This window comes from Manis pentadactyla, chromosome 15 (assembly GCF_030020395.1).
Source record: "Manis pentadactyla isolate mManPen7 chromosome 15, mManPen7.hap1, whole genome shotgun sequence".
In the NCBI taxonomy this organism is placed as follows: domain Eukaryota; kingdom Metazoa; phylum Chordata; class Mammalia; order Pholidota; family Manidae; genus Manis; species Manis pentadactyla.
The window spans coordinates 1,412,524-1,529,128 of record NC_080033.1 but is presented as its reverse complement, the minus strand read 5'-3'; the positions used below and the strand labels follow the sequence as shown (position 1 = coordinate 1,529,128).

At 54.4% G+C, this 116,605-nt stretch overlaps 7 protein-coding genes across 7 annotated transcripts; 5 read left to right on the top strand and 2 right to left on the bottom strand.

Annotated features, from left to right (window-relative positions):
• The first annotated feature begins 746 nt into the window (after nt 1–746).
• SYNGR4 (synaptogyrin 4) lies at nt 747–7,656 on the top strand. The gene is made up of 4 exons (XM_036886031.2): nt 747–917; nt 5,487–5,724; nt 6,962–7,101; nt 7,413–7,656. Exons 1-4 carry the CDS (start codon nt 825–827, stop codon nt 7,641–7,643), a joined length of 702 nt encoding a protein of 233 aa, XP_036741926.1. The 5' UTR covers nt 747–824; the 3' UTR covers nt 7,644–7,656.
• Nucleotides 7,657–10,288: 2,632 nt separating this feature from the next.
• KDELR1 (KDEL endoplasmic reticulum protein retention receptor 1) lies at nt 10,289–16,809 on the bottom strand. Its single transcript, XM_036885529.2, has 5 exons — nt 16,521–16,809; nt 15,749–15,849; nt 15,260–15,418; nt 11,814–12,066; nt 10,289–11,049 (listed from the first exon to the last, which is right to left on the bottom strand). Exons 1-5 carry the CDS (start codon nt 16,609–16,611, stop codon nt 11,015–11,017), a joined length of 639 nt encoding a protein of 212 aa, XP_036741424.1. The 5' UTR covers nt 16,612–16,809; the 3' UTR covers nt 10,289–11,014.
• A 1,437-nt stretch (nt 16,810–18,246) lies between these two features.
• GRIN2D (glutamate ionotropic receptor NMDA type subunit 2D) lies at nt 18,247–46,585 on the top strand. Its single transcript, XM_036885659.2, has 14 exons — nt 18,247–18,693; nt 19,477–19,730; nt 22,758–23,248; nt 26,741–27,360; nt 30,735–30,849; nt 31,169–31,380; nt 31,659–31,827; nt 32,276–32,429; nt 34,701–34,826; nt 35,031–35,260; nt 36,359–36,519; nt 44,317–44,504; nt 44,692–44,924; nt 45,092–46,585. The coding sequence occupies exons 3-14, from the start codon at nt 22,784–22,786 to the stop codon at nt 46,430–46,432; spliced, it is 4,014 nt and encodes a 1,337-aa protein (XP_036741554.1). The 5' UTR covers nt 18,247–18,693; nt 19,477–19,730; nt 22,758–22,783; the 3' UTR covers nt 46,433–46,585.
• Nucleotides 46,586–48,300: 1,715 nt separating this feature from the next.
• On the top strand, nt 48,301–54,331 carry GRWD1 (glutamate rich WD repeat containing 1). Its single transcript, XM_036885621.2, has 7 exons — nt 48,301–48,704; nt 48,931–49,048; nt 49,192–49,348; nt 51,455–51,668; nt 51,808–51,950; nt 52,114–52,311; nt 53,376–54,331. The coding sequence occupies exons 1-7, from the start codon at nt 48,518–48,520 to the stop codon at nt 53,691–53,693; spliced, it is 1,335 nt and encodes a 444-aa protein (XP_036741516.1). The 5' UTR covers nt 48,301–48,517; the 3' UTR covers nt 53,694–54,331.
• Nucleotides 54,332–58,970: 4,639 nt separating this feature from the next.
• On the top strand, nt 58,971–65,115 carry KCNJ14 (potassium inwardly rectifying channel subfamily J member 14). Its single transcript, XM_036885581.2, has 2 exons — nt 58,971–60,322; nt 61,961–65,115. The coding sequence occupies exons 1-2, from the start codon at nt 59,624–59,626 to the stop codon at nt 62,555–62,557; spliced, it is 1,296 nt and encodes a 431-aa protein (XP_036741476.2). The 5' UTR covers nt 58,971–59,623; the 3' UTR covers nt 62,558–65,115.
• Nucleotides 65,116–66,076: 961 nt separating this feature from the next.
• On the top strand, nt 66,077–74,239 carry CYTH2 (cytohesin 2). Its single transcript, XM_036885582.2, has 12 exons — nt 66,077–66,288; nt 67,133–67,280; nt 67,377–67,443; nt 68,427–68,545; nt 69,669–69,749; nt 70,245–70,357; nt 70,441–70,589; nt 71,120–71,231; nt 73,346–73,422; nt 73,557–73,628; nt 73,731–73,885; nt 73,993–74,239. The coding sequence occupies exons 1-12, from the start codon at nt 66,270–66,272 to the stop codon at nt 74,078–74,080; spliced, it is 1,200 nt and encodes a 399-aa protein (XP_036741477.1). The 5' UTR covers nt 66,077–66,269; the 3' UTR covers nt 74,081–74,239.
• Nucleotides 74,240–78,313: 4,074 nt separating this feature from the next.
• LMTK3 (lemur tyrosine kinase 3) lies at nt 78,314–97,746 on the bottom strand. The gene is given in 17 exon segments (XM_036885643.2): nt 78,314–78,529; nt 81,504–81,641; nt 81,813–81,948; nt 83,167–83,585; nt 86,278–87,694; nt 87,696–88,800; nt 89,238–89,387; nt 89,538–89,659; nt 89,731–89,815; nt 90,165–90,313; nt 90,632–90,719; nt 93,052–93,170; nt 93,638–93,714; nt 94,127–94,277; nt 94,528–94,661; nt 95,547–95,659; nt 97,600–97,746. Coding segments are annotated over 17 exon segments (4,464 nt in total). The 5' UTR covers nt 97,644–97,746; the 3' UTR covers nt 78,314–78,512.
• Between the last annotated feature and the right edge of the window lie 18,859 nt (nt 97,747–116,605).

The window sequence follows — 116,605 nt, the reverse complement described above, 5'->3', positions numbered from 1 at the left end:
ATATAGCCTCCTAATTCTGAGGGGACATTATCCCATGTTCCCCACACATCTGAGGTCTAGACCCCCAACTTAAGAAAATGTACTTTTATGAAGATGAAGCTGAATTCTAAGGGGAGGCCCTTATTCTGAGAAAATAACCCCAAATCACAAGGACAGTGTAAAATATACCATAAATGCCTGGGTTCTCCATTACAGGTGCTGTCACCTCATAACCTGAAAGGGATTCTCCCGGTTCAGACCATCCCCCAGGGTTCTGATCCTCATTCCAGCACCCCCCCAGTCCCTTGAAAACGTCACTGTCCTCTCACAGAGCAGCGTCCTTAAAACGGGCCCTCTGGCTCCTGTGTCAGGGATGTGAGCCCAGTATGCCAGCCCTGTTGCCAGCCCTTCTCCCTAGCTTGGGTCTCCTCACCCTGGATTCCTGACTCCAGGGGCCTCAGCAGCCCTCTCTCCCTGTACCTGTACCTCCGGATTCTCAGGAGCCCCCTTACCCTGTGCCCCAATCCATGGGACCCTCACCCTGCACCCCCACCTCTGTGAACCCCAGCAGTCCCTTCACCTAATTCCCAAGCTCCTAAGAACCCTGGCAGACCTCTCACCCCTCACAATCCCATTCCTGGGACGCCACCCTCCCATCACCCCTACTCCTGGGACCCTGGCAACCCCTCCACCCCAAGATCCTGACTCTAATCTCCCACATGCAACTTGTTTTGCAGCAGCCGAGCTCCAGGGTGGTGGGCCTGAAGACTCCGGCCAGCGGCCAGCAGGCCGTGTCCAACATCCCTGCTCCCACTTCTCAGGGCCCCGGCAGCAGAGCAGCCGCCATGCGCGTCCCTGAAAGCCTCCAGGACCTGGCTGACAGGGAAGTTGTGCAGTTTCTGAAGAGACCAAAGACGGTGGCACGGATCTTTGGAGGGGTGAGGCCCTTCCCAGGGCCCAACTACCCTATAAGTGACAGAAACAGGAGTTCTCACCTCTCAGACACAGTGCAGAGGGAGTGGGAGAGGAAGGGACCATGGGAAGACGAAGCACAAGAGCGCTAGTAACCGAAGTCACCTTGTACTGATCACCTAATTGCAGGCCCTGTGCTCTTCTGAGCACCTGTTAACTCTTGGGAGGACAAAACAACCCTTCCAAGTAGGTGCTATGAGCCTCATTTTCCACGATAAGAAAATGGAGCATCAGAGAAACTTAAATAACTGTTTTAAGGCAGTGCTGTCCAATAGAGTAGCCACAAGCCACACGTGGCTGGTGGCTATCACATTGGACAGTGTCGATCTAGAACTTTCCATCATGGCAGAAAGTTCCACTGGGCAGCGTCGGTTAAGGGCACACAGTAAGAGGCAGGGCCGGGATTCACACTGATTTCCTACCTCTCAGACAAAGAACTAGGAGAAGAGCAGGGCCTCTAGGAAGAAAGATACACAGAGGTGGGAAGGGAGTAGGTAACGTAGGCCCAAGAGACCACGTATTGGGTGGTCGGTCACTGTGTGCCAGGCACTGTGCCAAGCCAGGTATTCATTTCATCATTATCACATTCCTTAAGAGTCAAGACACTTGAGCTCAAATCCCCATTCAGCCCAGACTTCGCTGTGTGACCCTGGGCTTTACGCTGTTCTGCCTCCATGGCTTTCCTTGAATGAGCTGGAAACTGCGGCCCAGGGAGATGATGAGACTTGATCAGGGTCATGGGAGTAGGGGGGTGCACTGGATGGAACCCAGGGTCCTAATCCAGAATATCTGCTCCCCTACCCCTTTTGGAAACTTTAGTCGTAGGAGGATCTCACAGACCTGGCTTACAATCTTGGCCACACGCTTTCCACGTAGAGTTACATACTTCCCAGTTTGCCTTGGCCAGTCCTGGTGTCATTATCAGTAGCACCACCTTCCATTCTAAGAAGTGCCCTATTTTGTTCACTAACTTAAGCTGGCCACCCTATTTCTATAGACGTCGAGCAAGTGACTTGATTTCTCTGACCTCTATACCCTCATGTATAAGAAAAGGACCCTAATACCCTGCTTGTAGGAAGGTCTGTTGTGGAAACGAAGCCAGTTAATGCCCTTAAATTAATTAGCGTGGGCCCAGCAATCTCTCCTTAAATAGCGACTATTACTGGGACAAACCATTGCTTGTAAGGAGGAGAGGGATGAGTTTGGGGTGGGGTAGGGGCAGCCTAGAGCACGTGTCCCCACTGTTGTTCTCACCCAGGGGAAGAGAGAAATTCCAAGCCCCAGGTCCCAGTTTCCGGTGCCTCGCTGGTATTAGTTCTGCTCCTCATCACAACCCGATGACACAGACGTCACTGCTCCTCTTTGACCCCTGGGGAAACTGACACTCCCAGACTTGAGTGACTTGCTCAAGGGCATCACCTAGCTGGCGAGCAAGTCCAAAGGATCCAGGCACCTCCAAAGCTTTGGAAGGAAGGACGGATGGCGAGAGAGGAGATACAGCTGGTGTGGGGAAGGGGGGCGGACGGACCGCAGGCCACACCAGACGTTTTCGTCACGGATTTTGCCTGCCGCCTCCATCTTCCCTCCCGCCCGCCCTCTCCTTCCCCCCTGGCCTGGCTTCTCGGTAGGGAGTCTCTGGGCAGCTGGTGCTCTTCTCCTTCTCAGTCCCGCCTGCCAGCTGGTGCCTTAACTGATGAGTCTTTGCTCCCTCCCTGGGGACAGGCCAGGGAGGGTGTGGAAGGAGGTTGGACTTGGGCTTCAGAGGCCTAGGCTCCCTCCAGCCCAGCTGAGGCCCCTCCCTGTGTCTCCAGTGCCCTGGGCTTGCACTGCAGCCCAAGGTTTTCAGGGTCAGTGGACAGACAGCCCATGGCCTGGAAGTCAGGAGGGCTGGATTCCAATCCTCCCTCCACCGCTGACTGACCTTGAGAGGAGGCGTCCCCAGTCTGGGCCAGGCTCCCACCCCCTCAGGCCCTCTCCACGCAGCACAGAGACATCCTGGGAAACTGAGGCTCCAAGCAGTGAGCAATTTGCCCAAGGTCACACAGCTGGCAGAGTCAGAGGCACCTGGCTCTTTCCACTCCACCATAACGGCTTCAATTTATCACCTGTGAAACAGAAATGAATTAGTAACATCTACCACGTGGGGCTGGTGTGAGGCTTCAGGGACATAGTGCAGGTAAAATGAATATAGGCTCAAAATCAATTGACAGGCTTTCCTGTCATCAACCTGGTTCTGCCTCAGACCAGCAGGCCAAGCCACTCCCCTTCTCAACCTTTCACCTCCAAAATAGGCAATGGATGTGAATACCCTTGGTTACGCTAAAGTGCTGGACAAAAAGAGGGACTAGTTATTCTTATTATTCAGAGAAGGCAATTAAGGCAAAGAAGAGAGGAGGATGGACAGGGGCTGAGGAATTTAGGGTTCGATCCTTTGCCTCCCCCACCCCCACTCTGCAGGGCAGGGCCAGAGCAAAGGGCAGAAGTCATGCACTTTCCACACACATTTGCTGAGGTCCAGTCAGGTGCTGGCCATAGAAGGGTCCTATGTGAACCCCGTCCAGAAGTTCAAATTCCAGTGAATTCCCTTCCCCAGCCTATGTCTCTGCTCTTGGCCCCCAACACAGTCACATCCAATCATTCACCAAGTCCAGTATTAGGTCCTAAGTATCACTGGCTTCCCCAGAGCTCCGACCTCAGCTCAGGCCTCAGCGTTTCTGCCTGGGCCTTCCCACCACCCTCTCTAATCTGTTGGCCTCATGTCTTGCCCCATCTGATCCATCACACCTGTGGACATTGTCGCTGACTCCCAGATCTGACCCTGGCCATCCACTGCTCAGGTCCCTTCCATGAAATTAAATTCGAGTAAGAAATTTCACTTCCCACAGCTCCCAAGTCCAGATCCCTGTGTGGTGTTCAAGACTCAGAGGGCCTGGCACCTGTCCATTTTTCCAGCCTCATATCACACGGAATCCCTCAAATGAGATTTCTCTTCAACCCCCGAAAGAGCCCCCATTTTGCAGCATTTGGCCTTTGCACACCAGGTTGCCCTGCCTGGGATGCTCCTTCTTCCTCATTCTTTAAGGCGAAGTTCAGATCTCACCTTATTCCCCCCTAAATCCAGCCCACAGCTTCAATTCCTGCTCAATCCTTGACTCTGTTCCTGTCCCCAGGCCCTGTATCCTCCCTGGCCTCCCAACCTCCAGTCTCACACCCTCAGGTCCATCTCTACATGGCCCCAGAGCTGACTCCTTCCCCTCCCCAGCTCACAGCCCTGCTGTGGCTCCCTATTGCCCTCCAGACAATGAACCCATTCCTTAACCTCTCTTACCCTTACAGGTATCACTTCATCCAGAAAGCCTTCCGGGAGTAACTCACACTGCCCACCCCATATACACACCGGTTCCTTCCATATCTGGCATGGACCTTGCCACGCTGCATTTTGACTGGAACAATAAAATCTTCCCCAAATGACACTGGTAGGAACCCCTACCCTCAAGGCATCTGGTTCAGCTTGACGCAGTGTTGCAGGGGCTTAAAGCAGACTCAGAAGCCAGGCGGCTTCGGTTCAAATCTAAGTGCTGCCGCTGCTACTTACTAGCTGGCTGACTCTGGGCAGTCACTCACCCTCTGCGTTCCTCGGTTCCATTATCTAAAACACTGATGCCGTTAGTAGTGCCCACATCCTAGGGTAAGGACAACGCGGCCTATTAGTGCTTGAGGAATGCTTCAGTGGCGTTTCACAAATGAGCACTGCAGGAGACAAGTGTAGATGCAGACAGTCGTCCTACAGTGTGCCGTTCGCAGCGTGCACAGAGAAGGGCTAGCATATCAGTGAGGTTGTGGTTGCCTAAAAAACAACACAAGAAAAGCCAAATGGTAGTGTTTGTTAGGTACTGAATGTTTGTTACATTTCTCTCTGTGTACTTTTTCAGGTCTTTGGAATATTTCACAAATTCATTTTAGAAAGTGAATAGGAACTAACGAGCTGGAAGGAGAAGGAAGAAGTTGCAGGCAGAGGGAAGAGCTTAGAGAGGGAGGCAGAGGGAATAAGCACTTCAGCAAATACTTCCTGAGCTCCTCACGTGTCCTGGGCACTGGGCTACGTATTTTATAATGGCACCTGGGTTTAGGGGCAGATATCCGCTGGGCTGGCAGAAGGGGAGCATGGGAGAGGCAGGGATGAGTGAGCAAATAAAATTCCAAGGAAGAGAGCACAGACCACGCGGGACCTCAAAGGCCAGGCTGAGGGGCTGCAACTCTCTCCTGGGCAGGCCAGGGAGCCAGGAGTGGCAGGCAGGCTATGGGACGACACCTCTGGGCCATGTGGGGGATGGCCTGAGGGCAGAGACTAGAGGCAGGGAGGCCAGGGAGGAGGCCTGAACTAGAATGGAGAAGAGGGGTGAGGGGCAACAGGAGGGTGTAGGGCAGGGCAGGGCAGGGCCTGCTGTCCACAGATGGGGTCCTGGAGGATGGGCAAGCTTGGGGGATGCTGAACTCCACTCTAGCGCCCAGGGTTCCCCCTCCCACACCCACAGGTCTTCTCCCTCATCGTCTTCTCCTCCCTGCTGACTGATGGCTACCAGAACAAGATGAACTCTTCGCAGCTCCGCTGTGTGCTCAACAGCAACAACCTGGCCTGCAGCTTTGCTGAGAAAGCTGGCTTCCTGGCCTTCCTCAGCTGCCTGGCCTTCCTCGCCCTGGATGCCCACGAGACCCACATCACCAGCACCCGCTTCAAGATGGCCTTCCAGCTTCTGGACTTCATCTTGGCTGGTGAGCCCCTGAACCGCCCACCCAGAGCTGCCCCTGCTGCAGCCCTGGCTCCCCAGGGCCCCCAAGACACCACCGTTGGCCCTCCAGCCACCCATCACCTTCGCGCTGCCTACACGTAACCCAGCGCCCCATACCTCCCTCCTGGCTGCTCTTCTGCGCCTGCTCTTTCCTCCCTCGGAATTATTTCTCATGCTTTAGACTCAGCGTAAGGGTCACCTCTTCTGACCCCCAGACTAATTCTAGAAGCCCACCTCCTGAGCAGCTCTTCTCCTGCATTCATGTCTCTTCTTCACAGAACATTTCTTGAAAAGCCATCCAGTGTCAAGAGGTGGGGTTCAGAGCAAAGAGCCAGGCAGCCCTGGGCTCCAGATCTCAACTCTGTCACCCACTCACCCTGCAGGCTTGAGCAGGTCTCTTCCCCTCTCTGAGCTTCAGCAGAAACGGGGATGAAAACCCCACCTTGCAGGGTTTATCTGAGGATGAAATGAAAGGATGCCTGCAGTAATGTTGACTTCTGGGCACTTCCTAGTGTCAGGCATGGAGGCCAGGGCTCCCCATGCCTCATCTCATTTATTCCTCAGAACAACCCGAGGAAGTAAGTCCTGTGCCCATTCCCATTTTACAGAGGGGGAATCTGAGGCTTGAGGAGGGTATGTCACTCGGCCCCCAGCTGCTAAGTGGCAGATCCAGGCTTCAAAGCAGAGTCTCATGTAACCACTGCCGAGCACCCTAGATAGAGCCTGGCACATAGTAAGTGCTAAATTAATGCGTATTCCTTTTCTTCAAGCCCGGGGCTCCTTCCTCTCAGTCTGCCTGCTCTTAACTCTTCCCCCTCCTCCTCTCCCCCATGGGGCCAGTCGCAGCATCTCAGGGATGGGAGGGCTCGTGAAGGTCACTGAGTCCTGGGAAGCCTAGAGAACTTCCTGTGAGTGTGGGAATACTCTGTACCCACGCTCCCCAATATGGGAGTCACCAGCCTCATGTGGCCACTGAGCTCTTGAAGCATGGCCAGTGTGACTGAGGGCTGCATTTTTTTTAAACTTCGATTTCAATTGACTGAAATGTAAATGGCCTCGGGTGTGTGGCTGGTGGCCCCCCTAGTGGGCAGCTCTGCTTCGCTCAAGCAGAGGGCTGGGAGGGAGCGGCCACGCAGCCCCAGCCCCACCCTGCCCGCGCCAGGGCAGCCCTTCCTGAACTAGCTCCCCTCCCCTCTTCTCTCCTGCAACCCCCAACCCAGTCCTCTGGGCAGGCACCTGGTTCGTGGGTTTTTGCTTGCTGGTCAACCAGTGGCGGCATTCGCCCCCCAAAGAGTTCCTCCTGGGGAGCAGCAGTGCCAAGGCCGCCATCACCTCTGCCTTCTTCTCCATCATTGCCTGGGTGAGGATGGGCCCCCTCTGCAGGGCAGGGCTGGGAGGGCTAGAACATTCCAGCTCTGCCCTGGAAGTCTGGGGAGGGTTCCTCCCAGAGCCTCTGCCAGCCCCCTGTGTGACTCTGGACTAATCGGAAAGGAGTCACCCTTTCCTCTGAGCAGACATGGCCCAGCATTAGACCCTGTGCTGGGTGCCCTTGCCCAGTGCGCAACAGGTACAGCTGTCCCTGCCTCTCCCTCCGGGGCCAGTCCCCAACCCAGCCCTCTCCACCCCTGCCAAGTCCAAGCCAGCCTCCACCATGCCCCTCTCTGCCCACAGGTATTCCAGGCCTGCCTGGCCCTGCGGGACCTCCAGCATGAATTTCCCATCCCCTACAAGCACTCCCTGGATGAGGGCAGTGCGGTGCTGACCACCCTCTCCCCACCTTCTGCCACCAGTCCTGTCAAGATGCCCACCACTGGCCCCAACAGCCTAAGTTCCGCCAGCTCTGCCCCGTCCACCTATCTGACCCCAAAGGCCCCCAGCCTCGCTATGATGTCCAACAACTAAACACCCTCATCCACATCAGTAAAGAACCGTCCTCCCTCCAGAAGGACTTTTGAAAACAGCCCCCTGTCTTTCTCATTTAGTCTGTTCCTCTTTAGTACCTGAGTGATCATTGGTGGTGGGAAATCCTACAAGGTCACCTCAGGGGTCTTGCAGTGGGTCACATTTCTGTACCACCCCCTGGACTCTCCACCTGGGGGTCAGTGACAGCAGCAGGTTTCAGGTGGAGACAGGAAGGGAACATTTCTTTCGGGCTGTTACACACCAAGCTCCTTAATCCTCACACTAGCCCTGGGAGGGAGGCTCGAGGTGTCCCAGTACACAGTTGAGGAAGTTCAAGTGCAGAGAGAAAAATGATACTGCCTCTGGAGAGAGCACCAAGAAGAAACTGGGGCCTACACTGGCACCAGCCTTCACTGACATCCCAGCCCAGGCCTTTCCCTCACCCCAGTGACAAGGGGCCCAGCTTAAAACCAAGCTGTGTGAGGGGTCACTGAAGGAACCGGAGATGGCAAGTGTGCGAATGAGATCAGGGGAGATTCTTGTCTTCGAATATTTGAAAGACTCTCTTGGGAAAGAGGAAGGGATTTCATTCTAGAATCTGGAAGGTAATCGGGTACTCATGAAACACTACAAAACATTCCTGCCCGTCAGGGTGGCGCGGTTAGCCCCAGTGGGTGGAGTCCCCATTAAGGGAGTGGTGGGGACGGGCCGTGTCCAGGAGCGGCAGCCTTCAGTCAGCACCTACCATTCAGCACCGAGGGCCTGGGTTATCTAGAGCAGTGCTGTCCAAATATAACTCGAGTCCAGCGGGGCAGAATGTTAAATTGCCTGGTAGCCACACTAAGAAAAGTAGAATGAAACAAGTAAAATTCTCAAGTATTTTATTTAACCCATTATATCCAAACTGTTATCATGTCTCAACATATCATCAGTATAAAAGTTATTGAGGTATCTTACATTCTTTCATACTAAGTTTTTGGGATCCATTGTGTATTTCACACCCATAGCACATCTCAGTCTGGACTCGCCACATTTCAAGCACTAACCAGTCATGTGTTGCTAATGGCTACCGGATTGGACAGTACAGCTCTAGAACCTTCTGGTTTTTCCAGAACAATCAGACATCCATTTCTTTTTATGTGGAATTAGCTGGCGACAAATACCAAAAAAATATTTTCATGTTATGCCGGCCAAACAAAACACACCCACACAAGGACTCTGGCCTGCAGTGCACTCATTTATAGACTGGACAAAGGGATAGCAGTTGTGGGAGGTCAAATGTGGGTTCTATGGTCGCTTTGAGGCTTCCTGAGTGGTAGGCCCTGCACTCAGTTCTGGAGGCACAAAAGGAATGGTCCCTGTGGGCATCTGGAGGGAACAGCAGCAATGCAATGGAGTGGGCAGCGTTCTGACATGGGAAACGGGAGCTGTGTTGGCTAGAAGACTAAAGACTTGGGCCAGATTTAGATTGATGGTTTTCAGAAAGCATTCAAAGAGGTGCCACCTCCCAGCCGCAAATCAACCCAAGAAGCCCCATTGCTGGAATTTTCCATATTAGGCCTCTGGGCAATAATCCCTCTAAACAGAAGGTCCCTTGGCTTAAAAGAAACAAAAACAGTGGAAAAACTATACAGCGGTGGCTGAATACACAGGCTCTGGCAACAGGAAGCCCAGGGACAAACCCCCCCCATCTGCCACTTGCCCTCTAACCTCGGGTGCCTCCTTTGCAAGGTGCTCCCCGACTTCAGGGGATGCTGAGGGCCCAATGGGCTCATCCATGTCATGCACACTGTCTGGCACGTATGCCTGGGAGGTGCCAGTTACTGGCCTCCCAAAGCTCCCCGAGCCATCCCACAGGAGAACTGCGGCAGTTAAGAAGGTCTTAGCAGACATCTAGGGAGTCTTGACTAAATCAGGGAACAAAACTCCAAAAGCTTACAAGGGCCATGCAGGTAACACCAGGAAAGGAATTAGGCCAGGTGTGAAGCCAATCTGGAGGGAGATATGGAAAATATTTAACTCCACAAAACAAAAACAAAAAATGACAGTGTAGGCCTGATAATAAGTGGTAACAACCCCTCAGCCAAGTCCTGGGGACTGTGGGAGAAAGCTCACAGCCCATCCATTCAGCTCTAGCCATCCGTTGCCACCCAGAAACTGGGACCCGGCACTGTCAGATCGACGGATTTTTTTCAAGGGAAGCCAAAACCCCAACCCAGATTTTTAATGTGAAAATCTGGTTTTTAAAGGCTGACAACCGAATTTTTTTTTTCCTTCTTTTTTTAAGGAGACAGAGTGGCTCAACAAAATGCCAAAAGAGGGTGGGACGGAGGCTGTCCGTCCATTGGCCACCTCCAAAACACATGCTTTTGAAGGTTCTCTGCAACCCTGAGGTTCAGGAGAACTGTCAGGAAAGTTCTGTGCCAAGATAAGAATCTTAGAGATTTCCTTTCCTCCAAAACCCAGAGTTGCTGCGTGGAGTCAAGGTACAGCCCAGAGTGTCGGGAAACCTGGTATTTACCTTCCTGCTCCTCCTAGGCCTCAGACCCCTATGGATGGCTGACAGGATAAAGCAGAAGCAGAGAGAGGGGCTGGGGGACCCCACAAACACCAGAAAGAGAGCAAGGAGTAGCGGAAGAGAGGCATCATTTTCCTCAGTTTATTTCAAGAGAACAAAGAATCAACCATCAATTCTGTACAAAAACACGGCAGTCGAGCCAGTGACCCTCAGGCCGGCCCCCTTCCCACGCCTGGCTCCTTGCCCCACTGAACTGCCAAAAAATGAGGACAAGACCAAAAAACCCAAAGTCTAGATAAACATTATTATGAAAAATAAGGGGAGACCTTCCCTCCCCTCCTCCTTGTCCCCACCCCAGAAGTTTGGGTGGGGGGAGGCTGGGAGAAGGGCAGCAGGCCCGTGTCAGCAGATTTAGTGTTTGGCAACCAGCGGGGCTGGGGGGGTGGGATCTGGAAGGGAGTCAAGGGGCCTGGGGGAGGGAAAAGATCTCAACCCCGTCCCGCCCACCTCCCCGACCCCCACTCAAAAACAGTTTATAAAAATCGGGACCAGAGAGTAGAAGAGAAAGGAGTCATCAGAATCAAAAACTAAATAGTGGAAATATTTTTTTTTCTTCTCTAAAAGGCAAAAAGCTACAAACAGCCCAGGTCCTGAGTTCCCCAAGACTTGGGGCCTCCACTGCCCCCTGAAGCCAGGCAGGAGGGGACTGGGGAGCGGGGAGAGGCTGGTTCTTTAAAAAGTCACCCCTGGGCGGGAAGGCTCTTTCTTCGTCTTGCAGGAAGGCTCTCGTCTTTCCTCGCCTCCCTCTGCGTCTTGCAGCTGCCGCCAAGGAGAGGGGTGGCAAGGGCCCGGGCTATGCCGGCAAGCTTAGCTTCTTCCCCTTTAGGACTGCGAGGAGAGAAAGGGTTCGGGCATGACGACCCCATCCACGCGGAGGGGACGCTGGGCTGGGCAGAGATACACGGAGGGTCGGCCCCGGGACCCCAGCTCATAAACTGGGGAAATCAGTCTGGATTACCGAGGGGTGGGGCTGGGGGACCCTGGTCTCGCCCTAGGGGCTGAGTAATGGCGGCAGGAGGAGGCCCCACTCCCTCCAGTGCTGGCGGCTCCTGTCCCACCCTGGAACGGCTCTCGGGCCTAGATGCCTTGGATCTCGGAGGTTGCTGGAGTCCGTGGGTCTGGCAGAGGTGGCTGGCCCAGACCACACCTCCCGCCCTCCCAGCCTGAATCCTGAAGGCCACAGGCTGCCCCCAGCCCTCCACCATACTCACCCCTCTTTCCCTCACACTGACTCCTATTCTCTCAGGTCTCTGCTGCACCCATCATCTCCTCAGAGGCCCTGCCAACCCCCATGGCTACCACATCCCTGGTTTCTTTCTTTCAAAGCCCTTCTCACTCTTTGCAACCATCTCTTTACTTTTCATTCACACACACCCCCATCCCAACAGGATACAAAGGGAGGGGTGGACCTCCATGTTTTTTCCTACCGTAGAGTTCCCAAAGCCTTCAGGGACACAGAACATGCTCAATACATTTGTTGGCTGCATGAATGAATGAGTGAATGAATTTTGGTGGGGCTGAATCCCTAAGGGTGAGGACAGGAGCTGGGTGAGGAGCAGGACCCCTTCCAGGCAGCCCTCCATGCTGGCTACCTTTGGTGATGTAGAGGTAGAAGAAATCGCAGTAGAGGACCGTCTGGACCAGGCCTGCCACGATGGCGATGAGGTCAAAGAAGCCCTCAAAGTGGTAGCGCCAAATCCAGTTGAAGAGATAGAGTGTGCGGTAGACGCCCAGTGCAAACAAGTAGTGGCTGGTGATGGTCTCTGCCTCGCCCGTCTTGCTCACCATGAACAGCTGTGGCAGGATGGCGACTGACTCCAGGTAGATGGAGAAAGTCCAGAGGATCTGCGGGGAGGATGGGCAGGAGGGAGACAGGGCAGAAGTCAGGAGGATGCAGTGCGGCGACGCCTGCGGGGTACTCCCTATGTGCCAGATGCCACGCCACCGGTCTCGTGCATGTTCCCTTGCTTAATCCTCACAACGACCCCATGATGGGGATTAGCATCCCCATCCTACAGATGAGGAAACTGGGGCCTGGAGAGGGTAAGAGACTTGCCCAAGGCTGGTCAGTGGCAGAGCTGGAACTTGAACTAGGGGCTAGGACCCAGTGCTCATGAGCACTTGGCAATGAAGCTGCTCCAAAAGCAGACCAGGTGGGATTCTGGGCTCGGAGACTTCCTTTCCATGAGACCTTGCACCTGAGACCCAGGTCCTCTAAGCTTCTGCCTTCTTATTTCTACAACGGGGATGATTTTCCTGCCCTTGTAGGGACTACACTCAAGGTGTAATCCTCAGAGCCATAAATCAGACTTTGTCACTCCCTGGCTTAAAATCCTCCAGTTGCTACCTCTTATTGCAACCAGGATAAACTCCAAATTCCTAACCTCAGCCTTCAAGACCCTCCCCAATCCAGCCTCATCTACCCTCTCCTCTCCAGGCTGCAGCCACCCAGGCCTTCCATCTGGTCCTCCCACACGCCATGTCCTTCCCGTCCCAGGACCTTTGCACTTGCTGTTCCCTCAGCTCTTCCCCCAAACTGTCCCATTCTGCATCTTGTAATTCCTTTCAGCCTCAGCTCATCAGTTACCCCTGAGAAAGGCCTTCCCTTCCCATCCTCTCCCCAGGACTGCCACATCATCTCCTCTTATCGCCTTCCTGGAAGCTCTCACCAGAACAAGGACTCTATGAGGACCAGGATCTTGTGTCTTGCTCACCCCGAGGCCCAGCACCTGGCACAGTGTCTGGCACACGGTGATGCCTGAATGCATGAATGACTGAATGGGAGAGAGCTCTCCATGTGCCTGTCATGGGCCACCATTCAGGAGCAGTGACAATGATCACTCCTGGGAAGGACAGGGCATCAGAGAGGGGGAAGAAGAGATGGCAGACATCTGTCAGCCCCTTCTCAGTTCTCAGCAACCTGAAAATCCCACCTGGAGTGACCTGTGATCTATAGACCCGCAGAAACCTCCCCTCAGAGAACAAGGCCAAGTGGCAGGTGTGGCTCCTTGGCAGTTGCTTTGGTTTGTGGGAGGGAAGCACTGCACATCAGGATGGATTCACAACTCATGCTTATAGGTTCTTATCCACACACTACAGGAACTAACTGGCTCATGCCTTAACCCCGTGAAGGAAGCCCTAATGTTATCCCCATTATACAGAGGACAAGACTGAGGCCCACGGTCACAAAACCTCAAGGGTGCCCTGCCCAGGCGGCTGGACTCCAGGGCTTACTCCCATAATCACTCAGAATCCTCCGGCAAGGCTCTTAGCAAGTTAAGTTAATTACGGCTCTCAGGAAATGCACCTCCTAAATGGTAGCACTCCCAACCGTTACCCCTAGGATCACCCTTGGGGAATAAATCATGACATAAGAAGAGATGGAAGACCACATCTTCATCACATTTATTTTATCTATTCATGCCGTCTGAATTTTTAAAGAATAGTTTCCTTCTATGATTAACAAATACTTTGTTTACTATGCACCAATTAATAGCACAGGCTGCAAAAGTAGGCAGACCTGGGCTCAACTCTGTGAGCTCTCCCAGCTGAGCCTCACGCTCTAGTCCTCCAAGAAATGGGGATGAGGATGTATGCCCCCCAGGGTGGCCAAGGGATCAGACAAGATGATGATATATCTGGAATGACCAGCGTGGAGCCAGACACCCAACCAGTGCCAATACTTTGCACAAATGACCTTCCACTCTGTATGAGGGAACTGCAAAAGCTGAAGTCAAGAGATCTGAGTTCTGGTCCAGCCTCCTCCACCCAGAGCAAGCCCCAGTGACTTCCCTCAGCCCCTGACAACCCATCTGCAAAATGGGCCTGCTTGGGTGATAGCTTGGGCAAGGTGGTAACAGTGATATGTTTGAAAAATCCAGGGCCTGCAGCCAAACTTGGGGTTTCCCGCCACGGCTCAGTGCCTCCTCCCTCTGACATTTCTGGGACCTATGGGCTTAGGCACCCTCTGTCAGATTTATCTGGTCTGCACGGTGCTTTTAGAAATACATTTTGAGTCTGTAGCCCAAATTGTAGGCCAAAACTGAGTTCAGGAAAACTCCTGAAATGTGGCTTCTGTTGAAATCACCTGCATGCTTGGCCACCCAGAATCAGCTTCCTAGAAGGTCAGAATGGGTCTGGGAGAGGAAAGGCTGTTCTCAAATTATGATTCCTGCCAGGTCCCAGGAGATATGAGACCACAGACTGAGCACAGGCCCTCTCAAAATGCTTCCACGGAGTTTGTACAGGTGCCACCAAAATGCCATGGAATAGAAACCATGACAGTAACATAAGGAGTAAAAGTGTCAGCCTGGCACTAACCACTTCAGTCATTGAACAGATGTTGACACAGCACTTTCTATCTAGTGACAGACACTGTGCCTTACCAATATTAACCCTTCATTAGAACCCTATGAAGTCGGAATGGATCATCCCCACCCTAAAGATGAAGAAACTGAGGTGCAGAGAAACTATGTGCTTGTCTGAAGACCCACAGCTGCTGAGTGGTAGAGGCGGGCTTCAAATCCCCACTTTCTGGTTCTAGATTCTACACATTAGACCACTAGGCCATGCTGCAAAATCTCCATAAATCCTCACCATGACCTGACCTTGAGTTTACAAATAGGGAAACTGAGTCACAGAGAGGTCAAGTCACATGTCCACAGTCACGTTAACAGAAAGTAACAGATCTGGAATTCAAATTCAGGTAGCCTGGCTCAGCGGCCCCTGTTCCCAATTCCTGAGCTATTCACTAGGCCAGTGGATGACCTTGAACAAGTCTAAGACTCCCTAAGCCTGTTTCCTCACCTGTAAAATGGGGCTGCTATGAACAGTAATGAGTTCATGTATGAGAAACGCCTAGAGTAGCGTCCGGAAACGCATGAGTGCTGCTGTTGCATTATTACCATCTGACTCCTGAGCCATGTGCTGAATTCGTATGTCCTAGAATAAGGAAGTTGAAGCAAACCCTGCAGAAGGAAGCCTTTGCGCCTCTGCCACAGCCCATCTGACCACACAGGGACTCTGCCAGGTCGCCTACCTCCAGAGGGGTAAAGTCATGGTTGACCAGGAACGCCAGGATGGCCGTGGGAACAACGAGGAACTCCACCCGGAATGTGTCGTGGTTCCCGTCATAAGTGGCTTTGAATTTGCTGTAAATCATCCAGACTGTGGTGAAGGAGCAAGCAATGTAGACCACCTGTTGAAGGGGATGAGGAAGAGGGCACTTCAGCTCATGGTACAGCAACTGAGCCCCCAGTAGGTTTGAACCCGGGAGTCTGGAACCCCAGCACCACCCCAACCTAGGCCCCCAGCCCCCTCCACTCCCCAGACCCAGGGGTCCAGACCCCCAGTCTCTCCCTACACAAACCCGGGAGTTTGCAACCCCAGCCCCTCTTCCCACAGACCTAGAAGTCCCAGCCCATCATCTCCTCAGACTCAGGAGTCTAGCACCCTTGCTCCCTCATCCCACAGATCCTCACCCGCCTACCCACTAAGCAGGGACCAACAAGCAGGGCAGAGCCTTTACCTTCATGCATGTGTTATAGAGTGAGATGTAGTTGGTGAAGAGGTCCAGGTAGCGGGCAGTGAACACCACGGCAAACAGAACCTGGCTCTTCCCCGAAATCCCTGCGGTGCAGAGAGAAGGGGGTTGGGGGAGGCTGGGGGTGGGCAGCATGGGGAATAAACCGAGACCCAGCATCTAGGACAAGCCTGGAGGCGGCTCTAGATTGCAGCTGTCCCTTGGAGGCCTCCCCAGCCCGCCAGCCTGAGCCCTTTCCCACGGCCCACAGCCAGGGGGCAGCCCTGCCGGAAGCTACTCCAGCCCGAGGCTCTGTCCCAGGCTAGGCCTCAGGGACAGCCCCTGGCCCCCTCGGGATCCTCCCACAGGCCAGACCCAAGGTGAGGCCTCGGGAGGACCCCATTTGACCTCAGCCCTAGGAACCAGTCGCCTCCCTCCCACTCCGTCCCTGGCCGCCACGGTCCACGTCACCAACGCCCAGCCACCTCCCTGCCTGCCACGGCTCCGTCCCCAACCCCGGAACCCTGGGGCCGCCCAGATAAAGGACAGGGGAGGCTCCGAACTGGGCGCCTGGAGCCACCCCCACCAAGCTGTATGCACCCCCCAGTCTGGGGAAGGGAGCTGACCCTTCGGTGACCCCGGATCTGGAAGGGGGAGCCCCAGCAAGCAATAGGGGGAGGGACCCGTTCCTCCAGCGCCTCCAAATCCTTCCCCGGCCCTGGGATGCCTCCCCCACCCCGCACTCGACCCCCTTCTCCCGCCCCGGTGGGCGTCTCACCAGCGCAAGAGCGGGACTTCCAGATTTTAAGCAGTAGCAAAATGATGGCTAGGAGGTGGGAGAGGTCGCCCAGGAATCGGAAGAGGTTCATGGTGGGGGTTCCGGCAGGGCTGGGCTCGGGGAGGCAGGCTGGCGGGGGGCTGTCCCCCGCGGCTGCTGTTCTAGCCGGGCGGCTGGGCTGGGGGACGGGAGAGGGGCCCTCGGTGGGCTCCGCTCCGGGGAGGGGGCTTTGGGATGGGGAGCCAAGGCGGGCGCTGGTGGTGGCCGAGGAAGAGCTGGGAAGAGGGAGGAGGGCGGGAGGAGGAGGAGTCCAGGCGGGAGGCTCCGCCCCCGAGGGCGGAGTCCCGTCTCTCGGGCGCCCCCTACCCGGATCCTCCTGGCTTGCAGAGTGGGCACTGACAGCACCCGCAAGGCCGCCTCCTGGGAACCTGAGGGTCGCTGGGAAACTCCCAGGTCTGTCACCTGCTCCCCCAGGCAGTCTGCGCCTCTCTATAAGGGTCGCAGTCCACCCGCCCAGCCCCTGCCCTTAACAGGGACTCAGGAGGCTGGTCTCTGAGCTCCAAAAATCCTAGACAGGGGCCCAGAGGCTGAGCTGCCAGCTTCTGTCCCCTTTTCAGGGGCCTCCAGCTTCAATCCACCCAATAGATAAAAAAAGCAGCCTCCAGCCCCTCCCTCAGACTCAGGAACCTGGGTCCCCAGCACCTTCCTACTCAAGGAATCTAGGAATCCAGGCCCCCTTCCTTATGACTTAGGGTCCCACCTCAACCATCTGTGTCTCAAGCATCTGAGTCCAGAAATCTAGATGCACAATCCCCCTGGTACCCAGAAATTCAGACCCCCAGTCTCTGCTTTTTCAGGAATGAGAGCCTTCACTGCTGCTCTCCCAGCCCTAGGAATCAGTAGCCTAAAGCCCTGGCTCCAGACCCTGTTCCAGAACTGCCCACTCACAGGAAAACACACACACACACACACTTTCTCTCTCTCCTGGCCTCTGCCCCTTGGGGGGGAGGGGGACCAGAGGTCCTGCACCACACTCCACCCCAACACTTTGCAGAAGCTCTGGGTGCATCCTCTCTATCAGGAGGGCAGGGGCTGGGCAGCTGGCCTTGCGGGACCCTCCAGGGCCCAGGCTGTGTCTAGGAGGGGACAGTCACTGCTTTCCTCTGGGATGTTTGAGTCCCCACAGATGTCAGGGGCTCCTCAATAAAAGAAGGGGTACAGAGGTATTGGTTTCTTCAGAGGGCTGGGTGTATGGGGTTCCTGAGGGTTGCATCCATGAGTTTTGGAGTCATGGACCCATGAGGGTGGTTTATGCTAGGCGGCTGGCTTGTTCGAGTGCCTAAAAAGGACTCAGGCCTGCAGGAGGGGACCCAGATGAACTGGGACCAGTGGAGAACGGACCCGGCCTCCTGCATCTGAGGGAGGAGAGGCCGGGGGCTGGGACCCCTGGGTCTGAGGGAGGAGGGGGCGGGTGCATGGAGTCCTAGGTCTGAGCAAAGACAGGACTGGCAGCCTGGACTCCTGGGTCCTGCGGAAGGAGGGGCCTGAGGACTTAAATTTCTGGGTCTGAGAGAGGAGAGGGCTGCCTGGACTCCTGGCTTCATGATGGAGACCTAGTTTGCAAGCCTGGCCTTCTGGCAATAGAAACCAAATGATGGGTTTAGCACGGCAGAGCCTGGAGTCCAGGAATGGCCCCCTGCCTTTTAAGCCTCAAAGTGGGGAGAGGGCAGAAGCCCCCAGGCTCTGAAGTCCGGGTCCAAAGCTGATGTCTCATGCCGGTTCTGGGCCCCTGCCTGCACCCCCTCCTCCCTCTTTATTTTTGGCCCTCTCTCTTGTCCCGGGAGGAAGGCAGAGGCTGGGAGCTGGGTGTGGGGGACGGCCCCTTCCCCCAGCCCTGGCAGGAGGAGGGGTCCCCAGGGAGGCCAAGAAGGGGGGCCGTGGGTCTCCCGGCAGGGCGGACGGGGACTGAATGTTAATCGCATCCCGAGTGAGTGTGTGTGCGAGAGCAGAGCGAGTGTGCGAGTCCCTCCCGCTCTGGCTGCTCCAAGCCGCGGCTACCGCCACCACCCTCCACCCGCAGCCTCCCCCGGCCACCAGTGCCCAGCCGAGGGGTGTCGGCCTGGGTGGGTCCGCCCGGCCCCCAGGGGTCTCTCGTGCGTCTGCCAGCTGCCCGGTGAGGATCTGTGTGTCAGGATGTCTGGGGCTGGGCTGGTGGAGGGGGGGTGTGTCTGTAAGGGCTGTGGCGGTGGAGGGAGGGAGGGGTCTGTCTGTCTGTATTGACCCTGAGCCTCCCGCCTGGGTGTCGCGAGCACCCCCCCATTTCCTCCCCAGTCCCCCGAACCCGGATGGATGGTGGGTACCTGGGCTCTGTGCTCCTGCCTGCGTCCGGCCGGGCATCTGGCGTCCCCAGCTGCCTGTGTCCTCCTGTCTGTCCAAACAGCCCCAGACGGCAGTGGCAGCCCGGCCCCCACCGGACCCCGTGTGTGTGTGTGTCTGTGTGTGTGTCCCTCCTCAAGCTCCGGGGGTGTTAAGGGGGAATCCCAGGGAAGTGAGGTTCTGCGTGTGTGCGTGTGTACGTGTGTGTTTCTGGCTGTGCTTGAGAGTGGGGGCGCCAAGGGGGGGTCTGGAGGTGGCCAAGCGAGGAAGGGGAAAGCAGATCCCCAGACAGGCAGTCTCCTGCCCCTCAAACCAACACACACACCAGCCTGCGGCTTCAGAGGTGACCCAGACAGACAGACAGACACGGACGCTGGGGTGGGGGGTGGTGCTGAGGGCACAAAGAGGGGGTGGGAATGAGCCAGGGAGAGGCGGGACCGGACACATGGACGGGGGAAGGAGGCGGGGCTGAAGCGGCAGAGGGGGGCACCCCGGGTGGGCGGAGGGGGGATCCCCACGGGGTCGGGGCGGCGAGAGGACACCCCTACAGCCTCCGCAATGTCCGGGGCCCAACTTCCAGCGCAACATGTGTAGCGGCGTCCTCGCCTAGCCAGGGTGGCCGCAACCTTGGGGGACAGACAGGGCAGGACGGTACCGAAGAAGAGGAGAGAGAGCCGGAGCCAGGGACAGGCAGGAGGTCCCCGCCACTGCCGCCCCGGGGCCTGGCCCCCTCAGCGGCTCGCTGAGCCCTCCGCTGCCGAAGCTTCGAGTCACTGGACTCCAGTTTGGTCCTGGCCCCCTGCAATTCCCCCAACAGAACAGGGTCATGAAAAGGTAAGGCAGGGTGGGGGATGCTGGGTGGGAGTGGGAACGTGGACCCCCAGATCTAAAACAGGGATAGTTGGCCAGGGGCCTCAGGGAAGGGGGGTATTGGATGCTTAGCAGGGGGATCTTGGCACCCCCTGCTCCATTTTCTTTTGGGGACACTTTTCCACCCCCTCTCTTTCTCCCTGAGTCCTTTTTCCCTGGGTCCCTACACCTCAGACCTCCTAACCCCCCATTTATCTGACACTCTATCTCCTCTCCCCAGCCCCACGGACTTGACACCCCATCTCTATCTCCCTACCTCTCTGCCTCACCCTCCCTCTGCACCCCCCTGCCCACAACAGTGTCCCCCATCTCTGGCCGGCCTCTCCCTCTCTCCTCTAGCTCTCTGCTCCCTTCTCAGAGCTATGAGTCTGCTATTAATACCCCTGCCAAGGACCTTGAGGGCATCCAGGCCCCAGCACCCCTCACCCCAGGCTACCACCCCTTCCTCAAGGTTCCGGAATACCCTTCAAGCCTCTTCCAAGCACCAGGATCAGGGTGGGGAGAGAACAGTGCTGGAGGTGGGGGAACAGGACACCGTCTGCAGCACGACGCGAGGCGGTGTTGGGGGGGTGCTGGCTGGTGATCAAAGTGGCCTCTCGGCTCTTCTGTGATGGACTGGGGGGGAGTGATGGAGACAGGGACACCCCAGGAATCTCTGGCACCCTCCTCCTCTTCAGCTGGGGGACAGGCTGTGCTGTGTACAGGACCTGAGTGGGGTGACTGGGGAGGCTAAAGCTGGGGGGGGGTGCCCAGGACAATGGGACTGATGGGGTTTGAGGAAAAAAATGGGGTCCTTAAGGGAGAAGAGGGCTGTGGCCCTGGACTCCTGGGTCCTGGGCACAGGGAAGGCTGTGCACCTGGATTCCTGAGTCTAGGGGCAGGAGGGGCCCTGGACTCCTGGGTCCTGGGGGAGGAGGGCCGAGAGCCAGGACTCCTGAGTCTTTAGGGAGAAGCTGGGGGATAGGGCTTCTGGGTCTGAGGAAGGAGCAGGCTGCTGGGGGCTTAGTTTCCTCAGTCTCCGGCAGGGCCACGTACAGGGGGCTGGACTCTGGGCTCGAAGCTGGATGTGTGGCCTGAGACGCATGAGGAAGTGCAGACTAGGGCCTGGGCAGTATGATCCCTGGGAGTGTAGAGTCTTGGGATTGGGCTTCTAGAGTCCCCCCGAGGCCGGGGATGTGGCACCTCAGTCCCGGGGAGGCAGGACACTGCTCCCCCAAATCCCTCATGGGATTAGACTGGGCATCCAGGTGCCTGAGAAGGGTGGGGCTGGGCCCACCTGGGCCTCAGCAGGCAGCAGGACCCTGGGGTCCCCAAGGGCAGAGGCCAGGCAGGGGTGGGTCTGAGAGAGGGAGAGGAGGGGCTGAGGGGTGAGCAGCCACCAGGGGAGGGGGAGGGCTAGTGTTAACCCCACCGGGGGCCAGGCCACAGCTGTGGGTTATTTTGGGGCAGAAGGGGGGCTATTCTGAGCATTGATTGAGCCAGCTGCTTTGGGAAGAGCAGAAGAGAGGAGGGGCGAGGAGGAGACAGGATTTGGGAGGGACAGGCATGCTGGGAGACCCCACCTCCACCCGCGGGGAGACAGTGGCCCAGGATCTCTGGGAAGGTGGGTGAAGCCTCTAGGCAGAAGAGGGGGTGTGGGCCTTTCCCCTATTCTGTCTGTCTGGGGTGGACTGAAGCCTGTGCTACCATGGCAACCGGACAGGAGCCTGATTGACAGCCAGGAAAGAACCCTCCCTATCTGAACCCCCACCCCTTCAGGGAGCCCCTAATGCAGTCGTTAAGCCCTCCCTGGGAACCAGGAGTCCAGACCCCCAGTGCCCTCCTCCCTCAGACCCAGGAGCCAGGAGTCTGGGCTCCCAGCCCGACCACCCGAGGCAGCTCGTATTCAACAGGGTACACAGGAAGAAATGCTGTATTTCCTCTAATTTACTAAATTGCTCTGGGCTGGGAGCCAGGGACCCCCGCCCCCAGCTCTCCACAGCTGTGCCCCCAACTCCACAGCCCAGCCTGGACCGTGACTCCCTCTTGTTGAGAACTGGGGAGGAGGACAGGGACAGGAATAGGCGACAAAAATGGGCTGGGGGTTGTGGGCGAGCTGAGGGGTAAGGTCATAGGCGCATTTTCTTGCCTTGGAAAGCCCCACTAATTTATTTTTCTCGCTCTTTCTCTTCCCCCACACACCTGACCCCTTTTCCCTTTCTCATTTTTTTCCCTCACTTTTCTTCCTTTTATTTTTGATCCCTCCTGCCACTCGCCTTCCTGGCTTTCATGTCTGTGCTGGGCACCTCTCTGGTGGGGGTCTTGATCTTTGCCTCGCCTCGCTATTTCTGTCCTCCTGTGTTTTCTATCTGCTCTGCCTGTCTCCTCCCTCAATCTCTAATTCTGCCTATTTCTCCATCCCTTGTCTGCGCGTGTGTGTGTCTCTTGGTGGCTGTGGGGTCTCTCTGTATTTCTGGGTTTCTCTCTCTCTTCTCGGTCCAACTTTCTCCTCTCTCTTCTTCCTGCCTTCCTATCATTGCCTCTCTATTTCTGACACTCCGTCTTATCTCTGCCTCATCTCCCTGTCACTGTCACTCTGAGCCTCTCTACCCGTTTCTTCTTCCATCTCTTCTTATTCCTGTCACTGTCTCTGACCATCTCTTGCTGCTGTTTCCATCTCTTCTACCTCCCTGGGTCTCTCTGCTCCTATTCTGATCCCATCTCTGTGGGCCTGTTTCCTGCCTGTCTTCTCACTGTCCTCCCCATTACTACCTTGTCTATCTTTTTTTCTCTACCTGTATCTTCTTTGTCCCCGTTGCCCACCTGCACTTTCCCTTTGCCTCTGTCTCCCCCATCTCTATCACCCCAACCTTTCCCTCTCTTATCCCTGCGTCTCTTCTTGCCTGTTATCTCTCCTCCGTGTGTCTCCTTCCCTATCTTGTCTCCCTGTCTCTGTCCTTCCATCTCTGTGCCTCGCTCGTTTGTGTGTCCGTCCCCGGCCCGGACGCTCAGAGGCTGCCCGGAGGGGCCCGCAGGCGATGCGCGGCGCCGGTGGCCCCCGCGGCCCTCGGGGCCCTGCTAAGATGTTGCTGCTCCTGGCGCTGGCCTGCGCCAGCCCGTTCCCGGAGGAGGCGCCGGGCCCGGGCGGGGCCGCCGGGCCCGTTGGGGGCCTCGGCGGGGCGCGGCCGCTCAACGTGGCGCTCGTGTTCTCGGGGCCAGCGTACGCAACCGAGGCGGCGCGCCTGGGCCCGGCAGTGGCGGCGGCCGTGCGCAGCCCGGGCCTGGACGTGCGGCCCGTGGCGCTGGTGCTCAACGGCTCGGACCCGCGCAGCCTCGTGCTGCAGCTCTGCGACCTACTGTCGGGGTTGCGCGTGCACGGCGTCGTCTTCGAGGACGACTCGCGCGCGCCCGCCGTAGCGCCCATCCTCGACTTCCTGTCGGCGCAGACCTCGCTGCCCATCGTGGCCGTGCACGGCGGCGCCGCGCTCGTGCTCACGCCCAAGGTGCGCGCGACGGGAGGGCGGGGCGGGGCCAGTCCTGAGGGTGGGCGTCGCGGGCGCGGTAGGTCGGATGGTGGGGATCAGGTATAGGTAAGGGGCGGGGCTGACCTGGGTGGGCGGGGCCAGTAGGAGGCGCGGTGCCCGCTTTGGGAGTCACCTAGGAGCAGGGTAGGGTCTGAGAGGGGCCAGTCTTGGATGACCCGGGTACGGGCAGGGTTGAGGGTCTGCAGGAGAGGTTAGTGAGGGGAGGGGACGGGGTGGGATCTGGGGAAGTGGCGGGGCCAGGCAGCGAGGGGTGGAGCCCGGGAAGGAAAAGCGACCCCCTCAGATGGCAAGATCTGAGGGAGGGGTCAGTTGAAAAGGAAAAAGATTTAGAAAGGGGTGAGGTCCAGTGAGGAGGTAGGAGCCAGGAAGGCAGGGACAGGGACCAGAATAGAAGGGCATCAGAATTCTGAGGGGCAGGGAGGGGCTCGGCCGGCTGAGAATGGGGGCTCGGGGATGAAGGGGCAGGATGACGGGGCCATCCGGTTAAAGAAGTGTGAAAAGGGGAGGAGTCGTCAGAGAGAGGCGGGCTGAGGAGGGGTGGGACCCTGAAGCCAGGAAGGGGGAGAGGCCAGTCAGGGAAGGTTGGGTCAGGGCCCACACTCTGTGCTAAAGGGGCGGGTCTAGAGAGGAAGGCGGTCCTGAGAGTGGGTTTGGGCAGGTGCATGACCAGCTGTCCGGTGTGGAGGGCCAGAATTCAGAGGATGGGCCTGGGCGGCTGAAGGCCCACGGCAGGGGATGGGGCACAGAGGCTGGAGCAGGCTGTGGCCTGGGGGAGGCCTGCCTCCCAAGGGCACAGGAAGGGCCAGCTGGAGTGAACGAACAGTAGGGAAGGGCAGAACTGACCAAGCAGTGGTGTGCAGACTGAAAAGGAAGAAGGTCAGGTGAGAGGTGGCTGCTGGGAAGGATTGCGGCCTATTCAGAGGTGGAACCAGTGCCTCATGGGAGGGACTCTCTGGTGGATGGACACCTGCCTGGGTGAAGCCTAAGTCTCCACCAATTCTCTCTGCTGTGAGAGCTGGTGGCTTTGTGACTATCTCTGTCGTGTGCTGGACTCTTAGTTCTCTCCTGTCCAGAGCATCCTGGGAAGGGCCTCTGTCCAACTTTCTACTTCTCTGGCTTGGGGTTGTCCAGAGGTTTTGTAGGCAGATCACCTGCGAGGTGAACCTATAACTTCCGGGCTCCCATCCCCATGGCATACTGAGAGATGTGGTCCCTGGTGCCCCCTTTGCTGCTTAGTAGTGTGGGCAGCTCTGTTGTCTTTTGAGCACCGGTGGCTGCTCAGTGACGCCAGTTGCCTTCTGGGAAATGTAGTCCCCTCAGTGTCTGGGTGGAATAAAGAGTCAGCTCCATCTGTGCCACCACAGATTTCCCCTGTGGAATGTGGTCCCCTCAGCAGACCTCCACCTGCCAAGGATGAGGTCCTCTCAGGGTTCTTACTGCATGCTGGGAGACCATATCCCCTCAGGACAACTGTCCAATCCTCTATACCTATATCCACAGGCAGGCACCGAGGGAGACAGTCCACTTACTCTTCTCATTGCATTACTGGAGGACTTGTGGAGGGCTGATTCTGTGCCAGTTAGGTTCTGGGGAATATAGTTATGAAAGGAGGAAAGAAAAAAAACCCAACAAGGTCTCTGTTCTTATGGAGCTTGCATTCCAATGGGGAGACAGACAAAACAAATAACATAGTGAGCTCTGTCCCGGAGAAAAGGTGATGACCGAGGATGGGGCTTCAATAGATGGCAGTCAGTGGAGGTTTTTATGAGGTGACACCTGAGCTGGACTGAGGATGAGGTGAGGTAGGTCCAGCATGGAGGAGCCGGGGGGAAAGTGTCCCTGTGTCCCCAGGAGAGGCAACAGCTAAGAGCAAAGGCCCTGAAGCCAGAAGGAACTTGATATGCTTGAGGAAGAGCAAAGAGGTGGGGGTGGAGGGGGATGAGGTCAGCGAGGCAATGGGGGCCACAGGGACGACTTTGGCTTTAACTCTAAGTAGAACCATTGGAAGGTTTTCAACCAAGAAGGGATTTGATCCAATTAATATTTTGAAAAGATCATTCTGGCTGCTGTCTGGAGAATGGACTGGAAGATGCAAGAATGGAAGCAGAGATGGATTAGGAGGCAAAAAAGTAGTGACAGTGAAAGTTGTGGTGGGGGCAGTAGTGAGGTAGTGAGGACAAGTGGGGTTATGTTTTGAACAGAGAGCCGAGAAGGTTTGGAGCTGACTTGGATGTGGGCTTGAGGGAAAGAGAGGGAAGACATGAGTTAGCTTTGGGGCCCTAACATCTGGTGAATAAGGAAAAGAAGACAGGGAACAGGTTTGAGGCAGGGGAAAGATCAAGAATTCTGTGTTTGACATACTTACCTTGAGATGCCCCTCAAGGGGAGGTGTTGAGCTGATAGGGCAATAGGTTTGTCTGGAACTCACAAGAGAGTTGGTGACTGAGGACAGGAGCCATCAACATATCCAGGGCTGTTCGATGTGACTTTCTACAGTGATGAGAATGGTCTGTATCTGCTGTGTCCAATATGACAGTCACCGGCCACATGTGGCCATTGAGCATTGGACATGTGGTTAATGTACCCAGGGAACTAAATTTTATTTAATTTCATTTAATTTTAATTTGAACAGCCATGGGTAGCTAGCAGCTATCATAGGGTAGCACAGGAAACAGCATTTAAACCCATGACTCTGGATGAGCTTACCAGGAAGAGAGGACAGAGAAGACAAGAGAGAAGACTAGGGCACTCCTACATTTAGAATTCTGACTGAGGAAGAGAGTCCAGCAAAGGAAACAGAAGGAGAGTCCAGGGAGGTAGGAGGGAAATCAGAGAAGGGCAAGTCCCTTAGCAAAACTTCCAGTTGGAAGAAACAGTACCTTCAGCACCTGTTGCATGCTGGAAGATGTAGTCCTCAGTGTGTTCTGGAAACTCTAGTTCCCTTGCTGGTTGCGGGGTGTGTTCCTTATGGTAATGTAACAGATAAAACCCCCATGTCTCAGTGACTCAACCCAATAGAAGGCTGTTTCTCAGGCATACAAAATCCAAACAGGTGTTCCTGTTTGGAGGTGGCTTTCCTCCAGGTGGTGACTCAGGGACACCGGCTCCTCCCTCTCATGGCTCTGTAGCCCCCTCAGACTTCAGATTTCTCTCCGGGACCTCCGTATCTGTCCTCAGGGAAGAGATAAGGCGCATGGGGGAGGATTTTGTGGATGAGCCTCGAACTCAGCCACGTGGAGACCTAACCCAGGTCTAGCTCTCTGCCCCAGCAGGGAAAGGAAAGGGATTTGGTGAACAGCTTGTCAGTTTGCCATATTGAGAGCTGTGGCCTGCCAGTGGCCACTGGGAGCTGTGCTGTAACACCCTAGTTGACTGTGGAAGGTCGCCAACTAACTGCTGGAAGCTGTGGTCTCCCCTCTGGAGGCCTGACCTCCTCCTTGTCCCCCACAGGAGAAGGGCTCCACCTTCCTGCAGCTGGGCTCCTCCACAGAGCAGCAGCTTCAGGTCATCTTTGAGGTGCTCGAGGAGTACGACTGGACGTCCTTTGTAGCAGTGACCACGCGTGCCCCTGGCCACCGAGCCTTCCTCTCCTACATCGAGGTGCTGACTGATGGAAGCCTGGTGGGCTGGGAGCACCGCGGGGCACTGACGCTGGACCCTGGGGCAGGCGAGGCAGTGCTGGGTGCCCAGCTCCGCAGTGTCAGCGCACAGATCCGTCTGCTCTTCTGTGCCCGCGAGGAGGCCGAGCCTGTGTTCCGGGCAGCCGAGGAGGCTGGCCTCACTGGGCCTGGCTACGTCTGGTTCATGGTGGGGCCCCAGCTGGCTGGAGGCGGGAGCTCGGGCGCCCCTGGGGAGCCCCTCCTTCTGCCAGGAGGCGCCCCACTGCCTGCCGGGTTGTTTGCAGTGCGCTCAGCAGGCTGGCGGGATGACCTAGCCCGGCGTGTGGCAGCTGGCGTGGCCGTAGTGGCCAGAGGTGCCCAGGCCCTGCTGCGTGACTATGGCTTCTTGCCCGAGCTCGGCCATGACTGTCGCGCCCAGAACCGCACCCACCGAGGGGAGAGCCTACATAGGTGAGTGGGGCTGGGGTGGGGCTGGGGTGGGCAGGCCCAGAGCCTCATTATATGGGGTACCCATTGGCTGAGTGGCTCAAATGGGTCAGTTCCCTCCTCAGAGCTTTGGTTTCGTTTTCTGTAAAATGAGTATCATTGGGTCTCCTTTCTGGGGTTAAATTGGGTATTTTGGAAAAAAGCGCCTCAGGTGCAGTGAGTGTATTTCTCAATTTTGTGATTTTTTTCAGCTTAATGGCTTTAAAATCAAGATGCATCCTCCAGTTGATGGCTTATCATGGTTTAAATGGCAGCAAATTTTTCTTGGTGGTACCTAAAAACAGAGATGCATCTTACAGTTGAGAGCATCTTCCATCTGATGAAATACCCTAGTTAGAGTATGAGCGGAACTTCCATAGTAAAACAGCCCAACAATCCAGTGATCCAAACACGGTAGAAGTTTGTTTTCATCTCAACACTCTAGAGATGAGGGGTCCAGGTTATCCGGAGGCTATGTTCCTCCACATGACCATTCAGGGATCCAGGACCCTCCCACCTTGTTGCTCTGCCATCTTCTTTCTGCACCGTTGAAACTGGATCGTACGCATGTCAAAATCCTAGGTCATGAGAAAGGGAGGGGAAGTGGAGAGAGCAAGCAGTTTCTTTTTGGGCAAGTGAAATGGAAGGGACAAGTCTTGGATTCCACTGGTGAGAGAGTAGTCACGCGGCCAGAGCTGGCTTATTGGTTGTTTACAGCCACGTGCATGCAGATTGGTTAGACGTCGATTCTGATTGGCTCCTGAGGGTGCTGTATTGATGGAGTTTGAATGTCATCCCTGCACATGGCCTGGGCTAGCATCAAGGAAGACTGGGAAATGTTGCCAGTAGCTGGTCAGGTGTGTGCCCAGCTTTTACACGCTATTGTTTTAGCAGAGGGGAACAGGGTTTGCTGGGAAACGCCTCTCCCCCGTTGAAAGCTTTGGGAGTGAGAAACTGAAGAGTTTGGTGACAGAACAGGGGAAGGAGAGAGGCCTTGAATGCTGAAATGAGAATGAACTGAACTCAGGAAGAGGTGATGGGCGGGGAAGAAAACCTCAGAGAGGAGGATTGTGAGTCGGAAGTCAGGATACAGGGACAAGAGGATGAGAAAAGCATTCCGGGTTCGTAAATTCTTACTGAATGCCTGCTAGGAACTAGGGCTCATGCTGGGCGCTGGAACGCAGAGATGAATAAAACCGCGGACTTCTCTTCAAAGAACACAGGGTCCTGGGGGGCAGAAGACAGGGATGGGATGATGACAACGCAGTGTGATGCCTGCGATACTGGAGGTGGCATGGGGTCTGGGAGAGCGCAGGGAGGAGTACTAAGCCAGGACATTTTTGGTTGCGAGAAGCAGAGTCTCATTTGATTTCCTCAGGGAAAAGGGGGTATATTGCAAAGATAAACATGCACAGAAACCCAGACGTCAGGAATTGAAACCAAGCCAGGCGACCAGCTCCTCTTTCCTCTCTTTCTGATGCTATCTTTTTCTTTCTCTCTCTCCCTCTCCTTCCTCTCTTTCTTAGCCTTGCCACTTCCAGAGACTGTCCAATTCTTCTCTTACCACCACTTACCCAGAATTTCTGCTGCTTCTTAATATTCATAATTTCAACCCATCCTGTCCACCCCCCACCCCCTTATCCTACCAAATCTCATGGCCAATGTCCTCCCAAGAGAGGAATTTCACTGGCCCCAGTCAGCCTTCCAAATTAGGCTACACGAGTCACAGGTCGACCTCTGAAGCCCGGGAGGTTTCCAGGAGGAGGAGATATCTAAGCTGAGCCTGAAGATAAATTGCCCATTCATTCATTCATTCATTCATTCATTGAGAAGCTGTTTATTGAGAGCTGACTATATGCCAAGCGCTGCTTTAGGTACAAGGGTAAATGGTGTTAAATAAGGTACCTGGTCTCACAGAGCTTATGGTCTCATAGGGGAGTGAACAGGGGTAGTGAACAAACAAGAAAAGGAAGAAGAAAATACCAGTGGGTGATAGCTTGAGATGAAAACAACACAGGTGGAATGTGATAAGAAATGCCTTAGGGTGCTAGATGAGCTGAGGTCTTCTGAGTAGGTGAAATTTGGAGGTAAAAAAATGGATTAAGAGAAAGAGCCAATTGTTGGAACATCTAAGTGAAAAGGAGAGGGAATAACAAGTGCAAAGACCCTTGGGCTGGAATTGCCTGCTTGGGAGCCTGAAATAAAGGCGTTGACACTGGAGCTTAGAGGGCAGGGGAAGGTGTAACTAGGAGATGGAGAAACAAGCAGGGCCCAGACCATGCAGGGCATGTAGACCAGCTTAAAGGGTTTGGATGTGATTCTAAGAGTTGTTGGGGATTTGCCGATTTCAGGCAAGGGGAACAGCACTGTGCAAAGGCCCAGAGGGGAGAGGAATGTGGTCAGGTTGGTGGGACCCCAGTTACTCAGGGCAGATGAAGGCAAGAGAATTAGGGTTTGGGGTGATGAGGCTGGGGAGGTAGATGGGGCCAAGCCATAAGGGCCACCTGTTTGAGAGGCTTGGGCTTGTTCCTGGGCACTGGGGAGCCATGGGTGGGTTATGAGCAAGGAAGAAGTGGAGTCAGTTTGGGCTGTAGAAAGATCCCTCTGGGCGGAGTGGGGAACAGACTGGAGGAGAGAGATTGGAGGCTGGGGTGAGGGTCCAGGAGGGCCATGGGGATGGAGGGGAGAGGAAGGGACAGAGAAATCCCATGGGGCAGGAAGGATGAGGCTTGGGGATGGATGGCCTGGGCAGGGGAGTGAGGGGATGAGGATGGCAGCCAAAGGCCTGACCAGGCCCAGGGCGATACTGAGCACAGGATGGCCTTCCGAGTCCAGGATGCTATTGCATAGGGAAGATATCGGGAGTCCAGAGACCTTCTGGGGCTTCTCCCCAGGAGGTGATACTCGAACTGAGTCTTGAAGACATGGGAATTGGTCAGGATGAGAAGGGACAGAACCAGGGGTTTCCAGGCAGAGAGACCACCTGCAAAGGCCTAGAGAAAAGAAACCGAGTGATATGTTTGGGGGACACCTTGTTGGCGTTGGTGGGGCACAAAAAGGGTTTAGGGTGGAAAGAGTTTGAAGGCGGGAAGGGATCAGAGATGGGGCTTCAGAGGCAGGCTGGGCCAGAACACACAGGGTCTTTAAGAGGACCTCAAACACAGGCTGAGGGTCTGGGGCCTTGTTTAGCAAGGGGAGAATACTTGAGCAGAGAAGAGGCATATTTGGGTTTTCAGGATCTCGGAGGAAAGATTCCAGATGGAGCCTGGAACTTGTCAGTAGGAAGGGGACTTTCTCTGCCTTTTGGGTCCAAGGTCCAGTCCAGGTTCCTACCTGTCCCCTCCCTTCCTCCCGGCCAGGTACTTCATGAATATTACCTGGGATAACCGGGATTACTCCTTCAATGAGGATGGCTTCCTGGTGAACCCCTCCCTGGTGGTCATCTCCCTCACCAGAGACAGGACTTGGGAGGTGGTGAGTCCCAGCCCGGGCCCCCAGGTCCTGAGGAAGAGGGTGTGAAGAACCAGACTTCTGTGTCCCGGCAGACGGGGTCTGAGGCCCTGGCCTGTGGCCTCTGAGGGAGGCAGGGGGTGGGGGCCTGGACTTCTAGTTCTCGGGGGAAAGACTGGGCACCTAGACTCCTGGGTTCCAGGGGGAGGCAGGAGATGGGGCCCAGACTCCTGGTCTGAAGGAGAAGGAGCTGAGAGCCCAGGCTCCAGGAAGCGGGGCCACGAAAGTCAGGACAGCCTGGAAAGGCCCCCCAGGGAGCCTGACTCCTTTTCTCTTGGCCAAGGTGGGCAGCTGGGAGCAACAGACTCTCCGCTTAAAGTACCCGCTGTGGTCCCGCTATGGCCGCTTCCTGCAGCCAGTGGATGACACACAGCACCTCACAGTGGCCACGCTGGAGGAGAGACCCTTTGTCATTGTGGAGCCCGCAGACCCCATCAGCGGCACTTGCATCCGAGATTCCGTCCCCTGCCGAAGCCAACTCAACCGCACCCACAGGTGATAACCGGGGTCCAGGAGTTCCAGCTTCAAAATTCTTCTCCCTTGAAACCCGGTAGTGCTGACGCTAGCCCCCTCCTCCCGTGGGACCCAGGACCCGCAAAGCCCTCCAGCTCCATGACCTTGGACAAGTCATGGAACTCCTTTGAGCCTCAGTTTCCTCAGAAAGCGCTAAACATAGTTTTAGCTGCTGCTTGTCTCTTCCTCCATACCCTGACCTCCTGGGAGAGTCTAAGGTTGCGGTCCCCAGCGTCCCCAAGCCTGCTCGCTCCCCGCAGCCCTCCTCCGGACGCCCCCCGCCCAGAAAAGCGGTGCTGCAAGGGCTTCTGCATCGACATTCTGAAGCGGCTGGCGCAGACCATAGGCTTCAGCTACGACCTCTACCTGGTCACTAATGGCAAGCACGGGAAAAAGATTGACGGCGTCTGGAACGGGATGATCGGGGAGGTGAAGCCGTAGGCGACACGTGGGGCAGGGGCCGGAACTGGGCGGACACGGGCGTGGCCAAAGGGGGCGTGGTGCCTTCATGAGGGGCGGGGCCAATATAAGGGCCCTCCCTGGAGGGCGGGGACTGGGAGGGTCCGTGAGGGTGGAACACCTCGTGAAGGGGCGGGACCAGGGTGGGACTTCTAGGTGAAGGGGGTGGGGCCGGGGGGAGGTTGGGCAGAGCCTTCAGAGGGCGGGGGGGGGCACAGGGTGTGGCTTGGGGGCCACCTCTTACTACTCCTGTTCCCAGACTCTCACCACCTTTCCTTTCCTGCTCTGCATCCCCCCCATCCACCAGCCAATGTCACCCTGTCACTGGTCTCCTGGGGCCGGTCCAGACTCCGCACAGTGTGTCTCTGTCTGCTTGGGCCAGCCAAGATTCCTCACGCACTCCTCGCCCTCACCCCAGGTGTTCTACCAGCGCGCCGACATGGCCATCGGCTCCCTCACCATCAATGAGGAGCGGTCGGAGATCGTGGACTTCTCTGTCCCCTTCGTGGAGACAGGCATCAGCGTCATGGTGGCGCGCAGCAATGGCACCGTGTCCCCCTCGGCCTTCCTGGGTGAGCCCGGGCCCTGGGATGGCAAGGCTGGGGGACTCTGTGGGTACAATTCCCATCCTGGAATTGCCTGTACCACTGTTGTGACTCGGTGAAATGATATCACTTCTGAGCCTCAGTTTCCTAATCTGTAAAATGGGAGAAATAATTTCCCCTACCATTTTGCCATGAAGCTAAGGAAACTGGAGCCTCAAGAAGCTTCTCTTGAACAATTTGTTCAAGGTGTTGTACCTGGTCTTGTATTCTTTTTTTCTTAAAGAGAGCCCTCCAAATTATATAAGCTTCAGGACCTCCAAACCGCAAGTCTTATTCGTATATAAGTATGAGGTGAGGAAAAGAGATGAATGTGGTACAAGCATTCAGTTCATCCACCAGTGTTTATTGAGCACTTACTGTGTGCCAGGCTCTGGGGTGCACACAAATCCCTGCCCTCTAAGGGCGCTCCACCTCACGGGGGAGACAGAACAAAAAGGTCTTAAAGGGGTACAAGGACAAGATGACTTCAGATGGTGATCAATACCATGAGAAAGTAAGCCAGGGCGGAGAGATGGAGAGGAATGGGACTTGTGCTGCCATGGGTGGGCAGGAGGGCTTTGAGGAGGTGACCCAGTCTGGTGTGGATCTGGCTGAAGAGCATTCCAGGCTGAGAGAACAGCAAAGGCAAAGGCTCCAAGGTGGGAACACGGGTGGAGTGTTTGTGAAATAGTGGAAGTCTGTTGTGGCTGGAGGTGGGCAGTGACTGAGAGTCGGGGGAGGTGAGGGCTGGGCAGATGGCACAGGGCCCTGGTTGCTACGGTAGGAAGTTTGGATTTTACTCTTATTGCAGTAGCAAGGGTTTTAACTGCAGATGGTAGTGTGGAGATGTACGATCAGATTTAGGCTTTTAAAATATCCCACTGGCAGCTCTGTGGAGTGACGAGGCTACTGCGACCATCCATGCAGAGAGGATGGGGGAATGGGCCAGGATGATGACAGGGAGGGAGAGGCAAGTAAGCAGGCTTGGGATGTGGTTCGGAAGCCACGGATTGGGTAGAGCTCTCATTTGCTGAGCTTGGAGATGACAGAAAGAAATGCGTACTTGGGGCCGAGGGCAGCAGGTCTTGTCACTTCCCTGTTGTTCTCTGAAGTCTGAGCAGTGCTTCGGGAGCTGGAGGGGCTGGGAGAGGGGACAACCCTCCTTTGTGTTTGTTTTTGTATATTTCCCCAACAATGTCTCTCGTGGCCTCCTCTTTGCACCAGGGTCTCTGCAGGGCACCCTGGGATGCACCACGTGGGGCTTCTGCCTTCAACAGCGGTGTGACAAGGTCATATTTAAGCCCAACCACGTTGCCCAGCAGAGGTGACAGGCATGTCCCCAGATGCCGCAGTGACAGTCCAGGATAGTGACACTGCTGTTGTGACAGGGGCAGTCTTGGCTGCTCTCACACTCGGCCTAGAAGGTGAAATCACCTGGTACTGATCCCAAGGAAGTGGTGATTCAGATTTATTGTCAGTGAACTTCCGGAGGCAGTGTGAAGCGGGGACACATGAGCCCGAGTCTGTGTGATGGAGAGGTTAGGGGGGCGCCTGTGGTGGGGAGCTGTAGAAGAGGGGTGAGGGCTCGTTTGGGAACGCTGTGTTCTGGGTGGCTAAAGCAGCGGGCTCTTGCGAGAGCGATCAGGCTGCAGAGGTCAGTGGAAGCCAGGCTGAGGGGTGCGGACTTTGTCCTGGGGGGGCACTGGGGAACCACAGAAGGCTGCGGGCAGGGAGGCGGCCGGCTCATCTGTGGGTGTAGAAGGGGCCTCTAGGGCCTTTGGGGAGGGGAGCGGGCTAGAGAGGAGACTGGAGTGATGGTCCAGGGGAGAGAAGGGAAGGAAAGGCCGGGGTGAGGGACAGGGTGAGGATGGCAAATGTGGGGGTTTGGGCTATGACTGGATGGATGGTGGGGCTCCTAAGATGGGGAGCCTGGGTGCTGGCACTGTGCTCAGTGTGAAACATGGTGAATGGCAGGGGGTTGGAGGTCTGGGGGATGGCCAGGGGGAGGTGGAGACTCGGGTCTGGGGCTCAGGAAACTTATTTAGAAGACATTTGTATTTGGTGGTTGAAACCACAGAAATGATTGAGATGGCTGTCTTTGAGAGAGATTGTCTCCCAGGGGTCTGGGTGAGCAAAGAGGCTGTTCACAAGATGGGGATCCTGGGCAGGGGACAGAGTCACATTTGGGCTGTACCGTGTTCACGTGGTCCCCCAGTCCTTTGCTTGCTGAGTCATGACCTTACACCCCCTTCCCCCCAGAGCCCTACAGCCCTGCCGTGTGGGTGATGATGTTTGTCATGTGCCTCACTGTGGTCGCCGTCACCGTTTTCATCTTCGAGTACCTCAGTCCCGTTGGCTACAACCGCAGCCTGGCCACGGGGAAGCGTGAGTCCCCTTCCTCCATTGCCCTAACGCACAGCCCAGACCACAGATAAAACTACATTTCCCAGCAGCCGCAGCCCCTGGGGTGGAATGATGGCCTCTTGAACTGCCAGAGGCCTTGGGTACCACTGGGTATTGGAGTTTTTTCTGCTTCCTTGCTGAGCAGAAGGGACTTGGTGTCCATGTCCCTCTCCTGGCCCCCTGCAGGCCCTGGTGGCTCAACCTTCACCATTGGGAAATCCATCTGGCTGCTCTGGGCCCTGGTGTTCAATAACTCAGTGCCCGTGGAGAACCCCCGGGGAACCACCAGCAAAATCATGGTGCTGGTGTGGGCCTTCTTTGCTGTCATCTTCCTTGCCAGCTACACAGCCAACCTGGCTGCCTTCATGATCCAGGAGGAGTACGTGGACACGGTGTCTGGGCTCAGTGACCGGAAGGTGTGTGTGTTTTGGAGGAGAGTGCGCTAGAGGTCACAAAGCTTGGCATGTGGGAGGTCAGAGGGCTTCCAAAATGGTAGAATGGAATGTTCCAGAGCAGAAAGGTTTCACAATGAGCTATTTAAATATTCCCAGGGGAAGGGAGTGTCCCCAAATGTTCTTGGGGTAGTAGCATCAAATGGGATATTCTAGACCAGTGCTTTGCTCAAACTGTGATGAAGGGCTAATTTGTGAAATTTCTAATCCTGTGGAGACCAATGCTTCTGTAAAATACAATGGAAATGAATTACTAGGGAGTAAAATAAAATTTAAAATCAAGACATGCAAAACTCAAACCCAAAATTTTATTTATTCAGTTCAACAGACACAAAATTATTCCGTCAGATTGCTCTAAATGCTCACACTTTTGATTTCTGCACTTACCTCATCGTGGATCACAGTTTGTTCAGGGACTGGTGGTCTGCAGAGCATACCTTGAGACTGAAGTGGTGAACTGGGTGTTTTGACCTATTAGAAGGTTGAGAAATAAATTCAGTGGATTACAACAAATATTTTCTTAATGGAATAGAATAGAATAGAAAATATGTTTGACTGTAATAAGGGTGAGTATGGTTTTCTGAAAGTTTTGTTTTAGTTATATACACACTCAACATTGGGCCAGCACACACCTGCCTGGCTATGTCTGTATAACAAGTGCACCCAGCCTCCACCATGCCTGTACCTGCCCTGGGGCCTCCCATGATCCAGCATGTTAAGGGTTAATGCCTGGCACATCAGGGAACTCCAAGACCCTTCTCGAACTCTTGAACTTCTGATTGGACTATGATCAGACCATGCTGGTTGTTAAATATTTCAGTATTACTCCTGATTAGATACACATATCTGCATACAGATGGGGAGATATCTGCAGATGTAGGTGCTGCAGATGTAGGTGATATCTGCAGATGTAGGTGCTGGGTGGGGAGTAGAAAAGAGTCACGATTAACAAGTCTGAGAAACATTTCTGGACTGGGCTGCCCACCAGTTGGCAGGTATCCCCCCAGAATAGAGAGCATGTGGGTGGAGGGTGGCCCCCTAATGACTCCCATTCTGCCCCAGTTCCAGCGGCCCCAGGAGCAGTACCCACCCCTGAAGTTTGGGACGGTGCCCAATGGGTCCACGGAGAAGAACATTCGCAGCAACTACCCCGACATGCACAGCTACATGGTGCGCTACAACCAGCCCCGCGTAGAGGAAGCGCTCACTCAGCTCAAGGCAGGGTCAGCGCAGACGCGGGCTGGGGAGCTGGGGGGGCCCTGGGGGCCCGGAAGAAGCGCAGAAACAGCCAGGAGTTGGGGGTTACTCAGCAGCCTCAGAGGTCAGCCAGGGATGGGTCAGCTTAAAAGGCAAAGGTCATCAGGGGTGGGAATGAACTCCCCCTTCCAGAAGTAGGGTCCTTCTGATGTTTTCAGGGGTCCAGTAGTTATGGATTCTGGGGCCAGACTGCCAGGATTCAAATCCTGGCTTTGTCCCTTCTTGGCTGTGTGACATTGGACAAGTTACTTAATCTCTCTGAGCCTCAGTTTCCTCCTTTGCAAAATAGGGGTAACAAGAGGACCCACCTCGTAAGGTTGTTACAAGAATTGTTATAGTTGCTATTCTTATTAATTAATATAACATTATATTATTATGGTGATTATTACTAGTTAATCTATGCAAAAGGTTTAGAAAAGTGCCTGGCACACCGTAGGTGTCTGCTATTATTACTGTCATTGTAGTTATCGTTAGATCTAGACTCACTGGAATCAGTACAGATGCTCCCTGACTTAACGATGGTTTGATCTAGGATTTTTTGACTTTACAATGGTGCAAAAGCAATGTGCATTCAGTAGAAACCATACTTTGAGTTTTGAATCTGAATCTTTCCCTGGGCTGGCAACATGCAGTGTGATCCTCTCTGGGGATGCTGGGCAGTGGCAGTGAGCCACAGCTCCTAGTCAGCCATGCGGTCACGAGGGTAAACAACTGATATACTTACAACCATTCTGTACCCGCACAACCACTGTGTTTTCTCACTTTCAGCACAGCACGAATAAATTACATGAGCTATTCAACACTTAACTTACAAAATATGTTAGATGATTTTGTGTTAGATGATTTTGCCCAACTGTAGGCTAATGTAATGATTTAGTTATTCAGATGCATTTATTTTCTTAGCCTCTACTCTATGTCAGGCAGTGAACATACAGACTATAGTTCCTGCCTTCAAGGGGCTTGGGGTCTAGAGGTAGGAAATGAACAAGAAACATACAAACAGAAAAATCAGCACCATCTCAGAACCAATTGCAGAAAGTAAAGCTAGGCTTTGCATAAATATGAAAGTCATTCATTCATTTAAAACAATTTTAAAGAGCACCAACTCTGTGCCAGGCACAGTTCCTGAACTGGATAGCAGTTGTCAATAAATTAGGTAAGTCTCCTGGATCCGGTAGGAGTACTTTAAACAGACAGAGAGGCTTCTTTCTCCCTCACAAGAAGATATCTAGGGTTGGCATAATACTTCAAAGATACCATCAGCAATCCAAACTCTTTCCACATATTTGTTCTGCTTATCTTAGAGCAGAGAACTTCATGCTCATTTTGGTTACCTTGTGATCACAAGATGGCTGCTGCTCCTCTGTGGAGCATATCTTGGTTCCAAGCAAGAAGGAGGAGGAAGAGTGAGAGTAGAGGATTTTTTTCCTGGCAAGGCCTTGCCTTTTTTGTTGGGGAAAGTATACCTTTCTTAGGGACTTGTGGCTACCTCTCAGAGTATGTCAGATGGCCACTCCTAGCTGCAAGGGAAGCTGGGAAATTGAGGATGTTGGCCTTCCAGCCTCTTTGTAGAAATGGCAGAGGAAGTGGTTGTAAAAGGTTGGTTGCCAAGCTATCTGCTGGAGTCCTGTCCTTGTGGAATTTGTATTTTGCCACTTAGCAGCTTCTCTCTTGCATCATCTCCTTCTCCCTTGCTCTGTGTCCTCTCAGTTCCTGGGGGTCACGGGTCTCATCTCCCATCTCTCCCTGAGCCCTGTCTCTGCAAGCCTCTTGTCTCTGACACTGAGAACCTCGGCACTTCCTTATCAGTCACCTCTGCTTTCTCTTGCCTTATATAACTGCTGTTCTCTCTGCCCCATTTCACACCCGCCTTTCTCCTTTACTCCCCCCCTTAATGAAGCACCATTAACAAGAGGTGGTTTCAATAATAGCCTTTTCTTTTTTAACTGAGACTGGGCAGGACCACTGCTAATGTTTGCAGGGCTGACACAAGAGTGCAAATGGAGGCTCCTTTACCATATGTCTAATTATTTAAGCTTAAGAAATCAAGTGAGCAAACCATTCAGTATGTGGGGTCCTCTGCCTTGACAAATATACCTTCACAAACAGAAAGGCTAATAAATTCGAGTTCCGAGTTCTCAGGGTTCCACGAGAGAACCAGACTCCCTGTCCTCCCACCCGAGTCTGTTTCCTTGCCTTTCCCAGCTTCTCAAAGCTTCCTGCACCCCCTGGTTCGGGGCCCTGAGTCACTCAAACTGCTTGCACAGTTGCACTTCCTACCCGGACTGATCTGATTCTCCTCCCAACCTCTTCCAAGGACCCTGTGACTACACTGGGCCCATCCCAATAATCCAGGACCATCTTGCACCCCAAGATCATGAATTTAATCCCATCTGCAAAGTCTCTTTTTCTAGCTAAGAAAACACATCCACAGGTCCCATGTATTAGGGTGTGAGACCTTTGGGGGGGCCATCATTGTGTCTATCATAGGCCCATAGAGCATAATCCCCCAGGGAGGTGCAGATTCTGGGTGGCCACAACCCCTTGGCCAGAGACTTCTCTGGCGGTGGGAAAGGAGTGTGGGGGAGTCCTCGAAAGCATGGGGTCCAGAGCAGCATTCCCTTGCTGAAGACCTAAGTTAGATACTGAGTTTGGAGAACCACAGGCAGAGGTGTTAGAACACAGCACAGGAAAAGTCCTTTTTAAAAAAGGGGTGTATTCATCCAGTTATCCATTCTTCTCTCTAGAGTCCAGTTTTCCCTATCTTACTATATAACGAGGGAGTTCTGGTGTCCCCCAGGGGGTGCTTTACAGCACTGCTTTTAAAACCAGATGGTGCTGGGTTTCAATGGGAGCTGCACCTAGTACTTGCTGTGGACTCTGGGGCAAGTCAGCTTAGCCCCTGAGCCCTTACTCTTGCGCTCATCATAAGGGGTCAGCAATCCACCCAGTTGCTAAGTGGCTCTGGGGAACAATATCAAGAGCCCACATTCCTCTCTCCTCCGTCTCTTTTCCTCCCTGGGGCCAGCAGCTCTCATCCCAGTCTCTCTGCACATATTGGCTCCTGGCTGCAGTTGGCTTCATGAATTCTGTACGGCCCCCCGTTTCCGTGCAACCTTCAGCTCCAGGGTCCGATCTGATCTCTCGCACACGTAGGTTCAGCTTTACATCCCCACTAGTGAGAATCCGAGTGGTCCAGCAGGCCAATTCAGGTGTCCCATGGGTAGAACTGCTGGGTCATGGGAAGAGGTATGCCTAGCTTCAAAGGACGCTGCCAGACACTTTCCGAAGTGGTTATACCAATTACACTCTTGTCAGCAGTGCACAAGTCTGCGTGTTCTGTGTCCTTGCCAAGGCTTGGTATCATTCCCATTATCGTGTTAATTTGCTATAGTGTTTATTGTATTTCAAGTTCTGTTCTAATTCACTTAAGTTCATTATTAGTTTGCTAGGGCTGTTGTAACAAAAATTTACGGTCACACAGTTCTGGAGGCTGGAAGTCCCCCTGGTTCCTTCTGAGAGGGTCGTGAGGGAGGGATCTGTTGGCCTTTGTCCTTGGCTTGTAAATGGCCATCTTCCCATCGTCTTCCGTCCATGTGTCTCCGTTCAAATTTACTCTTTCTGTCAGAACACTAGTCCTACTGGATTAGGGCCCTGACCCCATTTTAACCTATGTAAAGACCCTATCCCCAACTAAATTCACATTCTGAGGCATTGGGGTAGGACTTCAACATAGGAGTGTTAGGGGACACAGTCAACACATAACACTTCATGGGTGAACATTATTAGTATTATTCCCACTTTATAGATGAAGAAACTAAGGCACTGGAAGATCCCACAGGCGCTGAGTGGCAGAGCTGGGATTTGAACCCTGGCCATTCTGATCCCAGCCCCTCAACCACTATACTACCTCGCCTCACAAGGCAGCAGGAAGCCGGGTCACCATCCTTGGGTCCCTCCCCGGGCCCCTTGCTAGAGCTTCCTGGATCCACAAAGGACACCTGTTTCTCAGTGACACCTCTTGCTCTGATTTCCTGCATCTGCTAACTTCTTTTTCTCCCCAGTGTTCCTCATTTTTAGTTCTATTTTTATCAGTTACACATCCCCATGGTCTGGGGAGTCAAGTCAGATTTTTTAAATGGAAACCAACAGTTCCCCTTCTGCCTACCCGCCATTTCTCCCACCTCAGAGGAATCTGCTTTCACCTCATTTATTGTACCATTTTGATATTTATGTCTCTGTCTCTAAACGCACGTTTGTATGGCCACCTCTTGATTTTTCAATTTTAGGCATTTTCCATTCACTTCTCACTATGGAAGATACACGCTCATACTCTTATTTAAATTACTCCAGCCTCCCACATTGTGATTCTGGCTAGATGAATATGCAGTGCTTACATATTATGACTGGGTAAATGCTCCCACAGCTGCCATAAGTAGTAAACCATGATTACTTTCCTCTCCTGCACATTCTTTGTTTTTCCTGAAGTTAATAATTGTCTCTTTGTTCCCCAGTTACTTAGTGGCTGATTTTTCTTTGTACTTAGCTAATTCAAACCCAAATTCTCTGTTAACTATATGAACCCCTTCTTCATATGTTGAGATATATCAGGTACTACGAGAATTTAGTGTTATTGAAGAAGTTTCTCTGGTGCCCTTCCAATGCAAAGCCACTATATTGATCCCTTCACCTCCTGCTGGTTCAGATCCCACTGCTTAGTTTTCCTGGGTTTTACTCTCTCACTTTTGAGCTTCCTGAGAAAAAGCACATGGGGGGTAAAATTTTAGAGACATTGCATACCTGAAAACATATTTACTCTTGATGGATTATCTGGCTGGGTATAAAATCCTGACCTGGGAATCATTTTCCCCCAGAATTTTTGAAGACATCACTCCATTGTTTTCTAATTTCCACTGAGACTGTTGAAAAATCCAGTCATTCTGATTCCTAAGTCTTGTATGTGACCTTTCTTTTCTCAGTTCTCAGTATGCTGACATTTCTGTGCTATGTGTCTTTATCTATTTTCATTGCTGGATTTTTGGTTGCATCCTCAAGTCATTTGTTCCCTCCATATCTCTGTTGTTTCTGAAACTCTTATTAATTTGATATTGGACTTCCTGAACTGTATTTCTTTTATTCACTCTCTTATTTTTCCATCTCTTCATCCTCCTGCTCCATTTTCCAAGATATTTTCTTAATATTATCTTCCACTCTTTCATTAAGCTTTTCATTTCTGCTGTTAGGTTTCTAATTTCTAAGAACTCTTCCTTTTTTTGCTGAATATTTATAATATTTTATAAATTTTATAGTATCTGATTTTATAATATCTTATTCATGGTTCAAAGTTTCAGTATCTTGTCTTGTTTCTCTGATGACATTAATAATAGTTGTTGGTTTTTTAACATTTTTTCTTCTCTGCATAATGTTTCCTCCAAGTCCTACCACCCCCACCTCCCAATTTGTTTGTTTTGTTTCTATATTTCTTATTAGAGGCTTTATCTAATAATCCTTGGTAGTCTGTTCATATTTGGGTGTGGGAGTCCAAAAATCTCTAAGCGGTGGGCCTGTGGATACATGAGTGGGGTTGTTGACTATGCACTTCACTGTAGGTGATCTGTCTGGACTATTTTTGCTGGGGAATTCCAATGTTAGTCTTTTTCAGTCTCTTTTCTTGGCTTAGTCCTAAATATAATACGTGTGTGTGTGTGTGTGTGTGTGTATACACACACACACACACACACACACTCTATATATATAGTATGTTTATATGTATATAAAATGTTTCAATATAGAGAGGAGCAAAGAAGAAAACAAATAGGGAACTATGATCTCCCTGACAAGATAACCCCTAATGACATGAAAGTCAAAGGGCATTCATTCATTCATTCATTCACTCATCCAACAAACATTTATTGTTAAGATCTTCTTGCACAAGACCCTGGGCTAGACACCAAGGGGATAACTGAACAAATCAAAGTCTCTGCCCCTTGGAGCTCTTCCATTCCAGTCTGGGGGACAGACACATGTGTATGTCTAGAGCAGCGCTTTCCAATTGCCCTTTCTGCAATGATGGAGTTCTAGACCTGTGTGGTCCAGTATGGTAATCACCAGCTTTTGATCACTTGAAATGTGGTTGCTGTGACTAAGGAACTGAATTTTTTATTTTAATTAAAATTTAAATTCAAATAGCCACATGTGGCTAGTGGTTACCGCCACTAGAAAATTCCATCCTTACAGAGAGGTAGGAAGGTAGTGGCAGCTCTATGTGGCTTTGGCTGGCTCACATACCAAAGTCAGGCTTACCGTGCTGTTGAGGCACCTGACCTCAAGGGAAAAGAAAGCAAATGAATCTCTTAAAAAGAAATAAAGAAACATCTCCTGCCAACCAGTTCTGGAAGGCAATTCCATGGATATTCAATTAGACACATAGGAGGGCAAAAAAAGGAAAATCAAGTCCTATTTCCCTACAATAAGAGTCATTTTTTTTCTTTCAGATCAATTAAAACATGTATGCATGTACACATCTTTATACCTTCTTTACTAAAGGTACACCCTGTTCTCATCTTGTTTTTCTATGAAGGAAAACCTCTTGGCATCTCTTCCATATTAATGAAATATTACCTCTCAGCTCCAGTGTCTGGCCCACAGAACACCCACCTCAAACTAGCCTGAATTCATTTATTCAACCACTCTCTATTAAGCACCTGTTGTGTGCCAGGCACTGTTCTAGACTGTGGATAGGTACCTCCCTCTGAGAACTATTTGGTGTTTGTTCAGATGACCAAAATTTCACCCCATGAAATATATAATTTTAAAGAATAAATATGGAGTTATACTCTGGGATTCCAGAACTAGGTTTTTAATTTTTTCTCATTAATACACCCTGGACATCTTCACATGTCAGATCATACACATTTATCTTGTTTCATAGACTAGTTGCCCAGTGTTCTGCGGTGTGGATTCATTATTCCACAGATATTTACGGCCACCTTGTGTGTGCCAGGAGCTCTGCTGGGTTGCAGCCTGGCACATGGCTGACTTGGACGCTGCCCTCCTGGGGCTTGCATTCCAGTAGGGGAGGCTGAGATTAATCCAATAATCACAGAAATAAATGTAAAATGGAAGCAGCTGTAAAGGAAGACATGCGGCGTGTGCCACAGTGTATTCATCTGTGAGAACTAATTCCATATCCCAGCTTGTCTTCCCACCAAGTTTTAGATATTAGGGCCTAGTGGGAGAACCCAAGCATATTATGAGGCATGTCTGGACCTGTCTTTCCCTGTCTGAATAACAGACCTAGTAGTTTCTCCCTCATAGGAATGTTGCAAGGATTAAATGAATATTCTAGTAGAACAGTGCCTGGCACAACAAAAGTGATCATTAGCATTATTATTACTTGTATAATTTCCTTTTCTGAGCCTCATCCTCCCCTTTAAAATGGAATATCTAGGACCTTCTTAGAGGACTATGGTGAAGATTAAACGAGTAATTATTTCATTAACAGTCACAGCTAGCATTTGTCCAGCACTTCCTAAGCACCCAGCACTCTCCAGATTTTTGCAACAACCCGGAAAGGGAGGTATTGCTGTTCTCCCCATTTTACAGATTGAAATTGAGGCACAAGAGGTACAGTGACTTGCTGAAGAGTTCACCCCTAGTTAGCATTTGGTGCAGCAGCAGGGTAGAAGTGAGAGGGGTTCCAGGCTGGGCCAGAAGGGCATCTGGCGGGGACTGACTCTGCCCTTCATACCCCCTACCCCCAGGAAGCTGGATGCCTTCATCTATGACGCAGCCGTGCTCAATTACATGGCCCGCAAGGATGAGGGCTGCAAGCTCGTCACCATCGGCTCTGGCAAGGTCTTTGCTACCACGGGCTATGGCATCGCCCTGCACAAGGGCTCCCGCTGGAAGCGGCCCATCGACCTGGCGCTGCTGCAGTTCCTGGGGGACGGTGCGACTGCCCACAGGGATGCCTGAGGGGGGCGGGCAAGAGCCCCGGCTGCTGGGGAAGGAGGGGATGAGGATGGCCACAGCAGGGTCTGAGGGAGGAGGGCACTGGGCGCGCGGACTGCTATATCAGAGTGGTGGGTCCTCAGAGGGCGCCTGTGGAAGGTGATCTTCGAGCCCTCTCTCCCCAGATGAGATTGAGATGCTGGAGCGGCTGTGGCTCTCCGGGATCTGCCACAATGACAAAATCGAGGTGATGAGCAGCAAGCTGGACATCGACAACATGGCAGGTGTCTTCTACATGCTCCTGGTGGCCATGGGCCTTTCCCTGCTGGTCTTCGCCTGGGAGCACCTGGTGTACTGGCGTCTGCGGCACTGCCTGGGGCCAACCCACCGCATGGACTTCCTGCTGGCCTTCTCCAGGGTAGGGGGAGACGGGGAGGCAGAAGGGGAAGGATGGGGCAAACAGGCAGGGATGCCTAGAAACAGAGGAGACCCAGGCCGAGGTGCGGGAGAGGAGGGAGGGATGCAGCGAAGGCCTGCGGCCCGGACATCTCGCGCTGATTCTCTGCCTCTCCCGCGGCCCCTCAGGGCATGTACAGCTGCTGCAGCGCCGAGGCCGCCCCGCCGCCAGCCAAGCCCCCGCCGCCACCGCAGCCGCTGCCCAGCCCCGTGTACCCGGCGGCGCGGCCCCCGCCGGGCCCAGCGCCTTTCGTGCCCCGCGAGCGCGCAGCCGTGGACCGGTGGCGCCGCGCAAAAGGTGCCGGGCCGCCTGGGAGCGCGGGCCTGGCCGACGGCTTCCACCGCTACTACGGTCCCATCGAGCCCCAGGGCCTGGGCCTGGGCGTGGGCGAGGTGCGCGCGGCGCCCCGGGGCCCGGCCGGGCGCCCGATGTCCCCGCCGGCCACGCAGCCCCCGCAGAAGCCGCCGCCCTCCTACTTCGCCATCGTGCGTGACAAGGAGCCGGCCGAGCCCCCCGCCGGAGCCTTCCCCGGCTTCCCGTCGCCGCCTGCGCCCCCTGCCGCCGCCGCCGCCGCCGCCGTTGGGCCGCCTCTTTGCCGCTTGGCCTTCGAGGACGAGAGCCCGCCGGCGCCCGCGCGCTGGCCGCGCTCCGACCCCGAGAGCCAGCCCCTTCTGGGGCCGGGCGCTGGGGGCGCCGGGGGCGCGGGGGGCGCGGGCGCTGGAGCCCAGGCCGCGCCGCCCCCGTGCCGCGCCGCGCCGCCCCCCTGCCCTTACCTCGACCTCGAGCCGTCGCCGTCGGACTCGGAGGACTCGGAGAGCCTGGGCGGCGCGTCGCTGGGCGGCCTGGAGCCCTGGTGGTTCGCCGACTTCCCCTACCCGTATGCCGAGCGCCTGGGGCCGCCGCCCGGCCGCTACTGGTCGGTCGACAAGCTCGGGGGTTGGCGCGCCGGCAGCTGGGACTACCTGCCCCCGCGCAGCGGCCCGGCCGCCTGGCATTGCCGCCACTGCGCCAGCCTGGAGCTGCTGCCGCCGCCGCGCCATCTCAGCTGTTCGCACGACGGCCTGGACGGCGGCTGGTGGGCGCCGCCGCCGCCGCCCTGGGCCGCGGGACCCCTGCCCCGGCGCCGGGCCCGCTGCGGGTGCCCGCGGCCGCACCCTCACCGCCCGCGGGCCTCTCACCGCGCCCCCGCCGCTGCCGCGCCGCACCACCACCGGCACCGGCGCGCCGCGGGGCCCTGGGACGTCCCGCCACCTGCACCCACCTCGCGCTCGCTGGAGGACCTCAGCTCGTGCCCCCGCGCCGCCCCCGCGCGCAGGCTCACTGGGCCCTCCCGCCACGCGCGCCGGTGCCCGCACGCCGCGCACTGGGGGCCGCCGCTGCCCGCCGCGCCCCACCGGAGACACCGGGGCGGGGACCTGGGTACCCGCAGGGGCTCGGCGCACTTCTCCAGCCTCGAGTCCGAGGTATGACGCAGCCCCGGGAGCCTCACCGCCCCCTCGGTCAGCGCAGGCCACGGCCCGAGGGGGCACGCGCCAAGGACAGCACCCGCGTGGGTCGGGAAGTTAAAAAAAGGACCTGGCCGGACCCCGCCTGGAGCAGCGTCCTGCGCCCCTTCGCTTGAGAGGCAACGCAAGCCGGAGGGGATTTGTCCCCCAAATCTCACCCGGCCTGAGAGTGAGGGGGCGGGGTTCTCGGAGCCCATTGGAGTTTTTTTTAAACCCGACAAGGGCTTTTTAACGTCACCAGATGGGGCGGGAGGTGGGGGGGGTCTCGCCACTCCCGCACCCCACCCCCACGCCCGGGGCCGTGGCCCCCACATCACTGTGCAGCTCCCCGGCCCCAGCCACGTCTCCGGGGAAGCCCGTTTTTAACCGTTCATTCATCGGGACTCAAAACTGTGAGATGCGTTGCCAAACTGTGACCCCAGGTCTTGGCCCCGCCACACAGAAACCCCTGACCCCAGACTGTGACTTCCAACCCCTACAAATGGTCATCCGACCCCAGACTGTGACCCCTGACCCCAAACTGTGACCTGAATCCCAGACTGTGCCCTGACCAGACTGTGACCCTTGACGTCAAACCGTGACACACACCCCTCCTTTTCCATCCTGTCGCTTTTCCCTATTTTGACCTAGGACATGACTCGCGCCAACGGAAGTCCTACCTCCCTCTGCCCAGCGTTGTTCCCAGCCTCCATCCGGTCAGGAGTTCCCACCCTGTTGCACCTCACTACCAGCCCCAGGTGCCACGAACCACATCCTCCCCAGATCCAACCCTTACTTCGATCCTTCAGTGAAGACCCAGCAGACCCCCAAAAGCTTCCTCTTCCCAGATCTCCAGCCGGGTCTGGAGCTGGGTTGTGGAGAGGAGGGTCCGGGAGTCCACACTCACCACCAACCCCCCTTCCCACTCTCCTGTTCCACATTGCAGTGTTTGGAATAAACCATGTTTTTATGCCTCCTCAGTACAAGTGTGTGTTCCGTGTCTGTCTCTGCCCTCCTCAAACTTCTCTGGAGGAAACAGAAACTGAGGAAAGTCCCACAGAGGAAGAGGGGGTTAGAAAAAGAATTAGAGCAAAAACCGAGAGGCAGGAGGTGGGAGACAAAGACCCCAATAAGACAAGGACTGAGACGGGTGAGGGTGGACAGAGTCTTAGAGAGAAGGGACGAGAAAGATCAGGGATCGAAACATTCTGGATCAAACCTAGGGTCCCATTCCTATAGCTACAGTCCACGCAGCTTGCTAGATTCTTAATATTCTGTTCATGCAAGCAAGGAGAATGTCTCATATATCCCATCCAATCCCTATACTCTGAATGCCGTTAATCTTACCAACGAGAATCTATTTCTAACATTTCATTATGCCGATTAGTCAAACCTCTGCTGCTGATGGGCAATAAAGAGATCCGAAGCACTTGTAATAGCTACCCCCAGAGGATGGGCTTTCTGATTAAGTGCTCGCTGACAATAGCTGCAATGTGAACGCCTAGTTAGGCAACTGCCTGCCTCAAGAGGGTAGATTCAACCGACTCACACGTAATAATCACCCCGTCTACACTAAAGCATTTTGAAGTAAACTGAACCTATCATATAACAAGGAGGAGAAAAGGAACCGGTTTTATGGATCTTCAGGAGAGCTGAAAGCAAGCCTCCTTGCCAGTAAAAACTCTTATTTGCACACATGAATAATGAGTGGGAAAGGGAAAAAGCACTGGGAGTCAAACGTGGAAGATGTGTTCGGGGCTCGGTACACCTCTAGTGGATGGAGGAAACAGACCTCCTCCAGAACTACAACTCCCAGGAGGCCTTGCCACTCCGCGATAAGAGCGCCACCCAATCACGCGCAGAGTGTAGTTACTCCGTAGCCCGCGGGCCTCGGTTGCTAGGCCGGAACGGCGTTACCCTAGTTCTCCTTCCCTTCTCTCCACCGCCCTCCCTCACCTGGTGAACTAGGAGGTTTCCAAGGTAACCGCGCAGCCCGGAGGATCTCAGGAGGAAAAAGTACAACCCGGAAGTGGCGCTCCTACCTCGCGCCGGCAGTGCGAGGGCTCGAAGATGGCGGCGCGCAAGGGTCGGCGGCGCACGTGCGAACCCGGGGTCCCCATGGAGGCCGAATCCCCCGTTGAGGCGTCTGAGGGCCCGGCCCAGGTCTATCTGCCTGGCCGAGGACCGCCGCTGCGCGAAGGAGAGGAGCTGGTCATGGACGAGGAGGCCTACGTGTTGTACCATCGAGCGCAGACGGGTAGGGCTGGGCGCCCGGACTCCTGGGTCCCGAGGAAGGAGGGGACTGGAACCCTGGCTCTTCAGGGGGCTGGTCCTGAGCCTTTAACGTAAGAGGCGCGCTGAGAGGGAGGAAGACTGAGCCTGAAAGGGATGACACGTCCTCTACGGGCTTAGATCCCTCTGGCCCCTGAGGGCGTGAGATCTCAGTCCCATTCGAATTCTCCAGCCCCTCTTTCCTCCCCCAGGCGCCCCCTGCCTCAGCTTTGACATAGTCCGCGATCACCTGGGAGACAGCCGGACCGAGCTTCCCCTTACACTTTACCTGTGTGCTGGGACCCAGGCGGAGAGCGCCCAGAGCAACAGGTGAGAGACCTAAGGCTTTCCCTCCGGGCTGGGCCTCCAGCTCCCCTTCCTCAGGACCCAGAAGTTGGGGTTTTAAGCCTTCCTCTCCTGCTTCCTAAGGGACCTAGCATCCAGTGCCTCACTCGCCCCACACTTTCTCCCAGACTGATGATGCTTCGGATGCACAATCTGCATGGGACGAAGCCCCCGCCATCAGAGGGCAGCGATGAAGAGGAGGAAGAGGAAGAGGACGAAGAAGAGCGGAAGCCTCAGCTGGAGCTGGCTATGGTGCCCCACTACGGCGGCATCAACCGAGTCCGGGTAGGTGAAGCCCCAGGAACCGGCTGTGCATTCTCAGGAGCACACCCTCAACCCCCACGTCCAGGCCTTTCAGCTTTTAGAAAAGCACCTGGCCTTTATTTGTGTATTAATTATACAGATTTTAGCTATTGTGATAAGGTGCCATGGTGACATTTTTTGTTCATTCCTCTTCTAAAATTGTGAAAGTTAGAAAACTTATCTGATGGGGCTGATGCGAAGATGAAGTGGAGTAATTTAGTTATTTCAATAACTGAACTGTAACCAGTAATCCCTTCAGGTGCCCAGAGACTGCATCTGGTTGTAGTGTGAGATACATGTTTTCTGTTATTGCTCAGGAACTGTTCTGAGCACTGGTGGGGCTTTTGTGCTACAGAGTTAGAGCCCCGGAACCTTCTGATCAGGTTGATGTGTGAATTAAATGAGATCATGTATGAACAGCACTTAGCATGGTGCTTGGCTGGCATTTCTTTCTGTGTTTCCATTAAACTGTTAACCACGTTTCAGGGTCCTGCTCTACACCCGGGGGGTGTAACAGGGAGCAGAAGGTCTCTGGCTTTATGAAACTTGCCTGCTAGAGGGGAAAAGAATGAGAAAAAACTGAGTAAATGTGTAGTATGCCCAAAGGTGCTAAGTGTTGCAGAGAACAATAAAAGCCAAGTAAGGAAATGAGGGTGTTCTTCAGAGTGGGTTTGCTGTTTTGAATAGAGTGGTCAGGGAGGTGTTCACCGATTAGGTGCCATTTGAACAGAGACCCACAGGAAGTGAGGGAATGAGCCAAGGATGTCTGTGGGAAAGGTTTATAGGCAAGGGAAACAAAAGTGCAAAGGCCTTGGGGTGAACTTGCCATGTTGAGGAGTTTTGAGGGAAGCTGGGGAGACCAGTGTATCTGCAGAATAGACAAGGAAGAGTGGAGATTTGGTGTGTAGGCATGGAGGAGACAGATTGTTTAGGGCTGTGTAGGCCATTGTAAGGATGTGGCTTTTCCTTGGGGACAATTGGGAGCCACTAGAGAGGGTTTAGAGCAGAGAAGATGGGATCTCTGGCTGCCATATTGAGAATAGCCTGCAGGGACGCAAGGGCAGGGCAGGCCTGTAAAGAGGCCATAATTCTGGGGAAGGATGACATCGGTAGCGCGAAGGACAGCAACAGAGATAGTGAGGAGTTGGAAGTGGTGCATTTTGAATGTAGCCAGCATTGGTGGTGGGTGTGAGGAAGAAGAGACAAGTGAATGAGGCCTGCGGTTTGGGTCCCGAGATGGGAGACAGGTGAGGAGTAGGTTTCAGGCGGCAGTTAGGAGCTTGGCTTTGGCCATATGAAGCCTGAATGGTCAGTGTAAGATAAATTGTAGTCAAAATAAGCAGGCGAAGAGAGGCAACAAAGGGCCAGGTAGTTTATTTGAACGCCCTGGGTGAGGTTCTGCGGTCTGGCTATCACAGGCCGGGGAAGTCACACTCAGCAGGGCAGGCAGCAAGTTTTTGAAGAAAGTAGGGGGAGGCAGAGCTTAGATTTACAGCGGCGTGAGGATTGGCTAGTTTAAGGCACATTTTTCAGTTTGGGAGGGGGCAGCAGCCAGGGACTTGGGCACGTCGTCAGTGTCTGACGTGCTCACCCCTCTCCGCAGTGCCTTCAATCTTACAGTCAGTACAATATGAGTCTGGAGTTGAGGTAAGCTAGGGCTGCTGGAAACCTTGACGCTGAACACCACCTCCTAGTGAGCCAATGAACAGAGGCAGAGAGATCCAAGGACAGGCCTGTGACCCGTCAACATTTAGAGGGTTGCAGAGCCCAGGAGTCTGAGCGCACTCCTGAGGTTTTAGGGAGTTGCATCCTCCGTTTCTAGGGGCCAGGAGTGAGTATTGCTCTCCTACTGCCACTACCTCCCCACACTGTGGGGAGCTGTCCCAGGTACCACGCTGGTCTAGGAGGTGGTGATTCTGTTCCAGCAAAGGTGTCTGGGCGCTACAGTCCCAGCCGGGGGGCAGGGGTGGGAGGGGAGGAGGAGGTGTCTGAGGAACGGCACTTGCGGGTCTCATGGACGCTCGGAGCTGTGGTCACCACCCCGAGCCACCTGTCCCTCCCACCTACCTGTTTTCCCTCCTCTTGTAGGTGTCATGGCTGGGCGAGGAGCCAGTGGCTGCCGTGTGGTCAGAGAAGGGCCAGGTGGAGGTGTTTGCGCTGCGACGGCTTCTGCAGGTGGTGGATGACCCTCAGGCCCTGGCGACCTTCCTCCGGGAGGAGCAGACCCGGGTGAAGCCTATTTTTGCCTTCGCTGGCCACATGGGCGAGGGCTTTGCCCTGGACTGGTCCCCCCGTGTGTCTGGTGAGTCCCTGGGGTGTGCAGTTCTTCTGGGCATGGGAGGGAACCGGATCTGAAGCCAGGGTAGGTGCTAAGTAAGGCTTCTGGGAGGGGATCGAGCTGTAGCCAGCTGGGACCAGGTAGTTTCCTGACTTTTCCCCAGGGCGCCTGCTGACGGGTGACTGCCAGAAGAACATCCACCTCTGGACACCTACGGAAGGCGGCTCCTGGCACGTGGACCAGCGGCCATTCGTGGGCCACACATGCTCTGTGGAGGACCTGCAATGGTCTCCAACTGAGGACACAGTGAGGGAGCACCAGGGGTCTGGACTCCTGGGTCTTAGAGGAGAGGCCAGGGGCGGATCCTAGTGAGGGGAACCCTACAAGAGAGGGCAGCCTGCTGCTAACCCCTGGTCTCCCAGGTAGGGTGGGGGGTCCGCCAGGGTCACCGAGGCTCTACCTCGTCCAGGTATTCGCCTCCTGCTCAGCTGATGCCTCCATTCGCATCTGGGATATCCGGGCCGCCCCCAGCAAGGCCTGCATGCTCACCACCACCACTGCCCATGACGGGGACGTCAACGTCATCAGCTGGAGCCGCCGGGAGCCCTTCCTGCTCAGTGGCGGGGATGATGGGGCCCTCAAGGTCTGGGACCTGCGGCAGTTCAAGGTACTTCCCCAGCCGGGCACCTGGGCTGGAGGAGCTCCTGCCCTCAGCAGCTGCTAGCGTTTGTGGGGTTTCCTTCCTTACGTGGTTTTGTACAGCAGAGCTAGGAAGCCCCGTCAGGGAACAGATGAGGAAACAGGTTCACAGAGGAAGGCTGTGGCTGGTATGGGGTCACTCCCACCGGCTGGAGAGTTGAGCAGAAAGGAAGAGGCTGGGCAGCAGCAGACGCAGCAGCTCCCCCTGCCCGTGGGGCAGCAGTGCGGCGGCTGTGCTGCTCCAGGGCTCGGGGGCTTGCGGGAACCGTAGTTTCTCTTTCAGTGGGTGTTATAGCAGCAGCTGAGAATCGGAGCCCAGCTCACTCATTGCAGGAGAAGAAACTGAGACACAGAAAGGACAGAGCAGAGACGACATTACTGTCCAGCTGAGTTGACTTTGCAGAGCTGAGAGGGGCTCTGGGAAGAAGTTGCAGCCTCTGAAATCACCCTGGGCAAAGCCATAATAACCTCATATGGCTCTGTGCCTTCCCAAGACACAGTATTGTCATCTTTTTTGCCCCATCAGTGTAATGGGTTCTATAGAGTCAGCCCTGTGGAAGCTTCTCGAACTCGATTCTAACCCCTAAGGCAAATGGTCGTCACCTGTGGTTACATGACTAACCATTGGAACTTTGGAACCACTTCTCCAAATTAGATTCCAGTCCCCAGGGAGAAGTGCTGTTCTTGGCATCAGCTGCCTCTGTGTGGGGCCGGGGAGTCAAGCTTCTGCTCCCTTACGGCCGTCATAGAATCAGCAGGGAGAGCACGTCACTTCAGAGGAAAGGAAACCCACACCCAGGGAGCAGCAAGGTGGGGATCCTAGGAGCTGCAGCAGCGAGGGTCTTTGCAGGTGAAGCCACGCTTCCCAGCAGCCCCTGGGACACTACAGCTTTATTACCGGCTGTACTCTGCCCTCTGACCCGGTCCAAGAATGTGGGCTTGTAGTAGGAGCCTGGTTGAAGCTGAAGGCTGGAGAGGGGAAGCAGGGCCAGGCTGAGGTGCTCAGGGCCCTGGTCTCCCATCTTCCCGTAGTCTGGTTCCCCGGTGGCCACTTTCAAGCAGCATGTGGCCCCTGTGACCTCTGTCGAGTGGCACCCCCAGGACGGTGGGGTATTCGCAGCGTCCGGTGCAGACAACCAGATCACACAGTGGGACCTGGCAGTGGAGAGGGACCCTGAGGCCGGCGACACGGAGACCGACCCCGGGCTGGCAGGCCTCCCGCAGCAGCTGCTGTTCGTGCACCAGGGTGAGACGGACCTGAAGGAGCTGCACTGGCACCCTCAGTGCCCTGGGGTCCTGGTCAGCACCGCCCTGTCGGGCTTCACCGTCTTCCGCACCATCAGCGTCTGAGGGAGCCCGGCGGCGCCTGCTCTGGGCTTCCCCTTGGGAGCTGAGGTTGGAGGTGGTTCCCCGGGAGGGATTCGTTCAGATCTGGACCGGTGCCCTCCAGAAGAACTCCATTCCTTCCAGCGGCTGCCATGAGGGACAATGACTCACTGTTCTCTGGAAAGACGTGGTTTGGTCTGATGACTCCTTTTGCCAGAGGATATGATTTGCCCTATGACTAAAAACTGCTAGGTTTGGTCCAGGGACCCCTTCAACCAAAGGACTTGGTTTGACCCAGTGACCTCCACTTGTCAGAAGACTCAGCTGGCCCATTTTCCAGGTGGACCTAGTGTGGCCTGCGTCACTGGATGTTCCGTCAGCCGTGGCACTTGGCTTGACCCTTTTTGGCCTCTGCGCCAGGACCCAGTCTGGACCACCAGTCTCTTCCAGGGAAATCGAGTGCTTTGCAACGGCTGGATTTGAGGGGTGGGTTCCTCCAGCAGTTTTGTTTTACCCCTTGTCTTCCTGCCAGCTGGGTTGGGCCAGGACTCCCCCATGTGGGGCTTCCCGGGGCAGGGCCTTCTCCGCTCCTTCCTGCCCCAAAGGCAGGTGCCGCGTAGCGAGTGATGGGCATTCCTGAAGCAATAAAGGACTAGAATGAGGCCTGGTACAGGAGGCTCATCCTGTTGGCCCCTTCCTGCAGGAAATAGGGGAGGTGGGGATCTGGCACGGGACTGTCCACAGGCCACTGGGCTGAGGGGTCCCCGGGGCTCCCGGCTCCATGTAGTTCAACCCTCAGCCCACTGGGGGCTATCCGGTTCTGCCGTCCCTAAATTTTATCCCACCTGGAACTCACTTGAGGTCTCTGGAGTATCTCGCCTGTGCCCGCCAACTTCTTATGGCTTCATCTTAGAGGGCCCCCCCATTTCTCTGACCTCCCATCACTGTCCCCTGTATTGTCTCACCATCTGTGTCCCCCCTCCGAGTCCCCGTCTTCCTGTGCCTCCCTGCCCCCTCCCCTCCCTCGTCTCCTGGCCTCCATCTCCTCTCCAGCCTGCTTGGGCTGCCGCCCAGTCGCCCTGCCTGGCCGTCCTCCCTGGCTCCCCCTCTGCGGCTCTAAGCTGGCCCCGCCCCCTGCTCCCCTCCATCCCGGCCTCGGATCTGCCTTTAGATACAGGGGTTGAGTGCCAGCACAGGCCCCAGGGGCCGAGGATAGACGGCAGCAGCTCAGCACCCGCAGAGGCCTCCCCTTGGCCCTAGGAGAGGACCCCCAACCCTGGCGGCGGGTATGGGGGTGGGCCGCCCCCCCAGGTATGTTCCTCCAGGCAGAGGCCTCAGGGATGGGTCCTGGACCTGAGCCATCCCACCTCCCACCCCTCCCTCGCTGTCACCTCCTCAGGAAGGTCCTGTCTCACCCTCAGTGACATATTCCAGCCCCAAAACAATCTCCCTGCAGGCCCAGTGCCCCCAGCTCTGACCCCCCCCCTCTGTTTCCTGCCTTTCTCAGCCTCCAATCTTTCCCCCTTCAAGATCCTCTCTTTCTTGCTCCATCTCTGTCTTCTGTCAGGGTGTCTTCACAGCTGTCTCCCCGTCTTTCCATTTCCTGAGACATGATCTCCATTGCTCTTCCCAGATGCTCCTAGTCGGTCTGTCTCTCTGTCTTCTGCTCTGGGTCCCTGTTCCCCTCTCGGCCCCACACCTGCCCTCCCCACTCTGAGCCTCTGCCTTCAGTCTCTGCCCAAACCCCTTCCTGTCAATCTGCTCCCCAGCCTGCAGTCCAGATCCCCAGGTAGATGGAGGCTGGGGGGACCCTCAGGGTCTCGGGAAGAGTGAAAATGCTTCCGGGGGGATGGAGTTTGGGGCCTGAGGGTGAAGCTTCACAGCCCCAGATTAGACAGTGACTGACATGAAGTTGATGCACCTTAAGCCCCGTGTTTCCTTTATATGGAAACATTAAGCTCCTCTCACAGGTCAGGTGGGGGATGGGGGAGGACTTCAGGTTCTGAGTCCTTGACCCTCCTGTCCGGCCTTTGCTGGCAGGGGTGGGGGCGCAGGATGCCTTGAGCCCAAGTCGCATCCACCCCATGAGCTGGGCCTTCTTGGATGCAGACAGGGCCCCCTGGAAGTGGAGGTTCCCATCTGCTTTGGGAAAAGGACACAGTCAGGGCTGCCTCACGGGCCTGAGGGTGGGACTCCAGGATTTTGGAGGCAGAATCCTGAGTTGGGAAGACCCAGCACCTAAACAGCACCCTACCCCTGGCCTGGCACCACATGGATCTGGCCAGGTCTCTGAGCCTGTTTCCAGCCTGTGAAATGGGGCAACGATCTTGACCTCCCAGTGTCCTGGACAGTCTGGTGTGAGTGGAGTCTGGTGTTTGGGCTGTAGACATCCAGTGAGCTTGTTATGAGGCCCAGGACATAGCAGGTGCTCAGGAAACAAAAGCGCACTTGATAAGGTGGGCTGTGACTCATCATGCAGGCTCTGGCGCCCGAGAAGCCTGGGTGGGAGTCCAGGGTTTGCCACTTAGCATCTGTTTGCTTTCCCATGAAAAGCAAAGTCCCCATATCCCAAGGTTGTGGGCAGAGCTGGATGGGTGAGTGGGTGTGAGGGGACCCAGCCTGGGGCCCGCCTCCCCATAACCTCTCCGCAGTGGCTCCTGGTAGGGGGACCAGTACACTGAGGGGACTTGGGCGAAAGAGAACTGCAAGTGTAGAGACTGGAGCCTGGACTCTGTTCTCAAAACTGCCTCCGTCAGTAATTAGCCCGTTTCCCGTTTTCAGAAGAACAATCTCCTACACTCAGGGCTGTTGAGGGCATGGAGTCAAGGTCAGGGCACATCATGGGTGCTGGACACAGCCAAGCCCAGTCCCCTCTCCCAAGCTGCAGCTTTGCCTCTCTAGAATGGGCGTAATAACCCCCACGGGACAGAGCTGTCCCGGTAGACACGGGCAGTAGGTGCAGAGTTCTGGGGCAGTCGGGGTACCCAGTGATGTTGAACTGGGCATTTTCTTGGATTGAGTGTTCCTGGCCCTGCCATGAAGCCCATGAGGATCCCAGAGCCGGGCATAGGGGCCAATATACAGGTGTTTGGTATAACCTATATATAGTACCCAGGTACTGGTAAATATTGATGTTACTGATGTGCAAAATTTTTAACCCCTAGCCCAGACGGGTCCTGGAAGTCACCCCACCACAGCTGCTGTGGGATGATGAAGCCTACGGGCCCATGCCTGACCCCCTTCCTCCTCCCCTCCTCCACCCTGTGAAGGTGCTAAGGTTCCCTTCGTTTCACAGTTGAGGTAACCGAGGCTGGGGAAGGAATGGCTGCTACCGGTCACACGGCTAGTGAGTGGCTGAGCTGACTCACCTAGGACTGCTGATTCTCAAGCTCAAAGCCTTTCTTCTGGACCACACTTCTTTCAAGGTGGGGTTTTTATCCCCATTTTACAGATGAGCAAACTGAGGCTCCAGAAAAGGAGTCAGCACCTGCGCCAGGATTGGGCCCTGGGTCTATATGAATTGAAGCCCCATCTCCCCACTGTACAGCTGAGGAGACGGAGTCTCAGAAAGACACCCAAGATCTTAGGGTCAGGGCTGAGCTTGGGGGTTTTTATGTTTTTGTTTTTTTGTAACAGCTTCAATGAAAGACAATTCACGTACCATACAATTCACACATAAAAAGTATACAAGTCAATGTTTTTACATATTTTCCGAGTTGTTGGCAACCATCACCACGCTCAACTTTAGAAAATTTTCATTGCCCCAGAAAGCAAGCCATCTGGTTATCACTCCCCAACCCCCTCACCTCTCCAGTCCTAGGAACCACAGGTCTTTTTGTTTATAAACATGGACATTTCATATAAATAAAAATGTTCAATATGTAGTCTTTTCTGATTGGCTTCAACTTGGCATGATGTTTTCAAGGTTTGTCCACGTGTGACATCTATCAGTACTTTTGTTGAGTAAGTAGTGTTCCATTGTAGGGATCAACCACATTTTATCCATCCATCAGTTGATGGACCTTGAGTTGTTTCCATCTTCTGGCTATTTATTGTAAATAATGCTGATATGAACACTTGGGAGCAGTGTTTGCATGGGCATTTGTTTTCATTTATCTTGGATGAATACCTAAAAGTGCAATTGCTGGGCAACAGGGTAATGATATTTAACCATTTACGGAACTGTCAGACTGTGTTCCACAGCAGCTGCGAGATATTACATGTCACTAGCAGTGCCTTAGGGTACCAGCTTCTCCACATTCTTGCCAATGCTGATTTTCCTGTGTAGTTTTGAAGTGGTATCTCTGTGGTTTTGCTTTACATTTCTCTGATGGCGAATGGTGTCAAGCATCTTCTCATGTGTTACTGGCTTTTTGTATATCTTCCTTGGAGAAATGTCCATTCAGATCTTTTGCCTGTTTCTAAATTGGTTCGTCTTTTTATTATTGAGTTGCAAGCACTCTATATAGCTTAGAAATTTCTTCAATATCTAATTTGCAAAATTTTCTCCCATTGGTGGGTTATCTACTTTCTTGACAGTATCATTTTTTTTGTTTTCATTATAGCATTTTTTAATTAAGGTATCATTGATATACACTTATGAAGGTTTCAAAAGAACAATGTGCTTATTACATTCACCCTTATTATCGAGTCCCCCCCCATACTCCATTGCAGTCACTGGCTATCAGCGTAGTAAGATGCCACGGAGTCCCTATTTGTCTTCTCTGGGCTACACTGTCTTCCCCGTGACCCCACACACACCATGTGCACCAATCATGATACCCCTCAATCCCCTTCTCCCACCCTCCCCCACCTGCCCTCCCCACCCTTCCCCTTTGGTAACCACTAGTCCCTCTTGGAGTCCATGAGTCTGCTGCTATTTTGTTCCTTCAGTTTTGCTTCATTGTTATACTCCACGAATGAGAGAAATCATTTGGTACTTGTCTTTCTCTGCCTGACTTATTTCACTGAGCATAATACCCTCTAGCCCCATCCATGTTGCAAATGGTAGGATTTGTTTTTCTTATGGCTGAATAATACTCCATTGTGTATATGTACCACATCTTCTTTATCCATTCATCTACTGATGGACACTTAGGTTGCTTCCATTTCTTGGCTACTGTAAATAGTGCTGCAATAAACATAGGGGTGCATATGCCTTTTTGATTCTGAGAAGTTGTTTTCTTTGGGTAAGTTCCTAGGAGTGGAATTTCTGGGTCAAATAGTATTTCTATTTTTAGTTTTTTGAGGAACCTCCATAATGCTTTCCACAATGGTTGAACTGGTTTACATTCCCACCAGCAGTGTAGGAGGGTTTGACAATATCCTTTTAAAGTACATAAGTTTTTAATCTTGATGAAGTTCAACTTACCCACTTTTTTTCCCTTTCACTGCTGTGCTGAGCCTGTTTTTGAACCACAGGGGAGGTCTAAGCCTGGAGTCATTGCTCCATGCTGAGAAGGTTTCCACTTAGTGGACTCTATATTTGCTAGCACTCAAATTCATTTACTCAGCTGTGACCTTGGCAAATTAAACGAACGTCCTGTGCCTCTGGTTTTCTCATCTGTAAAATGGGGATAATCATGTCTACATTGCTGCTGCAAGGCTCAAATGTGTAAATTCATGTAAAGGTCTCTCAACAGTGGCCGTGTACACGGCTGCTCAAATTATTGCAGTGCTTGCTAGAATGTGGTGATGGCTATGGTTTTTGTTGCTGTTGTTGCTATACATGGGTCTCCTACAGTATGATTGTCACTGTTGTTGATGCCTTACTGCCTCAATTTCAAGGTATCATTCCACCCATTTGCCATATGAAGCCACTAAGGTCTAGGGAGCAAGCCCGGCCAATGAGCCCACCCACTGCTGGCCCACTGACGCTGCTGCCCCTTTCTTGTCCCTGCAGGATTGGGGCGCCTGCCCCCCACTAGGCCAGGTGGAGGGGGAAACCCCGCCCAATGGGCCTGGCTAGGGCCCTGCGCCGCCTTAGCGGCACCCGGGAATCTGGGCACAGCCGAGCGGGCGACGAGGAGGCTGGGCCGGGTCTGTGCCACAACGGGTACGTGCTGTCGCCGGTGGGGCGGCGCCACGGGCGCTTCGTCAAGAAGGACGGGCACTGTAACGTGCGCTTCGTGAACCTGGGCGGCCAGGGCGCGCGCTACCTGAGCGACCTGTTCACTACGTGCGTGGACGTGCGCTGGCGCTGGATGTGCCTGCTCTTCTCCTGCTCCTTCCTGGCCTCCTGGCTGCTCTTCGGCCTGGCCTTCTGGCTCATCGCCTCGCTGCACGGCGACCTGGCCGCCCCGCCGCCACCCACGCCCTGCTTCTCCCACGTAGCCAGCTTCCTGGCCGCTTTCCTCTTCGCGTTGGAGACGCAGACGTCCATCGGCTACGGCGTGCGCAGCGTCACAGAAGAGTGCCCGGCCGCCGTGGCCGCAGTGGTGCTGCAGTGCATCGCCGGCTGCGTGCTAGACGCCTTCGTCGTGGGCGCCGTCATGGCCAAGATGGCCAAGCCCAAGAAACGCAACGAGACGCTCGTCTTCAGCGAGAACGCCGTCGTGGCGCTGCGCGACCGCCGCCTCTGCCTAATGTGGCGCGTGGGCAACCTGCGCCGCAGTCACCTGGTTGAGGCCCACGTGCGGGCCCAGCTGTTGCAGGTGACGGGCGTCCCGGGAAGGCGGCCGCCGGGGCCCGTGGGAACGAAGCCCCGGGGGCTTGTGGGAGATGTAGGCCTGAGGCGGGAGGTGTGCGTCGGGCCGGAGGGCGTGTGGACTACACTTCCCAACAAACTCGAGCAGGGACACATCCGCCCCGCTCCCGCTGTGGGCTGAGAATTTTCCGGAGCAGTTGTAGATGTAAAAACCTCATTAAGAGAGTTCTCCAGTTCTTCCTGGAGGCCTGGACCTGAAACAGTTGTTGAGAAAGAAAGAGCTCCCTATGGCTTTGGATAGGCCCCCTATGGCATCGTGGGAAATCCAGACTCGAGGCCTGTGGAGGCTCTGAACTGCAATTCCCAGAAGCCTCTGGGGGCAGGGAGGAAGGTGCCCAGAGGGGGTCGCCCGAGATGTTCTGTTGGTGCTGTAAACCCACAGCTCAGTTTTATACTCCCAGATGACACTTGGATACAGGGAGTGGGTTATGACTTAAGGCTGGAGGATAGGGGTGCAGCTCACACCTGCAGAGCCACGGAACAAGATTTCCGTGGCTTCTGGGCATAGGGTCCTGCAGTATTTGTGGGCGACTTCATTCTCCACCGTAGTGGTCCTGCCTCTCCCACCAGCCTCCTGTTCTGCGGGAATACAAGGCAGGGCTTGGGAAACACAATTGAATTGTAGCTTCGTAGCAAAAAACAAACAAACCCAAAAAACTACAATTCCCATTGGCCCCTGGGCTAGCAGCTCCCTCCAGTGCCCTGAAGAAGGCATCTTAGTGTTTCTAGAATTGTGGTCAAACCGCACCAACAAATTGTAGGCAGTAGATGTCCTTGCCCAAGTGAAGACATCTACCACCTTGGGCTGAAGTTGGACTTTAGTGAGAAGGAGAACCCAGTAGCATCTACGGGCTCCTGGAGATAATTATGTGAGAATTATCCCTACCTTCTACCTCTGTCTCTTGCTTGATTGTCTGAGACAGCAGTATTCATGACCAGGAGGGTTACTGTCTCCCAGAAGTTGGGGGAGGTGGGTATGGAACCAATGAATAGGTGGGACAAAACCACCAATACCTGACCTGGGGACTGTATACCTTACCTGTCGGCCCCAAACACATATACACACCAAGGGATGGAGGGGCTTGTACTTGGGCTGGGGTTGCGGGTGGAGAGCCCAGGGGCTAGCCTGAGGCTGTGGTGGAATGCAGGGTGTGGGACCTAGGTGTTAATCCTGGTTTGTCTTTCTCTGGCCTATACTGAAAGCCATTTTTCTATTCCTCTTCTTTTCCATTTGCTGGTTGAATGTTATTCTTACCTTCTGTTGTCTCTTTAACTTCTCTGCCTTGCTGATTTCTGTGGCTCCATGCCAATATCATTTTGTCCCTCTCTCTCTTCTCTTTCTCTCTGGCTTCTATGCCCAAACCCTTTCTGAGTTCTCTCTACCCCTTTCTTTCTCTCTGGGTCCCTATCCCCACTTTCTCTGGCCCTCCATCCCCCTCTCTTTGGATCCATGTTGGCACTCCACCCCTGCCCATCTCTGCTCTCCTCTGTCTTTGCATCTCCATTTCTTTCTCTGGCTCCCTCCGGCTCCATTCATCTCTGTGCTCCCTGCTGCCTGTCTTTGACCCCACACCTTTTGCTGCAGCCTCGAGTAACCCCGGAAGGTGAGTACATACCACTGGACCACCAGGATGTGGACGTGGGCTTTGATGGTGGCACTGATCGCATCTTCCTTGTATCTCCCATCACTATTGTGCACGAGATCGACTCTGCCAGTCCTCTGTATGAACTAGGACGTGCCGAGCTGGCCCGGGCTGACTTTGAGCTGGTGGTCATTCTCGAGGGTATGGTTGAGGCCACAGCCATGACCACACAGTGTCGTTCTTCCTACCTCCCTGGTGAGCTGCTCTGGGGCCATCGTTTTGAGCCAGTCCTCTTCCAACGTGGCTCCCAGTATGAGGTTGATTATCGCCATTTCCATCGCACTTATGAGGTCCCAGGGACACCTGTCTGCAGTGCCAAGGAGCTGGATGAACAGGCAGAACGGGCTTCCTACAGCCCCAAGTCTAGCTTTCCTGGCTCTCTGGCTGCATTTTGTTATGAGAATGAACTTGCACTGAGCTGCTGCCAGGAGGAAGAAGAGGAAGAGGAGGCCAAAGAGGGGGATGGACCAGAGGCAGAAGATGGAATTGCCAACCCCCAAGTACTCACACCAACCCTGGCGCTGACCCTGCCCCCATGATGCCAGCTGGTGCCCCCCTATTTGTATCCCCTTTCCAGAGATAGCAAGATGGAGAGATTGGGCCCTCTCTTGTGATGGGAGCAGGCATTTCCCAAGACCAATAGGCTTGCTGGGTAAATTATTAACTGGTGAAGTTCTGCTGTGCCAAGCGGACCCACCATGGACATGTTGAATCTTAATTCCTGAGTTTCATGCTTTCTCCTGAGAGGAAGGAAGCCTGATTCTTGAGTCTCACCAGAGTTGAGGGATCCAGAATTCTGGACCACCCAAGAGGCAAGGACTGCTGGTTCTAGATTCTTCTATATGGCTGACTTGGGTTGTTGAGCAAGGTCAGGAATCAGTGATATAGACTTCCTCCAGGGGAGGGTGTTGACAGTTCTCCAAGAGATCAAGAATTTGTAGGTCTGGAATTACCTAAGATTCAACAGACTATTTCTTCTAAACTCAGCCAACCAAGTAACAAATCATTTTTTCTAGATCACCTAAGGAGGGAAAGTTATGGAATGCCCCCAAAATTCAAGACTATCTTGATTGACCAGTGACAAGGAATGTTGACTGCAAGTCAAGAAAAGACCTGTTTCTGGAAAGCCCAAGAGTTAAGATTCTGTGAATCTAAATTGACCATAGAGGCAAGCACTGGTGATTCTAGAACAGGTTGGACCTAGAGAGTTGGACTACAGAAACTAAAGAGTTATGTTTCTAGAATGCACAAAACAAAATGGCGAGTCTATGGGTCTAGAAGCACTAAAGTGACAGAGTGGGAATTCCTGATACTAGATAATGCCACACCACTGGCTGTAGAATATTGAGCCGAGGGGACAATCAATGCTCCTGAATGATCCTCAGGGTTTTTAAGTGCCATTCTAGAAAGTCCAAAGGAATCAGGGATTCTGTGGCTCTAGATTGATCGTAGAGTCAAGATAGGAATGGTGATTCTTGATGTCTGAGATTTGCTGGTTCCAGTTTTCCATGGAGTTGAGAATCTCAGTGATCCCAATCTCGGTGGTGTTTGCCCAGCAGAGTGAAGAATCTTGATGACTTGTGGTTCTGTAATGCCAAAAGGAACCAACGCTCCGGGGATCTGGAGTTGTCCATTATCAAAACCTGGAAGTTCTGTCAGCTCCTAGAAGTGCCAAGTCCTGGGAGGTGGACTCAGGACTTGTCAGGCAGCATCTCCGGGCTGACCTAGAAGGCGAGCGCCCAGGCAAGACCCTGTGGGTAACACAGTAGGTATTGGGCAAGGGAAGGGAGAGGCCTAAGGCTCTTGAGTCTGCAGTGCTCTGGAATCCTATACCTAGCCATGTGTGTCTATTTCTTAAAGACGTTATACATATGTGCATTATATATATGTATATATATAATATAAGTATAGATATCTATTTTTTCCCGTGGTTCCTACAGAAGGGTTAGAAATTTAGGTTGAGCTCATTGGAATGCATCCCTTTATAAAGTTCCAGGAAGCTTTGCTCTGAATCCCAACTCTGCCCCAATTTACTGTGTGACTTTGGGCAAAGCACTCTCCTCTTCTTGCCTCAGTTTCCCCATCTGTGAAAATGGGGCATTTGAACTTGAAGTTCTCCAAGGGATTTTCCACCAGGATAATTCCTCACTTCACTGAGGGTGGGTGGATGTCGAGGGTCTTGGAGATTTCCCAGCTCTCCCTGGTGCTGGAATGCATAGTCTTCCAGGGGCAACTGGGATAGGATAGGAGATGCTCTTGGAGGCCAGCTCTGAACTTGGATGTCTGAATGACAGAGCAGGCCGGGGGAAGTGTGGGCTGTGGCTAAGGGCCACAGTCACCATCTCTCTGGTCCAGCTTGGGGGACAGGGGAAGGAGAAGATAGCTATGAATGCTGGGGGGAAGTATGTGTGTAGGGGGAGACTTGGCCCCCAGATTAAATCACTGGGAGCCCTGGTGGTGTGTCTGTGAGTGTGCTTCTGGGGCATGCATGGGTCCTTGGGCCTGGCCCCCTGACCGTGCTGCTCTCTGCTTAGGTGCCCAGCAGCTGGGAGTCTGCTGCAGAAGTACCCAGTGTCAGTCCCACCCATGTCCCAGCATGGACAGCAGGCACTGTCATTGCCCATCACCTTGTCCAAGTGCTGCATCAACTCAGGCGCCCTCTTCTGGCTTTATCCCCCACCTTCCTTTATCCTTCAAAATCCCCATGTAATAACCGGATGGGATTAATTAGCTGGCTGCTCTCCCAGTTAGGGCGTCTGAGCTAGGGACTTGGGGCAGTGGAAACACAGGCTTGGAGAAAGATGTTACACTGGTAGTGAAGGAACAGGAAAAGGGTTCTCTTTTGCAGGAGAGAGGGCAGAGCAGGGCTGGCACAACATGGGTTTCCACTGGGGAAGACAGGGCCTGGGCCACTCATAAAGGTCAGTGAAGGGATTAGGAGGATCTGTGTCTAATCTGTCCGTTTATCCAGGTCCTGTCCCCCAATCTGTCCCCACCTGCCTAATCCAGGGACGGCGAATGAGGACGAAGCTCAGACCCACTTAGGGACCTGCCTATGGTTCTCCATCCTGGCTAGGCCCCTGCACGGAATGGGAATGAGAGTCTGGGGAGAGGGAAGGCCTTCGGATGTGGGAGGACTCTGAGAGGAGGGTGGAGTTTGAGAAGAGGGGATACCTCAAGTGCGGAGAGTGGGAGAAGAGGGAAAGGACTCCGAGAGGGGCAAGGAAGCAGAGGTGGGAGGATGCCACGGAAAAGGGAGTTGTCGCATGGATTGGAAGCTGAGCTAAGAGGAATAGTTTGGAAGGTTTTGGGGGGTGGGCGGGGAGGCGCCTAAGAGGCAGAAAGCGCCAGGAAGGCGGAGCCTGTGCTTTCTTTTCATTGTATTTGGCCTTCCTTATTTTCCAGTTCTCCATGATAGATCCCCATGATAGACAGCAGCATTTGAAATAAAGAATGCCTTTTATTTCACCATGCCGTCCCTCTGAAGAGGGTGAGGTGGGTGGGGAGGTTATAGGATGGGGTGAGGAAATTGTCTGGAAATCGGAGCGGCCGGTACCCGGAGGAGGGAGGCCAAAAGGAAGGCAAACTAAGGTGCTCCAGGTTGCGTGGCAACCGCTGCCGTCAAAAGCCGGCTTGGCCAGCTGGGAGGTGTGGCTCAAGGAACCATCCAACAGTTGTGGCCCCGCCCCCGGCAACAAGACTAACAAAGTGCCGCCCCCTGGCGACCTATCACTAGAGGCGGGGCTCGGTCGAACTAGTGTGCTAATGCCCAGAGCTCTTGCGCAGGCCAAGTCCTCTCTGCTCGCACATAGTCCCACCTCCATGCCACTCTTTTCTAAGGCCTCTCATTGGGCGGCAACCCAGCCAAGCGCCCTCTTTTGTTTCGGAGGAGGGGCCCGGCGCCCTGCCCGCACTCCGATTGGTCCTATAGATCGTCTACCTTGGGCCGGACAGGGCTACGCCTGCTCCTCCTGCACCTATTGGCCCTGGGCGACGATCCTTCGGTGTCGGGGGCGGAGCAGACGAGAAGACCCACCGTAGATTGGACGGTGTCAAAACGAGGGGCGGTCCCTACTGGCGGGGCGGTAGGGAGGCGAAAGGAGAGTCTTTTCAGCGCTGAGGACTGGCGCTGAGGAGGCGGCGGTGGCTCCCGGGGCGTTTGAGCGGGCTCACCCGAGCCCGCGGGCCAACGCGGATCCAGGCCCGACCGGCGGGACCGCCCCGGACTCCCCGCGGGCCTTCCTAGCCGCCATGGAGGACGGTGTCTATGGTAGGTCGGAGAGGGGCGGGGCTGGCTGGGAGTGGACGGAGTATTTCGTCCGGAACGTTGCGCAGCGAACGTTACTCCTGGTGTTCGCCGCTCGGAGTCATTCGGCCCGGTTGTCGCCTTGTTTTGTGGAGCGCGGGATGGGCTTCCGGCGGGGCCCGAGAGAGGGACGTTCCAGGCCATTGTTTGGGCCGAGCCTGTTTCCGGTGGCGACGGGAGGGGGCGGGATGGAGCAGTGGAGGCGAGGCCGGGGTGGAACCATTCCCACTGGAGGGACCCGGCGAGCCCAGTGCCTGCTGGGAGCGGGGAGGGGGGCTTCTGGCGGATGGAGAAATCTTGAGAGCTGCTGAGATCCCGCTAAGGCGGGGGCGGGTGCCTTCGATGTCCTGCCCCTCTTCCCCAACTCTTAGAAGCTGTCATCAGCTGCTTCGGCTGTAGTTACTTTTCATGGACCCAGGAGTCCGGACACCCAGGTGCCCCCAGCCACCTCGCAAGGAAATGCAGGGAGAAAGCCAAGGCCTCAGCCCACTTCCAAGTAATGGACCAAGCAGTTCAGGCTCCCAGCCTTTTCTAACCCCAGACCTAAGAGGGCAGACTCCCAGTCCCCTCCTCCCTCACATTCAGTAGTTCAGTACCTCAGCCTCCACCTGCCCCAGCCTTTCCTTCCCTGGACTGAGGAATCCAAGCTTCCAGCCCCTTACAGTGGACATAGGAGGCGCTACCCTTACCCTCGTCCTTCTCAGCCCAGGAGCTCTGTCAGCCTCCAAGCGTTGTCCTCTCCCAGAGTGCAGAAATCCAGGCCCCTAGTCCCCAGAACTGATCTCCAACCCTTGACGCTGATTCCCAGAGCCCCCAGACCTGACTCCGGAGGAGCGAATGGAACTGGAAAACATCCGGCGGCGGAAGCAGGAGCTGCTGGTGGAGATCCAGCGCCTGCGGGAGGAGCTCAGCGAAGCCATGAGTGAGGTGGAGGGTCTGGAAGCCAATGAGGGCAGGTGAGGGCTGGGATGGGGAACGTGGGGGTCATGAGGCCAGGCCAGGGCCAGGCATGCCCACACGTTGATCCTCCATTCCCTGCTGTACCCCTGCAGTAAGACCTTGCAACGGAACCGGAAGATGGCAATGGGAAGGAAGAAGTTCAACATGGATCCCAAGAAGGTGCTTGGACCACTGGGCTGGGATCAGCCAGGCAGACATCCAGGCAGGGGATTCTGGAACCTGAAGGTTCCAGAAGGGTAATAGTTAAAGGTCTACTTTAGGTAGATAGACTTGGTCCTAATTTGCGGTTTCAGGTACTGGTTGTCCATTTGTTCTCTAAGTGTTCTAGCCTCCTGATCTCTGCTTGTGCTGTGTCCTCTGCCTGGGATGTCCTCTTCCCCTTTCTGCTCTTATTTTTAGACCCACTTGTGGCATCACTTAGGGTCCCAGGAAGAGCTCAAGTCTGATAGGAAACATGGACAATGACATGCATAAAGGAGGGTTGACCAGTGCCATGACAGAGGGGGGTACTAGGGCTGTGGACCCTCAGAGTGGGAGCCTGGTGGAGTCTGGGAGGGCTTCCCTGAGGAGAAGACATGCAGATCTTGAAGGATGAGTCAGTGTTCACCAGGTGGAGGGGACATGTTTGTCCATCATTCATTCATTTTGCCCCCATTTTCTCCCTTGGGCCTGCCCCCGTGCCAGGCAATGCTGGAGACCCAGAGAAGAGTTGAACCCCGCCTTTCCCTCAAGGAGTGAGATGTAGCTATAATGGAGGGCCTCAGTGCAAAGTGAGACACAGAGAAGCCCTGCTTCAGCCAGAGGCTTGGCTCTCATAGCCCTTGGCAAGATGCTACCTACTACTAGTTTCTCATTTTATTTTTCTTTCCCAAAGCAAAAGAATAGTGGTAGCTTGTTCAGTCATTCAGCAAATAGTCCTTGAGGTCTTCTTCCCTGCCAGACCCCACCCTTGGTGGTGGGATTAACCAGGCCAAGGAAGAGGGAGCAGTAGGTGCAAAGGCTGTGGGGTGGGAGGGGTGCTAGTGAAAGACCTGGGCGAAGCCGGGACCTGTTCTGTTGTGAGTCGGGCTGGGTCTGGTTGCTGAGGTGTCGGGGAGTGATTTTCTGGCTGTCAGCACTGAGACCCAGCCCCTACCCACCAGGGCATCCAATTCTTGGTGGAGAATGAACTTCTGCAGAACACACCTGAGGAGATCGCCCGCTTCCTGTACAAGGGTGAGGGCCTGAACAAGACAGCCATCGGGGACTACCTGGGGGAGAGGTGAGACCTCTGCTCAGCTCCCATGGCCCCCTACACCCTGCACCCACCTGTACATTGCCAGCCCCTCTCCCATGGAGAGGCCCTGATAGACCAGCCTTCCAAGTGGACTGACACAGGGGTCTGTGAGAGCCTGGGACCATCTGGGGAACATAGAGACTGCATATCTTAGGGCCACGGGGACCTTCTGTGGACATCTGGGGCTGTAGGGCCATCCATTAATGTCTGGAGATGGGGTGGATATTTAGGGAGCAGGGGAATCCCATGCACATCGGGGAGCATGAAGAGCACTTGTGGGTCTCTTGGTGTGTGGGGCCCAGCCGGAAGTCCAGTGTACATGAGACCAGACATCAGGAGTGCGTGGGATGGATCTGGGATGCTTAGGGATTTCTGACATCAGGGGTATGTGGAGACCTGCAGATGTTGGGGATGTAGGGACTGTCTGGACATCTAACATGCATAGGGACCTTCTATGAAGTCTGGGAAACTGGGATTACCTGTGAGGTATGGAGGCTGTCTGAACACCTGAGGTGCACGGAACCACCTGTGGATGCCTGGGTTGCTTAGGGATCATGTGGACATCTGGAATGTGTGGCACTTCCTGGACTCTGAGGTGCACAGGGACTGTGTGGACATCTGGCGAGCATCAGGACTATGTGGCTGGGATTATAGGGATTGTAAGGACATTTGGGGGTATGAGGGCCATCTACAGATGTCTGGGGACCACCTGTGAGCATTGAGACTGGGCATCTGGCATGGGGATCATTTTGTGGACACGTTGAGAACAGGGGGACTGTCTTTGAACTGCTGGGAGATGTGCGGGCCGTCTCTGGACATCTACGGAACCTGGGATCATTGAGAGAGGTGACGGTTGGTAGTTTCCCCTCACTGGTTAAAGGTCCAGCCAGACCAGGGATTTTGTAGCAGATGATCCTCCCAGGAGCAAGTTCTGAGTATTCCTGCCCCTGGGACAGGCCTGTGCTGTGTCACACAAAACTCACTTGCTATGGAGGCAGCCACTGTGCAGAAGAGGTGGCACGGCCTCTCCAGTGCTAGCCTCTTGTCTACTCCCACTGCAGCCTCCCCAGATGCCTTCTCGTGTGTGACTTTGTCCCTGTCCTTCCAGGGAAGAGCTGAACCTGGCAGTGCTCCATGCCTTTGTGGATCTGCATGAGTTCACTGACCTGAATCTTGTGCAGGCCCTCAGGTGAGAGGGTTGGGGTTGGAAAGGCAGGAATGTACCTATCAGGACTTGCTTCGTAAGTAATGAGCCCTACTCGAAACAAAAAGCAATCAGGGAATTGATTGCTCATGTTATTCAAAAGTCCATTCTAGAACCTCCTGCAGGCCTAACCATATTGAGGTGCTCAAATGGTGTCAGAAGGTCAACTTTCTCTCTCTCTTGGTTGTGTTCACCTCTGTGATGGCATTGTTCTCTGCGGACCCTCCTTCCACATGATAGCAGGAGCCCTTAGCCACCACCAGACCTACTTAGCAACCTTAGCAGAAGAAAGGCTTTTCCATGTAAATCCACTGAAAGTCCCATGGCAGTGCTCACTGGTCATACTGGATCACATATCCATACCTGGAACAGCTGCCGAGGCCACAGGGTTGGAGCTCGTACCAGCCAGTTCCTAACTCGGACTGAGAGGGGAGGGGCTCTGCCAGCCCTGTGTCCACAGCCGGCTCCTCTCTTACCCAGGCAGTTTCTGTGGAGCTTCCGCCTTCCCGGAGAGGCCCAGAAGATTGACCGGATGATGGAAGCCTTTGCCCAGCGATACTGCCTGTGCAACCCCGGGGTTTTCCAGTCCACAGGTAGGGGCCCCGACTCCTGGGGCCTGGGAAAGAGGGCTGGGGGCCACGTCCCTGTGTCGTCACCACCTGACTGTCTGGTGCAGACACATGCTACGTGCTATCCTTCGCCGTCATCATGCTGAACACCAGCCTTCACAATCCCAACGTCCGGGACAAGCCGGGCCTGGAGCGTTTTGTGGCCATGAATCGGGGCATCAACGAGGGTGGGGACCTGCCTGAGGAGCTACTGAGGGTCAGGACCCCTATTCCCTCCCCACAACCCCTCCTCCCCGGCCCTCTCCCTGCCCCAGACCCTCCTCCCCAAGGATCTCCCGATTCCTGAGCTACTCCCCGGGGCTCCCGCCGCCCACAGAATGCATGGCCATGCCGGCCTGTCCATTTCTCTGCCTCTTCTCTCTGGCTGCCTCAGACTTTGCCCGTTTCTCTTTTCTGTCTCTCTCTGGCCTCTGACTCTTTCGGGGTCTTGGTCCTCTCATTCTCCACCTCTGTGTCTATTTCTCTCTGGGAACTTCGCTGGCTCTTAAAACTGTGTGTGTCGTCCCTGCGTCTTTCTTTCCTCCTTCCTCTACTCCCTGGGGCTCCCTCCACTCTCGGCCTTCCTCTTCCCTTTCCTCCCCAGCCCCCCGTCTTCCCCTCTCCCATCCTGGGCTGCCCCAACCATGGTTGTATTTCTTCCCTGGCTACTGGAGCCCTCCAGGTCGCCCAGAGGGGGTGGGGGTGTCCCTGAGGTCTGGAGTTGCTGACTGAGCCCTTGTCCCTCAGAACCTCTATGACAGCATCCGGAATGAGCCCTTCAAGATTCCTGAGGACGATGGGAATGATCTGACCCACACCTTTTTCAATCCGGACCGGGAGGGCTGGCTCCTTAAGCTGGGTACGTCCCCTCCTGACCCCACTGGCTGCCTCTGCGAAGGCAAGTTAGTGGGCCTGGGCTTAGATTAGGCTTCCACACATACCCACTGTGTGACCTCAGGCAAGTGATTTGACCTCTCTGAACCTCAGTGCCCATATCTGAAAAATGCTGAGCCCAAGCACAGGGCTGGCCTGGAGGAGGGGCTCCATAAACCTTGGTGACTGGAGGGAAAGGGATTAGAGAGCACTGAACACAGGCCAGGCGAGGCGCCTTGGAACATGTAGCACCAGCAAGTCCAGGGTCAGTTAGCAGGGGTTAGACAGGTGTGTCCCTTTTGTGGGGTTATCTGAGGCTGGGAGTGGTTCTCAACCCTGGCCATACCAGAGATTCACCGGGGAGTTTTCAAAACCCAACAGCCAGGCCACAGACTTGTGAGGTCCGGCTCTGTGGGGGCCGTGCGAGCCGTCAGGCACCGGAGAACCCCCCAGGTGCTTCCAGGGCAGAGCCAAGGCTGAGCGCCACCAACCTGGAACTGCGCCTGGGGACAGCAGGAGCCACAGGCACGCTAGCTGTGCCTTCTTAATGGACAGCGTATGGCTGCTTCAGGGAGACAAGAATCCGATGACGAATTACAGTCCAGTTCGGACAGTGGAGGCAGCCGGGAGGCCTAGAGGGAACTTCCAGCGCAGCACAGGACCTCGGGCAGGGCTTTGCACCCTCCAGTTCTCATCCCCCGCTCCCAACGTGGAATTGTTCTTATAAACCAAGACCTTGCTTCTCCAACCAGAGAAGCAGGTGCCTGCCCGGGTGCAAAGGTGTCCTGGCAGACATTAAACACAAATCATTCTTTCCAGCCAACACTCTGGCATGGATGGATTCCTGCATCAGCCCCAGAGGAAGCAGACTGGCCTGGGGGGATTTAGGTTCTCTGAAGCCAAATGGTGCCCCTGGCTGTGAGTAGGTGGGGGAGAGCAGAGCAGGAAGGGCAGCTTACCCTGAGAGTAGTTCCCCTCCGTTCTTCCAAACCCTCCGGCTGCAAGAATCCCTCCTGTGTCCTGGATGAGGACACTGAGGCTGGGTCACCAACCAATAGCCACAGGTCAGAGGTGGCCTTAGGCCCAGATAGATGACCCGTGTGCATCTCTTCATTTTGTGGCCATCGGAAAAAGGCACCTCTTCCTTAAAACAATTAAAGGAAAGGGAATCTATGGTGGTAGTTACATTCGCAAAGATGGTTAATAAAAGCCATCATGACTGTTACCATAATCCTAGGACCACTAGGAACGTAAAAGCAGGTCACCCTGAAGCAGGAAGGTGTGGGCCCAAGTGGGTCTCCAGGCTGGAGTCCAGAGAGGGCAAGAGGTTGTCATAAGGTCACATAGCCAGTTTGTACCAGGGCTGACACGAGTCACCACACCCACCGTGGGCTGAGGACTGGGGATACTTCCGGGGGAGAGAGACATCTTCCGGGTCGCAAAGGAGGGTCCTCCTGGCCTAAGACGTGTCCTGGGAGTGTGGGCTGAAGCCAGGCACTGATGCGCGGAGTGCTCAGGCCGCCTCGGGGGTTCAGGACCCGCAGCCTCCCAGGGGGGGAGAGGGTCCAACTGGTCCCCCCTCGTGTGGATGTAACTGGTTTTCTCCCCTCTCTCCCCCTCCTCCCTCCCTCCCTCCCACCCTGGGTGTTTCCCTGCTCTTCCTCGTTCTCTGTCCCGCCCCTTGCACATTTCTTCCTTCACCCACCCCATCTCTGTCGCTGCGGCTCTTGGGGGCACCCCATTCCTCTGCCTTCCCTTCTCCTCGCCTGGTCCTGCCTGCTTTCTCGCTGTCTGCCCCAGGAGGTAGGTACCTGGCCTGTCCTTGCTCCCCACGCCCCGCCAGGGGAGGGGGCTGGGGCTTGGGCTCCCGGCCCTGGGCGCACAGACAGGCTTCGAAAGCATAGGGCCCCTCCCCGGGGGTGGGCCGGTCCCTGGGGCCCAGACAGGCCTGTCCCTGCTTGTCTCTGCCCGCGCGTTGCTTCATCCTAGGCCCGGCCAGCCCCGCCTCCCCTGAGCTGCGGGGCCTCTTCTGCCCCTGCCCCCCAGGGGCCCTGCCCCCTGCTGAGCCCAGGCCCCCTCCTCCCACCCCTTCCCTTTCAGGGGGCCGGGTGAAGACGTGGAAGCGGCGCTGGTTTATCCTCACAGACAACTGCCTCTACTATTTTGAGTACACAACGGTGAGGGCAGAGCTGGCCACACCCTGGGGACCTGGGAAAGGGGCTTGGATCTGGCGGCCTGGAATCCTGGACCTGAGGGCGGAGGGGTTGGGGGGCGTTTGGAAGCCTGAGTCCTCTCCCACTTGTTCTTTCAGGACAAGGAGCCCCGAGGAATCATCCCCCTGGAGAACCTGAGCATCCGCGAGGTGGATGACCCCCGGAAACCAGTAAGGCCCTGCCTGTGCCCCTTCCTGCTGCGGGGGGCGCTCCTCTGGCCCTAGGACTAGCTCCTGTATAGCCACTGTCCCTCCTGCCTTGTGTCTCCCCAGAACTGCTTTGAGCTTTACATCCCCAACAGCAAGGGGCAGCTCATCAAAGCCTGCAAAACAGAGGCGGACGGCCGGGTGGTTGAGGGGAACCACATGGTGTACCGGATCTCGGCCCCGACGCGGGAGGAGAAGGAGGAGTGGATCAAGTCCATCCAGTGAGCCTGTGCCCGGAGGCCTTGGGCCCGGGGCTCCTGGGTCTGAGGGCGGAGGCGCCGGGCCCACCCCCCTCGCCCCTCACCCTGGGGTCCCTCCCCTTCTGCAGGGCAGCTGTGAGCGTGGACCCCTTCTATGAGATGCTGGCGGCAAGAAAGAAGAGGATTTCTGTCAAGAAGAAGCAGGAGCAGCCCTGAGCCTCTGCCCCCAACTGCATTATTTATTATGGAGCTGCCCCACCCGGGTGGCCGGACCCCTGGGCCCCGGGGCTGTAGATCCTGGTTCCCCATTTGGAAAATTCACCACCTTGAGCTCCTCTCTTGTTATTTGTAATTAACACGCTGTTGGTAATCTTACTAATTATTTAACCCCTCGCGGCCTGCAGACCCCCTCATTTCTTGGGGCTGACAGAGCTGAGGTGCTTGGCGGAGCCGGCCAGTGGGCTGCACCCACGACCAGGACCAGGAGCGCTGACCTGCTGGCAGCCCTCACAGCCCATGAGGGGCGGGCGCTGCCACGGGGCTCAGTTCTGACTGTCCCCAAGCCCACCCAGGTGGAGTCGGGAGAGGTTTACTGTTAGTGTTGGGTCAGGATTGCGTGGCGGGTAGAACTCGGGTGCGCAGAGGCTTCCGGCGAGGTCTGGCATTCATTCTAGGTGTTACTCGACAGCCGGGAGCCAGAGCTCATTCCCCAGTCCGACCTCATGGGCCTGTGGGCTTGGACCAGGAGGGCAGCCAGTCATGTCTGGCGGGGCTGGGAGCCAGGCTGGCGCTCTGGCTGTGAGGGGTCCCTGCGCCAGGGGCAAGTGGGCAGGGTGAATCCGGAAAAGGGGAGGGCAGCCGGGGCCGCTGGGTACATGCGCCAAGGCCTTGATGCGGCCCCTGGAGGTGGGGGGATGGGGTGGGACAGGGCCCTGGGGCCAAGAGGGCCGGCTGTGAGCCACTGAGCCCCTGTCTTGGCCCCCAGAGTCTCTCCCTCCTTCAGAGGACATTTATACCAAGCAGGGAATAGTGTTGAGTGCCTGCATTTTTAACAGTGCCTTTCCCGGGAAGCTGACAGCCTACGATGTGTAGGTGCTCCCTTTTTGAGAGTAAATCTTTGAGAGGTGGGGTACCCCCGAGCCTCAGAGCAGGCTTGTGCCACTTAGCCCTCCAGCTTGGGGCATGCGTGGTGTCCTCAGAGAGCAGATGTGAGTGGGTCATGAGAGGGTTGGGTTGGCAGGTTGGGAGACCCCCATGTCACTTTGCTACCCAAGATCTGCAACTGAGGAGACATTAGAAGAAGAAACCACAGCTCCCGGCAGGTCCTGGGACCAAGACCTGGCTGGAAGGGAAGCATGCCACCTGGGCCACATCGGAGGTGCAGTACCTCCTGCACCCCTAATTGTGTGTCCCCAGTGGGGTGGGGGGGGGCGACACAAATCTTGGGCCCAGCACCACCTTGGCCACAGGCCTCCACCGGCATGAAGGGCCCCTGGCACTGAAACATCATTGCCACCTTCAAAGATGGTCTGCCCTCTCACAAGATGATCCAACTACAATTCCCAGCAAGCTGTGCAGCCCTGGCTGCGCCACTGACGAGGGAAGTGATCTCGAGGTTTCCTGGGAGTTTATCAAGACTGCCCTAGTTTACCTTAGCCTGGACCTCTACCCTTCCAGAGGTTGGGAAGACCCCAGGGTCTGATGGGAAGTGGAGCTCCTAAATGAACTGGAATTCCCAGTTCCTCAAAGGTTCCAGGGAAATGGAGTTAGCTACCCAAGAAAGTCATGGGAAATGAGGTTCCTGGGTAATCAGAAGGTCCTACCACTGTCTTGTCCTATGCTGCCTTGCTCCATGGAATGAACCCATAAGTACTCAATGGGGGAAGGAGCTGACATGATGGAGATGCCCTGGAAGAGCTTTCCAGGCAGAGGGAACAGCATGTGCAGAGGCAGGAAAGGCATGGTGGGTCGGAGAGACAGCAGGGCTGTGTGTGGGCTCGTATGATGGCTGAGGAGGGTGACAGGAGATGAAGTTGGGCTCAATGGGCCCCATCACGTGGAGCCTGAACAGCCATGGTAGGGACTGGATGTATTTATTCTTCATTGATGTGAAGCCATTCAAGGCCTGAAGCAGGAGGGTGATGTGTCTGGATTGAGTTGTAGGAGGGGTCCCTGGCTGCCACACGAGCGTCATTTGGGGCTGAGCAGGGAGGTAAGTCAGCTCAGGATGAGAGTGTGGCTGTAGGGGTGGACAGCAGTGGACACACGAGAGTCATTTCAGCAGAGGAGTCGGCAGGACTTGAGGGGGCTCTGGCTAGAGCAACTGGTGAGTGGTAATACCATTTACTGAGATGGTAGAAGAAGGAATTTGTTGGGGGTAGGGGGCAGGGAATCAGTGGGTCTGGTTTGGCCAGTTGAAGCTGGAATTCATCTGCCTGTGGAACACTCAAATCAGACTCCAGTCACCTCAGTGTTGTCCTTTGGTTTTGCCCCCAAATCATCTCCCCAAGGGCTGAGAATTTTGGCTTCCAGCACCCTCTTCTTCCAGGACCCCAAGTTCCCAGCCCCTTGTTAGGGTTGTGTCCTCCCAAGATCTGCATGCTGAAGTCTTAAGCCCCCGTACCACAGAACATGAGCTTATTTGAAAGGATCACTGCAGGTATAATTGGTTAAGATGAAGTCATTCATCTGGGCCCTAGTCCAGTATGACTGGTATCCTCATACAAAGGGAAGTTTTGGACACGGAGACAACCACACAGGGAGAACACCGTGTGAAGGCAAAGGCAGAGGTCAGGGTGATGGTTCTGTGCGCCAGGAAACACCAGAGATTGCCAGCAAACCACCAGAAAAGGAGGCGGGTTGCAGATTCTCAGCCTCAGCAGGAACCAGCCGTGGGGACGCCTCGATCCTGACATCTAGCTTCCAGAATGGTGAGACAATAAATGTGTGTGGTTTAGGCCACCACTTTGTGGTACTTTGTTGTAGCAACCCTAGTGAACTAATACCTGCCTCCTGCAGACCTGGAGTCCAGGCCCCACTGCCCTGCCTGGCTTGGCTTCATGCAACGCCCAGCCTGGTAGGTGTGCCCCAAGGTCAGTTCAGGTGGCAGCAGGCCTGCCAGCAGTCGCAGCAGTAGTAAGTAGCAAATCCTAATCCTCTCACTCTCCCCTTCTCCACCCCCAGATTTCCATGTGACCCCAATGCCCTCATTGCCTTATTTCCTAAACCAGGAGTCCACAGCATCCCAGCTGATCACCCACTCCTGGCCTCTTCCCTCCTCGTGCCAACTGCATCCCTCAGATACGCAAGTGGATCTAGTAGTACCAAGGTGATGGGGAACAGTTTGAAGCCAGGAGATCCAAAATGCAAAGAGAGACGCAAGCAGGAAAAAGGCAGAAATGGAGGCAGAATGAGTCAACAGCCCAGCAGGAATTGAGAAAAAGAAAATGAGACAAAACAGGGCAGAAAGACAGACAAGAGGAAACACAGACAAGGAAAAAAAGGTTCAGAAACTCAAACAAAGAAATAGCAACAATTAGGGAAAAGGAGGCTGAAATGAAGAGATGGGAAAACAAGATGTGTGGAGACTGGACCTGGGGCCAGTGAAATGGAGCTAAAGCGACAAAATCAAAGAGACGAATGTCAGGGAGGTAGGTGTCACATGGAGAAACAGGTAAAGTGAGGCACAGCCATGGTGGGCAGGCAGTCCCTCACCAAGGCACAGATAGATGGTGCTGGTCTGAGGAGGGGTGTGGGGTGCTATGATCCAGTGTGGGGACCAGCAGGTCAGTTCTGAGGCCCCTCTCACCGGTCCTGGTCCTGGGATGGCTTCTGGCCACTACAGGCTGCCTTGTGGAAGCATGGCCCTGGCCATATCCTGCCACATCCCCCAGCCCTCGCTGGCCCCTTGTCACCTCTTGAACTATCAGCTGAGGCTGCAGCCGAAGTCGATGATGCCAACTTGCCAACTCCAGACAGGGTAGGGATGCAAAAAAACAGAAGCCGGGGCCACGTCACTGTGTGTTTCCGCCTTCCTAAGCCTCAATGTCCCCATCTGACAAGTGGGGTGGTGAGGCTGGCAGCTTCTTGAGTGCAGCACCTGCTCCCTGCATCCTCCCTGCTCTGCCCCCCGAAACACACACAGGCCCCTCATTCCTCCAAAAAGTTGTTTTTGTCTTTTTTAAATAATGTGAAAATGCCACGCGAAGGTTTGAACCAGAGGCCCCTCCAGGGGCTGGGCTGGAGCAGGGAAGGAGAGACGCAAGATGGGGGGGTCTGGGTCCCCAAAGCCTGCAGCCCTGTCTGGGGGCTGGGAGTAGGTGAGGAGGGGCCTCCGCTGTGCCGAGGGGCTCCAGGCCCGAAAGAGTTCAGTTCAGTTCAAGAAAGGCGGCTCTCCAGGGAGTGGGGAGGGGCTTCTGGCCTCATTTGGCACCAAGAGGGTCAGGAGGGTCAGAGGAGCCGTCTGGGGGGCTGGGCGGCGGGGGGCCAGGGCCTCCCGTTTGGCACATGGTGGGGGAGGGGGAGGGCCCAGCCTCGGGGGCCTCCCCAGAGGCGGCATCTGTGGTGGTGGCAGTGGCTCCGTCATCCACAGAGGATTCTACTCGCAACCCCTCTTCTGGGGGTATAGGAGGGGTGGGTCTTCGGGGAGTCAGTTCTCCACGGGGCCTGGGGACAGAGGAAGTGGAGAGAGAAACGGAATTACAGGGTAGACAGGCGCACGGCTTCTCGATGTGAAAGCAAAGCCCTCATGGAGGCCCACAAAGCCCCACACGATCTGCTCTGTCCCTTTCCTGTTCTCATCAGTCCTGCCTCCCACCAACTCACTCTGCTCCAGCCACACTGGCCTCCTCGCAGTTCCTCCTAATGTTAATCACAGTCTTACCCCAGGGCCTTTGCACTGGCTGTGCCCACTGCCATTTCCTTAGCATCTCCAATGTAATTCGGGCCCTGCCACAGTGCCCCCTCCTCAGAGGCCTTCCTGGCCCTTCTCAGTCAAGTAGTTGCCCCTTCACCTTCCCTAGCCCTTGCGACCCAGTAATTCGGTATCATTGCACTGTGGTTATTTTCCTTCCCAGTGTTCCTCTGGGATAATCCCAGTCATTGGTGGAGAGCTAGCTTCCTGTTCCGCTGGCCCCTCTAGAACGGAAGCTTGGGGAGGAGGGGATTGTGTTTGGTCACTGTTGTGTCCCCAGCATCCAGCACCGGGCCTGGCACAGAATGCCATCCCACCAAACTTTCCCAGGACCCCTCCTCTTCCAGGAAGGAAAGCCCCTCACCATTCCACAGATCCAGAAAACCAAGGCCTGTGGGGAGGAGGACCTCGCTGAGGGCCACACGCAGGTGACTCTCCACCCTACCCTTCTTACCGGAGGGGCCTGGGCCCAGTCACCACTCTCCCTCCCTGTCCCTGAGCCTCATTTCCCTCTCCGTAAATGGGGAGCATGACGTAAATGGGGAGCATGACCGTCACATCCTTCTTAAGGGGGTGGGGAGACTCCGGGATACTAGGCACCCAGTGAGCATTTATTACTTGGGTAGAGCCACACCAAGTACAGGGGTTTGAGGAAGAAGGGGGCTCTGCCTGGCCCCCGCGAACACGCTCAGCAGCTCCCAGCCCAGCTGCTGCAGCAGGAGTATCTGCCGACTGAGTGAAGGGGGTTTGGGGCTTTGCACGCTCGAGCCCTCCCTGTCCTCTCCTGGTGATTAAAGGCAAAGTCATCTTCCCTGGCTTGTCCTGCCAGCCTCAGCCTGACTCACCAGTTGGCTGGTATCCCCACGCCCTGGGACTCACCCCACCTTGTCCTCCTGGAGGCCTCAGAGAAGGTCTCTGGGAGGAAGTGATATTTGGGGTGAAGCCAGAAGATGTAGTCAAGTAAGAGTCAGCTCTCAGCCCCGCGTCTCTGCCTGTCCTCACCTCTCCCTGTCTCCGCACCCTCACTCGGGACTCCTCTCCAGCCTCCCAGCCTCCAGTAGGCTCCCACATGGCCCTAGAGGGGTCTTCCTCCACCAAGGGCTGGCGCTGCTCCTTCTCTGCTCACAGCCTGCCCGAGGCTCCCTAACACCCCCACGACAAAGTTGCTGCCCCTCAGCCCACCCTCAAGCCCTGCATGGTCTACGCTGCCTCCCCACCTGCCACCCTTCTGTTCCGTGAACTGACCAAGTTCTCTCCTGCCTCAGGCCCTTTGTGCAAGCTGTTCCACCTGCTGGCACACTGTCCCCTTCCCCTTCACCTGGTTAACGATAACCAACCCTTCAAGTCTCCGATTAGATGGCACTTCCACCAGGGAGACAAAGCCCTTCCCTCTTGTCACCTGCTTTCCCAGCAACCCTGGGTTTGCAATTGCTCATCTACTGGAGGGCTGTGGGGTTCAGCGTCTGTGGGGGAGGCAGAGCAGGGCTCACTAATACTGCTCAGCATGGAATCCCCCATGCGCAGCACAGCACCTGCACACAGCCGAGGCTCCATAAACATATACTTAAGGGCAGTAACAGCTCCCAAGTAGGGACCATTGATACATGACCAGCGTCCCTGCTGCGTGCATGGGATTAAACCATTTAATCCCTCAGGAATCTTGTGAGGTAGAGCCTCTTATTATCCCCATTCTACAGGTGAGGAAACTGAGGCACAGAGAGGGAAAGTGACCTGCCCTAGGCCACACAGTTGAGAACGGTCAGGGCCAACATCTGGACTCAGACACGATGTGGAGTAACAAGAATAGGGCCATCTGACGTCCTACCTTCCCAGCTCTGTCCTCTGGGGACAAAACCTGCAACCAGGCATGTTCTCTGGAGCAGCAGCAGGGGGCAGCAGGCAGTCCCAGGCTCTGATCTCCCTAGCCCAGGCCTGCCAGGAGAGAGCTGGCTTACCCTCCCCTCTGTGACAGTGACCTTAGCTTTGGACCGTCAGAAACTAAGGGTGACATGACCGTCTCCCAAGGTGGTGGGTGAGGCTTAGCGATGTGGTGTATGTGAAACACGGGAAGCGAGCCTGATAGGTGTGGATAACTGCAGACAGCAGGGACTGGGGCCAGGCAGCAGCGTTTGAATCCTGGCTCCTCATTCCTCTCTGTGCTTCAGTCTTCTCTTTTATAAAATGGGGGTGAGACTAGAATCTACCCATGGATCCTAGCGAGGATGAGATGAGTTCAGATGAGGCAAAATAATGTAGGGTCTATGTAAGAGCTTTCTGTTAGTAATAGTACCAGTGTCGTTCTTATTATTACTATGGGACTCCCTGGCCATTCTCTCTGCTCTGGTTCATACAAGCAGCTCTGAGCACATGGTTTCTTCTCTCCTTATTTGCCTCTGATTAACCTCCGCAAACGGAGACGGGATCAGGATCTGGCAAGTGGCAGGCGGGAGCCGGGACAAAGATAGGCAAGATTCCAAAAGGATCCTCACAGAAAGGGAAACTGAGGTTCGGGCAGGGGACGTGCTGCTCAGGCCTATTAACACCGCCTGGTCTGAACTAGGCAGTCTTATTGGTAAGCAGTGAGTGCAGACACAAAGGGGGTCTTGAAAAGACTTGAGAGAGGCAGGGAAACTCAGAGATGGGGACAGGAGGAAGTGGAGAGACAGATGGGGACCCAGACAGGCAGAAGTGGGGACAGGGCCGTGGGTCTGGTCTGCAGCACTGTACCTGCGGGTCGGGCGTCGGGGGCCCGGGCGGGGGGCCCCGGGGTCTCCAGCGCAGGCGAGACGGAGAAGCGGGAGAAGCACAGGGGGGGGCCTGGCGGGGGGAGGAGGGGGAAATCCTCCGCCCACTCGAAACTGCCTCCTGCGGGGAGGGGGAGGAGAGAAAGGAGCGGACGCAGCCGGACCTTCAGACCTCTCTGCGGACGCCCGCTTCAGCTCCGGCGAACCTACCCCGTCTCCTCCCAAGGCTCCTCCCAAGGCCCCGCCCAAGACCTGCCCCCAACTCTTGCTCCGCCTCCCGCCCGGCACTCACCAAAGCCGCTGTCGTTGCTGGGAAACCCATCTCCGGGGGTGGCGGGGTGGGGAAGCGTCGTTGGCGCTGGGGGTGTTGGTGGGTCCGTGTCCCCCTCGGAGGGGCCCTGGACGCTCAGTTCGTTGGTTGGCGTCTCCTGTGAAGGCAGATTAGGGGAGGGGGCGAATTGTCACAGCCTAACCACCGCATTCCCAACGAGCATTCTCTTGTTTCAGCGACCCAGGCGCCAGCCCGCTAACACTTCCTAGGCTTCCGGCATCCCAGTTTACAACTGCCCGCTCTGGAGAGGTAGCTGGAGCCCCTAATCTGCCTCGGAAGCTTCAAATCAGCCTTAACCTCAACCCGGCCCGAAGCTCCGCCCTTGACGGCGGAGCCCCGCCCACGTCTAACCCCGCCCTACTTCCAAGGTAGCCCCTAACCCAATATTATCTCAAGTCCTTTCCCGTCTCTATGGCCCCTAACTACCTCCGAGATCTCGGCCGCAGGCGACCAAGTTCAGGCTCTAGAACCACCTGCTCCTGTGGTCCTGTAAACCCCCATCCCATCCTGCTTACCTCCCGACCCTCTCCCGAGAGCCTAAGGCCCACCCTCTGAAGCTGTTCCGCTCCAGCCTTCCAGGCCCCAACCCCTTGTTTCAGCGACCCAGGCCCCAGCTCGCTACCTCATTCCTCCTCCTCTCAGTATCTCTGCCTCGTATGCCCCGCCCCAGGCCCACCTACACGCGGCCCCGGTCCACAGGCACCTCTCCGCTCCCCTACCTTTTCTCTTCAACACTAGCCTCCCAGCCCTCGTTACTCTTAACACACGCCTCAACCCATCTAAGCCCCGCGCCAGTCCATTAGCTAAATCCATGACTGAACCCACTCCTGCACTTTAGTATCTTAACCTCACAAGCCTGTCCAGGACCCGCCCGAGTGGATAAAACCCGCTCCATCCCGAGTCTGCCCCAGCCTCTACCACCACTAGCGCGCTGGTCAACAAGCCCCATCCTAATCCCGCGAGGCCACGCCCCAACCACCATCCAGGCCACGCCCAAATCCCAACCCAAGCCTCTCCGGGCTCCTTGACCAGGTGTCCTCATTTCGGACGGATCCTTCCTCACCAGGTCTCTCCCTCGCCCTCCAGCACCGCCCCCATCGCAGGCCTCGCCCCACCCTTACTGCAGCCCCATCCCCGCCCTCCCGGCCCGCCCCCTCCCCAGAGCCCGCCCTACACGCAGGGTCTTTTCCCGACCTCCAAGTCCCGCCCTCTTCCCCGGCCAGCCTCTCCCAGCCCCGCCCACCCGAAGGCCCCGCCCCCACGCCCGGCGCGGCCTTCCTCCAGGCCCCGCCCCCGGCACCCGTGTGCCCCGCACCTGGTCGAAGAGGTAGACGGTCACGTCCCCGTGGAAGGAGACCATCTTGCGCTTCCTCTCCAGCTCGCTGTCCTCTGACTCGTCGGCCGCGCGCGGAGACTTGAGCAGCCCCCGCAGCGGGCGGGCCGCGTCCGTGTCGGCGCTGCTCACCACGACGGGCACCGGGACTGCCCGCGCCCTCCCGGGACCCCGCTGCCCCGCCGCCGCGCCCGCCGCCGCCGCCGCCTCCTCGTCCTCCTCCTCGTCCTCGTCCTCGTCCTCCCCGTCCTCCTCCGCCGACCCCGGCGCCCCCGCCCCGCCGGCCTCCCCGCCAGCTGCCCCGGCGTCCGCGCCCTCCCACGGGGGCCGCCGGGGGCCCGGCCCCGGGAACGGCGTGAGCGTGAGAGGCGGCAGCGCCAGCGAGAGCCGCGAGAGCTTGGCTGCGAGAGGAGAGACCTAGTGAGCCCCTGCTCTTGGGGAAACTGAGGCATGCCCTCCCGCCGAGCTGCGTGTCCCTCAAGGTGAGCTCAGGCACAGTCTGGGCCTCAGTTTCCCCCTTTGTGAAACGAAGGGCTGCACTGGGGCCTTTCTCCACGCAGAGTGGGAGAGACCTTTCCCCTACTCCAGGGCTTAACCCTCCCCATGGCTCGCCAGCACCCACTGCACAAAACCCCAACTTCTCCCCACGAGGGCCACGAGGCCCAAGTGCCTTGGTCCTCCTGACCTCTCCAGGCTGTGTCCCCACCACATTCTGGCTTGACATCCATCCAGCCATATGGATCACCTCCCTAATCCTTCCACCTATGAGCTTTTGCATAGACTGTTCCCTCTGCCGGAACTTCCCTTTTCTAGCTTCAGTGGTCTTCATCCACCAGCTCTGTCCGGGCTTTGAAAGGCCTGAGAGATCTCCCAGGAGGTCAGGCCAGGCCACCAGTTTGCACCAAGCACCTCTCCTCCCAAGGAGATTACCTCAGTATATAACCGTATTTCTGTGGCGGTATGATGAATGTTTGCCTTGCCACAGGAGAGACCGAGCTGGGCTCATTCTGGCTGCATCCCCAAGCCGCAAGCACATGGAAGTACTCAGTCAATATTTGCGGGATTAATGGATGAATGTTCCCTGCTATGTGATGTTGACCAAGGTACTTTTCCTCTCTGGCCCTTCATCACCAGACAAATTGGGGTGTCTAGCCATTTCCAGGCCCTTTCCCTGCCATAACACTCTCTTATCTCAGCCACTAGGAGGAAGGACTCCAGGCCCCTGTTAGAGGAAACCTGGCTTCGAAACCCAAGCCTATCCTGCTCACTTGCTGTGTGTCTCTGGGCAGGCAGATCCACCTCTCTGAGTCTCTGTTTCCTCATTGGTAATTGGACAGGGGCCATTCATTCTTCCACTAGGGCATAAGTGAACTGGGTGCCAGGCCCTCGTGGGGTGGAGGGTTGAGGGGCAGTAATGATGCGAAATGACAGGAGGGTCAGGGCAGGGCAGGGAGAAAGATGGCTATGGACTGGGTCACTCTCCTCCCCTCATTCACTCTACTCCAGCTTCACTGGCCTTTTGCAATTCCCTGAACATGCCAAGTCAGTGCCCATCTCAGTGTCCTCTACCTGAAACACCCTTCCCCAGATGTCCACCTGGCTCACTTCCTTCTTATCTTCTTAAAAGTCACCTCCTCCTAGAGGCCTTCCCTGGCCATCCATCTCAGGGTGATGGAATGGGAGGAGAGTGCTGTATACAGGGAGCTATAAGGGGCTGTGGGTACCCAAAGGAAGAATAGGGTGACAGCCATTAGAAATCAGGAAGGCTTCCCAGGGAAATTTGAGTGGGGTCTTGAAGGATAAGTAGGAATTCACTGAGTTAAAAACAAAACAGTATTCTCATCCTCTTCTCACCCAGCAACACCAACTCCCACCCATCCTAGATCCTCAGGCATATTAGCTGCTCATCCCGACACTCAAGCTGCCAGCGGTCCTGACACAGCTGGTTGTAAACTCCCCACAACAGCCTCAAGAAAGTGGTAGTGTTCTAATACCATAGGCTTTGAGGAAGGAAAGTTCTGTGCCCTGCCCCTTCCTTATCTTTCCCTCCTGAGCTGCAATAAGCAGAGGTGATAAATATTTCCTTCAAGTGTGGCTATGAGGTTGCCAATACAAAATAGAGCCTGGTCATTTATAACCTTCGTACCAGTATTGAAGGAAATCAGGTCTCCAGATTGCTGTGGAGCCATAGTCCCCTTTTCCACATCTAAACAGGGGCCGTTTATCTTTACTGTCCATTTATCTTCTCTTAAATTGTCCCCTCTGTGACAAAACACTTCCTGTGTTTCTACCAAAATTCAGTTTCCATAAAAGGCATTTCTATGTCTCTCAGGTTACTAATACCAGGGTGGGGGTGGGGGGAGGTGGGCCAGGTTGGGGGACAGGGTCTGAGGCTCCATGGGTCCCAGCCTCTGGCAGTTAAGGGCCTGGCACACAGGACACCTGGCACACTGGATAGACACCCCAGCTTGCTGGAAAGTTTAAACCAGAGATCATGTGCTGGCAGCCCAGCCCACAGATAGGCTTCGTTTGAATTGATTTCAGCCATGAAAACACTCAGAGCTTTGGTTCAAAAGGGAAAGGCAGCAGATTTGGCAACACCGGGTGGGCATTCCTGAATGGAGCTGAGAAGTGGCTGCATTTTCTCCCAGTTCCCACCCGGCCTCTCCAGCCTGCCTCATTCATTCCTCAGTACTGTCTGGCTCCCATCTGAGTTTGAGAACCCTAAGTGAATTGCCATAATAGAAACTAATAAAAAAGCAGGTGCTTACAAGTGCCAGGCACTCGGCTAAAGGCTTCAGAAGTCCTAACTGATTGAAACCTGATTAGGTGCTATCCTAGGCATCCTTATTTGGCAGATGGGAAAACCAAGCCACGGAGACATAAGGTCATTTGCCCAAGGTCACAGAGCTAAGGAAGGACAGAACCAGGTCTTGAGACCAGGCTGAGAGACTCCAGGGTCTGCACTGGACACCTGCAGCCTGACCTGTCTGCAACCCAGGAGCCAGAGATTCTCAGCTGCACTATATAGGTCTTGGGAGCAGCCGGCCTGCGCCCCCAACCAAGTTCCCGCGCTCCCAGCAGCCTCCTCACCTTTGATCTGCTCGCTGTTCCCCTGAGGGGGTCCCAAGTCCAAGAACAGTCGTGGCATCTCGGGACCCTTCCTCTCGGGCTTGGGGGGGTCCCCGTCTCCGCTGGGTGCCGTGTCTCCGCCGGCCCTGCTGTCTGGGACCCCGGGCTCTCCCTCGGGGACCACCTCCGGCCTGGCCCTCTGGGGCGCTGGCTCCGGCCTCCTCGGCTGTGCTTCCAGTGGCGGAGGTGGCTGTGGCCTCATGCTGTCTACCCATCCGGCCTTTGCGTCCACGCCGCTTCCGAGGCCGCCGCCTGGGGCCATCCCCGTGCCCACTGGGGCTCGGCCCCCACTCCCGAGGTCCAGCCTCCCAACCCCGGGGGCTCTCAGCGCCCCCCCAGTCTCGGGGGCTCTCCTCTCTGTCCCGGGTTCCAGCACCCCGCTCCTGAGGACTGGGCCAGTGGGGCCAGGGGCTATCTCCCCGCCGTTCTGGGGCAAGGCCACCGCGCCGGGTGTGGGGGCTCTCTCCAACGAGGTCTCTGGGGCTGGCTCCCCGATCATGGGGGCTGGACCCCCACTCTCGGGCATCTTCTCCCAGGGCCCTGGGGCTCTCCAAGGCCCAGTCTCTGGCAGCCTCTCCATGTTCCTGGGGAGTCTCAGGCCCCCATTCTCTGACACCTTCCCCTCGATCTTTGGGGGTGTCAGTCCCCCATTCGCCAGCACTTTCTCTTCTCTCTCTGGGGACCTCAGCTCCCCATTCTCCAACACTTCCTCCTCCCTCCTTGGCGGTGTCAGCTCCCCATTCTCCAGCACTTTCTCTTCTCTCTCTGGGGATCCTGGGCCCCCATTCTCCACCACCTTCTCCTCGATGCCCGGGACTCTCTGTCCCCCGTTCTCCAACACTGTCACCCCATTCACGGGGAGGCTCTGGTCCTCGCTCGGGCCTGGGGCTCTCTTCCCGCTGCCCAGGACTGCGGGGTCCCTGCCCGGGCCGGGGGCTTTCTCTCTGTTCCTGGGGCTTCTCCCCGCCTTCCTGGGCCCCGTCTCGCGGGGCGGGGCGCCCTTCTCCCCCAGGAGGTTCCTTGTCACGTCCTCCCGCAGGGACATCATTAGTTGCTCGGTGCTCACTTGAACTACGAAGGTCGGTTTCTCCCTGGTCTCCAGGAGCGGGAGGGGACCCGGGTCTGGGGGTGGCCGGGGCGCTCCCGGGTCGGGGGGCTCGGGGGGAGCCCGCGGTCGAGGGACCCCTTCCTCCTCGGCTGCCCCCCCGCCTGGGAAGGCTCCCTCGGGGGAAAAAGGGGTCTCTGTCTCGTAGCCGCTGTCCGCCGGCTTGGGGCCCGGAGATGACAGGCCTGAGCCGGGACTGGCCACAGCTGAGGGGGGGTCGGGGGACACGGCCGGGTCCGCGGGAACCCGGGGAGGTGGCGGCGGGGGGGGGGGGAGCGGGAGGTGGCCCCCGCCCGGGGTACTGAGGCGCCGCCGCCCCCATGAGGGGGTCCAGAAACTCGGGGGGGGCCGGGGTGGGGGGTGCCAGGGGCAGGTCTGCCAGGGAGCCCCTCTCTGCCCGCAGGGATGAGTCGTCCTCTGGGGGATGGGGGCAGCCAAGAGCAGGGTGGCCGCCCCAGCCAGCAACAGCGTCTCCCCGCTCTAGGGGCAGGCAGGAGCAGGGCCCCTCTCGGCTGCACAGGGGACAGGGGAGGGGACCCCGGCGGCTGGGGCCGACGCCAAGGCTGCTGCTGCCCTCCCCCGGGGAGCTGCCCTCCTCCTCCTCCTCCTCCTCTTCGGCCCACGGGCCGGCCCCCCGCTCCCCCAGCACCTCGGCAGGGTCTCCCGCCAGGGTCTCCCCAGCGCCCCGGCCCTCGGGGTCCCAGCCACTCAGCAGGAAGCTGCCGGACGCTGAGGACTGGGCGGGGAAGGGCCGGGCCGCAGGGAAAAGGGGGGAGGCCCAGGTCTCGGACACCAGCTGGGGGACCTCGGAGGGGGCCTGGGAGGCCTGGGGGGCAGGCACTCCCGGGTCCAGGGGGTCCCAGTCGTTGGGGAAGAGGGGCTCGGGGGGGGAGCCGTGCTCCTCCAGGCGGATGTAGTACTCGCTGCTCACTGAGGGGCTCCGGGCACTGATGACCGGCAGCACGCTGGGCGTGGACAGCGCCTCGTAGAAAGGGTTGGAGGGGTTGGCATGGGGCGCCGGGGGCGCGGATGCTGGCTGCCAGGGGGGTGCCCCCCCGCCCCGGCCGGCTCCCCTCCGCGCCTTCTCCCAGAGGCACTCAAGGTTGAGGCCGCGGCTGCTCTCAGTGACCGTGAGCACATCGTCGGGGTCAGCCCCGGGGAAGCCGTCCAGGAGGGGGAATGGCGAGGACAGGGTCCCCGGGCGGGGCGCACTGTGCTGCGGGGGCCAAGGCCAGGGGAAGGGCCCGTCTCGGGGTGGGGGCGGGGGCGGCGGAGGCCTCGGGGGCCGCTCAGAGAGCAGGTAGGTGAGCTGCAGCTGGAGGTCAGAGGCGGAGGGGCGCTGGGCGGGTGGCCGCCAGCAGGACTGCAGGATATCGTACCTGGGGGAGAGAGGAGGCAAGAGTCAGTGGGCAGGGTCCCGGTGAGGGGAGGTCACTGGGGAAAGACCCAGGGAGAGGGCGCCGGGGACCTGGTGGGAAGGGGACACAGACCCCGAGAGAGAGGGGCAGGGACCCAGGAGAGGGGACGGCAAGGCAGACGTGAGGAAGCGACGGTCAAGGCGGCCTTGCTATTTAGTTCTGGAACCAGAGAAGGAAGCAGCGGGGGTCTTTCAGGGTTGAAGAAACTGGAGTTCAAATAGCAGCTGTTACCCCCCTCCAAGGAGCAGATGCTGCTGGATGGGTAGGGATGCTCCCCTCTGCTCTAGCGGCCATAGTAAGAGGCGAGATTGCGGTGGTGCGTGAAAGGACGTGGGGGATTCTGGGGCCATCCTGGGGGCAGGAGGAAGGTCAGGGCCTCGGGTCAGGCCCCTCCGCACCAGTAGTCTGCATAGGGCAGCTTGAGCCTCGGCCGGGCCAGTTTGACGTGCTGTTGGCGGACTACGAAGGCGAGAACCTCCTCGTCTGACAGGTGGCGGTAGGGCTGTGCCCCAAACTCAAACAGCTCCCACAGGGTCACCCCCAAAGACCTGTGGGAGGCAGAGCGCGGAGAGAGGTCGGGGCCCATCCTGACCCTCGGGAGGCCTGCCCTCCGGGCCCATCTACCCTTCGCTGAACCTCGGGTCCCCCCACCTTCCTTGCCCTCCCTCCTCGGCCCCCGCCCCTGCGCGGCCCCGCACCAGATGTTGCTCTCGCGGCTCTGGTCCACCACCATGAAGGTCCCGTGCAACTCCCCGAGGAGCTCGGGCGCCGCCCAGCGCAGCGGGATCCACAGGCGCTCGGGGGTCAGGTAGTAGTCCTCCTAGGGGGTGCCGGAGGGTCAGGCCGGTCGGGGCACCCCGCCCCCCCGCCCCGATGGAGGGCAGCCCCCACCTTGTAGTTGCTGTGGGCGAGCCCGTAGTCGCCGATGCGCACGGTGAGGTCGGAGGTCAGCAGGCAGTTGCGCAGGGCCAGGTCGCTGGGACCAGGTAAGGGGCGAGGTGATGGGGGCGGCCTGGGGCAGCCTGCCCCGCCCCCACGCCTAGACTCCACCCACTCTCTAGACTCCTCCCATCCGCCCCGCCCATCTCCTAACTCCTCCCTCTCCTGTGGCGACCCTTCTTTCCCACCCACCACCCTCCTGGGATTTTCCCTCCTGCGTGTCTGCCACTCATGCTTCCTTCCCTTCCTGAACCCTTTCGCTGTGGCCTCACCTCCCACCCCCATAGCCTCGCCTCCTGGTCCTGAGTAGCCGCGCGCACACACACACACACACACACACACACACACACGCGTCTCCCCAGGCCCTAGGGCTCCCCGGCTTGCACCTGTGCACGTAGTTGTGTGAGTGGAGATGTGCCAGCCCGCGGGCGATCTCCAGGCCCATCCTCTGCAGGGTCCGCAGGTCTCGAGGGGGCAGCTCAGGAGACAGGCCTTCTGGGGGCCGCTGGGCCCGGAGGTAACGCTTCAGGTCCCCCTGGGAGGGTAGGGAGGGGTCAGCACCGCCATCTCCCCCAGGCACCCACACACCCAGCCAGTGGGCGGGAGGATGGGGCCACCTCTGCACGCAGTGGGTAGCCCCTCTAGGCCTCGGCTGCCCCTGCTGCTTACATGGGCATCACTGACCCTACCTCACATGCTAGGTCGGTGCCCACCGCCTGCGGAGTGAGTGCTTATCTACCATAAGTGCATGTCACACAGCTGCCGCTGCGATGATGTTACTGCCAAAGATTTATGGGCCCCCGGCGCCACCCCACCCAGCTCCCGGCTCTGCCCTCTCCCCACAGACCCTCACCAGTTGACAGAACTCCATGATCAGCAGGAAGGGCAGTGTCTCCACACAGACGCCCAGGCACTGGAGGACATTGGGGTGCTGCAGGCTCCTTCGGGGTGGGGGGCAGGGTCAGGAAACAGCCCCTTCCATCCTGCCCCGGACCCGCACCTGCCCTGGGCTCCCAGCGAAACCATACTGTTGTTTGGACCTCTCTGGTCTCCCCACCTCCAGTCTCCCCACTACATACCCCTTTCTCCCCCCCCACTCATCCATCCCCACGTCCCCACCTCAGGACTGCCCCACTGCCCCCCAGTTCCCTGGCCACAGCCCCAGGGGCCTCCCCAGCCTTCCTTCCTGCCTCTCACCCTTCCCAGCCCTCCTCCCCACAGCCTCTCCCTGCCGTCCTGGTTTCCCTCCTTTTCCTCACACTGTGGGTTAGAGTCAGGCGCCGGGGCCTTGAATCCTGACCCCACCTGTCCACATGTGTAACCTCAGAGGAGTCACTGCACTCCCCCTGCCTTAGCTTTCCACAACCGGAAAATGGGGATGTCATAATGAGGCCCTCAGACAGTCGTGGAAAAGAATGAAATGAGATCAGAGGAGCGGCACAGTGGGAAGTCCTTGCTATGACCTGTTGCTTTCATTTTAACATTTCGACACTGACCTTTGCATCACCCTGCATTTTGTCTGCATTTCCCTGCCTCATCACCTTTGCAGCTGCTGTTCCCTCTGCCTAGAACACATTCCCTCAGCGCCTTGTGTGTCTGATTCCTCCTGCCTCCCCCGACCAGGAGCCCATCCAAAGCTCCCCTGTCTCTATCACACACTGCCTTATTTCCTCATGGCGCTTGTCAGTCTCTGATATTTTCTTTTGAAAAGATGGCGGATGTAGAAGGAAGCTTGGATTCAATGCACGCCTACTAATCGGAGCCCAGGCTGGGCCACCTCTGTTATCAAATGCTCCCAATGTCCCTGCCAGGCAGGATGTTTCCCATTTGATCCAGAGGAAAAGGAGGCTCAGAGAGATGAAGTGACTAGCCCAGAGCCACATAGCTGGTAAGCGTGGCAGAACTGGGATCCGATCTCAGGTCTCTGGCTCACTCAGCAAACATCTACGGAGGGCTGATGGCACTTGTGTTTATGCCAAAAGACAGTAGAGCCCTGTGCTCTCCAACAGAGCTTTCTGTGAAGGTGGAAATGTTCTAGATCTGTGCTAACACGGGAGCCGCCAGCCATAGGTGGCTACTGAGCACTTGAAATGCGGTGAGGGTAGCCAAGGACCTTAATTTTTCACTTGATTTCATTTTAGTTAACATAGCTTAAATAGCCCTATGTGGCTAGTGGTTGCCACCATGGGTCTAGGGGGTGATAGGCAAATAGATAAGTAAACAGCTGGGATAATCACAAACTAGGATGTGTGTTGTGTCCACGTGGAAGGGAAGGCCTTTCTAAGCTGAGCCTGAGGCGGGAAGGAAGCCCGTCATCTGAAGCTGGGGGGATGTGAGCCAACAGTGATTTTCTAGTTAGAGGGAATAGCCAGGACAGGGTCCTGAGGCAGGGAATGGTCACCTGAGGGGGATCAGTGAGGAGGCCAGGGAGGCTGGGGTGAGGGGCCAGGGGCAGGAAGGGAACAGGGTCAGGCTGCACAGGGCCTGTGGGCTATACAAAGGAGGGAACTTTGTCCTGCAGGCAACAGGGAGCCATGGGAGGTTTTAGAGCAAAGGAGTAATAAAGTCCAATGTCTGTATCTGTCAAGATAACCCCTACTTTTACCCCTGTCTGTTAAGGGGTCTCTATGTGAACACCCTTTCCGTGACAGGGCACTTACTACCTCACATGACATTTCTGTAGCAAATGCTGGTCTAGTCCTTTTCTAGAAGCCCTCAGAGTGGAGGGAGGCCAAGTGGAGGGACAGAGTCTGGCCTCCCCAGACCTCACAGTCCAGCAGGGGTGGGGAACGAAGTGACAAAGCCCCTCAGTGGCCATTTGGAGTGCCTGCTCAGGGCCCTGGCCATGATTCTGATCATACCTTTCCTCACCCATAAGCAGGGATCTGAGGAAGGAAACCCCCATGATACACTCAGTGCTTAACACAGAGTAACCTTCAGTCCTCTCAGCTGCCTTCTGTAGGAGGATGCTCAGGCTCTCTGGACTCACTTTCCAGAAGATACTGAGGTTCAGAGTGGAGACGGGTGGGCCTCTATTCAGCTTCCCTTTGTGGCCCCCTCACCCTCATCATATTCCTCTCACTTCAAATTCCTGGCTCTGATCCCCGGGGACATTCTCTCAACCAAGTCACACAGTCTGGAAGAGGTAGTAGATCCAGGACTGGAACCCAGGTTTGACCCCACACTGTATTTCTCCCAAATGTTATCTCCATGAGGCGCAGACTTGGATACTTGGGCCTGCAAGGCCCACGTCCCCCGAGAAGGCCCCAGTACCTGTATGGCTGGGCTTCTGAGATGAACTTGCGCTGCTCCAGGGGCCCTGCACTGGCTCGGAGCTCCTTCACCACCACCTGGGCTGGGGTGTAGTCAGAGAAAATCTCTCCCAGGATCACCTGGTCAAGGGGGACCCAGGAGTCAGGGCCTGCAGTTTCCCCAGCCCCGACCCCAGGACCACCGCCACCCCACCCACAGCTCCAACTGACCCTTCTTTCCAGCCTCTCCCTTAACAGCCCGCCACCCCTGGTCCCCACCAGAGCAGGCACGGGGTGAGAGACTCACGGGCCCGGAGTCCGGCGGGTGCAGGGACAGATGGAAGGATGGACAGATGGACGCGTGGAGAGCCAGGTGGCGAGGCGGAGTGGTCAATGGAGTGAGGAGGGAGGTGCTGACTGACAGATGTGGTGTTGGGGTGGGTGGGAGTGGGTGAGAGGTGACAGAGGTGAGGGCAATGGGTGGGCTGAGGGGGGTAGTGGGGAGGTGGGGCTGATGAGAAGTGGTGGGAGCAGGGGAGATGGACAGAGAACAGGAGTGCAGCCCCGGATTGCACAGCCTCCCGCCTCCCACCCCCAGCCCCCCTCACCTTTCCAAACCAGCCACTCCCAATCTCTTGCAGGTAGCTCAGGTGCTGACGGCTGAGGCCCAGGGGCGTGGTCATGTCTGGGGAGGAAGGGGGAGAGCCCTTGAGCCTTTCTCCCCTCCCAAGTGCCACCAACAAGCCCCAACTCAGTGGGGACCGAAGTCAATCTCTTTTCACTGGCTGCCCCAAGTCCCATGATGTGACTTCAGCCTGCCATTGGCTGCCTCTGAAATCGAGGTCTAGGTTGACCTCACCATTGATTCCCCCCACAAAAGTCCCCAAATCTGGTTTTGGATTGAGGGTGGTTTCCCCCAAGCTCTCTGACTCCCTGAGTTGGCTTCTGAGATTCCAAAGCTCCCATCCTGGTCTTTCCCTTTGGCTCCTGGGGCTCAGCTCCCTGGCCCCTGACAGAACACGCTCAGGCCTTCCACCCTGTCCTGAGGGACCATGGGACTAGGACCCTGGGATCCCAGTCAGGGTGAGGAGCAGTACCTGCGTGTGAAGGCTGTGGGGCGGGCATGGGCAGGGGGACCTCTGCCAGCGGGAGAATGTAGACATCAGGCAGCGACTGCGAGGAGGAGGTCTCCTCAGCCGGGGGAGTGTACTCCCCGGAGCAGTCCTCCCCTTCCGGGTTCTCAAACTCCTGGCCGGGAGGGAGGGCAGAAGGGCAGGAGAACACAGGAGGGAGACAGGCCATCACCCTTCTCGTCAGCATGTCTCCCTGTCTTTCTCACAACTGTCCCCCACTCCCCATCCTGAGGCCCCAGATCTTGCCATAACTTTAGGCCCCAAGGTGCTCTCAGACTTACTGCCTCTAGCCCCCACAAACCAGCTGGGGGAAAAGGCCTTGCTGGAGGCTTCCTCCCCACTTTGAGTGTCCACGTGCACCTTACCTTGAAGCCGACATCTCCCCGTTTGCAGCAAAGACAGGTGAGGAGGAGGAAGATGAAGGCCAGCAGGCCAGAGCAGGATATGAGGACCACGGCATAGGGAGGAGCCAGAGGGGCCCGGCCCAAGGCGAACCCATCTGTGGGCACAGGGCTGGGCTGGGGTCCTAGCTTCAAGCCTCTGGGCCCCTGGACTCCATGCCCCGCCCATCCTGGCCAGTCTTGACTACAGCTCCCATGATGCTCTGCAACCAAGGGCCCTTGGCAGAGGAGCCGGATGGCCCAGGGCATTGTGGGAGCTGTAGTTTGGGGCCTTCTCAGGTGGTTGGGTTGGGGGTGGGGTCCCTCTTCTCTCTCCAAGCAGGGACCACCCCCCATCACTTCACCCCAGGCTTGGATGGATTCCAGTGAGGACTGAGGGAAGAAAGAGTAATAGTGGAGCTCCGAGCTCTCAGAATTAAAAATACGCTCCCACTTACAGCCTCCTTGGCCCGTATTTGGGGAGGAGGATGAGCCCCCAGCTGCAGGCTGGGAGAAGATTCTTGCCCTGGGCTGGAACCCCCTAGTTAAGGCGCTGAGGCCTGTCTCTCTCAGGGACGCTTGGGGCACACACGTCCTCCGTCCGCAGCCCAGGCCCCTGAGAAGGGAACTCCGCAGCCTTGGGTCTCCCCCAAAGCCGGAGACAGCCTCCTGTGCTGTTCCCATTAGAAATAGTACGCCTCCCCTCTGCCCCGACTTCTCCCGGAGGCCTGTCCTTCCCCGCTCCCTGGGCACACCTGCACACACACATGCGTGCACACACACACACGCACGCTGCCCAAACGGGCCCCCTCCCCACCCAGCCCCCAGCCTTCCTCCCACAGGCCCTGCTGACAGAGGCACCGTCCCCGCGGCCCCCCAGGCCCTGGTTCGGCTGCGGGAAGACGCGCACACAGGTGACCGAGCCGGAGCCCAGCAGACAGACCCAGGGGAAGGCCGGGTGGGGGTGGGAGCCGCTGGGCAGCCGGATGGCCCGACAGACTCACCGGGGTGGGCTGGGGACGCCAGGCAGCCGGAGGCGGAGACGGCCGCGAGGAGGATGAGGGCGCCGGGGACAGGCATCTTGTCGAGGATGGAAGGGAGGTGGAGGTGGTGGCGGCTGGGGAGGAGGGGGGGGCGGGCCCTCAGCCCCCAGCCATGAGGACCCGCGCGACCCTGGCCTCCCCCCAGCCCAGGAGAGGGGCAGGAGAGGCAGGACAGGGGGAGGGAGGGGCTGCTTACTGGCTCAGGTACCCCCCTCCCCCTCTCTGAAGGGACAGACAGATGAAGGGATGGAGAGGCGGACAGAGGAGAGGAGCTGGGGAGCCGGGGTTGCTCGGGTGGGGGGGGAAAGGGTAGGATGGGGGGGGAGAGTGAGGGCCCCGCCCCCGAGGGCAGCGGGGATTGGGGGAGCAGAGAGCCTGTCAGAGGAAGGGTGGGAGGAGGGAGGATGGAGGGAGGATGGAGCGTAGTCATGGCAACTGGCTCCCCAGTAGCATTGGCTGCCAGGAGGGAGGGGAGGAGGAGGGACAGACAGGGACCAGCAGACCCTTGAGAGGGTGCAGGGCCCACAGTGCCTAGCCGGGACACTGCTGTGATACACCACCAGCGTGAACACGTGTGCTCCACGCCAAGATGCAGATGTCAGGCAGGCACACGCAGCCCACACATGGCAGACACACCTCGCAGAGACCCTCACAGACAAGCACATCACATACAAAGGTGGACAGCCATCGGCAGACGGGGACACGTACACGTCATACACAAAGACGCAGGGATGACGGGCTGCACTGAGAACACACAGGCAGGCCGGCCCCCAGCACAGATGCACCCAGCCACGCAGGAACAGCAAAGCATCACAAAGACCCACACATGCCACAGACAAAGATCCACGCGGACACCACAGTGACATGCCATGGCACACAGTCATGAACACACATTCCACAAACTGGCAACAAAGAACACCCACAGACACGAGCATCACACACACAGATACACACACATGCACTTCACACAAATACAAACACATCACTTTTACAGTCACATAGACACACATGACACACTAACACAGACACATGTATCACATGTATGAATATACACAGACACAGCAGATACAGGAGGGACATACACATCACATGCACAGATACACACACAACACACATATATATACAGAGGTACATAAAAGATACACGGACATACATCGCATACACACAGATGCACATGGACAGGCAAAACTCGTACATGAATACAGACACACACATAACACACTCAAAGAACCACACACACATGCAAAGCTACACAAATACACATAAATACATCACACTGGATACATATCACATACAAATATACCCACACATTGTACATACAGAAACACACAGAGACACAACACAGGCACACACATTAAATACATAGACACAGATACACATATCACATACCAAACACACCTGGACACACACATCACAAACACACACACATTTCATTACAAAGACACACCACCCACTGTTGTCACACATCACATACTTAAATACACATGGGTGCCCATGACACATCTCAAGGTGCAGGCACACACTACACATACAGAGACACACAGATGCGCACATCGCAAATACCCACATTTCCTATGAGGTTACAGAGCCATTACACAGCCATTACACCTGCCTCACATAATATACATAATCATAGTTTATTGTATTTATTTATTCTATGAGCATTTACTCTCCACCAGGCATTGTTCTCTGCACTTTACACATATTATTACCTCTTACTCCTCAGAACAGCCCTCTGAGGCAAGTATTTTTATCATCCGCATCGTACAGATGTGGAAACTGAGGCACAGAAAGGCGGCCACCTGCCCGAAGGAACACAGCCAGGAAGTGGCAGAGTGGGGACTGGAGCTCGGTCCGTCAGGGACACAGACAAAACAGACAAGGACGCACACATCACGTGCCAGGCTGCCGCGTCTCGGGGTCACCGCCCCCACCTCACAGCACCCGAGCTGCAGACACACCGGAAGCGCCCTCTCCCACCCTGCGCGCGGACGTCCCCGTCGTCCCCGAGCACCTGCGAGGCGTCCCTCCCGATGCGGCTGGGCCGGCGCTGCGCATCCCACAAGCAGCCTCACAAGCAACGCGGAGGCGACCCAGACACCCCCAACCCGCCCCCAGCGCGGGTCCAAGTCCCCCAGGGTCCAGATCGCGCGGGCGGGCCTGCACGGCGCACCCGGGACGGGCGGCTCACAGACCCGCAGCGCATCGCCCTGTTCATCGGGAGTCCAGGGCAGGGGTAGGGGGCTGCCTCTTAGGGGTCTCATTGGAGAAACTGAGGCAGGTTCCTCACGCGAGGAGGGGTTGGAGGGGAGTGCCGAGACCACGGCTGCAGGGTGGACTGACCGTGATTCAAGCAGAGAGATCGGAACTGGGGTCTGGGGGTAAGCAAAACACAATTAGCTGCCCCTGTGGCTGAAGGGCACGAACCTGGCGGCGGCAGAGGCTTATGGGAAATGTAGTCCCGGCCCTGAGACTGGTGGGAAATGTAGTTCTAGTTCATCCAGAAGCGAGGCTCAGGTTAATCACCTTCCAGGGAGGAAGGAGCCGCTGGGTAAAAGGTAGAGGGGTTGCAGGGCGGGGTGGGGCTGCACTGCCGGCAGTGTCTTTGGATATGATGTGCGCAGAATTCTTGAGTCCTAGGGGCGGCAAAGGCGGGATTGCAGTCCTAACTCTGTCCCTCACTATTTACTCTTTTTTTTTTTTTTGGTATCATTAATACACAATTGCATGAGCAACATTGTGTTTACTAGACTCCCTCCATTATCAAGTCCCCACCACATACCCCACTACAGTCACTGTCCATCAGCGTAGTAAGATGCTATACAATCACTACTTGTCTTCTCTTTGTTCACTATTTGCTCTTTTATTCACTCAACAGTTATTAAATACCTACAATGTGCTTACCAATCCCTATGCCAGCATTTGGAGGTGGTGTGGGGGGTGCGGGGGGAGGGCCCGGGAAGAGGGGCGTGCAGCAGGTAACAGGTCAAACCCGTTCCTTGCCTTTCAGTACAGGGCGTCATGGAGCTTACAGAAGGTCTGCCAGAGTTTTTCAAATATGAGCGGTGAACCATTACCGAAGTGTGACATTAAGCTTGTGGGTGGCAACCAGGTTTTTGTGCAAACACAATAAGCTAGAGCATAGCAGAGTACATGTACACTGTAGGGAAAATATCCACGTATAGAACTTTTATTTCTGACAGATCCCTTATCCCAAACCCTGGGGCCCAGATGTATTCTGGATTTGGGAATTTTTCTATTTTAATAGGCCAGAGGAGAGGAGCGTATACTGTACATGTGTGATCTGGGGAAGCCTGGCAGGCATCACTTGAATATTTTTGTGGAGAAATCTACAGACAGTCTCACTAGGGAGGTATTCATAATTTAAGACTGTGTGTCTGTTAATTCTGCCTCCAAACTTAACACAATTTTTGTTTGGAGCTTTATTGATTTCAAAACAGTGTACCTATAAGTCAGCAGGTCTCAAAGTGTGGTTCAGCATCCCCTAGGGGTTCCTGAGACCCTGTCAGGGGGTCCAAGAGGCCAAAATTATTTTCATAATACTAAGACATTACCTGCTTTTTTCACTCATTCTCTCATGAGGGCACACCAGAGTTTTCCAGAAGCTACACAACAGTCAATATTGTGACTAAACATAGAAGCTGCTACTAGGATCCAGCCTTTTTTAAACCGTGTGTCACAGTAAAAACTGAATTGAGAGAACACAGTCAAAATACTGAAATACTATCTCACTATTTCTCAGGGAGAAAGCAATATGAAAAAGGCCCCCTGGGAATGAGCCAGAATAAAAGGAGAGGGAACAGTGTGTTTGGGCAAGGGCACTGCACATGCAAAGAGGAAGGTAGGCGGTGGCTGTTGAGGGGATGGAATGGCACAGATATTTGGTTTGCTCTCACAGCAGGCTGGGCACTGATGCTCACCCCCCTTTCATGGAGGCCTGCCTCAGGTGGAGGAAGTCACTGGGCAAACATTGCACAAATAGACACGCAACTTCAAACAGCGCTAACTGCACCGAATGAGAGGATAGGGGCTATCACTTAGGCTGGGTGAGGAGGCAGGGGAGGCTTTTTAGGAGACAATGGTAAAGGCCAGATCTGAGAGGGGAAGGAAAGAGCTAGGGGGAGAACAGGACGGAGAGTACCAGGGCAGAGGGAATAGCACTGTGGGTGGCTCCGAAGCTGGACAGCCTTTGGGGCTTCAAGAAGTGAATAGGAGGCTGGTGTGCCTGGGTCCGAATGAGTAGGGGAGCGGGGATGTGAGCGATGTCAGATTGGTGAGCCGGGCCCTGCTCAGTGGGCCGTATGTTGAGAGTCTGTGTTTGTTCTCAGCCAGTGAGGAGTTACGGACATTCTGAGCTGAGGAGGGACAAGATCTGCCCTTGGTGCTCACAGGCTCCCTCTATCTGTGGTGTGGGGAAGGACTGAGAGTGGGAGCTCAGGGTGGAGGGGGCTTCCGTGGTCCAGGTGAGAGAAGGTAACAGCCCAAGCCGGCTACTGGCAGTGCGGTCAGGGAGGAGCGAGGTGCTTCAGGACAAAAACAAGCATCAGCGAGGATGTGGAGAAAGCAGTCCTCATACATTGTTCGTGGGAATTGTGGAGTCACTTTGGAAAACAGTCTGGCAGGTCCTATAAAAGTTAAACACAGAATTACCGTATGACTAAGCAATTCCACTCCTAGGTGTTTACCCAAGGGAAATGAAAACACATGTCCACACAAACATTTGCACACAGATGTTCAGGGCAGCTTTATTCCTAATAACCAAATCATGGAAACAACCCAAAATGTCTGTCAACTGATGAATGGGTAAACAAATGGGAGGATCCATACAGTGGAATATTACTCAGCCATAAAAAGGAATGAAGTACAGACATACTACCACATGGTGAATGCTGGAAACATTTTGCTGAGTGAAGGAGGCCAGACACAAAAGGCCACACATTGTAGGATTCCACTTATAAGAAATGGCCAGAAGAGGCAAATCGGACAGAAAATAAATCAGTGGCTGCCTTGGAATGGGGGATCTAAGGGAATTCTTCTTGGGGTGATGGAAATGTTCCATAATTGATAGTGGTGATGGTTATACAACTTGATGACTATATTAAAAACCACTGAACTGTATGAGTCAAATGTGTGAGTGTGTAGTATGCAAATACTATCTCAATAAAGCTGTTGAAAAAACTGGTTTTAGGATGTGTTTTGGTGGGAGACTCTACCAGTCTTGGTGATGGTTTGGCCTGGGGTGCTGATGGACAGGGAAGAGTCTGGGATGCTGCGATATAATGAGTTATAAGAAATACGTGTTTGGTCATTCATATGACCAAGTATATATTTCCCAGGTATATTTGGTCTTCATCCACAGTTCCTGAAAACACTGCAGAGCCTTAAAGGTAAAATAGGTGTCTTGTCATGTTAATGAGAGATTTTTTGGACCCTCCCAAGGGCAGGGACTGACAGTTAAATCAGCCAATGGCCAGTGTGTTAGTCGATTGTGACTGTGCAATGAGACCCTTACAAGCACCCCTGAGAAGAGCTTATTGGGAGACAGCTTTCGCTCTTGGGGAACCACGAGGAATCCTCCATGTGCCACCGAGCCGGGCCCCAAGCTCCATGAGGATAGAAGCTCCTTTATTCCGGACCTCGCCCTGTGTCTCTTCATCTGGCTGTTAACTTGTATCCTTTATTAAACTGGTAAATGTAAGTGTTTTCCTGAGTTCTGTGAGCTGCTCTAGCAAATTAATTGAACCTAAGGGGGAGGTCAGAAGCCCAGGGAACTGCCCAGGGTTGCGACTGGCGTCTGGAGTTGGGGGTGGAGGGCAGTCTTGTAGGACGGAGCCCTTAACCTGGGGAATCTGGTGCTGTCTCCGGGCAGATAGCATCAGAATTGAGTTGAGTTCTCCAACACCCTGATGATGGTTGAGAATTGCTCTGTGTGGTGTGTGGGAAGACGCCGTTCCACACACACAGGCATAAGAATTGGGTCTGGGAACCCCGAAGGAGTTGGACTGCTGTGTGTAAATAAAAACACAGGTGCTTACCAGCGTGCTCAGACAACTGGGCAGAAGGACGGGCCTTCTGCTGACATCATTTGCATAAAGAACTTTGCACGTTACCTGGTTGGTGGAAAGTGCTCACCAAACATCAGTCATTATTGCTGTCATTACAGTGATCATATGGAAACTTGGATCAGACCCCATCACCCCTCTGCTCAGGACCTATCCCTAGCTCCCATATCTTTCTTAAAATAAAAGAAAAGCCCTCACCATGAGGCCCAAGGCCCTCAAGATTTGCCCTCCCCCTCCATTACTTCCCTGAGCTTCAGCTCCCACCCTCTTCTACCGGCTATTCATGGACTCTGGCTACACTGGCCTCCAAGCCCCTCCCATATTTTAAGCGCAGTCCTGCCTCAGGGCCTTTGCACTTGCTGTTCCTACTTCCTGAATATCCACATGGCTCCTTTGTGACCTTTAGATCTACTCAATGCTCAAATGTCACCTCCTCAGTGAAGCCCTCTCTGGTCACCTTTTTTAACAACTTCATGTGCCCACCCATCTCATATCTGGAATCCCTTTCCTGTTTTTCTCCATCACCATGTGACACACCAGCTAGTTCACTTCTTTGCTTTTGTTATGGTCTCTCCCAGTAGAGCCCTGAGGAGAGGGATCCTTCCTGTTGCCTGCTCTCATCCCAATAAATACTTGTTGTATGAAGAAAGAATTTGAGGTCATTTCCTGTTGATGCATTTGCTGTTGGCTTAAAGCACCCTTAATTCTGGCATGGTCCTCCCGCCTGTCACTCAAGTGTCATGTCACCCGCTTCGTGCCGAGCCAGGGTCACTTAAAGAGAAGCTTCCCGAGATGGTGACAGTTGGGCTCAGCTGTGATGGCAGCAGGGGTGAGTCTGAGGCGGGGGGTGGGAGGTGGAGAAGGGAGGGTATTCCAGGCCAGGGGAACCGAGCACACAAAGGCCTGGAGGTGTGAACAGCTTGGGACATTTAGGAAACTTCCACCTACCCCTCCCACTGCCTCCCCAGCTCAGTGGCTCAGGCCCAAAACCTCATAGTCATTGCTGATTCCTCTCTTTTTCTCACACTCCCACATCTGACCTGGCAGCTGGCTCTGCTTTCAAAATATTCCCAGAGCTCGACCACCTTTCACCATTTCTGTTCCCGCCATCACTGTTTGCTCGGACTTCTGCAGTAGCCTCCTCAGTGGTCCCCCTAATTTGTCCCTCCTGCCACACACACATAGCTTCTCCTTGCCGTGGCAGCCCCAGAAGTCTGTTCACTGCAGCTCCCAACCTTCCCATGGCCCTCATCTCACTCAGAGGAAAACCAGTCTGTTTCATGGCTCTAAGTGACCTGACCCTGAATATTTCCCCGTGCTCATCTCTGGTTCTGTCCCCCTTGCTCATCCCTTTCTGGCCTCACAGCCCTTGACAGTGCTGCATAAGTAAGAAACTGTCCCAGGGCCTTTGCACTGGCTATTTTCCTCTAGGCAGTGCCCTTTCCCCAGGTCTTCACCTGGCTGACCTCCTTGCTTCAGTCAGGCCTCTGCCTATGTCTGGCCTTCCCAGGCCACCAATGCTGCAGCCCCAATTCTTGCCTTCGCCAGGCCCTTTGCGTATTTTTGTTTTTCCTCACCGCATTTAGCTCTACTTGACATCAGGATACCTGCTTGTTTAAGGAGGGCAGGCTCCTTTCCTACCTTGCTTCCAGCTCCCCCTCGTACCACCCTACCCCATGCCTGTGCACAGAAAGGGCTCAGGAATTGTGGGTCTAGTGGTTGGCAAGAAGTGAGGCCAGGCAGAGGGGCCCAAGCAGACGCCCGGGCTGAGCTCGCTGGAGGCTCTGCCTGCGGAGTCAAGGAGATGAGTGTCCACTGGTGGGTAGGAGCCCTTGACCAAGGAGGCCAGGGCCACGGGCTGTACAGCCTCCTCCTCCTTTATAAAATCAAAGGGCCACAGGGATGGGAGAGATATCCCATGAGCCCACAATGCTGCCTCAGACCTCATTCACTCACTCATTCATTTATTCGTTCCAAAAACAAACAGGCCTCCATCCTGGCAGGCCAGTTGGTGTGGACATAAAGAAGCAGCAGCAAGGATAGCAATATTAATACCAATGTTTTACTTCACTTTTAATTGAGGTATGACTTATAAACTGTCACATGCACAGATTTTGACAAGTGCATACCCCTGGGTAAGTACCACCCCAGTGAAGACATAGAACACTTTTGTTCTCCAGAAAATTCCCTTGTACCTGTTCCTATCCAAACCCATACCCCCAGGCAACCATCAATCTGTTTTCTTTCACAACTGATTCATTTTGCCTGTTCTAGAACTTTGTATGAACGGGATCATGCACTGCACTTCGCATCTTTAGTATTTGCCTCCATTAGCACAGAATAATGACTTTGAGGCACATCTATATTGTTGAATGTATCGGTAATTTGTTCCTTTTTAATGCTGAGGTGTGTTCCATTGTACTGATGGTCCCCAGTTTGCTCATCTACCTGCTGTTGGGTCTTTTCCACTTTGGGGTGATTATGAATCAAGTTGCAGTGAATACCTGTGTGCAGGTCTCGATGTGGATTCAAGTTTTCATGACCCTTGTAAATTCCTAAGAGTGGGATTGTTGGAGTGGGAGTATGTTAACTTGATAAGTAGATACGTTTTTTGAGTATTCACCACTCAAAGTGTACCACACTGAACGCTCACCAGGAGGCAGATGTTATTATCAGTCTGTTTTATAGCGGAGAGCTTTATAGTGGAGAGGCCTTGCCCCAGACCACAAGCACAGGAAGTGACAGGGCTAGGACTTGAACTCAGGCCTGAAGTCACTGTGCCCAAGGGTCATGTCACCAAACCCAGAACTGTCCACTGTTTTTTATCTAGCACAGGAGAGACATGCGTGAAGATCTGTCTACAGAATCTCAAGCAAATTCTCCACTCATCAGGCACTCTCTGTCTGTCATTTATTTGTTTGTCTTCGAGCATCATTTATGTAAAAGCCACAAAAAATTGGAAGCTACCTCAGTGTTTACCAGTAGGGAGTGGGTTAATAAACACAGGTGCATGCACCCTATGAAATATTATACAATTGTTAAAAGTAAGAAAGAGCCATGGACTGACAAAGACCTCTAAGATGTATTGTTGACTGAAAAAAGCAAGCTACAGAACAGTAAGTACAGTGGGATACTGTTTATAAAAGAAAAAATAGAAGGCAACAACAACCCAAAGCTGCTTTTTGAGGCACACACACACACACACACACACACACACACACACACATATATATGCTCAGAAAAGGTATGCAAAGGTCTAAAAAAAATGTATAGTAGCAAAATTAGGGGTGGGCCTGAAATGTGAGGTCTGTATCACTGGAATTTTTAAAAATATACTGGTTATAAGAAACTCATTGAATTTTTTCCAACTTTAAAAAATATAATTGGCATTAAAAAACTACACATGATGTATACAATTTGGTGAGTTTGGACGTATGTGTATACTTGCGGTAGTCCCTTTATGGTGGTATTTTTTTTTACTTGTTTTGTTTTTTTGGTGGTAAGAACACTTAATATAAGATCTACACTTTTAAATCTCTTAGAGCTCTACACTTTGAGATCTTAAATTCTTAAGTACACAATATCATATTGTTAACTATAGGCACTATGTTGTACAGGCAGATCTATGGAACTTTTTAAAGAAGAAAATGTAATACTGTGTCTCTCTATATTTTTAATTGTTAATTAAAAACTTAGGTAATGCTGAGGATGCAAATAGAGGATTGAACCAATGTTGTGGGCATACAGAGGTGGAAGATAACGTTTTTACTTAGGCAGAGGTTGTGCATCATTAAGAGAAACAGGAGATGACATGTGAGCTGGGCTTTCAGAGGTCAGTTTGCCAGAAGAGGGTAGGTGGGAGGGCTTTCCAGGAGGAGCACACGACAGGTACAAAGGTGAGGAGGTGTGAGAGGGCAGTGGGCAGTTTGGGGCATCTGGAGTAGAAGATGCAGGAAGGAGTGTGTACATTTTGTGGGGGTGAGGGAGGAAATGGAACAGTGAGAAGAGGTGTCGTTAGGAATTGTGTAGCAGCTCCTAGTAGCCCAGAAAAAACAGTGGCTTAAACAAGATGGGCATTTATCTCTCACTCATATTAAACAGGTGTGGAAGGCAGCAGTCTGAGGATGATACAGGGAGTCCACAGTGACATCAGGACCAGTTTCTTCTAACATTTTGCTCCACCATCTTTGCATGTGGCTTCCATCATCAAGGTTGCCTCATGGTCCAAGACAGCTGCTGCAGCTTCAGCCTTCATGTCTGTATTCCAGGCAGGAAGAAGGAAGTGGTGATATTGGGAGAGAGTAGGGCAAAAGGGCACATGCCAGCTGTCCCTCTTAAGGATCTTTCCTACAACTTCCACTTATATTTCACTGATTGCCATTTGCAAGGGAGGCTGGGTAATGTAGTCTTTTAGGTGGGCATATTTCTGCCCCGAATACAATTGGAATTCTGTGACCAAAGAAGGAGATTACAAACTTGTGGGTACAACATTAAATCTCTGCATTTTAAGTTAGGTTCCATCCATGAAAGATCTTGAATGCCAGGCACAGTTCCTTGGACTCTATCCTCTGAGCAGCAGAGAGCCACGGGAGGTTTGGAGCAAGGGAGGATACCCAGACCCCAGCTCAGCTGTTCTTGGTCCCACAGTCGAGGTTATTTCCTGTGTCATGTGCTCTCATTGAAGCTGGCTTCTTTCTTTCAAAGCCTCTTGTCTTGGTTTGTGCCTACATTACATGACATAGTGTGATTATAAACATCTCCCTCCTCTAGTGCACGGTATGTATAAGGCAGGCAAGGGCTGTGCTGGTTTTGATTGCAGCTGGATTCTCAGTAGCTGGTGGCTCAATAAACATTTGTTGAACAAATGAATGACATCCTCTAGGACTGTTGTTTACAAGGTAACAACTCCTGAAACTTTTCATACCTGATCTCACCTAACTCTGGTTCAAGCATTCTTACTTTGGGATCCAGGAACCCACAGAACGTTTGTAGACATAACTCATGGGGTCTAGGAACTTGGATAAGAAAAAAAAAATCACATCCTTCTTTTCCTAACTTCCAACTGAAATCTAACATTTTGTGCCATTTGTGCGACAGATTGTATTTTCCAAAGATGACCTCAACAGTATCTCCCATTCCACAAGCTCTTTTAGATCTTGCTGCTTCTCCACTGGAAGGTAGATTCTATGTCTCTATGGCTTAAACCTGGGTCACAATGTCAGAACACTACTAGGGTTCAGTGAAAGTGATGCTATGTGAATTCTGAGGCTAAGCAGTAAACATGCCATGCACGTCTCCCTTGCTCCCTTGTGACATACTCTTTTGAAACTCAGCCTCCATGAGGCTGTGAGGAAGCCCAAGAATCTGTGGGGAAGCCTACCTGGAGAGGACCTGAGGCCCCCAACCCCCAGCCCCAGCTGAGCATCTAGCCAACAGCCAGCAGTAACATGCTAGCCATGTGAATCCGCTTGAAAGTGGGTCCCCCAGCTCCCAGCCTCATGAATCACAGATGAGCTATCTCCACTGAACCCCGCCTAAATTGCAGGTCCAAGAGCAAAATAAATACTTGCTGTTGTTTTAAGCCACCAAGTTTTGCAGTGGTTTGTTACACAGCCGTGGGTGACTGAAACAATTGTGAATGTAAGTAACAAGCCACCGTAGCATTAGCAATACCTGGGACCTTGTTTATTCTAGGGTGTATTAGCTCAGCCATAGAAATCACAGGTATTTCCAAATGACATCACAGATGTTGCAGACACTTGAGATATTGTTCACCCTCCTCACCACTTTGCAATTACTGTAGTTACTAGACCTGCTGTGGGTTCTAGTTGTTTCATATGTTAATAAAGAAGCATATATCTTATATAAAAAATGTGTCTTTGAATATTTTCATAATTGTGTTTTAGTTAGTTTATTTTGTAATTTTACAGATTTTCTTTTGTGCATTTAAACATTACTTCAGATGGTATTATCAAAGTATAGTTTTAAAAAAACAGATAAAAATAATCCATACAAATATGTTGTAAATATGTGTCAAATATCTATGTTAAACACACTAAAGAAAATCAGAAGTATGCCAGGCTTGTTCATGAGAAACTTTGAGAGACTGATGGATATATATATAATCAGGGAAAGAGAATTGCAGAATGAGATGATGGGGTTAGATTCAAAAACATCAGGACACTCACATCAGTTAGGTTGGCCAACATCCAAAAGACAAGCAACAACAAATGCTGGTGAGGATGCGAAGAAAGGGGAACCCTCCTACACTGCTGGTGGGAATGTAAAATAGTTCAACCATTGTGGAAAGCAGTATGGAGGTTCCTCAAAAAACTCAAAATAAAAATACCAGTTGACCCAGGAATTCCACTCCTAGGGATTTACCCTAAGAATGCAGGAGCCCAGTTTCAAAAGGACATATGCACCCCTATGTTTATCGCAGCACTATTTACAATAGCCAAGAAATGGAAGCAACCTAAATGTCCATCAGTAGATGAATGGATAAAGAAGAGGTGGTGCATATACACAATGGAATATTATTCAGCCATAAGAGGAAAACAAATGCTACCATTTGCAACAACATGGATGGAGCTAGAGGGTATTATGCTCAGTGAAATAAGCCAGGCGGAGAAAGACAAGTATCAAATGATTTCACTCATCTGTGGAGTATAAGAACAAAGCAAAAACTGAAGGAACAAAGCAGCAGCAGACTCACAGAACCCAAGAATGGACTAACAGTTACCAAAGGGAAAGGGACTGGGGAGGATGGGTGGGAAGGGAGGGATAAGGGGAAAAAGGGGCATTACGATTAGCATGTATAATGTAGGGGGGGGACACAGGGAAGGCAGTATAGCACAGAGAAGACAAGTAGTGATTCTATAGCATCTTACTACACTGATGGACAGTGACTGTAAAGGGGTATGTGGTGGGGTCTTGATAATAGGGGGAGTCTAGTAACCATAATGTTGTTCAAGTAACTGTACATTAACGATACCAAAATAAAATAAAAAACTTCAGGGCAATGGCATTTGGGATTGTCTTTCTACTTGAAGAACAATCATTTTGATGTTTGATTTAAAACAAGGTAACATCTAACTCTACAGAATGGGGACCCTGAATCACTAATAAATAGTAAGTCAAAAAAAGGTACATTCTCCTAGAACAGGGGATGGCAAATTACAGCCTCCTGGCCAAATCTGGCCCACTGACCTTTTTTTACAAATAAAACTTTATTGGAACACAGTCATTCTCACTTGTTTATGTGTTGTCTAGGCCTTTTTTTGCACCACAACCGTGGAGTTGAGTAGTTGTGACAGATCATAAGCCTAAAGCATTTACCTGGTCCTTTACAGACAAAAAATTTTCCTACCCATATAGGGCCTGTGAGAGCCCTAGAGCTGCACTGTCCAATGGGGTGGCCGCCAATCACTTAGTTATTTAAATGTAATTTCATCATGTAGGGGATGACACACATTGTGAGCCCTGGGCAGGGGACCTGTCATCAGCCCCATTTGTCTGACGCCTGACCTAGCTTACAAAGCTGTGGCTGAAATGTTCCCCCCCACCCCGCCAGAGACATTCCTGACAACCCCGGGGAATCACCCCGCTTTGTTCCGGTGACCTCGCTGCCCTTTCTACAGCCATCCAGCCATCCCCAGGTCACCTCCTGGCTTTGTGCTTGTGTGTTTGCATATCTGCTATTAATTTAGGAGACAAAGTGTCTGACTCTGAATGCAGAGAGTAAAAAGCTGTGGGTTTCCCTATACCGTCAGCATAAAAGGGAAAAGGAAGCGTGCGTGCTGACAATCCCTCATAGGTTTGACAGAGCCGTCCCCTAAGTATGCCTTTTCGGAATGCAGAGCTGGCTGTTAAAGTATGAATATCAGATCTGAAAAGTCATGGGCATGATTATGTTGGCAGTGGGGTGCTGGCAGCTGTGGGGCACAGGGCTGGGACCTTTTTTTTTAAATCTGCGTGCTGGATAATTGGTTGTACACTTAAAATAAGTTCTCCAAGAGGTCCATGTCTGAGATGTTCTCTTATATATGTACATTGTAGTCCAATAAAGGCTTTAAAAAATGTTATTGCCAGGGAAGCAAATTACTAAATAAGATAACAAATTAGTGCCTTAGGCTTTTTAGGAATAGAATTGCCTGGTGGTTTAAGAGCCTGGGCTGTCTGTGTTTGGATCTCACCTAGGCCACCAAGGCTGTGTATTTTTGGGCAAGTTACTTCACCTCTCTGAGCCTCAACTTGTATATCTGAAGGGAAGATAACACCTACCAGATGAGATTGCCTATATAAAGAGAGTAGAGTATTTAGTAGAACAGTTGCCACAGAGCGGATGTTCAGTACATGATGCTACTGTTTTTGCCGTAAATGTGATTAGTGGGTAAAGAAATAGAAAAGCACATATCTGTGTTGATAAAAAATGGACAAAGAACATAAACACTTCAGTCCCAATGTAGAATACAGTGGTTACAAACTTGTGGGAAAGCATTTATCCTCACGTGTGATTCTCCTACTAGCATGTACTGCTCTCTGCAATGACCTCCTCAGTTACATACTAATTTGCTGTCTGTCTCCTGTCTGCACAGTACCTAGAACATGAGCTTCCCAGAACCAGAAAATTCCCAATGGCAGGAGTTTATACTGATTTTGTTTGTTGCAGTATCCCCAGGGCCTAGAACAGTGCCAGCCATGTAACTGGTGTTCAATACATATTTAATTAATAATTAAATGAAAATGAGATTCAACTTTTCACTGACCCATTAGCAAAGTCTAATGATAACATTCAGTGATAGCAAGCATCCAGTGAGACAAACCATGCCATGCTTATTGTATGTGTGTGGAAATTATTTTAACCATTCTAGAAACTGACTTGGAACTCTTTCCCAGTAAACTCGATGTCTGGGACCCTACTCTGAGGAAATAACACCAGATCTGCCCCAAACTTTATGCACAAAGATTTTTCCTACTGCATTGTTTGTAAAATTAAAAAGACATGGGATGTAACAACTATTTGTAATAATAAACTTTATAATAATGAGCTTTAGAAGACAGGCTCTGTCAAGTATGGAACAGAAATATTATGGAATATCTGCAACCATTTAAAATGAAATGGAAAAAACATTCTCCTGAGACATTAGGTAAAAATAACCAGGATGCAGAAGTGCTGTATAATGTACTCGCAAGAAACAGAAGCAAATAATGGCGCTGGAATCGCCAGTGGTTTTTCTTTTCATCGTTAGCCATCTCCCGTTTCCCAAATACTTACCCACACATGGATGCGATTTTTTTTTAAGCTCAAAGAAAGAAAATCATTTTTAGAAAGTAGTATTTACTTCCTCTTACCAGCCAGGGATTCAGGCTGGAGATGGGTGGAACTAATCCCGAATGCACAGTGCTAGGCATCAGCAGAATTATCCCAGTGAAAAGCTGGAAATGAACCAAAAGTCCAGCAATTAGGCATAGGGAATTGGGAAGTAAATTACAATCCATGCATACAATGTTAGGCAGGCATTAAAAGTTTTGTTTATGAAGAGCTTGAAGCACAATGGCCAATGCTTCCTCGTGTTTAAGATCATGTGTAAAACAGAGAGATATGAAATGACATATGTGATATCCTTTCTATGTGTGTATGTGTGCATATGTATACACACAGAACATACCCACATAGAATTTTTTATATGTACACACATAACATAGAGGGGATTTTAGTGTAACATCTCTGACACCAAATGAGATGGTGTGTTTTTTTCCACCTATATATGTATAATAGCAACAGTATTATACCCAGCAGTAATAGTAGTATAACTCCATTCAGGTACCCGGACCCGATTCCAATGTGTGTAAATATGTGGGAGGGGCTCTTCCCATACATACTGACTCCAAGCAATTCTCAAACACCGGAAGGGTGTCTCTGAGAACTCAATTCTGATGCTGTCTGCCCGGAGACAGTGCCAGATTCCTGGGTTAAGGGCTCCATCCTACAAGACCACCCTCCACCCCCCGACTCAAGACACTGGTCGCAAGCCCCAGGCAGTTAGTTCCCTGTGCTTCTGACCATTGGCTTCAGACTGGAGGTTCCCACCACCTCCCCCTTAGGTTCGATTACTTTGCTAGAGGGGCTCACAGAGCTCAGAAAAACACATTTACCAGTTTAATAAAGGAGACAAGTCAACAGCCAGATGAAGAGAGATGCAGGGCAAGGCTCCAAATAAAGGAGCTTCTATCCTCGTGGAGTTTGGGGCCCGGTTCGGTGGCACCTGGAGGTTGTCTGGTCCCCCAAGCACGGAAGCTCTTCCCGACCAAGAAGCAGGATCCGACTGGGCAGAGCAGGTAATGGAGAGAAGAGAGAGAAAGCGAGCTCTTCTCAGGGGGTTTGTGAGCGCTTCATTGCATAGTTATGATTGACTTAATTATAGCGCATTGGCTGATCCAACCTCCAGTGTCCCCCCGGGTCCAAAAGCCTCTCATGAACATGACAAAACGCCCTGTCCACCTTTAAGACTGCAGTGTTTTCAGGAACTGTGGATAATGACCAAAGATACCTGGGAAATAACATATTTGGTCATTTGAGTGACTTATAACTCATTATATCACAGTGTGTGTGTAAATTATATGCATATATGACCTTGGGAGACAAAATGGGATGCTAACAACACAATTTTACACAAGTAAAGCCTGAAAGTCAATGCGTCAGGATGTTCCTCCTGGTGACTTCTTGGTGGAGGAGCCCTTTGGTTAATCCTGCCCCCGTCAACTTCAGGGGGAAAGTGCTCTGACCTTTCCCTGCCCTTCCGGGGGGCCCACCCTTGGCTGTCGGATGTGTCTCCTCACAGGTTTTTCCCCTGTATGTTTCCCACACCTCTGAACCTTTATAAATATACGCTTTCGCAGATTTTGTTCTCACCTAAACATTGTTGATCGTGCTGTATGGACCGCTCCTCAACTTGCTTGTATCACTTGATGTGCCTCAGAGAGTTTAATCTGCTGTTAGTTCCATCTCGTGATTTTAACCTGCTGAATCCCATTTCACAGATGGGCCAGGTCTGGGTCGATTTAATTACTCCCTCACTGATGGCATCAAGATCGTTTCCCCCCCTTTTTTTTAAAGGCACAAAACATGTTTATTGTGAGAAAGGACATGAATTTGAGAAAGCTATTCACTTAATCTACAAATGACGTCTCTAAGTGTTTTCCTTTTCTACTCTTCATTCCCTATCACATAGGGATCGTTTCCCACTCTTTTGCTGTGATAAACAACACTGCGATGAACATCCTCTCCCGTCTCGTCTTGGGATCGTGCTCAAATACGTTTCTAGGGAAGGGAGATTCCCAGAAGTGAAAACACAGAGCACAGGAGGGCACACACCTCACTGCCTGGGGACCCTCCACAAAGACTGTGCCGTACCTTCTCTGTCAATGTCATATTTTCCACTTTGAGCCTGTGTTTTCATGAAAATGAAGATCAGGTGTGATGCCTAAGAATGTAACTTGCACTCCTTTTTCTGGGAATCAGTTGATTCCCTAAGAATCCCTTTGCAGTCTGACGGGAAAATAAATCCCTCTACCTCACCCTCTGTGAAGCACCAGTGTGTGGAGGGTCACCTGTTGTTGTGTCAGGATGTCCTTCCAGGTCTGAGCATGGGGATGCAGGTCCCAGGTGCCCTGCCACCCATTATGCCGGTGACTACCGAGCAAGAGGCTCAGAGCAGAGTCTCGGAGGGGCAGCAGGTGAGAGGCCGGGCCCCGATGCCACAGGCCAGGAGCATCATAAATAACCTGGGTCTGCCCCATCCCAAACATGTCCCCACAGCTGGTGGCCCTACTTCTCGTCCACCCCTGAAATACACCGACTATATTAATTTCCTACAGCGGCTGCGACAAATTACCACAAACCAAGTGACTTAAAACAACACACATCTATCTATTGTCTTGGAGTTCCGGAGGCCAGAAGTCTGAAATGAGTCTTTTGGCATTACATCAAGGTGGGTTGGTTTGACCTGGAGGCTCTGGGAGGAATCCCTTCCTCGCCTCGTCCGGCTCTGAGGCTGCCCACATTCCTTGGCTTGTGGCCCCATCATTCCATCTTCACAAGGCTTCCTCCTGCTCTGTGCGTGTGTCAGATCTCCCTCTGGCTCCCTTTTATAAGGACCCTTGTGATTATGTGTAGGGCCGGTCTGGAGACTCCAGGATCATCTCTCCATCTCAAGATTCCTAACTTAATCATATATGTAAAGTCTCATTTGCCACGTGAGGCAACACATTCACAGGTATGTTAATCATTAAAAAATTTTTCTGTATCTTATGATGTTTTCACATTTTGGGGGCCTTACAGGTCTAGAGAGACATTGCCCTTCCCAGGGCTAATTGCTAAAGATAAACAACTTCCAGATACAAACCAGTCAGATCCAAGCCGGTAACCCCCAGCCGCCACTCTATGTAACTCGCATACACCAAGCCACCATTTCCCCAGCCCTAAACCACCCACCACCAGGCACTAGGGAACTAGAGACAACCTCTATATCCTAGAGCCTCCACAAACAAGCTGATCCTAAACTGCACACCGTGCCTTCCCTTCTTAGCAGAAACCCTAATAAAGGGTCTGGCTTAGGCTCCCCCCGCCTCCCACCCCTGCACCATGCCTGCTTCTGCTTCTTGACCAAACCTGGTGCTTCCCCGTGTGGCCCTGCATGGGTCGGCATGCCCTCTCCTCTCTGAAAATATGCATAAAAAATCTTCTTTCAGGAACATTGATGCTCCATGTGGTGTCACCATTGTTATCAGACAAGCCCCTCCTACCTCAGGATTATGCAAATACAAGAGACCAGGTTCTTGATTTCCAACGTTAGAGAAATGAACACTGAACTCGAGAGAAAGAAAGCAGGTGGAGTTTATTAGGCGTAGCTTCTACGCAAGGAAGCCGGAGGAATGTTGCGCTCCTCAAGGGGATGTGCCCGGGGCTTATAAATGCAGTTTCAGAGGGTGAGGGGGTTTGGGAGGAGTCACAGGGTCATTATCTGGCCTGGAGAATGGAATGTTCTTATCTGTGCTTTCAAGGGGGCTCCAAGCAAAATTCCAGAAACTCCGAAGTGCTGGTTAGAGGGCCACACAGAGGGGGAGGCTTAACTTCTTAGCTTGTTTCAAAATGGAGTGAGTTAGGCCTTGTTAGAGGCTCTAACACAATTACTTCTATACATTAATCCAATGGCTATAAATTTTAGAGTAACAGGTTCTAGGAACTCGGACTGGATTCCACCGGAGGACCCTTCTTCAGCCCTTCATAGGTGGTGAGGAGAGAACGAGGCTGTGCGACAGGGACAGTGCCCGGAGGCCCAGACTCCAGAGTCCAAACAATGGCTAAGAGCAAGGGAGGGTGTAAGTCAGGGGAAAGGAAACCCAGGGGCAAAATGCCGCTAGAAACCGAAATCAGTCAAAGGGAGAAATAAACTTTAAAACCCATTTATTGCTTACAAACTGCAGTCCAGGGCCGTCTCTCTCCTCTGCTCTGGAGGAAGCAAACCAGCAAGCAAGTCAGCCCCTCCCTTTAACCTCTCAGGTTCAGACGCGCCCTCGGTTGCCCAGGTAATTACCGATTGACATGGAGATGAACTCCTCTCCACCCCTGAGGATATGCAAATACACTGAAGCCAGGCGAGATACTCTGGAAATGTTACCATTTTACCCACAGAGGGGCAGTGTCATCTTGTAACCATGCGGGGGCACAGTGGTGGTCATCACCACCCAGCACCTCTGAGGCTTCCAAAAAGCCCAGGCATTCACGAACACTTGAGAGCTATCGCTCAGGGCATGGAGATGTCAGGCAGCTGCGGCTCGGGAGGCATCTCCCTGAGCACCAGGTGAAACCTCAGCCTGGACAAGGGGAGGCTTCTTGACTCTGATCGAGAAAGAATTCTCGAACAGGTCGGAAGAAAGAGTGTAGGTAAGGAAGGAATTCACTAAAGCGAGAGCAGCAGCGAATGGCAGCAGCGCAGGCAGCAGAGAGCGAGGAAGAGCAGAGGGCAGTTCACTGAGCTCCTCAGCACAGCACAGATCCCTTGCCAACTCCTGAAGCCGGGGTCACCTGGCATCCAGTGTCCACTTGAATCTACAGGGTGTGGGAACTAAGCCCCTCCTACCTCAGGATTTGGGGTTGTTGCAGAGCACTGGGTGGAGTGAGATTATGTTCTGAGAACTTCCCAAAGGCAAAGAAAAGAGATCTTCATACAGCTGCAGTCATCAGGGCCTCCCAGGCGACGGGAGCTTGCTTCTGCCTCTTGACCAAATTCAGTGCCTTCCCCGTGTGGCCCTGCATGGTTTGCATCCTTAAAGGCTTGGGATTTGTGTCTCTTAAGGATCTCAAGAATGTGGCAAAGGGCCAGGTGAGGGGGTCATGACATGTGGTCTCATGATGTCTGTTTCCAGTGAGAGACATTACGTCATTATCCATGATCAGTCCTCTGGATATTTTATAAGATACACTTAACACAAGGAATTGCATGCTCCTGTTCTTCTCCAAGACAGTGGTTAGCCTCAAGCAGTAGGGGCATCTCATTTAGGACTGTTTGCCCTGCCTTCCAAGGGGCTTGGTTATTGGCTGATTACCATAAATTATATTAGGAATCTTACCTCCTAACTCCCTAGTTTTAAAAAATGGAATCTTAGCCTTAAGACGGAATCCCTTTTTCCCCACACATTCATTCTATGAGGCCAGCTTCACTCGAATACCAAAACCAGGCAAAGACACCACAAAAAAGGAAATTATAGACCAATATCCCTGATGAACATAGATGCAAAAATACTCAACAAAATATTAGCAAACTGAATTCAAAAATACAACAAAAATATCATCCATCATGATCAAGTAGGATTTACTCCAGGGATGCAAGGATGGCACAACATCATGATCATCTCTGTAGATGCTGAGAAAAC

Excerpts from the sequence above, each read along its gene's own strand:
- KCNJ14 (XM_036885581.2), top strand. The coding sequence starts at position 59,624 with ATGGGCCTGGCTAGGGCCCTGCGCCGCCTTAGCGGCACCCGGGAATCT. Across the intron at positions 60,323-61,960 it reads TGCGGGCCCAGCTGTTGCAG|CCTCGAGTAACCCCGGAAGG; the intron begins GTGACGGGCGTC and ends CTTTTGCTGCAG.
- GRWD1 (XM_036885621.2), top strand. The coding sequence starts at position 48,518 with ATGGCGGCGCGCAAGGGTCGGCGGCGCACGTGCGAACCCGGGGTCCCC. Across the intron at positions 49,349-51,454 it reads GCGGCATCAACCGAGTCCGG|GTGTCATGGCTGGGCGAGGA; the intron begins GTAGGTGAAGCC and ends CTCCTCTTGTAG. Across the intron at positions 52,312-53,375 it reads GGGACCTGCGGCAGTTCAAG|TCTGGTTCCCCGGTGGCCAC; the intron begins GTACTTCCCCAG and ends ATCTTCCCGTAG.
- CYTH2 (XM_036885582.2), top strand. Across the intron at positions 67,444-68,426 it reads TCAACATGGATCCCAAGAAG|GGCATCCAATTCTTGGTGGA; the intron begins GTGCTTGGACCA and ends CCTACCCACCAG. Across the intron at positions 68,546-69,668 it reads GGGGACTACCTGGGGGAGAG|GGAAGAGCTGAACCTGGCAG; the intron begins GTGAGACCTCTG and ends CTGTCCTTCCAG.
- SYNGR4 (XM_036886031.2), top strand. The coding sequence starts at position 825 with ATGCGCGTCCCTGAAAGCCTCCAGGACCTGGCTGACAGGGAAGTTGTG. Across the intron at positions 918-5,486 it reads TGGCACGGATCTTTGGAGGG|GTCTTCTCCCTCATCGTCTT; the intron begins GTGAGGCCCTTC and ends CCACACCCACAG. Across the intron at positions 5,725-6,961 it reads TCTGGACTTCATCTTGGCTG|TCCTCTGGGCAGGCACCTGG; the intron begins GTGAGCCCCTGA and ends CCCCCAACCCAG.
- KDELR1 (XM_036885529.2), bottom strand. The coding sequence starts at position 16,611 with ATGAACCTCTTCCGATTCCTGGGCGACCTCTCCCACCTCCTAGCCATC. Across the intron at positions 12,067-15,259 it reads ATGACTTTACCCCTCTGGAG|ATCCTCTGGACTTTCTCCAT; the intron begins GTAGGCGACCTG and ends TCCTCCCCGCAG. Across the intron at positions 11,050-11,813 it reads CTACCTCTACATCACCAAAG|TCCTAAAGGGGAAGAAGCTA; the intron begins GTAGCCAGCATG and ends CTCTCCTCGCAG.
- GRIN2D (XM_036885659.2), top strand. The coding sequence starts at position 22,784 with ATGCGCGGCGCCGGTGGCCCCCGCGGCCCTCGGGGCCCTGCTAAGATG. Across the intron at positions 31,381-31,658 it reads CAACTCAACCGCACCCACAG|CCCTCCTCCGGACGCCCCCC; the intron begins GTGATAACCGGG and ends CGCTCCCCGCAG. Across the intron at positions 35,261-36,358 it reads CTGGGCTCAGTGACCGGAAG|TTCCAGCGGCCCCAGGAGCA; the intron begins GTGTGTGTGTTT and ends ATTCTGCCCCAG.